Source organism: Arachis hypogaea, chromosome 12, assembly GCF_003086295.3.
Source record: "Arachis hypogaea cultivar Tifrunner chromosome 12, arahy.Tifrunner.gnm2.J5K5, whole genome shotgun sequence".
NCBI lineage: Eukaryota > Viridiplantae > Streptophyta > Magnoliopsida > Fabales > Fabaceae > Arachis > Arachis hypogaea.
The window spans coordinates 16127570-16271748 of record NC_092047.1 but is presented as its reverse complement, the minus strand read 5'-3'; the positions used below and the strand labels follow the sequence as shown (position 1 = coordinate 16271748).

The 144179-nt window shown below is 33.6% G+C and overlaps 3 protein-coding genes and 6 long non-coding RNA genes across 9 annotated transcripts; 2 read left to right on the top strand and 7 right to left on the bottom strand.

Moving 5' to 3' along the window:
• The first annotated feature begins 45711 nt into the window (after positions 1 to 45711).
• Positions 45712 to 47184, top strand: LOC140176639 (serine/threonine-protein phosphatase 7 long form homolog). The gene is made up of 4 exons (XM_072208174.1): positions 45712 to 45828; positions 45910 to 46433; positions 46550 to 46637; positions 46735 to 47184. Exons 1-4 carry the CDS (start codon positions 45712 to 45714, stop codon positions 47182 to 47184), a joined length of 1179 nt encoding a protein of 392 aa, XP_072064275.1.
• Positions 47185 to 70777: 23593 nt separating this feature from the next.
• On the bottom strand, positions 70778 to 74964 carry LOC112726994 (uncharacterized). The gene is made up of 2 exons (XR_003165524.2): positions 74609 to 74964; positions 70778 to 71949 (listed from the first exon to the last, which is right to left on the bottom strand). It is a non-coding gene; the product is annotated as an uncharacterized lncRNA (long non-coding RNA).
• A 4780-nt stretch (positions 74965 to 79744) lies between these two features.
• Positions 79745 to 82664, bottom strand: LOC114924825 (uncharacterized). Its single transcript, XR_003812462.2, has 4 exons — positions 81939 to 82664; positions 81709 to 81856; positions 81437 to 81597; positions 79745 to 79959 (listed from the first exon to the last, which is right to left on the bottom strand). It is a non-coding gene; the product is annotated as an uncharacterized lncRNA (long non-coding RNA).
• A 3800-nt stretch (positions 82665 to 86464) lies between these two features.
• LOC140177292 (uncharacterized) lies at positions 86465 to 89263 on the bottom strand. The gene is made up of 4 exons (XR_011869110.1): positions 88659 to 89263; positions 88429 to 88576; positions 88157 to 88317; positions 86465 to 86679 (listed from the first exon to the last, which is right to left on the bottom strand). It is a non-coding gene; the product is annotated as an uncharacterized lncRNA (long non-coding RNA).
• A 1896-nt stretch (positions 89264 to 91159) lies between these two features.
• On the bottom strand, positions 91160 to 93385 carry LOC112729156 (uncharacterized). The gene has a single exon (XM_025779502.2). The coding sequence runs from the start codon at positions 93383 to 93385 to the stop codon at positions 91160 to 91162; it is 2226 nt and encodes a 741-aa protein (XP_025635287.1).
• Positions 93386 to 106917: 13532 nt separating this feature from the next.
• On the bottom strand, positions 106918 to 107648 carry LOC112729155 (uncharacterized). Its single transcript, XR_003166382.2, has 2 exons — positions 107375 to 107648; positions 106918 to 107218 (listed from the first exon to the last, which is right to left on the bottom strand). It is a non-coding gene; the product is annotated as an uncharacterized lncRNA (long non-coding RNA).
• A 4636-nt stretch (positions 107649 to 112284) lies between these two features.
• Positions 112285 to 115470, bottom strand: LOC112729755 (uncharacterized). The gene is made up of 2 exons (XM_025779907.1): positions 113147 to 115470; positions 112285 to 113053 (listed from the first exon to the last, which is right to left on the bottom strand). The coding sequence occupies exons 1-2, from the start codon at positions 115468 to 115470 to the stop codon at positions 112285 to 112287; spliced, it is 3093 nt and encodes a 1030-aa protein (XP_025635692.1).
• Positions 115471 to 129059: 13589 nt separating this feature from the next.
• On the top strand, positions 129060 to 131217 carry LOC140177291 (uncharacterized). The gene is made up of 3 exons (XR_011869109.1): positions 129060 to 129150; positions 129239 to 129367; positions 130902 to 131217. It is a non-coding gene; the product is annotated as an uncharacterized lncRNA (long non-coding RNA).
• Positions 131218 to 135153: 3936 nt separating this feature from the next.
• On the bottom strand, positions 135154 to 137561 carry LOC140177290 (uncharacterized). Its single transcript, XR_011869108.1, has 3 exons — positions 137382 to 137561; positions 137236 to 137290; positions 135154 to 135512 (listed from the first exon to the last, which is right to left on the bottom strand). It is a non-coding gene; the product is annotated as an uncharacterized lncRNA (long non-coding RNA).
• Between the last annotated feature and the right edge of the window lie 6618 nt (positions 137562 to 144179).

The following is a 144179-nucleotide window of genomic DNA, read 5'->3' as shown; positions in this document are numbered from 1 at the left end:
TAGAGTAATCAATTAACTCGCGTCTATGTAAGTCTTCAGAAATAATTCCAAAATAAGTAAACGAAAATTGAACATGATATCTTCAAATAATGAAACTTTCTTGCACATAATTCTTAACGACTAGTATTAAATAGTTTGCTAGGTATATAATTTTCACACTTTTAGAACACTTCTTAATACCTAACAAGCTATTTAATACCTAGCAAGCTATTAAAATAATCCAAATTATGATAATAATATTTTTTTTATAAATTTATTATATTTATTGCCTTAAAAAATACTCCTGTTAGTAGAACCATGAAATTCTATAGGTTAAAATTAAAATCTTAAAGACATTTGCTAATAAAATCCCACTTTAAAAAATTGACATTTTTTTCAATTATTTATTATTTTTTATATCAATACTTATATAATATGTTATCATCCTACAGACTCACACCGAATTAAATACAAACAAATTGAGATGAAGTCTATTTTGGTCTTTAAAATTAATAAATTGTACCGATTTAGTCTCTCAGATTTCAATTGTTTAAATTTAGTCTCCCAAATTTAAAAAAATGCACCATATTAGTCTCAGGTGCCTTTTTCGCAAATGGAGCTCGACACCATGAGTGACGTGCCTTAGTCCTTGCCACGCTGGAGATGATAACGGCTAGATGACGTAGAAGAAAAGTGAGATTAAACCAATTTAGTCCTTTTCCCTCTTTTATAACCTAAACCAAATAACATTCTTCTCATTCTTCTGTGCATAGTTGTAGGTCGGGAATCATGATTGCAGATGGCAGCCAGAGTTCTATGCGCTCAACCACCAAGACCCATAATCGTAGCGGATCTTTGTGAGTTTTCAAAGTGGTGTGGTTGCGGCTGTCTCTCTGTGCTCTGCTGGTCAACAACAAATTCGAACCCTAACAAGCCATTCTTTAGATGTTCTAACTACAACGCGAGAAACCCTGCTCAATGATGGCATCTTTGTTAATAAGTTTTGTTTAAAATGTAAAAAATTATTTTTTTTAGACCACTGACAAGAGGTGGTGTGGATTATTTGTGTGGACTGACAATAGACAAGAAGAGGTGGGTGGAACTCTAAATTCTACAAGAAAAATTGAGCAAGTTAGGCTAAATTTTGCGTGGAGAATTGAAAAGTTAGAAGCTAAAATGAGAACTCAAAAGTTGTATATTCAAATATTATTTATAGCTGTTTTTGTAATGATAGTGGGTGAGAGTTTCTTTTTTTTTTTTTTTTTATCAAGGGTTAGGATCAATGTAAGATTTTGAACCTGAAAAAATAAGGATATGTTTCCAACAACGTCATCATCACCACTTGAGGAGCTATCTTCCTGACCAGGTTCATAGGAACTGTCACTACAACATTTTGGAGGTGAGACAACATTTAAAAAGTATTATCTAAAAATTGATAAAAATGTTGCCTTTGATCTATAGCAATATTTTGGGACTTAAGACAATGTTTTGGGGGGGGGGGGAGGGTTTGCAGATGCAGCCGTTGTCTTAGGTCGAGGCAACACTTTTTTGCTTCAAAAGAAATGCTTTTGAAGACAACTCTTCAGAGCATTACTTATTCTTTAAAACAGACAACGCTTCTGAACTGTATTTTAGGCAATACTTTACACCTATTCTTTTAGTTGTCATCCTTCAACTACTAGCAAAAGCGTTGCCTTTTCTTCTGAGTATGCAACACGTTGAAGTGTTGCTTATTGTTTAGAATATCCAACACGTTGAAATGTTGCTTATTTATTTGAATTTACAACTTGTTAAAGTGTTTCCTGTCAGTTTGATATGCAACCCATATAAGTGTTGCCTCTAAACTACATATGCAACTATTAAAATGTTGTTTTTTGGGCTAAAAATAAGGGTTTGTTTTTTTAATGAAAATACAAAAGAGACGTGTAATGATTTTAATTATTAAATAAATTTGTAGACAATAAAATTCAGAAAAGAGACAAAACCTTAATAACTAATAAAGTTCTAATTAAAATAGATGTTAAAAGGTTCAACTAGCATTTCAAATACATATATTCATGTTTGCCAATGAATCTCATAACAAATTGCTAAAAAAAAGATCTTAGCCTAGTTGAAAACTCATCAGATTCGAAAACAAAAGATTGTTGCTGAAGAAAAAGATTCTAGCTTAGTTGAATGCTCAGCAGATATGGTAGACCTCCGTGGTTTTGATTGTCTAACGACTTACAAACAGACACTTGATTAAACTACTCCTGATTTTGAGAAGTCAGGTAATGATGTGGATCCAGAGATGGAAAAAAAAACATCAACCCCAGAAAATAAGCAAGTTTCTTATCATAAGCCTTGGTTTGATGCATGTAGCTCCAACAAGTTTGAATGTCCTTGCTCACCAATAAATATCTCTTGGCAGAATTTGCAAATGTATATTATAGCCAAATATAAGAATAAAATGATCTCAAGAATTTCAGCTCTCAAAACAGGAAAGACAATAGATCCAAGGTAAGGTACTAACTTAACATGTAAGACAATAGTACTAACAAGATTACAATTATCTCATGTGAAAGCAGAACAAGCTTAACTTTCTAATTCAAAATGTAAAAACATCCACATTTTTTTTAAAAGAAAATTTCAGAGCATTCATAATGTGGTTTAATTTTTGTGAGTTGTTTTGGAAAAGATTAGAAGAATAACATAATGTCCAAAGGTGAACCACATAGTATCTGATTATGAATTGAACACAGTACAGAAATCAGACAGCTTAGCTATGGGAACTGTGATTGATTCTCACTTCTTGGCAAGCAATATTAATCATAGAAAGAATATAACATGATCATGTAGTAGAGTATACATAAATATGGACTTTTCAAAGTTTGATTGAAATCAATAAGATGAAAGGACTAACCTCACCAGAGTAGTTCAGATGGCGAGAATATTTCTAGAGACCAAAATTGCACCAGGTGAATATTTCTTTAGAGATTATTTAGCAAAAGTTTCTGAAGGTTGTAGTAGGGTTAGAGAAGGGGGGTTGAATCTATGCCTTTCTTGAAGTTACTTAAATAACACCTTTTTAATTAAACTTGCAATTCTGATTCTGTTTGAACTCAGCAGTGAAAATTTATGAGACAATTTATTTTTGTCTCATGAATATCAGAAAACAGAACATAGCAGAGAAGAGAAAAGTTAACACCAGCATGTATCCTGGTTCGGTTGCCTTGTGCTATGCAACCTACGTCCAGTCTCCTCCACAACAATGGAGGAATTTTCACTATAGTTAAAAGTATTACATACACTAATTTCACAGGATTGATCCAATCCTTTCACACTCAAGTTCTAACCTAACTTGACATTGGCTATACTAATACCCAACTCTTCACTCTTAGTGCTAACCCAACTAAGGAAGGGATACCTCACAGGTACAAGATACAAGACACAGACATACCTAAAGAAAGCTGAAATAACTCTAGACTTTTCTCTCAAGTGTATCACTCAGCCTCTTTTTCACTCATTTGCTTTTACTTGAACTCTCTCAATATGCCTTTTCACTCAAGAAATTACAGAAAGATAAATATTGAAAAGTAAAATACAATCTGAAAAAACATGAAGGAGATTGACTTCATTAATAGCCTCTTTGCTATGTGATAAACTAGATTTGCATGTCTCTGATTCAGTTCTTCATTTTTGGCAGAATGCTTCTTTGAAAGAAAGCACTGTCCAAGTAGAAGAACTTCTTCAGGGAACACTTCACAGAACAAAATCTCAATACTCTGGGTTATCTCTCCTTACCATCTGAATGAACAGCAAGCTTCTTTTATCTCCTTGCATGTTGCTGGCTTCTTCTTCCAAGGTCAACTTCTTGGGCACTGTGCTTCACCAACCCACAAACTCACTTTTTCTCATTAACCATTAGAATAGAAACTTTGCTTTTGACTTTCCTTGGTTGACCGAAAGTCTCAGGGCAACAAACACAAAAGGATCTTTCAATGGTAAATCAGATCTCAGCCCTTGAAAATTAACTTGGTTCCCAAGATACATTTAAGATCGTGGATTTACAGCAGTGAAGAACAGATCACATCTTTCCCATGTATCTCAGAATGGATAGGCAGAACGTTGAAGATGAAGAGAAGAATATATGATGCATGTATAAGAAAATGGGTTAACTTTAACTTTTACCTAGGCTTGATTTGGTTTGAAATGATTGATTAGACTTCTGCCTTTCAAGCTTAGTCTTTCTCTTTCTTGCTTCTTTGATGATCAGCTTAGGGAAGAAGCTTTCTCTCACTTTCTTTGAGTTATGACCACAGCAGGTTAAAGTGTACATTGAGTTGGTGAAAGCAAGTGAGAGAGAAAATTTGCTTGCTGAATATCAAATCGGGCTTGGATTAGATCACTTCATTTGGCCCGTTTTGATTTCTTATCTTTGTTTCCTTTTGGGCTTTCATTGCTTTATAGCCCGCGAGCCTTGTTTCTTGATTTCATTCAGTGGCTTTTATATTGGGCTGTTGCAATGTTGAGTTTTGGCCTGCAACACTGAATAATCAGCAACATATAATTATAAACAATCAACATTTAATTATTTATTTTGTCCAATAAAAAAATGTTTGTCATCATTAATTAATTTCGTTAATTTCTTAACTCAACAGTTTCTTTGGGGTCAAAATGGTAAAATGACGGTTGTATATATAGCCTATTTTAATCTTTATATATAATGTTAATTAAGTATAGAAACCAATTTTTACAAAAATTAATTAATATTAATTTTTTTAGGATTTAGAACTATCATTTAAGATTTAGTTTTTATAATTTAAAATAAAAATAATTAAAAAAATAATAAATAGTTTTTTAGTTGAATTTAATCAATATAATAGAAAATGTGTCCAATTTAAAATTAATTTTTTTTCTTCAATTAATTTTATTTTTATTACTTTAAAATACATATTAATAATAGCTTAACTCGGCTTTACTTAAAAATCAATTAGTGACCAACATTTTGCAATCAGTCATATTGGTAATTTACGTAACCACAATAAAAATTTAACGATTTATTTTTCTCAATTTTGATCACTATCGTTATGTAGGAATTTGTTGCAAGTAAAATTTGTTTATAATGAGTACATACAAGCATAAAAATTGAAAGTAATATGATATGATATTATTAACAAAAATATTATTTGTATACTAAAATTAGTCACTAATATATTTGTGTATAAATATATATATATATATATATATATATATATATATATATTTTAATTTATTTTCAATGTATATTTATATTCTAACATGTATTTTATACTGGTAGCTGACTTTGGTGGCTAATTTTAGTATACATGTAACGTAGTCTTATTATTAAATAAAAGAATGTTAAATATACAACTTCTTTATTGATTTCCTTAAATTGAGTATGCACGTATGTTAATTATTTAACAATATTTTCACTCCCAGAAAGTAAATGGAAACTAAAAAAAATAAAAAATGATTACTTATATCTCAACTACTTTAATACCTAATAATTAATTTAAACAATAATCAATTGAAAAACTAATTAGCTTCTTCTTAACATGCATGCATGTCCTTGTCCATTAGCCACTGGTAGGATCACCCTTTGATGGGTTTGGAGATCCTTTTTGAAGCATTTGAATCAAACTCCCATCTTCTTTTAATGGCCTCCATGCTTCTCCAAATTTAGGGTTTGCAACCAAAATTACCAACATAATCACAATGCCTATCAAGAGGATCCTCCTATAATAACAACTGCTAGAGAGAGACATTATATTTAATTAATTTCTCTTGAAAATGGAACACTTCCTAACAAATGTGTTGGGGACTTGGGTTCAAGATTTTAAAATGGAAAAATTCTTATCAAGAAATAATGCTTCTATATGTGAATTGAATAAGCAGGTTTCAAAGGGAAAAAGTTATATGTAACACAATAATTAGTGTACTTTATAGATGTTATATATGTTTTGTCTTGAATTTGAAAGGTATAAGAATAATAATGGTAGAGAGTTTAGTTTGTGAGAGTTGATGAGATAATGGATTTGATGATGTTGTGTGTCTACAAAGTACAAACACGTACATATTTATAGAGGGTGTTGTATGTTATGTTATAAATATTCTCCGATCGTAGCTTAGCTATTTGGTTCGTTTAGAAGAATTCTTTGGGTTGACTTTGAATACATCTTGAATTTGAATTTCATGTTGAAAACTATATAGTGAAAATGAGATTGAACAAATCAAATAAACTCAGTTTGGACTAGAAAGCGCTTTCAATCAAAAGACAAGTGATCTATGTTGATTTGTGTGAAATAATAATAATAATAATAATAATAATAATAATAATAATAATAATATTATTATTATTAAACAATTCTTTATTCGCCAATGAATTATAACTCAAATGACATAGTCGCTCCATATTTACTTAAGAAGTCGTAAATTCGAATCACCCTATCTTTGGTAAAAAAAAAATAGTTCTTTATTTTGTAAATTACCTTTTTTTAATACCTTAAAAAAGGAGAAAAGAAAAAAAAAAAGAAACAACGGTCGAATGACTCCAACATTGAACGGATCAAATTCTAATTAGTGCTACTGCGTACTAAATAATTCAGTTTAGAGCAATGATAAAACTAAAATTAAACATATTTTTATCATTTATTTAACGTATGTTTAATTTTAGTTTTACACAAGGATCCATGGCTTCACACAACCATCTTAAGACATTTGCTAATAAAATTCCAATTTTAAAAATGGACATTTTTCTCTATTCTTTATTATTTTTTATTTCAATACGTATATGCAGAGACGGATTTTTTAAACAGTGATTATTATTATTATAGTAAATAATGATAATGATAAAGAATTAATGTCTTTATTTTCTATTTTTTAAAAAGATAATTTCATTTATATCCATAGGTAAAATAAGAATCTATAAACTAGTAGGCGGGGATAAAGGACAAATTCGTAAATTAATGAGAAGGGAGGGCAAGGGTGTGTATCCCCTTCTGATCCATTGCGATCCATCATCCATGTGCATGCATGTATTATGTATGTTTTCAAATTTCAACAATAATATTTTCATAAATTTCGAGTATATATGTATGTATATATGATGAAATTTTATAAAATTATTTATTCCAAAAATTTAAGCAAATAGAAAAAGATATATTATCTTTATCCTCTCGAGTTAAAAAATATCGTAAAAAATTAAAAAAAATGAGATATATTAATAATATCTCCAAATTAAAAAAAGTAAACAAATAATGTATGTGAGATTATTAAATAAAAAATAAAAAAATCAATTAATAGCGCGAATGAATTCTTTTAATTTTTTTAAATTATTTTGTCAAGTGTGATTTTTCATCTTTTACTGTTTAAATGAAACCAAAAAAATATATAAAAAAATACTAAATAATAAAAAATTATACTTAACCAAATAATTAAAAAAAATTAAGAAGATCCACTCTGAGTAATACAAACTAATAATAACGTTAAGTCACCAAAAAAAAAAAAAGTCACCAAAAAAAACTAATAATAACGTTAAAGGAATAAAAAGATTGTTACATTTGAATTGAATAAAGCATTCCCTAGCTATACTTGTCATCAACATGAACTTTATAAGAACAATGCAACCCTAAATATAGAAGAATATCATCATCACCAGCCATGCATGTCCTTATTAATTAGCTGCTTTCATCGATCCATGCATGCATGCATGTCCTTAATTATTCTCCATTTTCAAGAGGCTAGAACTGGGGCTTTACTATATATTATCCACCTGTAGGATCGCCAAATGATGGATTTGGAGGGCCTTTTGGAAGCATTGATTTCAAAATATCATATTCTTCTTTTACTGGCCTCCATGCTTCTCCAATTTTAGGACTTGCAACCAAAATGACAAGCATAATCACAATAGTAAGGGATAGGATCCTCCTATAGAAACAATTGCTAGAGAGAGACATGTCTCTTAACTAGGTAGTGTATTTGTTCAAAAACTAATTTTGAAAATATATAACTCTAACTAATTCATCAGTATATATAACTCTTCACAGTACCCTTTTAAAATCTCAATAGGTCAAACGGAATTAATTGAATTCCCTAATTAGGGCCTAATGAATAATAAGTGGGTCTAACAAATAAAAGGGTACAATATAACACACATTAATGCACTTTATATATTTTATGTTGATCAGAATTTCAAAGTTAAGATCCATATAGGATGGTTAAAATAAACTAAATTTATTGGACTAATTTATTTATTCAATTAAATGGACGGATTTTACCTTTAAAATTAAGTCTGTTAAAATTTCGAGTCAAACGGATTGAGTTCGATTAACCCGAAAAAAATAACGGGTTAAACGGACTAAACAGACGGCCTGTTTAACTTTTTTATAATTTTTATAAAAAAATAACTTGTTGGCCAACATTTTATCCTATCTCATCTGAAAAACTAACCAATCAACTAAAAAAAATATTATTTATTTAAATTTTTAATCTAAAAATAATATTTTTTAAAAATATTTTTTAAAAATAAAATAAAAAAGTAAACAGGACGGTCCGTTTAACCTATTGGAATGACCATAAACGGATCGGGTTAAAAAAATTATGCTCCGTGAATAAAATAGATTTAAATGCGCCAGACCTAAATGGGTCGACTAACCCATTTGACAGCCTTTAAGACTAAAAAAAATAATAATAGATAAAAAAGTTTAATATGTAAACATTGGTGAAAAGAATAGGTTTTATATCAAAAATTTTATTTACATACCAAAATCAATCATTATATATTTTGTGTATAATATAGGTATAATTTTAACAAAAATTAAAAATATTAAGAACAAAATTAAATAAATAAAAAATATTAAGAGTATTTTAATTTAAAAGAAATTCACAAATGCTAATACAAAAAATATTTTCATTTTTTATATATATACGAAAGACGTGAATATAAAACACATATTTATATGTTATTAATTAGAATATGCTCCTAGAATTGCCTTTAGGTTGACTTTGACTGCAGTTTATATTAAAAATAAATAGTATGACCATAATTTAATTTATCATATGTCAAATAATTTATTATTGTTATTATATTAAAGGGTTGATATAATAAAATTTTTAATTAAATTTAGAGATTTATCATTATAATAGTGATCATAATAATAAGAAATAAATCTTTTATAATATAATCTAACTGGTTTTTGGTTATAAGATTATTAAAAGGACATTAATAATCTAGAAATATATATATATTGTTAATTACTATGACAGTCGCACGTCAAAAAAACGTTATTATTATATTCATCTTGAGAATATCCTATTGATAAATATGCGATATAATTATAACCATTAGAAATTTTTAAAATAAATTAGTTCAATAATTGTAACACTCTCACTATCAGAAGTCACGTTTCCAGCTGCGCTACTCTGATAGCAAGAAGTATTACGACTACTTTACATACTAAATATTAAAATAGGAGCCTGTGACTCGACATTGTATCGCTGATTTCTTTGAAAAACCGGAAATAAATACTTTATCTTAAGAAAATACAAGCAGACATAGACTCATATACAAGACTCCTTACATAATATTTCATAATATAATATACATATAAAACATACAACTCCTATCCCTCTTACAAATTTGTAATAACAAAGACGAGGGAAGAAAATAATCTAATTAACACAATAGCATATAAACCAAATGCAGTATAACTCTTCTTAATGCCTCTTCATCTGGTTCCTGAAAAGGTAAAGCTGTAGGGGGGTGAGAACCTAACCACACGGTTTCACCACGGAGTTTCAAAGTTGTCATAAGAAGATATTCAATAAGAAAACTGTTTTCAAATTCAGTGATTATCATTGCCTTATGAATCTTTTTATAAAATCCAATAGCTAATCGTTCAAAACCTTTTCAAAGAAACAATGTTTAATATTTTCAGAAATCCAAAATCTTTCTTTTCTTATAAGAAAATCTCAATCATAAATCAACCACGCAATCAAACAACACAATCATTAATTCAGCATCAAAGTTCATTCTCAAATGTAGCACGCCAGGACAAACACAAGCAAGACAGACAAGGAAAGCACAAGTAGATAGCAGTTACAGCAAATAATTCAAGTAGCAGTTAAGAACAATTTAGCAATTAGGCAAACCAAAACAAGTTCAAACCCAAGCAAAGCATACAAATGCAGTTGATGCATGCCTGTCCTATGGCTGATGAGGCTCATCTGTCGGTTATCCAGCCAACCCGACAAGTCTGAATTGTACTTAGACTGTCCCCCGACGTGCATCCCCAAGAGTCTATGCATAGCTTTTTCTCAAATAATCAATAATACTCAATGGGGGTAAAATTCCCGGGAATTTATACAGTGCCCGGTCACACACTTACGTCGTAGGGTCAACAGAGTATCGAGTTTTCAACCTGGTACACGTGGTGGCAAGCCACGGCACTTAATCCAGGGAACCTCGTATCTCAGATATTTCAAATTCATAAGCCATGTGAATAATTCAAAGTTCACATCTCAACATTCTCAATATCATAATCATTCATCAATCCAAATCTCATTTCCAAGTTCATTTTAAAGCCATATTTCAAATAAAATCCTCATCATCCTCTTTTTCATTCTGTTCGTTAACAATCTCAATCCCAAAACAAAATTCTTTCTTTAATAGACAAATCAATCTTAAAACGTATAATGCTTAAAAACAAATCTTTTTAATTAATTACTTTAAATAAAACTTTCAATTTTATAAAATTTCGGCAGCATCTCCTCTAAAACTCGGACACTGCCACCCTTTTCGGGTCCCATCCAAACATTTCTCAAACCTTTTCTCAACCATTTCCATATCTCAAACATTTTCCAGAATTGAACCAGTTCCAATGTCAAATTATTTTCAAATCAACCAATTCTAACAATAAAACTCTTTTTAAAATCGAATCAGCTCAAATATTAAATCATTCATAAAATCAAACCAACTCACAATCAAACCGCTCCCAGAATCAATTTTATTTTCATATCTCAAATTATTTCCAAAATCGTTTCATTTATATTACTAAGTAAACTCTAAAACCAAGAAAATCCACCTTTCTTAATAATAAAGTAAATGACATTTCAAACCGGTTTTTATCCACAACCGCACACCACTCACGCAATCAAGCACCCAATAATTCAGTCCAACAAACCATCACATCCATAAGATAAATATAATCACAGAAGTAAATCTCTTTGCATCGATATCTATTTATCACAACTCTGTAATATAAAATAGATTTTAAGAAAAATCCCTACCTCAAAAGTTGAACCCATAAACTAAAGGCATCACAAAAATCGTTCCTCTCCGCCCGAAATAAACTACAGCTTCAATTGCATGTCTGCTCACTTCCGCAATAGCAGAAACGGTTTTAATTGCAACAGGCAATCCCGACAACTCAATCCTAAAACATAAATATCGTGAAAACCTTAATAACACATAATAGAAAACTAACGGCAAGGGTTCGCAATAAGATATACCCACAGTAAGAGCAAAATGGAACAGCCGCAATCCCGAGCTGATCCGGCGGCAGCTCCGACAGCGGCCAGAAACTCTGATGGTCCAACAACAACCTTAACTTTAATATAAAATCATCGGAACTCAATCCTACAATACTAACAGCTCAGAGCCTCTAATAACTTATATTGGAATATTGATTTCAAAAGTTTTGGAAGTAAAAACGCTTACCAAGAAGGAAAAGGCGACAAACCCACTTATTCTATATTAACAGCAACAGCAGCAATGGCATTAGAACCAGCAGTAGTAACAGCAGCAACATCAACACCTAACAGTAACAGTTTATTCTGACAAATTAAAATTAACATGAAATGGATATTAGGTGAAACTAAAACCAACTGACATGGTTAAGGAGGCAAAACAAGTTCAGTCTCACCATGAAAAGCAGCAAACCCTAATGAAACAGGGGCGGGGTAGAAGGAGTAGTGGTGGTTTTCCGGCGACTAGAGGCAGCACCAGCTGCAACCGAAACAGAACAAAATCAGAATCAACGGCAAAAACCTCGGAACAGTTCCGGCTAGCCCCATCAATGGCGACCTGAACCCTTTCTAGACGGCGGTTCCTGCGATGGCTTCGTTCACCACCTCTCCATGCGTTTCTTCTTAGCTCAGACCAGCGGCAAATTCGACTCCACCAGCGGCAACAAGGGCACCCGCCGAGGATGACGATGGCGAGCCTTGAGGTGACGGCGGCGACCTCGCGCAGCACAGCGGCGGAGCGCAGCTTCGACATCCCTCGCGAGCGCGCTTTCCCTTTCTCCACCGCGGACTCTCTCTCTCCCTCTGTCGCCTTTCTTCTCATCCGTGACGGCACAGCCGCAGTGATTCGAGGCGCTTGGCTCGGCGGCGCTGGCTTCGTGACAAGGACGACGGCGCGGACAGCTGCAGTAGGGGCGACGGGATTCACGGCGCGAGGCAGCGGCGGTTCACGAGGATGGCGCGAGCTCCTCCCTCTACCGGCGCGCTCCTTCTCTCTCGGATTCCCTCAGTGTGCGTGTGTGTTTTTTACATTGAGAGAGGGTGAGGCTGTGTTGGTGTTTCAGAAAGAGGAAGGGGTAATGGCGGCTGGGAAAGGGAAGTTGGATTTTCTGATTAGGGATTTAGAATTAGGGTGTTAGGGGTAATTGAAAATCAAAAACTAACTTTTAATCCATTAATAATATTTGTAAAAATACTATTTAATTATTTATCAATTTATAAATTATTTTTAAATAAAGACTCTAACTCAATAATTAGAGATAATATAATTAATTTTTTTATTCATAAAAATTAAAATATATTAAATTCTAAAATCTCAATTCTTTAAATCAATTTATACAAAATTCTTATTATTTTAAAATTACTAAATTTTATAGTTCAAATATAGAAAATTATCCAACAATTATAAAATTAGAGAAAAATTCTAATTTAATTAACAAAACTTGATTTAATTAGCTTTAATTAAATAATTTCTAAAATTAGAGTCTTTAACCAATAAATAAATTGAAATCAATTTAGAATAAGGCTTTTCAAAAGTTTTGGGTCTTACATCCTACCCACCTTATAAAAATTTTCGTCCTCGAAAATTAAAAGAATACACAAGGTAATATCAAGAATCAGTACTCTACTGTCCAAATGCTTTTTAGATAAGAAAATTTAGCATATTACAGGAAATATTACACGGTTTCAATACCTTTCTTTTGAATACTTTAGAAAAACAAAAAGTTTTGGTATATATAAATTTTCAAATAGCAAATAAATCATAAGACTTAGAAATAAAGGAAAAGCATGGTGTAAAGCAGAAGTTACGAAATAGGCTGAAAAGAAAAGGGGTTACATGGTGTCAACCTTATGAGTTTTAACATAGCTCACTATCACAACTCCCTTTGATGTCACATACTTACAAGCTTCACCTTCAGCGTTCATGAACCGTATCCTAAAGAACTATCGCGTTACAAGTTTCACCTTACGCTTATCTATCTCACGTTGCTCCGATCACTTAACTAACTTGTTGCGAGTCGTTATCTTATACGAATTGAGCTACCGAAAATTTGAATATCTTCTCGACAATACTCCTTTCCCGAAATTTAAACGTCATAACCTACAGCGTTTTCAAACTTGCCAAAGTTCACCTCCTTATCTACTAGTCATTCCCTGAAAAACTAATGCTTCGGTTTTTATTTTCTAGGAACCATGTTTGACATTGAGATAAGCGTCAGTATATTCAAGGAGTTACAAATCTAAGGAAAAGATGAATAAGTGACGAGGATAAAATTCGCATAAATTTCAAGAGGATGCGTAAGATTACAACTAAGTAACGATTTACAGGCACGAGAAAATGTTCTGGAAAGAAAATCATTTTGCATCTAAATAGGAAATTTGAATCCAGGAACTCCATAAGAAATAAGAAAAGTAGTGATGATTTAAATTGAAATAAGTTCAAGCCAGAACAGAGGAACACTAAGTTCACAAGAGAGGAATAACTAAACTAACGATATCATTTGAAAAACTCAAAAGCATGGAAAAATCTAAGAAAGTATGATTTCTCATTCTAAAAAGAAAAGATATGAAATAGATATCCTTCAAGAGAGGTAGAAGAAGCGTAAATATTGGGTTATGTTAAAACAGATTCAAGTTAAATTAGATTTGTGCAAAACTTGAAATAATGAAAATTAATTGAGCTAAAAATGTTGAAAAATCTTAAAAGATCATAATCAAACAAGAATATGCATAAAAATTTATATCAAACTTAGAGGTAGAACTAAATTCTATTCAGAAGAGATAGTTCGAGGTAATTAGTCAATAAAAGAATACTTGGTATGTTACAAACAAATAGGTTTCAATTGCATAAGAAAGTTTTAAAGCTTCATATCAGTGAATATATGCTAAATTCCAAAACGATTTTGTTGAAATTTAAGTTAGGGCTACAGATAGAATCCAGTAAAACAAGAACTGAATTGAAATTTCTTCAATGGAATCTGAAACAAAAACCTTAGAACGAGATTATAAAAAGTGGTATGTTGCACCAAAATAAGTTTGAAGTTTATTCAAAGGAATACAAATTTTGATAAATAAGAACAAGTAACCAAAATGGTGTTTCACAAGAACTTGGAGAAACGTTTGAAATTATAAGTAAACAAGGATGTACAGAAACAAGAAGATGTACCGAAAGGGAAAATCGAGTTGTAACCTTATGAAGGAATGAATTCACTTTCCCAAAATAATTACTAGAAGTTTTAATAAGGTATTGCGTGAAAACAATCCAATTTAAAATAAATTAATTGAAGTTTGTCAATTAGAGATTAACTAGAATAGAAGCAAAAATTTCTTATCAAGAATCTTAAAGTACATAATCAAGTAAAGACATATATAAAAATTTGAGTAAATATTGGAGAAGAATCAAATTATGTTCAAAGAAAGAAATCTAATGTAAAGTGTTCTTATATAGTTAATAAGAGTATAGATAGTACCTTTAAAAACAAGTATGTTTTTAGCTACATAAAGGATTTATTTATTGCTTGTAGAAAAGTATACGTAAGATTAGAGATAGTCATATCCAGAATTTAAAGAATGGTTACAAATAAGATCAGATAGAATAAAAAGATCAAAACTCTTTTCAATGAGGATTCCGAAACAAAAACTTCGAAAGAATATTGCTAGAATTGTTATTTCGTACCAAGGCAAACTCAATTCTTTTTTTTACCAAGGGGATTATTTTATTCATTTAGAGGAACACAGGATAAAAGATTGTAAATTGGGCTGGATAAGCATAAGTTATAGAAGGCGAAGCAGAAGAACCAAATCGCATAGTTAGCTTGCTACGAATTGTAACTCTCGCAATTTCAAATCACTTAAGTATTAAGAATTATGTATTACGCCAGAACAGATTTAAGATCAAATAAAGGGATACATAATTCATGAAGAAATGCATAAATAATGATAATGATAAATAATCAAATCAGGTTCCAAAAAGAATTGAAACAAGGAGTGTAAAAGATGGTAAATCGAAGGATAAGCAACACGCGCATCGTGTGGCATGATTAAAGCACATATCTTCGGTGTAAAATAATCAAGGGGTAACATCTGATGTTTTTCAAAGAATTAAGAACCATTGTCATGCGAAACAAGTTCAAAACCAACTCGAAAGAAGAACTCATGATTCGTGAAGAGAAATATGAGCAACATCAAGGGTAAAGATTCCAAATTATTTTAAGTGAATAATCAGGATTACAATCAAGCAGAAATATATATATATATAGGAATGAATAATTATCGCTAGGAACAGAGTTGAATCATATCTTAAGAGGAAAAATCTAAAACAAGGAATTCCAACATAACCAATAAAAGAGAGAACGGTGTACTAAGCTACACGACACGAACAAGATTACACGTCAAAACAGAACTAACTTCAAAAATTAATTTCTAACGCTCCCAGAACCTGTGAACCGCATCGCTTATTAATTCAACTTTGTCCATGATAACCCATTAACTTTACCGTATACGTAAACCATCAATATTAAGCAGGCCAGACTTAATATCAACAGATATGCAATGGTAAGCTAACAGCGTTAATCAAAAGACAGTCATGTGCATAAAGCTCTAATTCTCATCATTTGGACAAGACCTATAACATGACAGACACTCAGAGTATGCAAAGAGTATGCAATTGAAGCATAACCGGTCCATTCCTCAGGCTCTATAGGAAAGACCGCTCTGATACCATAATGTAACACTCTCACTATCAGAAGTCACGTTTCCGGCTGCGCTACTCTGATAGCAAGAAGTATTACGACTACTTTACATACTAAATATTAAAATAGGAGCCAGTGACTCGACATTGTATCGCTGATTTCTTTGAAAAACCGGAAATAAATACTTTATCTTAAGAAAATACAAGCAGACATAGACTCATATACAAGACTCCTTACATAATATTTCATAATATAATATACATATAAAACATACAACTCCTATCCCTCTTACAAATTTGTAATAACAAATATGAGGGAAGAAAATAATCTAATTAACACAACAGCATATAAACCAAACGCAGTATAACTCTTCTTAATGCCTCTTCATCTGGTTCCTGAAAAGGTAAAGCTGTAGGGGGTGAGAACCTAACCACACGGTCTCACCACGGAGTTTCAAAGTTGTCATAAGAAGATATTCAATAAGAAAACTGTTTTCAAATTCAGTGATTATCATTGCCTTATGAATCTTTTTATAAAATCCAATAGCTAATCGTTCAAAACCTTTTCAAAGAAACAATGTTTAATATTTTCAGAAATCCAAAATCTTTCTTTTCTTATAAGAAAATCTCAATCATAAATCAACCACGCAATCAAACAACACAATCATTAATTCAGCATCAAAGTTCATTCTCAAATGTAGCACGCCAGGACAAACACAGGCAAGACAGACAAGGAAAGCACAAGTAGGTAGCAGTTACAGCAAATAGTTCAAGTAGCAGTTAAGAACAATTTAGCAATTAGGCAAACCAAAACAAGTTCAAACCCAAGCAAAGCATACAAATGCATATGATGCATGCCTGTCCTATGGCTGATGAGGCTCATCTGTCGGTTATCTAGCCAACCCGACAAGTCTGAATTGTACTTAGACTGTCCCCCGACGTGCATCCCCAAGAGTCTATGCATAGCTTTTTCTCAAATAATCAATAATACTCAATGGGGTAACATTTCCGGGAATTTATATAGTGCCCGGTCACACACTTACGTCGTAGGGTCAACAGAGTATCGAGTTTTCAACCTGGTACACGTGGCGGCAAGTCACGGCACTTAATCCAGGGAACCTCGTATCTCAGATATTTCAAATTCATAAGCCATGTGAATAATTCAAAGTTCACATCTCAACATTCTCAATATCATAATCATTCATCAATCCAAATCTCATTTCCAAGTTCATTTTAAAGCCATATTTCAAATAAAATCCTCATCATCCTCTTTTTCATTCTGTTCGTTAACAATCTCAATCCCAAAACAAAATTCTTTCTTTAATAGACAAATCAATCTTAAAACGTATAATGCTTAAAAACAAATCTTTTTAATTAATTACTTTAAATAAAACTTTCAATTTTATAAAATTTCGGCAGCATCTCCTCTAAAACTCGGACACTGCCACCCTTTTCGGGTCCCATCCAAACATTTCTCAAACCTTTTCTCAACCATTTCCATATCTCAAACATTTTCCAGAATTGAACCAGTTCCAATGTCAAATTATTTTCAAATCAACCAATTCTAACAATAAAACTCTTTTTAAAATCGAATCAGCTCAAATATTAAATCATTCATAAAATCAAACCAACTCACAATCAAACCGCTCCCAGGATCAATTTTATTTTCATATCTCAAATTATTTTCAAAATCGTTTCATTTATATTACTAAGTAAACTCTAAAACCAAGAAAATCCACCTTTCTTAATAATAAAGTAAATGACATTCCAAACCGATTTTTATCCACAACCACACACCACTCACGCAATCAAGCACCCAATAATTCAGTCCAACAAACCATCACATCCATAAGATAAATATAATCACAGAAGTAAATATCTTTGCATCGATATCTATTTATCACAACTCTGTAATATAAAATAGATTTTAAGAAAAACCCCTACCTCGAAAGTTGAACCCATAAACTAAAGGCGTCACAAAAATCGTTCCTCTCCGCCCGAAATAAACTGCAGCTTCAATTGCATGTCTGCTCACTTCCGCAATAGCAGAAACGGTTTTAATTGCAACAGGCAATCCCGACAACTCAATCCTAAAACATAAATATCGCGAAAACCTTAATAACACATAATAGAAAACTAATGGCAAGGGTTCGCAATAAGATATACCTACAGTAAGAGCAAAATGGAACAGCCGCAATCCCGAGCTGATCCGGCGGCAGCTCCGACAGCGGCCAGAAACTCTGATGGTCCAACAACAACCTTAACTTTAATATAAAATCATCGGAACTCAATCCTACAATACTAACAGCTCAGAGCCTCTAATAACTTATATTGGAATATTGATTTCAAAAGTTTTGGAAGTAAAAACGCTTACCAAGAAGGCAAAGGCGACAAACCCACTTATTCTATATTAACAGCAACAGCAGAAATGGCATTAGAACCAGCAGTAGTAACAGCAGCAACATCAACACCTAACAGTAACAGTTTATTCTGACAAATTAAAATTAACATGAAATGGATATTAGGTGAAACTAAAACCAACTGACATGGTGAAGGAGGCAAAACAAGTTCAGTCTCACCATGAAAAGCAGCAAACCCTAATGAAACAGGGGCAGGGTAGAAGGAGTAGTGGTGGTTTTCCGGCGACTAGAGGCAGCAACAGCTGCAACCGAAACAGAACAAAATCAGAATCAACGGCAAAAACCTCGGAACAGTTCCGGCTAGCCCCATCAATGGCGACCTGAACCCTTTCTAGACGGCGGTTCCTGCGATGGCTTCGTTCACCACCTCTCCATGCGTTTCTTCTTAGCTCAGACCAGCGGCAGATTCGACTCCACCAGCGGCAACAAGGGCACCCGCCGAGGATGACGATGGCGAGCCTTGAGGCGACGGCGGCGACCTCGCGCAGCACAGCGGCGGAGCGCAGCTTCGACATCCCTCGCGAGCGCGCTTTCCCTTTCTCCACCGCGGACTCTCTCTCTCCCTCTGTCGCCTTTCTCCTCATCCGTGACGGCACAGCCGCAGTGATTCGAGGCGCTTGGCTCGGCGGCGCTGACTTCGTGACAAGGACGACGGCGCGGACAACTGCAGTAGGGGCGACGGGATTCACAGTGCGAGGCAGCGGCGGTTCTCAAGGATGGCGCGAGCTCCTCCCACTACCGGCGCGCTCCTTCTCTCTCGGATTCCCTCAGTGTGCGTGTGTGTTTTTTACATTGAGAGAGGATGAGGCTGTGTTGGTGTTTCAGAAAGAGGAAGGAGTAATGGCGGTTGGGAAAGGGAAGTTGGATTTTTTTATTAGAGATTTAGAATTAGGGTGTTAGGGGTAATTGAAAATCAAAAACTAATTTTTAATCCATTAATAATATTTGTAAAAATACTATTTAATTATTTATCAATTTATAAATTATTTTTAAATAAAGACTCTAACTCAATAATTAGAGATAATATAATTAATTTTTTTTATTCATAAAAATTAAAATATATTAAATTCCAAAATCTCAATTCTTTAAATCAATTTATACAAAATTCTTATTATTTTAAAATTACTAAATTTTATAGTTCAAATATAGAAAATTATCCAACAATTATAAAATTAGAGAAAAATTCTAATTTATTAACAAAACTTGATTTAATTAGCTTTAATTAAATATTTTCTAAAATTAGAGTCTTTAACCAATAAATAAATTGAAATCAATTTAGAATAAGACTTTTCAAAAGTTTTGGGTCTTACAATAATCATATCTCTATATGTACTATATATATAATTTAATAAATGAGATTTATTAATCTTTATCTAATGAAGATCATATATATATATATATACACGATCTTTTTGAATTATTAATATTCTTTTAATAATGTTATAACCAAGAATAATTTAGATTATATTATAAAAAATTTATCTCTTATTGTCATGATCACTATCATAATAATAAATTTCTAAATTTAATAAAAAATCTTATTATATCAACTCTTAAATATAATAACAATAATAAATTATTTGACATATAATAAATTAAATTATAGTCATATTATTTATTCTCAACAATCTCTCGATTATATAAAAGTGAATCAAGATAAATTAGATCTTTCGCATATTATTGTCTCAATAGTTTGAATTGAACAGAATGTTAAAAACTATATACGTATGTGTGTGTAGGCTTAAACGATAGTAGTATATTGAACAAATAAAATAAATTGATGAGTTTGGACTACGGTCACATTCACAATTTTTGAAGTGTTTTATTTGCGAAAGTCCCACATATAATAATGTTGAGTTCCAATTATTTATTCAAGGAATAAGTATTGTTTTGGTCCCTAATATTTAGGATCAGAATTAAAACTATTTTTAATGTAATTTTTTATTTAAAATCGTCCTTAACATTTTATTTCATATTAAAATTGCCATTTTTAATAAATTTTTTTATTTTATTACTAAATTACCCCTATTAATAAAAATTATAAAATAAAAAAAAAACGACGCGAGGGAGCAGGGGGAAGGACGCGAGGGAGGGGAGAAGGAAAAGGAGAAAGGGAGAGCGGGAAGGGGGGAACGGGGGGACGGCGGGAACGGGGGGAGGGGGACGGCGGCGGCGAAGCTTGGAGCCGCCGTCGCCGTTGCGAGCCAGGGAGAGAGCTTTTGCTTCTGCACTGCCGCTCTTCCCTGCCGCGTTCTCGCCGCTCCTCCCCGCCGCGTTCCCGCCGCTGCTCCTCGCAGCCTCGCCCCTACTCCTCGCTGCCTCGCCGCTGCTCTTCGCCGCCTCACCGTTGCTCCTCCTCGTTTCTGTTTCGGCCTATGTTTCTGCTTCTACTTCTTGCTTCGCTTCTTGTTTCGGCTTCTACTCCTTGCTTTGGCCTCTGCCTTCTACTTCTGTTTGAGCTTCAACTTCAGCTTCTGTGACTGCTTCTGCTTCTACTTCTAATTCTGATTTTGATTTGTTATTTTCTGATTTTATTGTTGTTGTGTGTTGATTTGGTTGTTAAATTTGTTGAATTTGTATTGATTTGTTGATTTGTTGAATTTGTGTTGATTTCATTGATGTTATTCTTGGTAGTGATGGTAAAGGTGGTGGTGGTGGTGGAGGATGCTGGAGAAGACGGCGACGGCGGCTCCAAGCTTCGCCAGCGCCGTCCCCCCTCCCCCTTTCCCCCTCTCCCTTTCCCCTTTTCCTTCTCCCTGCCCCCTCGCATCGTTTTCATTTTTTTAATTTTATAATTTTTTTATTAATAGGAGTAATTTAGTAATAAAATAAAAAAAAATTATTAAAAATGAAGATTTTAATACAAAATAAAACGTTAAGGACGATTTTAAATAAAAAATAATGTTGGGGACGGTTTCGATTCTGATCCTAAACGTTAGGAACCAAAACAATACTTTTCCCATTATTATTATTATTGTTATTGTTATTGTTATTGTTATTGTTATTGTTATTGTTATTGTTATTATTTGATATTTAAGTAATGAGATCTAGGATGTAACACCCTACCACACTGAGCTTTACGCTTAAGTCGTAAAATAGAGGTGGTGTGGTATTACGACCTCTAAAATAAAATGTATACATATAATAGCAGAAAAATCTTAATATGCTAGGAGCCTTGAAGAATAGAGGAAATAAAAATCGCGAAATAAAAGCGCAACACTCAAAGAACAAGTTAACTTGCGTGCTAAGAAAACTATAACTATTAAACATAGGATAATAAAAGTAGGAGTAGAGTGCCAAAGATACAAAATAACAAGCTCCTAACTCAGCCTGCGAAGTCAAGGTTGGCCGGAGAATATTTACACACATATACCTACATATCCAAACCCAAAAGTACATAAACAAAATCCTGCCTCTCCATAAGCCTCTAAGAGGATCAAAAAGAATAAGTTATGCGGAGAGAAAGAGCTAAGTACAAATATATACATCACTGTACAACAAAATAACCCAGTAACCACTTCGCTTCAGGTATCCAGACGCCTAATGAGATGCCTCTCGACTTGCATATGAAAAACAACAACATAGTATGGAATGAGAACCGAAGGTTCTCAGTATGGTAAAGGTGCCACACACATAAGATATAAAGTACTGGGAATGCCAGAGGCAATCCTAGAACGCCGACACTCAGATTATAGAGCTTAAAGTATTAAACAAAAGCCATAAAAGGTAGTTTTCTAAGAGTATCTAAACCTAACTTAACTTAATCTTAAATCTAAGTTTCATACTGCCATTCCTCTATACCTCCAACTCCATCATGCATTTCACAGACAAATAAACAGATAAAGGCAAGAACAAGAAGGTTACAAATACTGCATGTAACAAATATATATTTAACATGGCAAGTACATTTAGGCACACCCAATTAAAGCACAAGCAAGTAATTCAAGTAATATGCATATGATGCATGCCTGTCCTACGGCTGATGAGGCTCATCATTCGGTTATCCAGCCAACCCGACAAGTCCGAAAACCTTAGACTGTCCCCCGACGTGCATCCCCAAGAGTCTATGCATAGCTTTTTCTCAAATAATCAATATTGCTCAATGGGGTTACATTTCCGGGAATTTATAGTGCCCGGTCACACTTACGTTGTAGGGTTAACAGAGTATCGAGTTTTCAACCTGGTACACATAGTGGCAAGCCACGGCATTTTACCCAGGGAATCTCGTATCTCAGATCATTTAATTATCAAGCCAAGTTTCATGCATAATCATTCATTTGATTATCAAGTCAAGTATCATACATGATCATCCATAACATTTCATAATCAATCCATCACTTTTCAGCTTTACTTCACCTCCAAGTTATCTCCATTTCCTAACTTCATCTGATTATCAGGTGTAATACTACTATTCATGACTAAAGAAATGAAAATAAAGGTTTAGAGGTTTGAAATATGGTTTAAAACGTTAAAAAATCATGTTTGCTGAAATAGGGTCCACGCGTACGCGTGGCTCACGCGTGCACGTGGGAGTGTGACAATGCAGCTCGTGCGCGCGTCCCTTGTCATGCGTACGCGTAGGTGGAAATTTCATGTCATGCGTACGCATAGATCACGCGTACGCGTGGACATGCTCTCACGCATGCGCATGGAACCAGTCGCGTGCGCGTTGCGAGTCACGCGTACACGTAGACGTACGATCTTGAAAAGAAACAGTTTTGAAAGCAAGGCTGCAGAATGATAAAAATGCAGTTTTAACATTCAATCTTCCAACAACCATAACTTTTTCGATTTAAAATATTTTTCACCCATTCTTCAAATGGTATAAACTTCACGAGCCCAACTATCATTTTAAAACAAGTTGGAAACAAATTGAGGGTCCGAGAACCAAGTTATACCTCACCGAAGTTCGGCCAAAAACCAACTTTTGTAACTTACAAAACCTCTTTCTCATTCAAAATAATTCTCATGTTGCCAACTCCATAACCTATACATGCTAGCACCAAAAAGGTCCTCCTTCCTCAACACCATAACCACCATGAAAATCAAACTTCACACCAACAATTAATTCATATACATATGCCAAATCCACCAACAAAACTACATACATACATACCAAAAGCCATAACCAACCATAGTTCATAAATTACTTACTTGTATCCTCAAAACAATGATTAACCACATTTCAAAACTTCAATTAATCAGCATCACATCAATCCATGTTTAACAACAAAACACTAAATCACAATATACACATATGTTCCAACTTATCCTACGGCCATCTAGCCTAAGTTTTCACAGGACATTATATATTAAATGCAAGAAGCCTAAACCATACATTGGCCGATTTCCACGTATCGACCAAAGCAATTTATTTAAAACCAAGACAGCCTCTCAAAGTTCAATAAACTCTAAGCTCAGCTTCCTCCAAGTTCTAATATTCACAATTTCAAGCTCCAATTATTTATTCACAACTTAATACACATTTATAACACATAGATACCCAATTTAATACTCAAAGCTCAAATTCAATGAAACTAAAATAGAATTATAGTTTCTTCACCTTACCCAAGCTTCACATAAGTAAGAGTGAATGTTTTCCTCAAGCTAATTGGATCCTAAAACATCAAAGAACAAAGAAATTCAATACCTCCACTCAATTTCCAAAAATTGGAGAAGAAGGAGCTGAGAATAAAAGAATGAGTTACCTATGAAATTGTTCTGGTAGAAACGTAGAGCTCGACGCAGTGATCGCGTGGCTGCAAACGGTGCGACGATCGGAGTTCGGACGGAGAAATTACGGCGTTTGGAGTTCACCGCAAGGGTTCGAACCCTTTCTTTTCTTCTCCCTGTACGCAAGCCTTCAGCGTTCTGCTGAAAAGGAAGAAGAGAAGAACGTGGGGTTTATTTTAAAAGGCTGGCCCAGTTGGGCCCACGGTTCGGTTTGAGCCCGGTTCAACTGGTTTGACTCGCTCGGTCCAATCTTAGACTGATTTTTTTAAAATTAGTGTCAAAATTTTCGTTTCGATGAGTTCTATCCTAATTTGATATAATATTCATATTTCTAATCTTCTTTATTAAAAACTAATTTATTAACTAATTACCTAATAATTTAACGGGGTTTACATCGGAACAAAGGGAGTCCTAAGTACATATTTATGTTTTTAATTTGAGTAAATACTTTGGTCCCAAAAATATTTTAATTATTTGAAATTTTCAAAAAATTATTCCCAACAGATAGATTTTTTTTGTTATTTTTAATAAAATTTTTAATATGTGTGTTGCATAATAAATAAAACTCTAACAAATTTTATATAAAATAATTAGCGGGTAAAAAAATATTATTATAAAGCAAATTAACTTTTTTTAAATGATAAAAGAATTAATTTGTCTGAGAATAATTATTGAAAATTTCTAAAGTAATAAAAATTTATTCAGTACTAAAGTGTCTAAATTAAAATTTTTTTTGAGATCAATTAAATATTTACTATTTTAATTTTAATACAACAAAAGTCTAATAATAAAATTTGTATGCACACTATTTGTAGTTGAAGAAATTGGAGTGGGTTATACTTGGACGATCTATCTCCAATATCGGTTTGTTGTTTCATATCAGAATTTAAATTCGAGATCACTCTGTTAGGATATATTCTGAGTTATACAGGCAAACTAAAGGAACAATTGTGTAAAAACTTGTAATTTCTACTGATCAGAATCTACATGACAATGAGAAAAGCCTAACAGTATATACAGTACAATGCAGCAAAATTAATTTTTAGTGGTAAATTTTAAGTAGCAATAATATAATGGTTATTATATGTGTTATTTAATTTATATTTTTGCGATAGTTATATATTTGTCATTATTATTATAAGTTATAATAACAATTATATACTTTTTGCAGTCATTAAAAAGGTTTTTATTAGTAATTATATAATTGTTGCTAAAATTTTTTAACAATAAAACATAAGATAGATAACTAATATAATATCCTACTACACAGAGTCTTATACTTAAGTTATAAAGCTGAGGTGGCAAGGTATTACGACTTCTAAAATTAAAAAAATATATATAATAATAGTTGAAAGGAATTTTAACTAGAAGCCTATAAAGAAAAGTTAAGCAAAGCGTTAAACAGAAAATCGCATCACTCGCGTAAGCGATAAATATGAGAGAAGAATTTTAAAGATACATATAGCAATGCTTCTGACTCGGCTCGCGAAGCTAGAACCGGCCAAAGCAAAATATACACATATACATATATATAACCCAAAAGAGTAACCCCAAACCATATGACAGAACACCTGTTTCTCCAAGTCAACCTCTAAGAAGATAAAAAAAATACAAAATACAAGGGTGGAGAATCTTTATACATTTATTCAAAGCATAAGACAAAATACAGTAATCTCAGAATAACCAACTTTGCTTGCAGAGGGAACTCTAAACGCTCATCGAGGTGCATCTCGACCTGCATCTGAAAAACAATAATATCGTATGGGATGAGAACCGGGGGTTCTCAGTATAGTTAAGGTGCCCACATATATAATAAATAAGGTCCTGAGAAAGCCAGAGGCAATCCTAAAATGCCAACATTCAGATTATAAAACTTAAAGAACTAAAGTAGCAACCATAAGTCAAGGTGGTTTTTTAGGGATTCCTAACTTAACCAAGTCTTAAGCCTAACTAAATCTCGAACTTCTTTGCCTTTCCTCCGCTCCTCCAACTCAAATGAAATGACAAAGATAAACAAACAGGCAATGGCAAACACAAGAAGAATACAAGTAATACAAATAGCAATAAGTATCACAATTAGCATATTAAAATCATTTAGGCAATCCAAATTAATGCACAAGCAAGCAATTCAAATAATATGCACATGATGTATGCTTTTCCTATGGCTGTTGATATCAACTGTCGGTTATGTAGCCAGCCCGACATGTCCTGGTAGCTAACCGTGGACAGTTCCTCTGTAAACGCATCCCGAAGCTCAAAATTTAACCACGAGAAGAAACCCACGTTGACATGGGAGAGACAACACCCCAAACTGACATGGGGAGATAACACCCCAAGCTCAAAAGAAAAAAATTAACCATGGGAAGAATCCCAAGCTGACATGGGAGAGACAACACCCGAAACTCAATATTATCCATGGGATGAATCTCAAGCTGACATGGGGGAGCCACAACCTAAACTCAATAATATTCAATCATTAGCTCACATATGCATCTCTGGCATACTCGCAACAATACCACACTTCCTCAATAAACCATAATCACTTAATCATTAATCATATATTTCATTATTATCAATTAATTAACATCATCAACTGTCATACGTCATTCTCAATATTACATTACTCTCTTAATTGCCTCATATACCATTTCCATCATCTTATCAATTCAAATACCATCTATTCCGACCATTAATTATCTTTTTTCAACTCCAAGTTAGCTACTTCTTCCTAGATTAACCTCTTCACTATACCTCAAACTAACATTCATGGTCTAAAGGAGTAAAAATAGAGGTTTAAATGTTTAAAATCATGATTAAAAAACTAAAATCCTATTTGTAAAAAAAAAAAAACAGGGCTATGCGTACGCATGTCATGTGTACGCATAGGTCTCTTTTGGCCCAAGATGCATATGCATGTCAAGGTATGCGTATGCGTACGCATACCTACCAAACAGAAATGACCCTTCACGTACAAAGGATAGCATACGCATGCAACCATGTTTTATCAAAATTCAGCTAAGTCTGCAAAATTTCAGTTTTGAGTTCCAAACTTTCGACGCACAGAACTTTTTAGTTTTAAAACATTTTCCATCCGTTCTTCGAACAATGTAAACTTCATGGACCCAATTTTCATATAAAATAAGTTTGAAATAATTTCAAGATTCGGAAGCCAAGTTATGGCTCGCCAAAGTTCGGCCAAAAATCAACTTTACACAAAAACCTTCAAACCTTTATTTTCATTAATTCACCATTCAATATCAATCCTTTTACACTCAAAATTAGTTCAAACACATGCAATATCACAACAACACAGCTCTATACCCTTTCATCATCCATCACACCTCAATTCTAAATAATTCTCATGCATAACTTCACAATTATATCAAGAAGACCATCAACAATCCATCCATCATCTATACACATTCATTATTCTCAATTTAATAATCATCGTTAAATCATCATTTAACATTCAAATTTCCATTCTCAACATTAAACAACAAATGCATACTCAACTTAGTTCATACTTATCAACAAGGCACTAAGGAATTTACACCCTCATACATTCATTCCTAGCCTATGGTCATCTAGCCTATGTTTTCACAAGACATTATATATTAAATACCAGAAACCAAAACCATACATTGGCCGATTTCTCGATAAATCCAGAACATCTCAAGTGTTCCCGCACTACAAGCTTATCCACCACAGCCCCTCACCAACGAACCTAGCTTCCAAAATTTATCTCGAGCTTCCATATCCTCAAATTGATTCTATTTCACAACCAATTTCCAATCTAACATCATAATTACCACTAATATTAATATAGAGTTCATTAACTCAACAATTTACCAAGAGGTTAAGGGTGCTTACCTTGTCCATAGCTCAAGTGAGCTAAATCTGACAAAAACCACAAGATAAATCGAACCTAAACACCGAAAATCATACAAAATTCAACATGCATTCACATTGAATTTCGAAACTAAAGTGAAAAGATCTAGGTGAGAAAGATTGAATTTCTTACTAAATTAGTTAGTGGGATTTGTAGAGAATTCCCATACGAACGCGTGGCCGTTGACGGCTCGTTAATCGGAGTTTCGGATCAAAAGTTACAAGGATATGAAATTCAAGAACAAGGGTTTTGTTCTTCCCCCTTTGCTCTCCTCGTGTTCAGCGTGAAAGTGGCAAGAATGAAGGAGAATGTGGCTGTTTGGCTTTATATATTATGGGCCATGGGCCCGGTTTGGGCTAGGTCTAACTAGTTTGGCCCGTTAGTCCAATCTTGGACCAAATTCTTTAAAATTAGTGTCAGAATTCTTATTTTAATTAATTCTACCTCATTAAACTATAATATCTCATTTTCTAATTACTTTGATTAATAATTAATTTATTGATTAGTTATTTACTAATTACTCGGGGTTTACATCCTACCCCCTAACAAAAATTTTTGTCCTCGAAAATTCACTCTCAAATATTCATATACGCCCTCTCATATGTAATCGACCTTTACCATTCACTTTGTCATTTTCCAACATCAATTTAACACCCTATTCCCAATTCAAGCCTAAGCTAAACCCGTCTATTTCATTCTTAGTTTCGTTTAACTTTTTCTCATTGACTACAAACTCCCTTACCCTCCAAGGATCCCATCTAAATCAAATCGATTTCTAATCCTTCTCAACTATCTCAAGCACTAAACAATTCTCCAATCTCTTAGTCTATTTCAATCTGTTATAACTTAAATCACACATACTTTCCACTCCTCGATCTTACGCCGATTCCTCAAGACACCCTCATACCCTAAAACTCTTTCCTCACGTCGCTACAGTTCTAGATCTACCAAAATCGTCACGCTTCCGCAGCGTCACTCTGATTATAAGCCACTAAGATCTTAATCATTCACATACTTTGCCAGAACACTCCTTGAATCTCTTCATCTCTCTAACTAAACGTTATCAACCTTCACCCCAGCTACACGAGTCCTAATCCCTAGTTGTCTCCACCACCTAATCAATTTTCACCCCATCACAATTTCTAGGTTATCCGTTCCATCCTCTTTCAGCAGTAACTCGCACCGCATCAGCTGGGAAAATCAATTGTGTTACCTCACTCACGTCTACGAGACGCCCTTTGGGTCCTATCCATACTAAACAAGTGATATTAAGGTGATCAATCTTAATAGCTCAAGTCTAGTGCTTCGAATCCCCAAAGGTAATGCTCATGAACATTTATACTATATATGTCAAGCATACATCCTAAATAGCATGTACACATAGCCAGAGTATGCTCAGAAGTATAGTCAGTCCATTCCCTAGGCTCTACGGGAACGAACTGTTCTCATACCATAATGTAACACCCTACCGCACAGAGTCTTATGCTTATGTCATAAAGCTGAGGTGGCAAGGTATTACGACTTCTAAAAGTAAAATATATATATATAATAATAGTCGAAAGGAATTTTAACTAGAAGCATGTGAAGAAAAGTTAATCAAAGCGTTAAACAGAAAATCGCATCACTCGCGTAAGCGATAAATATGAGAGAATAATTCCAAAGATACATATAGCAAGGCTTCTGACTCGGCTCGCGAAGCTAGAACCAGCCAAAGCAAAATATACACATATACATATATATAACCCAAAAGAGTAACCCCAAACCATATGACAAAACACCTGTTTCTCCAAGTCAACCTCTAGGAGGATAAAAAATTACAAAATACAAGGGTGGAGAATCTTTATACATATATTCAAAGCATAAGACAAAATACAGTAATCCCAGGATAACCAACTTCACTTGCAGAGGGAACTCCGGACGCTCATCGAGGTGCATCTCGACTTGCATCTGAAAACAACAATATCGTATGGGATGAGAACCGGGGGTTCTCAGTATGGTTAAGGTGCCTACATATATAATAAATAAGGTCCCAAAAAAGTCAGAGGCAATCCTAGAACGCCGACACTCAGATTATAAAACTTAAAGAACTAAAGTAGAATCCTTAAGTCAAGGCGGTTTTCTAGGGATTCCTAACTTAACCAAGTCTTAAGCCTAACTAAACTAAATCTCTAACTTCTCTGCCTTTCCTCCATTCCTCCGACTCAAATGAAATGGCAAAGACAAACAAACAGGCAATGGAAAACACAGGAAGAATACAAGTATACAAATAGCAATAAGTATCACAATTAGCATATTAAAATCATTTAGGCAATTCCAATTAATGCACAAGCAAGCAATTCAAACAATATGCATATGATGTATGCCTGTTCTATGGCTGTTGATATCAACTGTCGGTTACGTAGCCAGCCCGATATGTCTTGGTAGCTAACCGTGGACAGTTCTTTTGTACACGCATCCCAAGCTCAAAATTTAACCATGGAAAGAAACCCATACCGACATAGGGGAGACAACACTCCAAGTTAACATGGGGGAGACAACACCCCAAGCTCAATATTATCCATGGGATGAATCTCAGGCTGACATGGGGGAGACAACACCCCAAGTTCAATAATATTCAATCATTAGCTCACATATGCATCTCCGGCATACTCGCAACATTACCGCACTTCCTCAATAAACCATAATCACTTACTCATTAATCATATATTTCATTATTCTCAATTAATTAACATCATCAACTGTCTCATACGTCATTCTCAATATTACATTACTTTCTTAATTGCCTCATATACCACTTCCATCATCTTATCAATTCAAATACCATCTCCTCCGACCATTAATTATCTTTCTTCAACTCCAAGTTAGCTACTTCTTCCTAAATTAACCTCTTCACTATACCTCAAACTAACATTCAGGGTCTAAAAGAGTAAAAATAGAGAAAAATCATGATTAAAACACTAAAATCCTATTTGCTGAAAAACAGGGCCATGCGTACGCATGTCAAGGTATGCATACGCATACCTACTAAACAGAAATGACCCTTCGCGTACGAAGGATATGCGTATGCATGCAACCATGTTTTTATCAAAATTTGGTAAGTCTGCAGAATTTCAGTTTTGAGTTCCAAATTTTCGACGCGCATAACTTTTTGGTTTTAAAACATTTTTCATCCGTTCTTCGAATAATGTAAACTTCAAGAACCCAATTTTCATATAAAATAAGTTTGAAATAATTTGGGAATTTGGAAGCTAAGTTATGCCTCGCCGAAATTTGGCCAAAAATCAACTATACACAAAACCTTCAAACCTTTATTTTCATTAATTCATCATTCAATATCCATCCTTTTACACTCAAAATTAGTTCCAACACATGCAATATCACAACAACACAACTCTACACCCTTCCATCATCCATTACACCTCAATTCTAACCAATTCTCATGCATAACTTCACAATTATATCAAGAAGACCATCAACAATCCATCATCTATACATAGTCATTATTCTCAATTTATCAATCATCATTAAATCACCATTTAACATTCAAATTTTCATTCTCAATATTAAACAACAAATGCATACTCAACTTGGTTCATAATTATCAACAAGACACTAAGCAATTTACACCCTCATACATTCATTCCTAGCCTATGGTCATTTAGCCTAAGTTTTCACAAGACATTATATATTAAATACGAGAAACCAAAACCATACCTTGGCTGATTTTCCGATAAACCCAGAATACCTCAAGTGTTCCCGCACCACAAGCTTATCTACCACAGCCCCTCACCAATGAACCTTGCTTCCAAAATTTATCTCGAGCTTCCATATCCTCAAATTGATTCCACTTCACAACCAATTTCCAATCTAACATCATAATTACCACTAATATCAACATAGAGTTTATTAACTCAACAATTCACCAAGAGATTAAGGGTGCTTATCTTGTCCACAGCTCAAGTGAGCTAAACCTGACAAAAATCCGCAAGATAAATCGAACCTTAACACCGAAATCATACAAAATTCAACATGCATTCACATTGAATTTCGAAACTGAAGTGGGAAGATCTGGGTGAGAAAGATTGAATTTCTTACCAAATTAGTTTGTGAGATTTTTAGAGAACTTCAAGACGAACGCGTGGCCGCTGACGGTTTGTCAATCGGAGCTCTGGATCAAAAGTTACAAGGATTTAAAATTTAAGAACAAGGGTTTTGTTCTTCCCTCTTTGCTCTCCTTGTGTTCAGCGTGAAAGTGGCAAGAATGAAGAAGAATGGTGGCTATTTGGCTTTATATATTATGGGCCATGGGTCCGGTTTGTGTCTGATCCAATTAGTTTGGCCCGTAGTCCAATCTTGGACCAAATTCTTTAAAATTAATGTCAGAATTCTTATTTTAGTTAATTATACCTCATTAAACTATAAGATCCTATTTTCTAATTGTTTTGATTAATAAATAATTTATTGGTTAGTTATTTACTAATTACTCGAGATTTACAACTAATGTCTAATTGCCAATAAATATATTATTAGTTATTTTTATTATCGCTAAAAACAATAAATAACTACTAAAAGTAATTTTTTCTAATAATCATACCAATAGAAATTTTTTTTAGAGAACCAGACTAAATCCTTAAAAAAATAGATAACCGAATTAAAGAGTGTTATTATACTTGTAAGTTGTACTAGTGCATTATATAATATATTCTATGCTTGTCACCCTAAATTCCCAAACTCACATATACTATTATAAGAAGGGGCAGTTTTGAGTTTGTCATGAAATTTGATGAATTTGGTGGCAAGTAGTTTTGTGAGAACATTCGCCAATTTTTTGTTCTATGGTGGGGATGTGAATATCATATAGTTAGTTTCCTATTATTAATCCGCTTTCGAACAAAATGTAAGTCCATGTTAAAATGATTTAACTTATGATGATGTTGAATTAGGTTGACTTCATAGAATTATAAGATTGTCACGTTTAGTAAAGATATTCTATGTTGAATTGGGTTGACTTCATAGAATTATAAGTGTCAGATTTTTTTTATAGTATTTTTCAGTTTGTTAAGTTAAAAAATAATTTATTGAACATCTCAGTTTTATTTATGGTTCTGAAAATTAGATCAGACTAATCGATCATACTAGTCTAATCATAAAACTGGATTTTTTTGCGGTTCAATTCAATGTTAAGAATCGCTGATTACAAAACCACTTGTAAACCGTCGAACTAGGATTTGGTCGGTTTCCATGAAACGACGCCGTTTTGCGCTTTCTTAAAAAATAGAAAGCCAAGTTCTCATTCCCCTTGAGCAACATTAATTCCCTTTCTCCTCGTTCAGATCCCCCACCCTCAAAACACAACCCTAGCCCCTAGGTTACTCTCTCACCCCCACAAGGGTCTCACTCGGCACCTCCGTCCATTGGGCTCAGGCAACACCATGTCTTCGTCTGATCGTCCACAGCTCCGTGCTTCTTCCTCATTCAACAATCGGTGTGTCTTCCACGAGCTTGCCGTCAGTCGCTGGCCTTCGTTTTCTCAGCCGTTCTTTTGCAGCTGTCCATCGCACTCAGGCACAATAGTCCAACAGTCCAACCCCTCTCCATCAGTTAGTCGTTGGTCTTCCTTTCAAATCCAAAACCTCTCTCTCCGTCACCATTATGGTTCACTTCACTCTTCTTCATCTACTTCAATTTCTCTGTATCTCTTTGCTTCAAAGATGTTCTTTTTTTTTGTTTAATTTTTTATTTTTCTGATTTCGATTTGTTCTGTTGTATGTGTTGAGATTTGTGTGTGATGTTGTTGTATGCTGCAAGGAGATTACATAGAACGTCACAAAAAGGACTATGGTATTAAGGGTAAGATGATTGCTAAGAAAAACTATGGTATAATGGTAAGATGATTGCGATTTTTCTGTTATATTGCTGTTATAATTCATCTTTGTTGATTTGATTTTTTTTTATTGTTTATCTTTTTAACAAGCTATTGGTATTAAGGGTAAGATGATGGCTAAGAAAAACTATGCTGAGAAGGCACTGATGAAAAAAATGTGAGTGTTTTTTTTTATTATTTTACTCTCTTATGTTGTTGCTTAGCTCGTGAGTTCTGGTGGAAAGGCTGCATTTTTGTTTAGGAATGAAATTATTGTTAGGAAATTATTTTATTTCCTAACTTATTTGTGGGCAATACATATATTAATTATAATCACAAATTATGCTATTTCAAATTAAATGACTTATATAATGATGATCTCATTTATTGTTTTAAATGCTAATTGAATAAGTCATTATTACTTTTGATTTGGACTTAAATGACAATAAAACCAGATATTATCTTTTGTTCCTTAGATAATTATCTTTTTTGGATTTTAGATATATTATCTTTTGGGCTTTAGATACTATTTTATTTGGGCTTAAGGGTTTAATGGGTGCCATGCTCAAATATAAATAGGCATTCAGGGTTTCAGTCCCCAAGATACCAAAGCCGTCTTTGTTACTCTTTCTCCATCAAAAGAGTTGCAGTTCAGTCTCCTAGGAATACAGAAGCCTTTGGTTGAGGAAGATCGAAAGAACCACAAGATCCAAACTCTTCCGATCGTATAATTCATGTTTATGAATTCAGGTACGCTTCCGCATTCGAGTATGATATATATTTTGATGATTCAATATGAATAATCTGACTTATTGAAATTAATTTATTCCAACAAGTGGTATCAGAGCCATTCATAATTAAATTATCGAAAATATTCGATTTTATTTTATTGGATCAATATATATACTTATGCGTTGTTTACATATAAAATTGTTGCGCGTTCGGAGAAATTATTTCCACTATGCACTTGTGTCATATGTGTATATGTATATTAGTATTTTCACTGATGCATCATGAATTCTTTATTATGTATGCGCGACTGTTCGTGACTTCGTGTATATATATAACTTTAGTTCTGTTTCGGCATACATGTTATTGTGGCCATTTAGATTACTTTTTATATATATATATATATATATATATATATATATATATATATATATATATTACCGTATTCATTTTTTTTTAATTTGAGTAAAGTAATTGATTTATTTTAAAATATTAGGACAAAGTATCACTATGATTGTCTCGGATCTAATAGTGTATGCTATTAATTTGGTATAAAATTAATTGATTATCCTTTTAGGATATAAAGATTGATATGTATATGTCACTTATGCGAATATTAATCGATGCAAAAGGAGATTTATATTTGGCCAAGTTATGTGTACATATTAAAAATATTTGAATAATAGAAAATATTATTTAATTGTTACATAAAGAAACTAGTAACAATTTGGATTAGTATACCCATCTATTTTATAAAGATTTGGCTTTGGAATAAATTGATTGAACATTATGCTGCCAAAGTAGCCTCTTTTGTGAAAATTGATTTATTTAAAACATTAGGAATATGGTGATATGTAATTCATGCGAATATTGGTCGGCCCAAAGGAAGGTCTGTATTTGGCCGAATTACATACACATATTGATGGTAAATACATATTTGGATAACTAATTAAGAATAAAGTAATGCTTATTATTTATGCGAACAATAATCGGCCCAAAGGAAGTTTATTGTTTGGCCAAATAATAAGCATTGTACACTTTTGTTTATTTTCTATTAATTATGCGGTCAATAATCGGTCCAAAGGAAGATTATGTTTGGCCAATTAATAGAAAATATATGCGGTAATAAATAGGTTGCGAAGTTTAAGTTTCCATGTGCGCATTAAGTCGGTCCAAAGAAAGGCTTAATGTGTGACAGGAATTTCGACAATATTTGATTACTGCAATGAGAGTATCACTTACAGTTAATTTTCTATCCAAAGATTGAAAATTAATGTTGTTCTAGATATCTCAATATGGATTTTTTCCCATTATTTAACTAATGTTTACTGCATGTTTATTTGTTCTAATGCAAAAACTATGGCTTTAGCTACCAATGTTTCTGCACAAATTAGCAGTATTCCTATGCTGAATGGTTCAAATTTTAAAGTTTGGAAGGATACCATGGAGATTGTCCTCGGTTGTATGGATCTGGATATAGCTCTTCGAGAGGAGAAATCCACTTCCACTCCGGAAAACCTCAATGAGGTTACAATAAAGAAGTGGGAGAGATCCAATTGAATGAGCATTATGATCATGAAACGCTCAATTTCTGAGGCGTTTCGGGGCTCAATTACCTAGGATAAAGATGCCAAACAGTTCCTAAAGGATGTTGAAAAATTCTTTACTAAGAATGAAAAGGTGGAGGCAAGTAGTCTTTTGATCAAACTTGTCTCCATGAGGTACAAAGGTAAAGGGAACATAAAGGAGTACATTATGGAAATGTCTCATCTTGCTTCAAAATTGAAAGCACTAAAGTTAGAGTTGTCTGAAGATTTACTCGTGCATTTCATTTTGATTTCCCTTCCTGCACACTTTAGGCAATTCAAAGTGAGTTATAACACTTAAATGGAGCTCAGTACCGCGACAGATTAGTCCTTGGCCTGTCGGGCTAGGGAATATCGTGGAAAACCAAAAAAAAAAGTGAGTTATAACATTCTAAAGGACACTTGATCCTTAAATGAGCTTATATCTCACTATGTGCAAGAAGAAGAGGGGCTACAGCAAGATAAGACAGAAAGTGCTCACATGGCTTCATTTTCTCAGTATAAAAGAAAGCGTGATACTACTGCGGATGTGCCTTCTCAGCAGAAAAGGCTAAGAAATAGGATCAAGTTTCAACCTATTTCTTCTATAAGAAGGTAGGACACATGAAGAAGGATTGTACCAAATATGCCACTTGGCGTGTGAAGAAGGGGTTGCCTGTGGAGTCGACCGCCAAGTGATGTTGAAAGATACATCATTGTGGCAAACGGCAATATAGTTGCAGTCGAAGCTATAGGAACCTTTAGATTATGTTCCACGAGTAGATTTTACTTGGATTTATTTGAGACATTTTATGTACCGTCATTTAGACGAAATTTGGTTTCTGTTTCTCGTTAGGACAAATCAGGTTATTTTTGTTCGTTCAGAGACAATAAAGTCAGTCTCTTCTATAATTCGAATAATATTTGCTTTAGTCATTTGGTGGATAATCTATATAGGCTTGAATTAAACTCCTATAATAATGAAATACTGCAAATAGGTACAAAACAAAAACTAAATGAGAATTCGGCATCATTATGGCACAAACACCTAGGTCACATCTCTAAACAGAGAATTCAGAGGCTTGTGTCGGATGGAATTCTTGGACCCCTAAATTTGGCGGACTTTGAAGTCTGCATTGAGTGCATAAAGGGGAAAAGGACAAACGAAAGGAAATTAGGTGCCGATAGAGCTAAAGATGTCTTAGAACTGATACATACCGATATATGTTGCCCATTCCCTACTGTCTCTTGGAATGGACAACGGTACTTTATTACTTTCATAGATGATTACTCTTGTTACGGGTGTCTATATTTAATTCATGAAAAGTCCCAAGTCTTGGATATTTTCAAGTCTTTCAAAGTTGAAGTTGAACTTCAACTTTGGAAAGAAAATTAAAGCTGTCAAATCTGATCGTGGTGGTGAATACTACAGAAGATATGATAGTTTAGGTGAGCAAAATCCCGGGCCTTTTGCTCTTTTTCTAGAGGAGTGTGGTATTGTTCCTCAATACACCATGCTAGGCAAACCTAGCATGAATGGTGTTGCAGAGCGAAGGAACCGGACTCTTAAGGACATGGTGAGAAATATGATTAATCATTCTTCCTTGCTTGAATCACTCTGGGGAGAAGCCTTAAAGACCGCAGTGTACATCCTTATTAGGGTGCCAAGAAAAGCAGTTAACAAAATCCCATATGAAATTTGGACTGGGAAAAGACCCAGTATAAAGCATTTGCATATTTGGGGATGTCCAACTGAGGCGCAGCCTTATAGGCCGCATGAAAGAAAATTGGACTCAAGGATAATTAGTTGCTACTTTGTTGGTTACGCTGAGCGTTCACGGGGGTACAAGTTTTACAATCCTGCATCAAGATCTATTTTTAAAACGGAAAATGCGAGATTTCTTGAGGATGTTGAGTTTGGGGGGAAGGAAATATTAGGAATGTTGCTTTTGATGAGGATTTTGTAACTGACAATGATCAAGTCCTTTGCCTATTATTGTTCAAGATACAGTTATAGTACAAAAGTACAATGAGAATTCTACTGTAGATCCAATTACAGTACAAGAGAACAATGAGAATATTGTTATTGCTCAAGATACTGCTATAGTACAGGAAAATTATGAGAATCCTCCTCAACTCCAACCCATACAGCAAGCTCAACAACCTCAAGAAGTGTCATTAAGGAGATCCAATAGAGAAAGGAGAAAATCCATCTATAGTCTCAAACAAGCTTCCCATCAATGGTATCACATGTTCATCAAGTCATTACCTCATATGGTTTTGAGGTAAATATTATAGATGAATGCGTATACCGCAAATTCAGTGGGAGTAAATACTTTTTTTTGGTCTTATATGTTGATGACATTCTACTTGCCAGCAACGATATAGGCTTGTTGCATGAAACTAAGAAATTTCTATCGAACAAATTCGAAGTGAAAGATCTTGGTGATGCCTCTTTTGTATTAGGAATCGAGATACTAAGAGATCGTTCTCAAGGTATTCATGGATTATAACAAAAGAACTATATCGAAAAGATTTTAAGTAGATATGGCATGAAAAAATTGTAGACCAATGGACACACCCGTAGCTAAAGGAGACAAGTTCAGTCTCAAACAATGCCCTAAAAATGATCTTGAGATGACAGCAATGCATGATAAACCTTATGCATCAGCACTAGGGAGCTTAATGTATGCTCAAGTCTATATACGTCACGATATATCATTTATAGTGGGAGTGTTGGGTAAATACTTGAGCAATCCAGGCATGAATCATTGGATAGCTGTTTAACGCGTAATGCGTTATTTAAAGAGAACAAAGGATTACATGCTTACTTATCGGAGATCAGAAAATTTGGAGATCATAAGGTACTCTAATTCCGATTTCATGGCATATGGTTGCAAAACTTTGTCACTGAGCTTCATATAGTAGATGACATTGAAAGGCCATTAAAGATATTTTGTGACAATAAGTCAGTAGTACTACACTCCAATAACAATAAGAGCTTGATAAAATCGAAGCATATAGACATCATGCTCTTAGTTGTCAAGGAGAAAGGTTAAGAAAAACAGATTTTCATAGAACATATAGGAACAGAGTATATGCTAGCAGACTCACTAACTAAGGAATTGATCCCTAAAGTTTTTCATGAGCACACTGCTCGGATGGGTGTCAATATTTGTGATGCCTTGGTTTAGTGGGAGTTTATTTTATGCTATATGTCCTATGATAGATAATCGAATTATTTTTTCTGTAGAATTAAGTTGATGGTTTATTTCATGTTATGTGAAATGTTCATTTTGCAATATTTGTATTGTGTTTGATCTCAATAAAGTTGGACCGGTTGGAAATAGACATGCATGAGATCACTTGGCATGTAATTTCCATATTACTCATCCAAATTTGATCTATGTCGTTGAGTATATTAGGATGGTGATTGGCGTGGTTTAGTCACGGCATTTAATGTGATAAAAGCTGCGGTAGTTCCATATCTAATATATGAGACGGACCAGATTGTTAAAGTAATGAGAGAAATAGCATTCAGATGCGCGCATAAAGTTTATAAGATGTGATTATGTCAAGAAATAATATATGTATAGCCCAAGTGGGAGATTGTTAGGAAATTATTTGATTTCCTAACTTATTTGTGGGCAATACATATATTAATTATAATCACAAATTATGCTATTTCAAATTAAATGACTTATATAATGATGATCTCATTTATTGTTTTAAATGCTAATTGAATAAGTCATTATTACTTTTGATTTAGAATTAAATGAGAATAAAACTAGATATTATCTTTTGTTCCTTAGATAATTATCTTTTTTGGATTTTAGATATATTCTCTTTTGGGCTTTAGATACTATTTTATTTGGGCTTAAGGGTTTAATGGGTGCCATGCTTAAATATAAATAGGCCTTCAGGGTTTCGGTCCCCAAGATACCAAAGCCGTCTTTGTTACTTTTTCCCCATCAAAAGAGTTGCAGTTCAGTCTCCTAGGAATACAGAAGGCTTTGGTTGAGGAAGATCGAAAGAACCACAAGATCCAAACTCTTCCGATCGTATGATTCATGTTTATGAATTCAGGTACGCTTCCGCATTCAAGTATGATATATATTTTGATGATTCAATATGAATGATCTGGCTTATTGAAATTAATTTATTCCAACAACTATTTGATTTTGTCATTTGAGATTCTGAATTTGTATTATATTGTTCAAATGACATGTTTGTTTAGGTGTTTTGGATAGTGTTATATTCTGTAGTTTGTCATGAATATGATTAGAGTTGTAAGTGTTACATAAGTTCTCAAATTAGTGAGATAATTATATGGTTTCTGTCACTGTTGTATATCAACTGTTTGGCTATGTATGAAGAGTCGACATCTAGGCTTTTGAGAACTTAGCTTTGCCATGGTTGATGAATTTGGCTAATTATTTATATTTTATTTATTATTTTATTATAAAATAGTTATTCCAGTTCTACGGTTGAATCAGTTAAACCAGTAAACCAGTAACTAAAACGATTTGATAACCGGCCCAATTTTCAGAACCTTGGTTCTATTTAAGAATTTGTTGTTGGCCAATAGGTTACTACATGTAGAAGGTGGAATTTGAACCCTCCAATACTTGATTAAGTAGACTAATGAACTAACCACTAGACGAACCCAAATTAATTTGTCAATTTAGATATTTCATTAAACATTTTTTGGAGCTTTCTAATAGAAAAGTAACAGATTTTATAAATATTTTGTAATACCGCCTCTTTTTATTGTCACTAAACGAGATATCAGGTCTTGTAGTAATAATATCACGAATTCTATATTTATAACTTTAGTTTTATTTTAGTTTTAGGGATAAGTACTATTTTTGTTTTAAGGTTTGAAGAGAAAATTGAAATTGTCCGTAACTTGATTTTCATTCAAAAAAATCTTCAACGTTATATGCCTCCCTCTCCATGGTCACCATTCACTACTGCCAATAATGCCACATTTTAAATCCTTCAAATTCAACAATACTACAGTTTAAATCTTTCAAATTTTTCTTGAGCAACAACAACAAAGAAAAATAAGACAGAAAAAACTTGGCTTCAAAAATCATTGAAGATCCTAATTTAAAATCCTTGAATCCTAACTTTAGAAAATTAGGAACCGGTGGTGGAATGTGGTGGTGGTGACAGTGGATATGGATAGCAATAACACTGCACGAAAAAATTCTTGCAGCAAGAGACAACATAAAGGTGGCAGTAGGATACAATACAGAGGTGCAAGCAGGGAGGAGAGGAGGGGGGAGGCGTGGGCGGTGTTGTTGGAAGCTTGAGGAGAGTCACCAGTGGTGTGACAGGGGAGCCGATAGAAGAGAAGAAGAAAAATGACAAGTTAGCTCCGATAACAGAGGACGATGACTTCGGAGAGAGTGAAAATAAGGGAAAAAGGTGGGAAGGAGGATGATAATGTATTGAAGGAGAAAGATGTGGAAAATGGTTATTTTTAAATTATCAAATTTTATAGAAAATAAATTTGTCAAAAAAATCATTTTAATACTAAATATAATATTAATGAACCATTTTGAACCCAAAAAAAAGTGGTTAAGGGCAATTTCAATTTTGACGTAAAACTTTAAGAATTAAGACACTGTTTATCTATTAGTTTTATTTTTAACATTTAAATATATTTTAATGTTATCTTTACCATTCCAAATTGTTAAATAATAATGATATATGGTAAACGTTTTTGATAAATAGATTAAACTAAAATTAGAACCATTTAAATATATTGGAAAAAATTGATAACGGCTTAAGCCACAAAATTATTATTATTTTTTTTTAACAAACATTGAGGATACTTTTTCCTATTTAATAATATGACGAGATATTTCACCTATAATACATCAATATAGACATTAACACACTTATACCAAAAATTTTTTGAATAATATATATATATATAGAAAAATTTTGGACAAATTATAATAATATGTTGATGTTTTATTAATATTAATGTATAAGACTAACTTTTTCAATGTTTTTGAGGCATTATTTAATTATATAAATTATTTTAGATGACTTTTATATTAATAATTAATAATACATATTTTTTTAAACACATTTAAATAAAATAGTTTAAAAAAAGATCGAAAACACCCATACGTAATTATATTTAAAAGTATTTAAACGTGCTAAAAAATATTTTTATTTTTTTGTTAAAACACAATTCAACATCAAAATACATATATCATCAAATAAGTATAGTGTTTAAATATATCTAACTGTCACAATATCACTTTTTTTTAAAATTTAAGTTAGTAAGAGAAGTCAATATGAATAGTTATATTTTTAATATTTTTTTTTCAAACAAGTATTTTTTTAGATTTATTTGATTTTTGTATAATAATTTTTTTTATTTGTCTTATGCTATTTTTTTTTACCAAGGATTAAATTCTATATTTTTTGGATATAAAATTTTATTTGATATTATATATTATAATATTATTTCTTCTAAAAATTTAAGTTAATAGAAAAGGATAATATAAATAATTATATCTCTAACACTAACGTACAAATGCTACAATTATATTTCAAACGAGAGTAAATTTTTTTAATTTTTTTCTTAATTATTTAATAAAGTATAATTTTTTATTATTTAATATTTTTTTTACTTATTTTTTTTAGTCTTATTTAAAAAATATAAAATAAAATATCATATTTTATTAAATAATTAAAAAAAATATATTTCTGTATTTCGTAGTATTTCACTAATAGTTAATATTTTTGCCCTAAAACAAGGCAACAAACATTGAAAGAATTTAAGTTATTCTTATTTGAGGAAGAACGTGTGGACCTGGTATTAGCATATATATGTGATGTGATGTGATAGGTGACAACATATATGGCCACGTCTCACGTTTGACAAGGGTCTTATTCATAACATTTGACTTGTGTGCCGTACGTAAGTCCCAAAATTTATTTGTATGTTGACTTTCAATTTTATATTATATATTAGTTTAATTTAGGTCTAATTTAAACAAGAATAATGTTTTTTATATTCATCTCATTTGTTTTTCAAAGTAAAGAATTGAATGTCATGTGGATTTTAATTTATTCTTTTATTGACATGAATAATTTATATATACATTAATAATATATATAGTCCTATATATTAAAAAACATCCTCATATCACTTGATTAGAAAAATGTATATACAATAATAGACTCAGAAAAATTTAACAGTTGAGATAAAAATATAATAAAATTTAGGTATAGAACTTTTTTTGACTTCACTTCCCACGATATCTAATAAGTTAAGAACTAATTTATCGTAAATTTGAGTTCTATTAAGAGTATGTAATTAGCTGTCAATGAGTTACTACACGTACAAGATGGAATTTGAATCCCCAATACTTATTTAAGCGGACGACTAAGCTAATCACTTGACAAATCCAAATTGGTTTAGATATATTTAAAATTTTAAATTAGAACTATCTATACATATTAATAAAAACTAAAAATATACACACAATCACTTATTATAATATTTAAAATAATAAAAATATAATTTCATACGCACAGTATAATACTCAAGATAACAAAAAAAAATAATTTATAATGACTTTTTTTTATTTTAACATGACTAAATATTATTTTTTTTATATATGTTCTTAAACAATTATTTTACTTTTTATTATCTCATATTTAATTATTAAATCTATTTATTATAGTTTTATGGTATAAATAAATTTTTTAACCAAAATAATTACAGTATATTAATATATAGATAATATTTTTTTTAATCTTAAATAATTTTAAAAAATCATTAATAATTTAAGTTGTATTTAATTAAGAAACTAAGTTTTAATTCAATTTAATTATCAATAATTAATTAGTTAATATAATAAAATTAGTTATTACTATTTTTTGAGTTTATTTATTTATTTTTTATACTAAATTAAATTTAATAATATAATTATTATGTGTTAAGTTTAATAAAATATTTTTTAATATAAAACACAAAAAATTATTTATATTTTATTTTAGAACAAACATAATATAATAAGTGGTATATATATATATATATATATATTGTAGACTTTGGAGTTCTTTTTAACTGAAAGAAAGGAAAATAGAACAAAAACGACACTAAAAGAAAAAAGGGCAAAAAACTAGAATAAGCCAAGGCAAGAAATGTGTAACCTAAATACGCCAAAGTGAAAATCATTTCAGCAATAAGCCAAACATCAATTTTATGTAATTCGAACCAGGGTGGTTCGAATTACAAACCTTAGTAATTCGAACCAGGGTGGTTCGAATTAGGTGAAGAGGAGCTTTGTATGTAATTCGAACCAATGTGGTTCGAACTACTAACTCAAGTAATTCGAACTCCTCTAGTTCGAACTATAGCCAATTGTGCAACGTATGTAATTCGAACCAGGCTGGTTCGAATTACCCTTGGCATGGTCCTTCATAAATCGAACCAAGCTGGTTCGAATTAGGGGTGATTCGGCTATATAAGGAGTTCGAATCACCCTCATTCGAACTATTATTCCTTCCCCCTACCCCACCAAATCTCAGAGAAAACGCCCAGATTCTCTCCGAGGAAGACCCAAACGAAATACTCTGCTGATGGGGGACGATCCGGCACGGTTATATCGCTTGGACGGAGTCGCTCATATAGCCGGGGTCATCAACGACGAGGTTAGTACGGAAATATTTTTTATTATAGCGGTATTTGTGACTTAGTAGTTTTGCATGTGGGTTAGATGGTGGTATATGTTAGTGGTTTATGTAGGTGGTTTATGTTAGTGGTTTAAGTTAGCGGTTTAAGTTAGTGGTTTATGTTAGTGGTTTAGGTTGGTGGTTTAGGGTAGTGGTTTATGTTAGTGGTTTAAGTTAGTGGTTTAAGTTAGTGGTTTTTGTTAGTGGTTTTTTTTGGTGGTTTATGTTACCGATTTTTGTGAGTGGTTTATGCAAGCGGTTTATTTGAGTGGTTTAGGGTAGGTGGTTTTCGTTAGTGGTTTTATGTTGGTGATTTGTTTGACTTGTTTGATTGTAGTTGTCTTACGCTATATGTTTTATGTAAACCGGTTTAGTTAAGGTTTTTCTTGTTAGTGGATCTCGTTAAGCCGGTTTATGTTAACGGCTTAGTTGTGCGGTATATGGGTTTGTTTTCCAGTTGCTTATCTTTCATGTAATGTTATGCGGTTTTATTTAGCAGAATGGTTTGTTGATGATTTATCGCGTTGCTTACGGTTGTGGTTAGTTTTTAAGCTGGTTTTAACTATGCGGTTCATTACTACTCGCAGCCCCAGCGATGCATTAGGAGCATGCGGCGGCAGCAGGGCATGCGACTGGATGATAGATACGTTCCGTACTTACAAATGGCAGGTCTATACCATCTTGCAAGGTTGAACGACCGATGGTTCCGGCTAGACGAGGCCCTTGTCAGTGCATTCGTGGAGCGATGGCGTCCCGAGACACACACGTTTCATATGCCGTTCGGAGAGTGCACTATCACACTCCAGGACGTGGCATACCAGCTGGGTTTGCCAGTGGACGGCCGTTACGTGAGCGGGTGCCTGTCAGAGTTTCATATATACATCGAGGGTGGCCGTCCAGCCTGGGTCTGGTTCCAGGAGTTGCTCGGAGTTATACCTCCTCCTAGTCAGGTTCAGAAGTACGCCGTGAACTGCAGCTGGTTTCAGGAGACTTTTGGCGAGTGCCCGGAGGATGCAGATGAGGAGACTGTGCGCCGATATGCCCGTGCATACATCATGATGTTGTTGGGCACGCAGCTATTCGCGGACAAGTCCGGGAACCGGATTCACATCAGATGGCTTCCGTACGTAGCGAGGCTGGAGGAGCTGGGTACCTACAGCTGGGGTTCTGCAGCACTGGCTTGGTTGTACCGTTGCATGTGCCGAGTCGCGAACAGACATGTCGTCAAGTTAGCCGGCCCGCTTCAGCTACTTCAGTCTTGGATCTTTTGGCGCTTTCCTCGGTTTAGGCCTGCAGGATATGAGACGTTCAGCTGGCCGTTGGCCTCGAGGTACTAGAAACGGCCTTATCTGTTTGAATTTTACACACATCACTGCATTTCATTAATAGTCTATTGCATACTCTAAACACATATTTCAGTTGATGTAACACATGTGTATCTTGCAGATGGTCAGGTTACAACCCTTCCGGGAGCGAGAAGGGTCCTAGAGTGGCGATGTGGAGGCTCAGGATAGACCGGTTACAGGACAGGGAGGTGAGTATGCTAGTTAACAAGTGTCCTTTTATAATCAAGCCTTTCTATTTGGTTCCAACAGTTGCCCTGACAAGAATGGCTTCCTTGTGTTGTGCAGTTCATATGGATGCCGTACAGTAGCCCCGACGTACTTCAGGTTTTGCATCCGGAGGTTTTGGAGCCTCGGCATATGGCGTTGTGGCGCTCTGTGACCGCGCTGATCTACTTTGCTGTCATAGAGTGGCATCAGATAGATCGTGTTCTTCCGCAGTTTGGAGGGGTGCAGCCCCCTCCGCTTCCCGCCCTGAACATCGACTTTCTGATGTCCAAGGACGGTAGAGGTGGCGATTGGTGGTTTCCGTCTTATTTGGAGAAGTGGCATCTCTACTGGGACTCTCGTCAGCAGAGTGTGCTGAGGTTCGACGTTGTTGCCGACCCCGGACCGTCGCATGAGTTCCTTGATTGGTGGAGTCAGCATGGGAAGAGGTTCTTGTCTCCGGACACGCAGCTGGGGGATCCTAGATCAGTTCTGGTTCCAGTTGAGGCGTCACAGCGAGGTCCGGGGTGAGTTCCTGACATGGATCGTCCTGAGGACGTGCCGGACAGGCGTAGGGTTGAGAGGAGGATGGGTGTGGGGACACGGCGGAGCCAGCGTGAGTTTAGGTGGCCTGATCATGGTATGGACGATGATCACGAAATGTTGACTGAATTGTTGTCCGGTTCCCATCTGCGCCTCAGCCTCTCTCCCCTTGCGAACAAAGAGTTCCGCAAGCCTACAATATGTTGCCTTCACCAGGGATGCTACAGGGAGATTTCTGACCCCCTTGAGGATTGAATTCACACACTCGGAGATGTTGGTCGTCATGTGACCGAATCTCCGACCCTCATCACGATGCTGAGTCCACAAGGAGTAGTCAATCCGGTTCGCCCAGTCACACATCGCCGGGTCTTCAGACCGAAGAATATCAAACCAGTAATCAAATTCAACCTCGGTCTTCGCATACGCCGCATTGACTAGTAGCCTCCTAGCATCTTTGCCCTTGAAGGTAAGGGCAAAATTAGCCGCTACGTGTCGTATGCAGAATGCACGGTACGCAGATGGCGGTAACCAACCTCCGTCAGGGGCCTCAAGCGCAGCCTTGATGCCGTTGTGCCTGTCCGATATAACCAGCAGACCGGGCTGCAGGGTCACGTGCTCTCGAAGGTGCGAGAGAAAGAATGTCCAGGACTCTGCATTCTCACCCTCCACCAGGGCGAATGCGACTGGTAGAATGTTGGAGTTCCCGTCCTGTGCAATCGCGATGAGCAACGTTCCCCCATACTTCCCATACAGATGTGTGCCGTCAATGCTGACTAGCGGCTTGCAATGACGGAATGCCTCGATGAACGGAGGGAAAGTCCAGAAAAGTCTGTGGAAATACGCTTGAGACTCGTCCACCTGTCCTCCAACTCGAACCGGGCTCGTTCTGAGGACCGCAACACTTCCAGGCATCGTCAGCTGGACACCCAACACCCACCTAGGGATGTCGTTGTATGACTCATCCCAGTCACCGTAGATGAGGGCAATAGCCTTCTGCTTTGCCATCCATACCCTCCTGTAAGTCGGCCTAAAACCAAAGTGCGCTGCCGTGGCGTTTAGGAGCACCTTTATGCTCACGGATGCGTCAGCCCTAACCATTGGCATAATGAACGCCGAAATCACATGATAATCCAAACTCCTGTGGTCGCTAGAGATGGATGTGGCCAGGCAAGTGTGAGGTCCGTTGTACCGTTTGACCTCCCAAAGACCCTTGCGCTTCCGGAGACTCAGTCGAATCAACCATGTGCACCCATTCCCAAACTCGGAACACTTGCCCACATACCTGCGGTGATCGGACTCCAGCACCTTGTACTGTACCCCTCGCCGGATGCTGTAACTCTTCACACTTAGTAGGGCCTCGTCTTTATCCTGAAATTGCTGACCAACCTGGAACTCTGTCAGACCAGCAGTCCCTTCCGCATCTCTAGCTCCGAATCCAACAGCGTGCCCTAAAACCCCCTCATGCCTCATGGCGTCCAAGTCCAATGAGAAAAAATGTGGTGGATACTGCTGTGTGCCAGAGCTAGAACCACTGCCCGCCAATGCAGGACCAGTCGCTCTAACCTCGTCGCCGCTGTCATCCTCAATCGTATCCGGCTCGACGTCGTCCTCATCTGCATCACCCAAGACTCCGTCTCCGACGCCAACCGGTGGAACGCCCTCTAAAGCGTTCGGCATAATATCAAAGGATCCTGCCTCGTCGCCTATGCCGTCATTCAGATCAACAGCAAAAGACGGGGAGGCGACAAGTTGGACCGCTGGCTCGTACACTGGGACGGAGGAAGAAGCCACGGCAGCCCTGGAACTGGAGCCAGCTGCCGTGGCTACATTGGTGGTATTCCAGTTGGAACCCCCTGAGCTGGATACCACATCAATCAGCTTTGCGAGCAACTCTGGTGTCCTCACCTCCGAAAACTGCCTCCGACAAAGAAACATGACTTGCAGGTCCTCATCACTACCAATCGTGAGACAATCATACTTCACCGTATCGTGCAGGATCGTGACTGGAATGCGATAGAAAAACTTCTTAACCCGCTTCGCACCTTCCAGGCCAAGTTTCATCAGCACAGATCTAACAAGGTCATCATAGCTTGTCGTTGGATTCACGACAATACAGAGAGGATCCTTATCTGTGAACTTTACTCCGGAACGAGTTTTCCTCTTAATGGATCCTCTGTGGTGAACCAGAACAACAAAACTCTCCTCACTAGCCATCTTACTGGTCTAATGAGACCAACTCACGCTTAGAACGGTTATATAGAGGTCTATCTCCCACTAATTCGAACCGGCCCGGTTCGAATTATGGTTTGTATAATTCGAACCAGTACGGTTCGAATTACTCAGGCCGGATCTCTCTCTATAATTCGAACCTCCCTGGTTCGAACTATGTGCAGCCAAGGTTCGAACCAACCTGGTTCGATTTATGAAGAAATTTTTGGTGGGAGTTCGAACCACATTGGTTCGAATTACACACAAAACTCCTCTTCACCTAATTCGAACCACCCTGGTTCGAATTACATAAAATTCACGTTTGGCTTATTGCTGAAACGATTTTCACTTTGGCGTATTTAGATTACACATTTCCAACGTTGGCTTATTCTAGTTTTTTGCCCAAGAAAAAATCTTGAAATAAGATTCAAATAGAAAAGTAATAAAAAATAGAAAGTACTAAATAAGCCAGTTTTCTAGACATAAAAATTAGAAGAATTTTGAAAACATTTTTTTTATTTATTGGTAAGGGTAGATTGAAAAATTCTCTTCAATGTTTTATTCATTTTTATGATCAACGATCATAAGAGGGCCCCTTTACCATTCTGTACAAATGGTTTATTCTATTTGTACAGAATGATAAAGTGGCACATTCAATCTTATATTTATATATATATATATATATATATATATATATATATATAAGTTTTTTTAAACAAAATTTTGTGGGGTAATTGCCCTCTCTTTTTTAAGTGTGGGTCCATCTCTGTGTATATATATCTATAAATATCGGCACAAACATATAATTATTTAACTTGCTAAAGAAAAAGGATAAGTTATGACATATACTTGTAATTTTTTTTTGTTGACTTAAATAAATTAAACAAAAAAAAAATTTAAATAGAGAGACAATTTTATTTAAAATTATTCTTAAATTTTTTTTAAGATGAAAAAAATTTTATATAAAAAAAATTGTAATTTTATTGTCATCTTTGTTATAATATTTATCACTGCATTTGCATCTCATAATTAAACGAAAGTTAATATGCCAATTTTAATGCATGATATACTTGTAATTAATAACGTAAGGATATATATATATATATATATATATATATATATATATATATGACAGATTAATTAATATTGACGTATATCAAATTTTGGTCAAATTTATCTACCTTTTTTCCTTTAAATATTAATTTTAATAAACTAGGTAAGGAAATAAAATAAATATATTTAGAATTAAAATTACAAAATAAGTGATGAATACAACAAGATTTAAAAAAATGGACAGTTTGGCCGGATATGAAATGAAAAACTGACGTAAGTACGTCTTAAGTTGGTAATTTGAATTTTTGAACAATTTCTTAACGAGAAATAGCATGACTTTGATATTGTGCTACACTATTTAGTTTTTTTTTTTAAGACACTGTCGTACAAATCAAATTAAATGAAAGGCATCTCCAATATATTATTTAAGATGAAAATAAACAAATAAATAAAAATTTTCAATGAACTAAATGATATTTTTTAATGAATTTAAATAAATCAATAATTAACCGACCTTTTCCATTTCAAACTCAAAAAGTTGCGGAAAGCGCAATTTTTTTCTAAATTTAAACTTAAACTGAGAATTTAATTTTTCCTTACATATTTTGATTAATCTATTACTATATTTGAGAACAAATGAAGATTATTATCTATTTATATTCTAAATTTAATGTTAATAATAAGTGCCAATTTCCTGAAAATGCATTTATATGTTGTATAGCATAGCAATCATTTTTATATATTTATCTTTAACAAAAAATCCAACAAATATATTATAAGAAACTTTGTATAATTTCTATCTTGATTTAAAGTGACATAATATAATAATGAAGCAAATTAAAAAAAATGTATATATCCTATACTTATAAACAAATTAATTAATTATATATATGCTAACTAATTTAATTTAAATGGGAGTTGTTCCCATCATAAAATTAGAGATTGCCTTGAAGCAAAATATATTGTATATATTTAGTGTCAATGGTTAAGAAAAAAAATGAAAAAATGAAAAAGAGAAAAAAAAAAAAAAAAAGAAGATATCATGTCTTGTGTCCTAAAATTATTTAATCTCCTCATCCATGTTCATGCATGCTTGCTTGTACATATATCTCTTCAAGGTGGCTTAATTATTATAATTAGCCATTGGTAGGATCACCCTTTGATGGGTTTGGAGATCCTTTTTGAAGCATTTGAATCAAACTCCCATCTTCTTTTAATGGCCTCCATGCTTCTCCAAATTTAGGGTTTGCAACCAAAATTACCAACATAATCACAATAGCTATCAAGAGGATCCTCCTATAATTGTTTGAGAAAAACATGCTCTTAAAATAATTAATTTGTAAGTATATATATAGTATCACTTTTCTGATTATGTGAATAATAATAATAATGTCTTATATTTGGAAGGCAAAATAAAAGCTAGTAGCTACTTAATAAGTTTGGTTGGAAAATGATGAGAAAGAGTTATAGTTTATGAAATGGGATATTATTGCGATTTGAGATGAAGAAAATAAATAGCAATAGCACATATATATAGAGAGAGGGCGCTTTGTGTGATTTTTGTTTTGTGCCCAGTTCAAAGGAAACGTAGTTTGGCTTGACTTTTTACCTTGAATTTTGAAATTTTGAATTGAATTTGGAAAAAGGTAAAACGAGAGATTATTTGAAGAGATCAAAATAAAGTACCTTGGACGTCAAACATACCCTTATCCTTCTTCTTCTACTTATTATTATTATTATTATTATTATTATTATTATTATTATTGTTGTAACATCCGAATTTTTGAAAATTAAATAATTAATTATTTATAAATTATTATATTATATTAAAATTTAATTTTTAAAAAATTATCTTTTAACAAAAATAATTAAATAAAATTTTATGATAATTAAAATTTAATTTAATCATAATTAATTTAAATTATTTATAATTTAAATTTATTATTATTATTATTATTATTATTATTATTATTATTATTATTATTATTTCAATTCATTTAGTGGTTTATTATTATTATTATTATTATTATTATTATTATTATTATTATTATTATTATTATTATTTGGCGGTTTGCCAGTTTCATCAAGGAAACAAAAAGAAGTTAAGAAAAGCCAACACATGGCTTATGCATGCATGTATGTATATTAAAAAGCCAATGATATTCCTTCCATGACACATATTTGTTTATATATATATAAACTAACGTCACCTAAGCTTCCTAATTTTCATTAATCATCATCTTCAGCATCTCATTTCTCCCTTTAGTGTTAAGAAAGGAAAAAAAAGAGAGAGAGAGGGACGTAAGCTCCATGGAACCCGAGAGCTTTTGGCTTTAATTTTTCGAGATTCGTAACTTCAATAAAAAATCTAATTCGGTAAGAGTGGTCGTATTCTCTTTCTCTATACGTTGGTGTTATTTTTGTCTGATAAAAATTGACGGTGATATAGCTTCTCTTCCCCTTGAGTTCGGCAAATTGGAGTTCTAGAAGGCACAGACGGCTTCTAACATTTTCTTCTTCAGCAGCTTGATCAAAAAATTTTTCCAAAGTTTTCGTTGATTCTGATTTCGTACAAAATTAGGGGGTTTGTTTTTAAAATTAAATGTTTTAATTTAAGAATGCCTAAAAGCTTATTAAATAATTACAAATAATTCATAAGTGTGTAGTATTACTAATTGATGAGGATTAGTTGATTTGTGGTTGTAAATGGTGTTTAATTAGTGTGGTTTGTTAAACTGAAACATGAATTGAGTTTGTATTGAGATTGTGTTTGTTGCTGAAATTTTTAGTCATGTTAATTTTTTGGTTTGGTTGTTTATCTGAGATTTATTTGATGATAGTGGGTCCGTTGCAAGCTGGTTTGGAAATTGTTGTATTGAATTTTAAAGTAAACCGTTGGTTACTAAATTGAAATAAAGTAGGTTGATTATTGAGAAAATAAAGGAGCTCGAAGGGGTGTTGAAGTCTAACTTTTAAGAGGATGTTTTGTCCGAGTTTTTGTAAAAGTATACGGAAAAGTGATTTTATTTTGAAAACCTGATTTAAATATGTATTTACATTAAAAAAGCGAACTTTGAATTAAAAATCTGATTTACAGACTTATTTTGAGAAATAATTTTGAAATTGAACCTGGTTAACTTTTAGATTTGTAAAATGATTTGACATTGGATTTTGGAATAACTGATTTATCAAGGATGATTTTTGAGAATCGAAAATGATTTGGTTGGACCCTCGAAGAGTGGCATAGTCCGAATTTTAGAGGAAATGCTACCGAAATTTTTATAAAACTCTAAGACTTTGTTTAAAACGTTATTTAAAAGCAAATCTGATTTAAGAATAGTATTTGATTTTCGATTTATTAAGAAAAGTATAATATTTTAAATTCAATCTTTTGAAGAGAGATTCTATTTTAAATTATGGTTTGAGTTTGGTTTGTTAAGAAGAAGAAAGAAGGAGAAAAGAGAACACGACACGTGTGATTTATGAAATGAGTAAAAGGTCACGAGAGGGTGACGAAAAGTAAATAGTTAAGGTGCTGATGTGAAAATGTTAAGCCGTGAGCTTCATGTGTAAATGATTGCGTGGGGATGTCCGTGTATATGGAATGGCTTCCAGAAGAAAGGGGCACATGCTTCAGCTGGAGAATCAGCGCCTACAAGTACTTGCAGAGGTCATGTTCGGCATACTTCAGCTGGAGAATCAGCGCTTGTAAGAAGTGGAAACATGCAGAGGTTATGCCGCTGGAATGCCTTATCTGACTTGCGAGTCGGATTGCGTCGGGTGCGGGTCGAAACCGACAAATGAGCTCATTACCTGCGATAGGATTAGACATGCATCATCCTTGTTTGCACATTTGCATTTGGCTGTGCTTGCTTGTATTACTTCTCTGTGATTGTGCTGTTTGTCTTATTGCTATTTATTTATGTGTTGATCTGTTTCATGTGCTATTAATTTGTGTATCGAAAATTTAAAGAAGGTAATTAATTATATAAAGTAATAGTAAAAAGTATTTTCAAAAGGTTTGATAAAAATATAGTTTTATTGAGTAAAGTTAATTATTTCCATTTTATTTCATTACTCTTACGCCGTTTCCATTCCCTATTGAAAACGCGTTGTTTGTTCTCACCCCAAAATCTTTCACCCTTTCAGTGACACAGGTTCGAAGACTCAGTTTGAAGCTGCGGGCAATTTTTAGTCTTATTTGAGTTAAGTTTATGTGTTGAGCCGCTTTCCTAAAATTCCCTCGCCTTTATTAGTTAAGATTTTATTTTATACAGAGGGATAGGAGTTGTATCTGAGTTTCATTTGAATTCTTTTGTATGATATTAGCTTTTTCCAAAAAATTGAAACGCGAAATCGAACTAAAGATTTAGTATTAAATAGTAAATACGGAAAACAGCTCAGTAATGCCTCACTTTTAGTACGATCATGACGTGTAAAAGTTAAGATGTTACAATTATTATTATTATTATTATTATTATTATTATTATTATGGACGTCAAACATACGCTTTAATTAATTTATTTTGTTAGAATTGATTATTCTAATAACAGGTGATACTATATATATAAGTATTTTTATAATTAAGTTCAATTAAGTTGGTCTAAGTCTAAATAAAAAAAAACACACACACATCAGCACTTTTTTTTGTACGCTTTCTATAACATACAATTTTTTTGTTGAAAAGCGAACATAAAAATTTATTGATATATTATACAAATTTTTAAAATACAACACAAAAAAATTTGTACATAATACAAACTTATTGATATAGTACACAAATTTTTATACGAATGTATTTTGTTAGTTGGATGAGTTAATATTTTGAGTACTTATAATAATCTTTTAAAAATTTCTGTGTTGCACATCAAATAACATACAAATTTTTGAAGCATAATGTTAATTATATCTAAATTTGTCCGAATAATTATATTTTTTACTTTTAGAAAAAATAAAAAAATTACAAAAAAAAATACAAAAATAATTTTATTTCAATATCCTTTTACATCGATATCTTAAAAAAGTCAAAAAATGAAAAAAAAAAAAAAACAAAAGAAGCATAAGCAAGATGAAAGACAAGATTCTTGCTAAAAAGAAATGACAACATGCAAATCTTAAAAATACAGTTAGAATGTATTGTTAATTTAAAAATTTCAGTCAAGACATGTGATAGGAGATGAATTTTCTGTTTTAAATAGCATTGCTTAAGCTATGGTTTCTTTATAAATATCAAGATACGATGCATAACAAAAAGAAGAAAAGAAAAAAAAGGTTAGAAAAAAAATTATTTATATCTGGCCTAAAAACATAAGCCAAGTCCAAAAGTATATAAAAGTTCAAAAGATATCTTTCACATGATTGACCTTTTGAGAGGTCGGACTGAATGCTATGGGGTGATAACCCCTCCCCCTCCGACGGAGTTATAACTTATCCTTAATATCTTTCCCCATTTTTAGAAAAGAGATCTCAACAACCCTAAAATAAAGGGACGGTTATCCACCACCAGAAATGGAACTACTTCAACGGTGGTTATTGGCTCATCACCTATAAATACACTGACACCCTCAGGTATAATTAAGTTTCAATATCCTTAAACCTGCTAAGACTCTTGCTAACTTAAGTATCAGAGTGTTTTGCAGGTACCACCCCCATCTTCTTACAAAACAACTCGGATGACAGCTGCTTAGCGCAGACTAAGTCCAAATCTGTTCCATTGATGATTTAGGCCTCACACACTAGCTTAAAGACAATTCAGTTTTAAGTAACTTTTGGCTAAAAATAAAAGGCTAAAAAAATGGAGTGTAAAAGTTATCACTATAAAAAAGAATTTCTAAAAATTTTAACACAAATCTGTATTATTAGAAAGCATCTCAAGAATTCAATCTAATTAATCTTTTTTGACTCTATATCTAATTTTATTCAATTATATATATGTAAATATTATTATAATTATATATATTTTCTTTTCTCACATGATTATAGTATGTGTATTAACTTAGCTCATTAGAAATAAAATTGGCAAAATAAAATAAAATAAATAATGACACTTACTTGTATTTGTTCTTGAAGCTCTTTTGTATTTCTAGAACTCTATGTGTACAAATAAAGTAAATGGAAAATATTTCAGTTGTATTTGAATGTATTGTATGTGAAAGGTACCAGACCTCAAGGAGAGATTCAGAGAGAAAGATGGAGAAAGAGAGAAGCAGAGAAAACGTGAAGCTGCATTCAAATCAACAACTGAATTGCAGCATGTGAGTGATTGCTATTTATATGTATACAAGTGTAGCTAACTGACTGCAACAAACTCTGGAAGGTACTAGAAGCTGCTGAGTCAGCTAGATCCCTTACTAACCAACTCTAACAGAAAATAGAACTAACAGAATTAACAGCTATCACACTAACTGTACTTATCACACTAGCTGCACTAACCAGCTGCACTATAACTCCTAACATCATCTCTAGTTTTTCCTTTCTTTTCTTGAGTGATTGCAATTGCTTGTTGATCACAGATGTTCAGTTTGAATCGAAAATGGAGAAAGGTCTCAGATGGAACTGCTTTTGTGAAGACATCAGCCACTTGTACTGACCCTGGGATATGGCTTACTTGAACTTGCTTGTTGTTGACATGATCTCTCACGAAATAAAGGTCTATCTCGAAGTGTTTTGACTTGGAGTGTAGGATTGGATTTGCTGCCAGCAATACAGCACTCAAGTTATCACAAAACACCATTGGTGCTTCAAGGATTGCTAGCTTCAGTTCAGCCATCAGACTCCTGATCCAAACCAGCTCTGCCACTGTCTCTGCCATACTCCTGTACTCAGCCTCTGTGCTGGACTTGGCTACAGCAGTTTGCTTCTTTGAACTCTTCTCATCATGTGTCATGTAATGTGTAGCTCCAGAGTCAGGGTACCAACTGGAGTCATAAACTGTTGCTGGTGTTGCTATCAGATTGCTGAGGTTTGCTTGTGGTTGAGTGTGCTGATTGCGCCCAGTATTGCTGTAACTTTCACCACCAAAGCCTTCTTCCTCATACTGATCCTCACTGTATCTGAACCAGCAAGTTCTTGTAGTGTGGCCGTATTTATTACATAGCTGACATTGTGGCCTGTCATATCCATAACTTCTTGAATTATACGTTCTGCCTCCTCTGTTGGCCTGCTTGTTTGTATCAGATTCTTGCATCATTCTTCCTTCTTTGGATGGGCCTCTACCACCTCTGTGCTGTCTTCCTCCTCTTCCTCTGAATCCTCCTCTGAAGCCTCCTCTTCTTCCTTGCATTTGTTGACTATAACCTCCAAATTGAGCTACATTTGCCTGTATGAACGCTTCTGGTTTTCTGAATTTTGCCAGCATGCTCTCATGTGCTAGCAGCAAGGCTTCTAGTTCAGCAACTGTTATGCTCTCCGATCTTGCAAGAACAGATGTATACACTGAGGAGTATTCTTCAGATAAACCATGTAGGATTGCGTTTACATGATCACTTTCCTTTACTGACTCACCTACTGAAGCTAAGGCATTGATTGTGCCTTTTATCATCAATACATACTCAGTCACAGATCCTCCAATTTGGAGCGAGCTAAGCTTGTTTTTCAACTACATCACCTTAGCCTTGATCTGAGAGGAGAAATGGTCCTCTAACCTCTTCCACACTTGATTCGTATGCACACAACCTACCATCCTTGTTGTAAAAGGCTTACTCATAGAAGCAAGTAGCCAAGATTTGAAAAGAGCATCCTGCATCTTTCATTTCTGATAATCTGGATTCATTGTGGTGTCTGTTCCTTCACTCGATTGCACAAACTGTGGAAGAATTCCTCTTCCTGTGATGTGGCTCAGCATATCATTCCCTTCTATCGTTGAGATTGCTTGATCCTTCCATTGCAGGAAATTATCTTCATCCAACTTCATCGATATTGGAGTGGCTATAAATCCTTGCGCCATTGTTGAATGAAAGGTACCAGACCTCAAGGAGAGATTCAGAGAGAAAGATGGAGAAAGAGAGAAGCAGAGAAAACGTGAAGTTGCATTCAAATCAACAACTGAATTGCAGCATGTGAGTGATTGCTATTTATATGTATACAAGTGTAGCTAACTGACTGCAACAAACTCTGGAAGGTACTAGAAGCTGCTGAGTCAGCTAGATCCCTTACTAACCAACTCTAACAAAAAACAGAACTAACAGAATTAACAGCTATCACACTAACTGTACTTATCACACTAGCTGCACTAACCAGCTGCACTATAACTCCTAACAGTATGTGTTATGGAGATTGTGTAGAGTTTGATTATTTAACTACTCCCGTCGTTTTTTTACTTCCTTTTGTCTTTTTACGTTTCTTTTTTTCCTTTTTTTTCTTCTTAAAGTAATCTTGTTTTTTTTTTTAATTCATTCATGACATTATGCCATTAATTAATCTTGGTTCCCTTTTATTATTGTTTTATTATTTGTTTCATTTATTTATAACATCATGTTGACATCATCTATTATTGTAATTCTTGAAAATAAAGTTGAGATGTGTTGTTAATTTAAAAATCCCAGCTAAGACATGTATCGGGAGATAAATTTTCTACTTCAGATCGCATTAATTAAATTATACTTTCTATATAAATATCAAGATGTATCAACAAAAAGAGAAAGAGAAAAAAAATAAAAAAAAAGTTTCACAGGGAGAGCAATATAAGTAAAAGAGGTTTCAAAAAGTAAAAGGCTAAAAAAAATAGAGAAATTCAAAAAAAAAAGAGCCTAAATATCATCATCACTATCAAAAAACAAATTTGTGTTATTAGAAAGCATTTCAAGAATTTAGTCTAGTTAATTAATATTTTTTGATAAATTCTTTGTCTATATCTATTTTATTCAATATATATGTAAATATCATTATAATTATATATATTTTCTTTTCTCACACGATTATGGTATGTGTTAATTTAGCTCATTAGAAATAAAATTGATAAAATAAAAATTAATGATACTTGTGTTTGTTCTTAAAACTCTTCTGTGTTTCTGGAACTCTATGATGCACAAATAAAGAAAATGAAAAATATTTCAGATGTATTTGAATGTGTTGTATGTGTCACTATAAGAAAAATATTGAGTATTGTTGAATTTATCGTTGATAAATATTTATTATTGGATTTTTTTGTCCGACGGTAATTACTGTCAAATTCTGCAACGAGTTACCTGCTCGAATAACTATTTAGTTACCGATAAAATTTTTCGATGATAATGTTGGTGCTACAATATGTTGTTTTTTGCATTATTTCCGTCAGATTATTTTCTCAGTAAATCCGATAATAACATCAATTTTATTTTAAAAAAATGTGAAATAAATGGCCAATTTTAATATTTTATTTTTCACATAATTAATGTTCAATTTATAAATAATAGAAACCTATTATTTAAAATAAATTATCAAATGTTCAAATAAATTAAAAGTCAAGTAAATTAAATAAATACAATAAAACAATAAAACGAAATACTAATCATTAAAGATCCAGGTAATCCTCGTCGTCGTCATTGTTCTCGTGGCCTTGATGAAGCGGCGCAGAAGGTAGTGATATCTGTGTGCCACCAACAGGATCACTACCACCAGCAGCGGTGCTGCCACTAGCAGGGATGATGCGAGTGGCGCGCATCAGAGTCTGGTACACCTCCATCTGAGCCTTCATCCGCTGAAGTTGTTCTAGCTACTCCCTTCACTCCAACCTGAGGTCATCCATAACCGTCACACGTGTGAAGATCTCCTGATACTTCTCTCGATAATTGTTCAGTTCTTGAGCTTATTGGTAAAGGCTGCGGGTGAGCCCTTACACCTGCAGCCTCAAATTCATGCCTTCTTCAGGCTCGACGGCTTGATTAGTGGCAGAGGCGGACGATGACCTCAACATGGAGAAATAGAAGTTACTGACGAAAATAATCCCAACCCGTATACACAGTTTTTATACAGCACTGAGGCGGTCTTACGCCAAACCGCATCGGAATTGACAACTGAAGCAGCAGAACCATCAACGTCCTTCCTATTTTATGAGATTGCTGAGTCGCGACCTCTGCATACATCAATACATGATTTTATTAAAAGGAAACTAATCAATTTAATTTCTATTGTTTAGTTGAAGGAAATAATTTGAAAGAAAATATTGAAGTACAAAAAGTTTGTAGGAACCACCAAATTTTTTTCTTTTAATATTAGATAAAAAACTAATAGAAAATTTGTCATATTATTATTTTTAATATTTTTTAATACATTCTTTAATATAAAAATAAAATTATTTTTTTATAATATTTTATTTTTTTATTTTCTTTATATTTAAACATATCTAAAAAAATAAAAATTTATTTAACTTTTTTTTCTTTCTCTTATTTCCTCTCTACTTTCTTTCTTTTTATTTCCTTTCGTCTAACTAAACAAAGTCTAGCTAGTGTGTATCTTTCGAAGAATTAATTTTTTTTTTCTCTTAAATTTATTCATGGTATCAAGAGCTTAAAAGGCACGCTTTTATATAGCTACTCTCATTCCATTTCAATCTTCATCTTCATCCTCAAATTCTTTTTCTATTCCAGTCTTATACAAATTATAACTAAAAATTGGTTCAGAATCTGACAACAATTGGCATTTTTTGTGATCAATTATAATAATTTTGGAGATCACTTAGCTTGCTACTAGCTAGAAAAGGTTCCTTCTCAATTTGCTAATGATGTTACCAGAAATTCATGGGACAGAATTCAAATAATAATATAAAGATTAAAAATTGAAAGATCACTTTTTAATTACTTAACTACTCACATCTATAAATTCTACCTTCAAGAATCAAATGCTAGAGTACCAGCATGCAACTGAAAATTGTTACACATGATGAATTGAAGAAAGCTAAGAATTCCCTAGCTACTTGTTATCAACATGAACTATATATATTATAAGAACAACCCTACCCTATATATAATATAAAAGAGTATCACATAATCAAATGAAAATTTGAGCTAAACACACCATCAAACACTCAAGTTATATTAATTAACTACTTCATCCATGTTTGCATGCAATTCTCCATTTTCAATGATAGAACTTGTTGCTTGCTTAGCTTTATTATTATTATCCATTTGTAGGATCACCATGTGATGGTTTTGGAGGGCCTTTTGGAAGCATTTGCATCAAAATCTCATCTTGTAGTAATGGCCTCCATGCTTCTCCAAATTTAGGACTTGCAACCAAAATGACAACCATAATCATAATAGTAATGGATAGGATTCTCCAATAGTAACAATTGCTAGAGTAGAGAGACATGTCTCTTAACTAATAGGTGTATCTATCTGTTCAAAACTAATTTTTTGAAAATGAAAATAAAAATGTTAGAAGATCTAATAATTAATACCCTACCCTTTTAAAATCTCAATAGGTCAAACTGAATTAATTGAATTCCCTAATTAGGGCCTAGTGAATAATAAGTGGGCCAAACGTACAATGTAACACAATTAATGCACTATATATATTTTATGTTGTTCAGAATTTGGAAGCTAAGGCTTAAGAAGAATAGTGGTAGAGAGGGGAGAGTTTAAGATGTTATATATGTGAAAGATGTTTGATGTTTGTGTATCTACAACACACACATATTTATAGCTAGAGGTGTTATTAATTAGTACGTATATGCTTCTAGCTAGCTATTTGGTTTAGAAGAATTGTCTCTAGGGTTGACTTTGAATGCAGTTTGAATTGAATATAATGTTGAAAACTATAAATGTAGTATGTATAGGCTTAAACGATAGTAGTATATATTGAACAAATCAAATAAATTGAGTTTGGACTAAGAAAACGCTTTCAAAAAAAAAGTGAAATTAAAACAAGTGATCTTCTGGGCTGATTTGTATTCATGGAAGTATTGAATAGATCAAAACAAAGTACACACACATGTATGTTATTTGTTTGTTAATAATGCTTTCTACACTGAACCAATTAACAAGGCCTTACACATATATATACGTACACACATTGACACATATATAAGAATATTTTCACAAAATAGCATAGAATGCAAGTCGCATGTTTGATTTCCACAAGTCACATTCAAATTCTTGAAGTGTTTTGTTTGCCAAAGTCCTGCATCTAATTAATAATGTTGAGTCCCAATTATGTTATATATTTTTTGTTTTATTTATTCGTTACTAAAAAAATTATTTTTATCGGTTATTTATTTTGTTTTTAACTACAATAATAAAAATAGTCGTTATTATATTTATTAATAATTAGATATTAACCGTCTTATATTTTATCGTTAAAAAGTTTTAGCAGCAATTATATTATTGCTGATAAAAATTTTTTTAGTGACTACAAAAAATATATAATTACAATTATAACAAGTAATAATAATGATAAATATATAATTATCACAAAAACATAAGTTAAATAAGTTAAATAAAATATATAGGAACTATTATGTTATTGCTACTAAAAATAATTTTTATTGTAGTAATTTATATTTATTTATTTATTGTTACTATTTGATAATTAAGCAATGACAGATTATGAGCAAAGGCATTACTAAACACATAGTTATGTTTTTAATTTGAGTAAACACTTTGATACCAATTAAAAAATTTTAATTACTTTAAAATTTTTTAGAATTATTCTCATCAGATAGATTAGTTCTTTTATTATTTTTTATAAAATTTTTAATATGTGTATTGGACAATAAATAAATTTCTAACAAATTTTATCATAAAGCATTCAACCGATATAAAAAAGCTTATTATAAAATAAATTAGTTTTTTTTTTTTAAATAAGAGAAGGATAAATCTGTCTAAGAATAACTATTGATATATAATTTTTAAAATAATAAAAATTTATTAAGTATTAAAGTATTTAAATTAAATTTTTTTGGAGATTAATTTAGACATTTATTATTTTAATTTTAATGCAACAAAAGTCTAATAAGAAAATTTTTATACATAAACTTTCTTGGATGAAGATATTGAAGTGGGTTAGTTAATAGTTATACATGGCGATCTATCTCTAGCATCGGTTTGTTCCATATCAGAATTAAATTCGAGATCACTGTGTTAGGATTCTGAGTTATAGAGTAGGCAAATTAAATGAACAATTGTGTACAAATCTAAATACTAACACCAAAAGGACAAAACTCCTCCACTGCGAAGACAAACCAAACATAATCACACACAATGAGCAGCTCCTAATCACCAAAAAACGAACGCAACAATCAGTTACTCACCTACGCCATTACTATCGAAAAACAAGATATATTAGGCTGTGTTTATTTCTAAAAATAGAATAAGATAAAATATTGAGAATAAAATATAAAGAATAAAGATATAATATTTTGTGTTTTTTATCCTATTTAGTGATAAATTAAAATAAATTATAAAAATTTAATTTATTCTAAATTTTTTTATCTAAAAAATTAAAAAAATATAATAATAAAAAATATAATTATAAAAAATTAACAAGAATAATAAAAAAAAAAGTTGTGTTATTTGTTAGTGTCTCTGTGTCCTTCCTATCACATAAAATATACTAATTCAGTGTCTTTGAATATAATGTTTCTGTCCATGTTTCATCTGTCAAATACGATTTTGTGTCTCAGTATCCCGTTCCTATAAACAAACAGCCTTAGAGCCTATCTTATAACATATGTTGCGTTTGTTTACAAGGATAGGACATTGAGACAGAATACAGAGATAAAAAAAATCGTGTTTGACAAATGAGACATGGATAGAGAGATTATGTCTAGAGACATTAAATTAGTGTATTTTTTGTTCATCCTGACAGAAAGGACATAGAGACACTATCAAGGGATACAATTTATTTTTTATTTTTTCTTTTATTATTTTTGTTAATATTTTATAATTATATTTTTTATTATTATATTTTTTTTTCAAATTTTTTGAGTAAAAAAATGAGAATAAATTGAATTTTCATAATTTGTTCTAGTTTATTACCAAACAGAATATAAGAATACAAAATTTTGTACTTCTGTCCTTTGTGTTTTATTCTTATTAATATCTTGTCTTATCCTGTTTTAAAAAACAAATGCAGTAATGGATAATAGAATTAAAGAATGTGTTATTAGGTGGATTCTAGTATGTATATGTTACTATGGCTATAGTTAGGGGTGAAAATGGGTCGAACTGAGTCGAGCTTTGACTTTGACGAATTTGACTTATGTTGTAAATAGACGGCCTAAGTGTAGGTCTGTTACCTTTCATAGACTTTTTTTTAGGTTCAAGTCCAGTCTATTTAAACCCCGACAAGCCCACAAACCTATTTAAAAAGCCAGTTTCGTGAATTAAAATTCAAAAAATAATAAATTAAAAAAAATCTAAATTAACCTAAAATAGATTCTAAAATTTATAATTTATAATTTGTAAAAAAAAATAATTTATATATCAATCTCTAGTCACATATCATAACCATACTTAAAATCAATAAACCTTTTCTTGGAACAAAAAAACTACGATCGTAGTTAGTATTAGCTCTTAATTTTTTTTAGTTTTGTTTTGTGTCAAATATAAGTGAATAATTGAAAGTCTAAATTAAAAATAATTTATTTTTACAAAAAATATTTTGACGAATCGATCCAATAAATTTCATAGATTTTTTTTAAAGCTTATATTCTTACTTTTTTAACTAATTGATTTTATAAAAAGTTCGAGCCTAATCTGTTTAGTAAAATGGCCGAGTCGAACGGAGTCTAAAACGAGACTAGCCACAAATTTTCGTCGAATAGCCTAGCTCACTTCTATCCATAGTTATAGTAACTATGTAAGTATTATTAAAATTAAAGTATTTTTTTTTTTACAAGTTGGTAATACTTTTTTTTAACACTTTTTAAAAAATTATATTTAATAATAAAAAATAATTTTTAATTTTAACAATATTTTTTAAAATATCGTAATTATCGTAGCATAATCATACTAGAACAATGTTATTATACTTGTAATGTGTACTACGAGTATATACTATGTCTTATCACCCCCAAGTCTCAAACTCATAATTGCAAGGTGGGTCAATTTTTGAGTGTCATGGAATTTGATGAAGTTGATGGCATGCAGTTTTGTGAGAATTTTCGCCAATTGTTCTAATGGTAGGGATGTGAACAACATGTATCTTTTTATCATTATCCCGCTTCGAACAAATGTAGGTCCATGTGAAATTATTTATCCGATGATAGATGTCCAATTGGGTTGACACTACAAAATTATAAGATTGTCATGTTTAGTAAAGATATTCTGTGTGATAGTGCCATTTAATTTGGATATTTCATTACACGTTTTAAGAGCTTTCCAATGAAAAAGCAAGAGATATTTTGTAATACCACCTCTTTTTATTGTTAATACTAAACGAGATACTAGACTAGGTCTTGTGATAGTAATTTAAAACTTTAGACTCATTTTAATTTTATCTTTACCATTCAAATTTGTTAAATAATGAGGTCATGGTAAAAGTTTTTAATAAATGAAATAATATTATGAGATATGACAACACACCTATACTAAAAATTTATCAGAGATATGATACATATAAAATATATTTTTTTGATAAATTATAATAATATGTTGATATTTTATTAATATTAACGTAATAAATGAGTTTTTTCAATGGTTTTAAAGATTTTTTAATTACATAAATTATTTTAGATGATTTTTTATATTAATAATTAATCATACATTTCTTAAATTCCTTTAAAAAAGATAGTTCAACAAAAATTAAACACATTAACATATATTTATATTTAAGTATATTTAAACGACGTGTTAATTTTTTTATTTTTTATTCAGATATAATTAAAAAAACGCAGCTATCATAAATAAATTTGGTGTTCAAATGTGACCAACATACAAATACTGCAATTGTATTTCATAGTATTTAACTAATAGTTAATTCTTTTGCCCTAAACCAAGGGAACAGAGAATTCAAGTTGTTCGTATTTCATGAAGAACGTGTGGACCTGGTATTCTCATATATACATGACAACATATATGGCCATGTCTCATGTTTGAGAATTGTCTCATTCATAACTTTGACTTCTCTGCCTTGAGTCCCAAAATTTATTTTATGTTGACTTGCAATTTTATGTTACTAGTTTAATTTAGGTCTAATTTAAACAAGAATAAAGTTTTTTTATATTCATTTCATTTGTTTTCTAAAATAAAGAGTTGAATGGCATGTGGATTTTATTTTTTTAAACTCTAAATCTGAATTATTAATATAAATGTAATAAATAGATAATTAAAATTTATTTAATAGACACGAATACAATACTCTTTGCTTGGTGAAGACATCTAAATATAAATACGTCAGTTATGACATATACTTGTAATTAAGTGTGACGATATAATGATATATAATTACATAACAGTTTAATTAATATTGACCTGTATCAAATTTTGGTAAAATTTATCTGTCATTTTTATTTTAAATATATTTTCTAAACAAACTAGTTAAAGAAATAAACTAAATATATTTGGAAGAGGAGTGTTAGGAGATCAGAAAATTTTGTAATTTGTAGCTATCAATTAGTTATTATTAATATTTTTAATGGTATAAAATTATATCTAATAGTGTGGAATTACTCATTTTTTTTATTAGTTAAGTGTTGATCAAATTTTAATAAAAATACTGGTGCTTTAAATTTTCTCTATTTGGAATTAAAAGTATAAAATAAGTGACAAATACCACAAGATTTTTTTTAATGGATAGTTTGGCTGGACATGAAACAACAAACAAACGCAAGTCCATGTCTTAAGTTGATAATTTTAAAGAAATAAAATTTTTTTTATTAAAGTTAAGAGTGAGACTCGAACCATAATCTCTTAGATGAATATAAAAAGATTATGTCATTTAAGTTATAATTCGTTAGCTAAAAAAATAATTTCTTAATAACAAGAAATAGCATGACTTTGATATTATGTTAGACTATTCAGTTTTTTTTTTTTTATTGAACTAATTAAGACACTACTGTCGTACAAATGAAATTAAATGAAAGACATCTCCAATATATTTAAGATGAAAACAAACAAATAAATAAAAATTTTCAATGGCCTAAATGATATTTTTTTAATAAATTTAAATAAATCAATATTAACCTTTCCATTTAATTTCAAACTCACAAACTTTCAGACTGAAAGCCGCCATTTTTTTTTTTGCTAAATTTAAACTAAAACTGAGAATTTCAATTTTCCTACATAGTTTGATTGATCTATTACTTTATTTGAATATAAATGAATATTATTTCTCTATTTTATTTATATTATAAATTTAAAAAGTGCCAAAGTCCTAAAAATGCATTTATAAGTTATATAGAAAATAATCATTTTTTTAATTTATATTTAAAAAATCCAACAAATATAGTATAAATAATTTTTTATAATTTCTATCTTGATTTTAAGTAACATAATATAATATAATAATGAAGCAAATTAAAATATGTATAAATCCTAGAGTTATAAACAAGTTCTCAGAATTTTGTGGGGATGACTGCCTCAAATATTAATATAATATATTCTACTTATTGTATCAGCCGCCACATACATATATTCTTTCATTTTTTTTCACCCTTAAAAGATAGCATAAAGAATTATTTGAGAAGGCTATATATAGCAAAGCATATCAAATAATTAAATAATAAATTCAACTTCTATGTTGGTTTCTTACAAATAATTAATTATATATGCTAACTAATTTAAATGGGAGCTGTTCAATTCCCAGCCATAAAGTAAAAACAGGGATTGCCATAATTAAAAGGCATATATATTAATATTGCACATATGTAGTGTCAATGGTTAAGAAAAAAAATGAAAAAATGAAAAAATGAAAAAAAAAAAAAAAGTCATATCTTAGATCCTAAAATTTTTAATTTTAATCTCGTCATCAATGTGTATGCTTTCTTGTCCATGCATATATCTTCAAGGTCGCTTAATTATTATAATTAGCCATTGGTAGGATCACCCTTTGATGGGTTTGGAGATCCTTTTTGAAGCATTTGAATCAAACTCCCATCTTCTTTTAATGGCCTCCATGCTTCTCCAAATTTAGGGTTTGCAACCAAAATTACCAACATAATCACAATAGCAATCAAGAGGATCCTCCTATAATTGTTAGAGAAAGACATGTTCTTAAAATAATTAATTTGTAAGTGCTTTTATGTGTATATGTATATGTAAGTATATATTATAATAATAATAATGTCTTAGGTTTGGAAGGCAAAAAGCTAGCTACTGAATAAGTTTGGTTGGAAATAAAATGATGAGAAAGAGTTATAGTTTATGAAATGGATATTATTTTGATTTGAAGAAAATAGCAATGGCACACATACATATATATATAGAGGGAACTTTGTATGATTTTTGTTTTGTGCCCGGTTCAAAGAAAACGTTTGGCTTGACTTCTAGCTTGAATTTTGAAATTTTGAATTGAATTTGGAAAAAGGTAAAATAGAGAGATCTTTGAAGGGATCAACATAAAGTAACTTGGACGCCAAATACATTATTATTATTATTATTATTATTATTATTATTATTATTATTATTATTATTATTATTATTAACAAAATAATTAATTATTATAGTAATATATATAAATTTAATTAAATAATTATGTAAAATTTTATACTATTAATATATTAAAATTATTAAATTATATTATTAATAATACTTCTGCACTGAATCAGGCATATATACGTACGTGTTGACTTGGCAAGCAATACTACTAAATACTAAAGTAATAAGTAACGGTCTCATTCGTAATTTTGACTCTATCTTTTGCAAAAGTCCCATAACTCCGGGTACTCAGAACTCAATTTCAGGCCAGACAAGTTAAATTTAAATCCGAAAATCCAAAAAAAAAAAAGAAAAAAGAAAAAAACACGATAATTTGAAATAAATTGGGTTTAATTAATCTCATTTATGACAAACTGAATGTGTGGATTGTGACTTGGAGTTCCCAAACACAACTTTGTTAAAGAAAATCTAATACATAGTATAACATAATATAATATATATAATATAGTAACACTTTTATTTTTAAATTAAGCTTTTGTTTATAATATGTTTAATTTATTACATAATTTATTTTATTTTTGTAGTATCATTATTTTTATTTCAATAATATTTTAATTATATTTTAAAATATTTTTTATTTAATTTTATAATTTAAAACTCTCTCTCTCATATATATGTTTAGGATTAATAATCAAACTAGTCTATAAAAGATAGGATACTTTTTAAATTTGTTTCTAAAATTTTTTTCAATCAAATTTATCTTTTAAAGAAAAATTACGAATTAATTATATTTGTTTTTTAGTGACTCAATCAACAATTTTCGTCGACAATTGATGATATAAAACATTAATTAACAACTATATAATACTTGACATGTTTAATTGAATGTTCACTAGTTAGTACATTAATGAAAAATTTTAATTTAGTCCCATTTTTTTAATTATATAAACTATATTTCTAATTTCTAATATGACCTGACGATTAAATTGATAGATTTTTATAAATATATTTGGTTAGCGTTCAATTAGATATGTTAGGTATTCTGTATGCTATCATCGGTTAATACTCTACGTCATCAATCGTTGACAAAAAATATTAATAAAGTCAGTAAAATATAAATATGATTAATTCGTAATTTTTAAAACACCAAATTAATTAAAAAGATTATAATCTTTAACTATTAACCCATATATCCAAGACCAAATAAAACAATCAAATCTAATCACAACGGCAAAAGAATCGTATTAATTCCTTCCAAATCACGGTAGAACTAACAACCCTACTCACGACATTGTTGAATGTGTGTGGGTATATGTTCAATTTTAATATATTAAAAATATAATATAATATAATATATTTTTAACTATATTATATGTACGTAAAAAAATTAATTATTAATTAATTATATTATATATAATAATTAATTTTATGATTAATTTTTAATTATATAAAATATTTTTATATTTTTTTTTACATCTACTATTTTAGTGGAATTATATATATTTGTATCCATGCATACAGTGTTATTTGAACACCTATTATACATCATACTATTAACTAATCAACCTCGGCATACGAAAATATAAATTCAGAATTTAATAAAAACAATTATTATTATATCTGCAATCAAATTTGATTATTCATTTATCATAGATTTAATTATTTTATTATTATAAATTTAATTATTTTAATAACTGATTATTTTGTTAAAAAATATATAAATTAATATTTTTTTTATGAGTTAGGAGAGTTAAAGACTCCGAGCGAAGAGAAAAAAATAAATACAATAAAACAGAACTAAAAGCCTCTAGGATGCAAAATGCCAAAACAATTTAAATACAGAACTAATAAGCTAATATCGGGAGGAAGAACATCAAAAATATAAAGGCCAAAGAGGAGGGTCTGTCCCTTTTTAGCAAGCGTATCAGCAACATAATTTGCTTCTCTAAGAGTACGTATATGACCATTCGAAAACATTAAGCTATTGGGTATGAGTGTTAATATCAGCAAGAATCGATGCACAAGAATGACTTGTAGTACAACCATTTCTTACAAACTCAAAGACAGAGGAGGAATCCGTTTCAATAACAAGCCGCTTGAAATTATTGGCCATGGCAATCTGGAGACCGCACACAACCCCTCATATTTCCTCCTGCATAATAGAATAGCTACCCAAGTTGAAAGAAAAACCAATGATATATCTCTCCAAGTGATCTCTAAACACTCCACTGCATGCCACACTATTCTAGTTATTAAAAAAGGAACCATCAACATTAAGCTTAATTTCATTCTCATGAGGAGGAAGCCAACGGATAAAGGTACTAGCAGCTGACTTATTATGCTTCTGCCTCCAATGCACATTCATAACATATAGATATTCTTCATGCCTAGCTTTAATTTGGATAAGAGTTGTAGCGGCAGAAATCAACATATCTTCAAAAACAAGCTTACTACGACAAAACCAAAGGTGAGATGCTGCAATGCCAAATAGGTTTGACCACTTTGATCTTTTTAAGAGATTGCTTTGCAGCCAGTTCAACATATCAGAATTTAGAAAATGTCGGAATTGATCGGCAAGTAGGAGGTTTCACCAAACGTTCCTAGCAAAAAAATAGTCTCGAATGACATGGAGAGTGGATTCAACATCGTTTCTACACCGGAGATAACGATCGTCATTGTTAAGATGGCGCCTCTTCCTTTTTGCATTTGTAAGAATGGAGTCATGAGCAATAAGCCAAAGGAATAAACACTCTCGTTCAGGTCCTTTCCAACTCCAAACAAGGATGAAAAATATTGCTGGAGCTGTCAGGGGTATTCTGGATATCTTAATAAGCATATTTGAGTTTGAAGCATCCATCCGAGGTGAGAGCCCACGTAATATGGTCTTTATCTTTCCAAGGAAATGGCAGAGGAATCGCAACAATCTTGCTGACTACATCATCTGGGAGCCATTCTTTGACTTTGTCAGTGTCCTAATCCCCTGAAATAGAGAAAAAAAATCCGTAAGGTTACTAGAATAATCAATGCTTCTATTGCTTACCTGATTAACATGCATATCCAAACTTTCTAAATTAGGACCTAGTTATATTTCATGCTTTTACCATTGCCAACCTGCCAAATGGTATTTTTAGTGACATTCTCCCAATTAGCGCATACTCCTTTCCAGAGGTTCGAGTTGCTTTGCTTTCTTCCTACCCGAGGAATAGTGTCATCACCTCCATCATATTTGGATCGCAATACCCTTGTCCACATGGTATCCTTCTTCTCAATAAGCCCTTAGCCAACCCTCATCATGAAAGCCTTATTAAGAGCATGGCATGGCAAACACCCAAGCCCCCATTTTTTTTTTCTTTTGCTAATCCATAATAAGGTACTTTCCTAGATTGTCAGTTCTGGTGAAACCCAAAATTTCACTGATCTCCTCTCTGACTGGGCTTCCAACATTTTTAGAGAAGAAAACACGTATTTTTTTCTGACTGACCTTTTGCCTGGAACTCTCACAAAAGGTACTTAGACATCTATTAATGACACTAGCTTACTCCATACTAGCTTCAGCAAAAAGAATCAAGTCGTCCATGAAACAAAGGTGTGATAAAGACGGCCCTCTTCTCTTAATATAAACAGGCTTCCAGAACCCATAATTCATAGCACAGTTAATGAATTGTGAGAGACGCTCAATGCACAAGACAAAAATGTAAGAGAAAATAGAATCACCCTGCCAAACATCCCTAGTTGTTTTAAACTCCTCCAGCTCTTCTCCATTCAAGAGAATTCTCATTCTAGCCATAGAAATACAAGCCATAATAAGCTCAATGGTATGTGAGGGAAGTCCAATGTCAATTAAAGTGTCCCTAACAAAAGACCATTTAAGTTTATCATAGGCCTTCTCAAGGTCGATCTTGATAGCCATCTAGTCTTACTTTCCTTTTTTATTTCTCATCGAATGGATGCCTTCCTAAGCAATGATGATGTTGTCAGAACCTTGTCTTCCTGGTTCAAAGTTGTATTAAGTAGGACCAACCAATTTCTCCATAATCCTGAGGCTGGCAAGAATTTTGGTAATAACCTTGTATGAAATGTTGCACAGACTTATAGGTCTCATCTGTCTTAGATTAGAAACAAAGTTAACCTTGAGTATAAGCGTGATGAACATTTCATTAAAGTCCTCAACACTGATCGGATGTGAAAAATACTCTGCACCAGGTTACAAAGGTCAGGCCTAACTTTATTCCATTATTGCTGATAAAAAATAGCTTGAATACCATCCTTTACAGGGGCTTTTAGGCTTCCCATACCAAAAAAAGCATCCTTAATCTCCTGATGCGTCACATGATAGCCGAGAATATTAACCTCAGTCTCATTTAGAGGCAAAAAGTCTTTACGAAGAATGTAGGGAGGGTTATCATGGGTGTCTGGATACAATTTGGCAAAAAAGGCAAAGGCATGCTGCTCCATATCATTCTTTTTTGTGATCTACAAACCATTCTCTTGTTGGAGGATAAGAACTTTACTTCTTCTCCTTCGAATCATAGTATACCCATGGAAAAATCTTGTATTGCGGTCCCCAAAATTAATCCAGTTGCTCTTAGATTTTTGGTACCATAACAATTTCTCTTAAGTAAGAATTTTTTTATAATCTTTACACAATTGAAATTGCATATCTTCAAGATACTGGTTAGTGCTGTTAGCAAGACAATTTGCAATACCCTGAAACTTATGAAGAATTCTTATTTTTCTTTTAAAAATATCACCAAATACTATATTGTTCCAATCTTTAAGAGCACGCTGGAAATCATTGACACTAGCTGTCCAAGAAGCCTCAACCTTCCAACAATCTCAAACCATGCTGTCAAAATTCAGGTGAGTTAACCAAGCCGCAACAAAGCGAAAAGACATTTTTCATTTATTGACCACAAAATTAGAATAAAGCTTAAGGCAGAGGGGAGCATGATCAGACTTCAACATAGGAAGATGTTTAATACAAGCATCTAAAAAGTTTATTTGCCAATCCAAATTGCCAAAAGCTCTGTCCAATCTAACCACCAAGTTACCTCTCTTCCAAATAAAGGGTCATTCAACAAACCCTAGATCAATCAGGCCACAGTAAAAAATGCAATTGCGAAAATTAGAGTAAGCGCCGACTCAATCTTAGTGGCACCGCCCCGCCTCTCATGATCATGGAGGGTGGCATTGAAATCGCCAATCACACACCAGGGATGATTAGTATTTTCCGACAAAAGACTCAAGCTATTCCAAAGCAATTTTCTGTTAACCTTTTAGGGGCTTCCATATACAGTAAGAAGCCAAGGAGCAGAGTTATTATAAGATACCAATAAATGAACATATTGTCTATTATGACCCAGAATATCAACTTTCCAAGTACTCGAATCCCAAAGAGCCCAAATACCACCAGAATGTCCAACAACATCTTCAACAAAACAACTCTCAAACTCCAATTTATTTCTGACTTCCAAACCCCAATCTCCACTAATATGAGTTTCAAAGAGAAGTAAAAAATTTGCATCAAATTCACGTCTTAAATCTTTAATAAGAGTGGAAAAAGATTTCAAGCTAACACCTCTACAATTCCAACTGATAATACCATAAGACCAAAAAAGGAGAGGAAGGTTATGGAAAACCTAGAAATCATTGTTGGGCATTCGCCCTTTGCTTCAGACTGTTGCGGTCTCAGGAAGAGCTTCCCTCTTTATTCTTGCTCACTGACGACACCATCATATGAACATCAGGAGGTCTACCTTGTTGGCTATTGATTGCCTTCTCCTTCATAGCACCACCCGAAGAGGAGCTCGCTCCCAACCATTGAATGGAGAGATCCGTTTTCTCAATATGATACTCCAGCACCTTACTGGACTCCTTTGTCACCAAGAAGGAATCATTTCGTTCTTGCTGTAACCGACGCATATTATCAAGCATCACCATTTCGGTTTCCTACTACGCGATATGGGGGAGGGGACACATCAGGAACTTCAAGAGTATTAGCTACTTGTTTTCCATGATTTTTAGCTTTAGTGATTATGGGTTTCTCATTTTTTGCAGCCCCATTCTTTACAATTGGGCCTTTTTTTATGACATGTTCAATAATTAGGAGCATCAAACTTGGGGGATTTTTTATGGTAGGTATGTCCCTTCTCAAAAATAGTTTGGGCCTTGATAACCTGGAGCTCATAATCAGTTTGGTCTTTAAGCTCTTCCATAGTACCCTTTTTGGCCTCTTCCTCACCTTCTTCGTAAAATGCATTGAAACGGGACCTCCCTTCCACAAAATTGGGCTCTGGATCTCCATCCTTTGCTATATTTGCCAAGAAATCATACTCATTAAGAGATCCCTTTTTCTTTTTTGGAAAGAAATATCTTTCTTTGTCCTAATTGACCTCTTAACCAACATCCATAGTCCGAAATTGGACGTGGCATTAGTGTTAGCATCCCGGACATTAATTCCTCATTATTCTTTCTATTTTGGTCACCTTCCCCAATAACAGTATTCCCTTCATCGGAGTTTTCATCATCACCGGAGTTGGCTTGGTGTGTCGATGCCTTAGTTTCAAGATTTTTGTAGCAAGATTCTTAACGATGGCCGTACTTCCCACAAGAGAAACAAATTTAATAGAGTCCTTCATACTTAATGTTCAATTCGCTTTCCAGAACAGAAATGCGGAGCACTAGTTTCTTGGTTAGATCGGTTTCCACGCAAATTCTCGTGAACTTTTCCCTTGAGTGTACAGAAGTCGCACGATCTATTTTGAGCATATGGCCAATAGTAGAACCCTCCCTCTAAAGAAATCGCTGATTATAGAGTTCTATAGGCAAGTTTGGGATACAAACCCATACAACAATCTTTCAAACCACATTCTCTGATGTGAGGAAGAAGGGCCTCCATCTTTGGACAATAAGGCATGGCTATCATCCACGGTCCTTCCATAAACGTATGAGAATAGTCCTCGTCATTTAAAAAATGAATAAGAAAGTAGTCACGATCCATATCAATAACATCAATGGTTCCTTTTCTTACCCAATCTCTTTTTATATGTTGTTCCATGAAGGCCAAACCAACCCTCTTGCCCAGCAACTTCACAATGAGGGCATTCTTCCAAGGTTTGCACCATTCTTCAAACTCTTTCTTAGAAACATGAATAGTCGGACAAGGGTCAAATTCTTTTGTAGTCTCCTATTGATCATTGTCCTCTTTATACCATCGATCTTTGGGGTTAGGATTGCCCTCCACCATATCATCAGCAAGCCCCATTTTTGGTATCCTTTCAAGGCAGTATCCGATGATAGCCAAGAGCGCTTCCTTGTAAGCAAGTTTCGAAACCACTGGTTCATGGGGATCACCCATAACTGAAGTGTCCATAGGATCTACCGGTTGATTGAAGTCCACCTCATCCTGAATTTTAACTTTTTTTGTACTTCGTTCGACCAGATCTTCTTCTTTTTGTGATGAAACCCTACTAGAGTATTCCATCACGTTTTTTTTTTGGTACAATAACTTTAGCCAAAATCTTTTAAATTGCAATTAATCAGCTATCTAATAGAATATATATAAATTAATATGTACAAATATACACAAATATATAGTGATTGATTTTGTATTTTAGTATATATAGAACAATTTTTTTTTACTTCATATTAAAACTCAAACTAATAGAATCTCTCTAAATAATGGGTACAATAATGTAATTTAAACAAAATCTTAAAAGTTTTAGTAGTAATAATAACGATAACAAAAAGCGAATAACATTATAAATTTAAAATTATTTTTAGTGACAATATAAATTGTCGAGAAAATGATGATTAAAAGTTATAGATTTTTTGTTGCTATTAAAATGATATTTATAAATAATTGTTATACTAAAATTTTTTAAAATACAAATATAAGATGATTAATATTTAATTATTTGTAAATGTGTTAGCAACTATTTTAATTATTGTTAAAAGCAAAATAAATTATCACTAAAAGTAATTTTTTTTTTTTTAAGTATTGAACATGAAGTAAGGGTAGTCTGTACTATTCTCATCGTTTTCATTATTTTCATTTCACAACCAACATCACCTAAAGAAACTAAAACAGGGGATCTCCACCAAAAGAATCAAATTAAAACAAAAAAACTTGGCACGTATCTTTTCCTTGCTCTTTGGCCTTGTAATAATTCTTTCATTATTTAAGGAATGAGGTATACATGTAAAAAAGGAAGATAGAAGTTCCACTAAGAAAAAAGGGACACTTTATTTTTGGAAAAACAATAAAAGAAAAACTAGGTTATCGATCACCATTAGTATCACCCCCGGTTGAGGGGTTTGGAGGTCCTTTTGGAAGCATTTGCATGAACCCATGTTGTAGTAATGGCCTCCATGCTTCTCCATATTTAGGAGAACCAATCAAAATCACCAACACCATCACCATAGCTATCAACACGAACCTCCTATAATTGTTAGAGAATGATGATGACATGATGAGTTCCTCGTATATATGTATCTTATGTTGTCTAATCTTGATGGCTTGAAAGCTAAGGCAAAAAGCTTATTGATTGGTATATATATTAAATCAGAGTTTAATTTGTGAGATATCTTAATTGAAATGATCAATGTAACACATACATATATAAGGTTGCGTGCTGCCAAAGCAGTATCATACGGGTAGATTTTGATTTAGACTTTAGAATGAGAAAAATGGTTTCTGAGTTGACTTTGAATTAAAATAATTAATTGTTTGAATTCAACATATGAAAAGTTCTCGGCGATTTTGAAAAGAAGTTTAAAACTTAAGCTAGAACTATATAAGGTTAAATATATATGTTTTCCATTCTGATTTTGATGTCTTAGATTTGGAAGGCAGAAATACCTTAGATTTTAGAATAAATGTATAAAAGTATACATAAAAAATTTTTGGGTGGACAAATATATATCTCAATCAATCAAAATATTCAATGTATTCTCAAAAAGATTGATAACATGGATAAAAATGACATATTGTTAGTAGAGTTCTATTTCCGTTAAATAGTTGTATAGCGTAACAAAGTAGATTCTTAAGTGAGACTTATATAAAAATAATACAATTTATTAAATTGAAAAAAATAAAAATCCCAAATAAAATTAAGTGTCCTAGTTTTTGAAGGAACTCTATCTCTTACTCCAATTATAGTGGCTTGCAAAATTGAAGAATGAAAGGTGAAGTTCACTCTAGGTCTAACGGTAAATTGAGACTATTATATTAGGAGAATAACTTTAGTGATATATACCAGTGGGTCTTTCATTAGAGGTGTGGCTAAAAAAAATAAGAAAAAACACCCTTTTAATAGTGATAAATAATGCTATCATGGCATAAATGTTGTGCTGCTAAAGTCATGAACAGTGAAGAATCCAGATAGATAGTTCTTACGATATCCGAATTATAAGGTATGTGTACAATAATCGTTATGTCTCCACTGTTAATAAAAATTTTGTTTGATATTGATTCATTCTTCCTTCATCTAATCTTATGTGGAGTAAAAAGTAGAGATGAGATGTAACTATTTTATTGGACCGATAAACTTAAAGATGAATACTCAGATAGAAGGTCATTTTTATGATAGCTTATTACACCATAACTATGGAAAGATAAAGCAAATATAAGTGAAAAGAGAAGTAAGTATGACTCCAATATAAAAGTGATGTTGAAGTTGATTGTTAGGATGAATTCAAAATTAGTAGTCAAAAGACATTGATAATTGATAATTGATTTGTATATTGGTTTGGGGATGTTAGATTTGATGAGCTTGTATAACTTATTAAAGTGGTGTATAATTAGAGCACCTAATTTTATTTGAGATTTTTTAATTTGTTAAATTAGGTTATTTTTATCTAAACCTCACTAAAAAGTTTACCTTATCACGTTATACAGCTACGTAATACTAAATTTAATGGAAATAGAGTTCTACTAACAGCGTGTTACTTTTATTTATTGTTATCAATTTTTTGAGAATATGATGAGTATTTCGATTGATTGGAGATTTGTCCACCCTAAAATATTTTATGTATACTTTTATTTATTTACTTGTAAATTTTATAAGCAATGAAAAAATAGAAATTCGAATCAAGATATTTTTAAAATAAAAAATAGATAATAAGATACATAAGAAATTTTTTAATTTGTCTCGTGTAATTATAGCATCAAAATATTTAAAATGAAAAAAAGAACATTACCATATATCTTAATTCAATTTCTAGATGCAATGAAATTTATATCTAATTCTTATTACAACCATACATAGTAAAATTTTACTATAATAATCAACAAAATTATAAAATATCAATTTAAAAACAAAGACAAATATCAAAAACCCTAAACCAATTTTACTCCAAAACAAACGAAACTTCAATTCCAAACTTTACTAACCAAACTAACCAAGAATTTCAAATCGAAGAAAGAACAAATAATTAAAGCTCAAATAACATAAGAATTATTTTTTGCTTTTCTTCTTATATTCTGCCTTTCCTCTCGTATAGGTTTCTAAAAAAGAAAATCACTAAAACATGCCTTTTTCTTATCAATAAGAAGAGTTGAACCGAAATCTAAATATATAAAATATGACATTGAAGAAGAACAATATTGTAACACCCTCACTACCAGAATGTCACGCTTTCGCCGGCTGCGCCACTCTAATAGTAAGAAGTATTACGGCTACTTTATATACTAAATATTAAAATAGGAGCCTGTGACTCAACGTCGTACCGCTGCGTTCTTTGAAAAACCGGAAAAATAAATACTTTATCAGATGTAAAATACAAGCAGGCATAGATTCATATATAAGATTCTTTACATAATATCTTATAGTATAATATACATACAAAACATACAACTCCTATCCCTCTTACAAACTTGTGATAACAAAGACGAGGGAAGAAAATAATCTAATTCATACAGCAACATATAAAACCAAACGCAGTTTAACTCTTCTTAATACTTCTTCATCTGGTTCCTGAAAAGGTAAAGCTGTAGGGGGGTGAGAACCTAACCACACGGTCTCACCACGGAGTTTCAAAGTTGTCATAAGAAGATATTCAATAAGAAAACTGTTTTCAGATTCTGTGACTATCATTGTCTTATGAATACTTCTAAAATCATATAGCTAATCGTTCAAAACCTTTTCAAAGAAGCAGTGTTTAACATTTTCAGAAATTCAAAGTCTTTCCTTTCTCATAAGCAAATCTCAATCAGAAACCAACCACACAATCAAACAACACAGTCATTAATTCAGCATCAAGGTTCATTCTCAAATGTAGCACGCCAGGACAAACACAGGCAAGACAGACAAGGAAAGCACAAGTAGGTAGCAGTTACAGCAAATAGTTCAAGTAGCGGTTAAGAACAGTTTAACAATTAGACAAGCCAAAACAAATTCAAACCCAAGCAAAGCATACAAATGCATATGATGCATGCCTGTCCTATGGCTGATGAGGCTCATCTGTCGGTTATCCAGCCAACCCGACAAGTCTAAATTGTACTTAGACTGTCCCCCGACGTGTATCCCCAAGAGTCTATGCATAGCTTTTTCTCAAATAATCAATATTACTCAATGGGGGTAACATTCCCGGGAATTTATATAGTGCCCAGTCACACACTTACATCGTAGGGTCAACAGAGTATCGAGTTTTCAACCTGATACACGTGGTGGCAAGCCACGGCACTTAATCCAGAGAACCTCGTATCTCAGATATTTCAAATTCACAAGCCATATAAATAATTCATTCATCATTCATCAATATCATCATCATTCGTCAATCCATATCTATTTCCAAATTCATTCAAAAATCATATTTCAAATCAATCCTCATCATTCTTCTTTCTGTTTCGTTCACTAACAATTTGAAATCCAAAACATAACTTTTTCTTTGATAAATGAAGTATTCTTAAATCATATAATGCTTAAAATTAAACCTTTTAAAATAACTACTTCAAATGAAACTTCTAATTTTATAAAATTTCGACAGCATCTCCTCTAAAACTCGGATTCTGCCACCCTTTTCGGGTCCCATCCAAACATTTCTCAAACCTTTTCAAAACCTCAATCATTTTCCAAGATTCGGCTAGTTCCAATATCAAATAATTTTCAAAGTGAATCTGTGACCATAATAAATCTCTTTTTAAAATCAAACCAGCTCAAATACTAAATCATTTATAAAGTCACTAACTCAAAATTAAACCATTTCCAAAACCAATTCCTTTACATCATCAAAAATAGCTTCAAAACCAAGAAAAGTCATTTTTCATAATAATCAACCAAGTAACCTTTCAAGCTAATTTCTTTTCAGCAATCACAAACTATTCAAGCAGTCACGCAATCAGTCATTCAGTCCAGCAAACAACCACATTTAGAAGACAATTATAATCACAGGCATATGTTCTCTCACATTAATATCTATTTATCACAACTCTGTAATATAAATTAGATTTTAAGAAAAACCCTTACCTCGATGTCGCAACCGCATAATTTTAACACAACAGTCCCGTTTAGCCTAAACCCACAATAATAGTGGCGATTCCAACACAACCGGGGCGATGGCAGCATCACCAACTCCGATTACACTCACAGCAACATCGAATTTGATGGAATCAAACGCAGAAACAACTCTAAAATCCAAGGCAACACCGAAAATAAAATGGAATTAAAATCATAACAAATAAATAAACGAGGGCAGTTCAGAGTATAAAAGTGAAACAGAGTCAGGAGAAAGACTAGACCTAGGGCAGTGACATTGAACTTGAATTGGGGCAAGTCAGCAGAAACGGTAGCAACGTTAGAACTGGCGGTAGCAATTTCCGTCACCCCAGCAGCAACAATTCTTAAGGAGCATCAACCATCACAGCCCACAGCTGCAACAGCTTAATCCTAAAACATCAATGCCTTAAAGTTCTCAATCAACGAATAGCAGGACAATAGCAGTGGAGATTCAGAAACAAAAATAACTTACAATAACTAAGGAAAACAAAGAAACGAAGTGTAGCAGTAGCAGCACGGTGACTGCAACAACACAGAGAAGATGGCTTCCTCCCCCACCTCAGCTCGTGACTCCGGTGGCGGTGAGCTCTACAGACGGCGACGGCAGAGAAAGCAGCGGCGGCAGAAACGCGGTAGAAACCCCCGCGACGCCTTCTCCCTCTCTGCATGCGTTCTGTCTTTCTCTCTCCTCGCATCGTTCTCCCTCTTCTCTTCTGGTCAGATTGGCATCGACGGCGGTGAGGGAAGCTTCGGCGGCGGCACAACCAGGAACGAACGCGCGACTTCGGCGGCGATGGTGGTCGCGATCCCCACGGCGAGATGGCGCGGCGAAACCGGAATCAATGCGCGACGATGGCTTCTCTTCTCCTCCTGCTTCGCAAGCTCCATCTCTCCCCTTGTCAGCGACGGCGACGCATGAACAGCGGCCATGGCGCGGCGACTGGACGCGAACGGCGAAGGCGACGGGGCTGGTCCACGGCGCTGCGGCTTAGGGATGGCGCGCAGTGGTAGCTGGCTAGCACAACGACCATGAGGCGGCGGTGGCGAGACCCGTGGCGCCGGCGCAGCCTTCCTCTCCTCCTCCCTCGGTCCTCTCTTTCTCTCTGTTATCCCTTTCCTCTCTTTTTTCTTTTCTTTTTTTTTCCCATGAATTGTTGCTGTGTTTGGGAGAAAAGAAGGGACTTTAGTGGCTGAAGGAGGTAAGGCGGCTAGGGTTAGAAAAATTGGGGTTAGGGTGATACTTTGGGAATTTAGGGTTTAATTTGGGACAAATATGAAATTAAGAATTTTTGGGCAAATTGGAATTTTGTTAAATTTTAATAAAATTAAGAGATATTATATTAAATTAAATATAAAATATCCATCTTTAAAATACCTTTCAATTACAAATTTATAAATTAGTTTCGATTAAATGCTAATCCGATAAAATTGGAGACAAATAAATTAATTCTCCTTCATTTATAAAATAAGGTTAAAAATATAAATATTTAAAATTAAGGCATATAAAATATTCACTATTTTTCAATTATAAGAACTCTAAATAAAAAATAAGAGTTTACTCAACTTTTATATAAAAATCTCCGAAATACAGTCTTAAATAAATATAATGCATCGTAAATAATTAATTAATAACTTTTAAAAATTTAGAGGTCTTACATCCTACCCCACTTATAAAAATTTTCGTCCTCGAAAATTAACTTAATACCCAACATTCTAAAATAGTTTTGAATACTTTTAAAAAAACAGAGATCTTGGCAGATATAGGTATTAATTTTCCAAATGCCGAATAATTTGTAAAACTTAGGTGTAAGGGAAAAGTGTGGTCTGAAGCAACAGTACTTTACTTTCTAAATGCGTTTTAGATAAGCAAGAAAGTTTAGCATATTTATACATATAGATGTTCAAATACTGAATAACTATAAGATTTAAATATAAGGGTAAAGTATGGTATAAGACGGGAGATACAAGATAGGCGTTCACAAAGCAAAGTTATAATTAATGTGGCAAAAAGGCTACAAAGCAAACTGGTATTTAAACAACGGGTAAAACGTTCGCTCACCAATGTTGTATCCACTGCAGAACTCCAATTTGCAACTCCATCAATCATTTCGCAACCCAAAAAAAAAAAAAGTTGGTCACAAACCTATCATCTACAAATTTTCACATGGAAACAAAACTACCACAGCCCCTTATAATGTCATACACTTACTGCTTCATCTTTTCACGCTCACAAGCAGCATTCTATGGAGACTAACGTTTCACTCGCTATGCCCAAGGGTCATATGTGACTCTAAAGCAATTCCGGAGTTATTTAGAAGGTTACAAGACATGAGATAAGATCAGGTGACAAGGACGTCGTTCACAAGAATTTAAGAGACAACCTTGAGGATTAGAAAACAATACAACGATTTGAAACGAATTTAAGCTGAGTCAAGGAGTATGAGGTTTATAGAAAAGAAAATCTAAGACCAAAGACAATTCACAAGATTCGAGTATGAATGAAACTCTTTCGAATGCATCGTTTACAAGAATCGGAACTTTTAAAAAAAATCATTTTACATTTCAAAAGAAAAGTATACAACAACATATTTGTAAAAGAATAACGAAAACATAGATGTGACATTTCTTGAATACAATTTCAGGTTGTAAGAGATTATGTAAAGTTTGAAAAGGTATAAGTAAAAATATTTAAGTGCTTCACTAACCAAACGCATGTATAAAACTGGCATATAGTCAAAAGAAAAATCAAGTTATACTTCATCAAAACATTTTTTTTTCAAGTTTAAAAACAGAATGGGAGAGTTTCAAGAAGTGAAAGCCAAAACCAATCCCCAGTATTCCGAGGTCTAGTTCAATCTCAATCAAGGTTTTAAACTCGTTCATTGTTATGCGGTAATCTAAACAATCGATCTTAGTTCAAAAACTTAGCAACTTGACACGTGCTCAAACACACCAGTGTAAAATTAAACGCCATAACCTGCGACAATTTTAAAACTCACCAAATTTACTTCCTATATCAACAGGCTGTGTACTAAAAGGCTAGCATATTGTTACCCATGTCTAGGGGTCGCATATGACACCGAAGCACTCGAGTTTACTTATAGGGTTAAAATACCTAGGAAGAACAAATCAAATGACAAGAGCAACGTTCACATAAAGTCAAAAAGTTGAATAGAGTCGCAATTTAACAGGAATGCGCAATAACAATGAAATATTTCAGAAGGAGAGTCAATTTACATTATTATTATTTTTTTCTAGGAGATCTGAATCAAAGAACTTCAATAGGAATCATAAGAAAAGTTAACATATTTAGCCGAAACAAATTTAGGCCGAATAAAGGACATACAAAGTTTGCAAAAGAGAAGATAACATGATTCAAGACAATGTTTACAAGTATTTGAAGAAATGGTTTGAGTCACCAACAAACAAGAATGGTCAAAAATCATAAAGTGTGCCGGACAGAAAAAAAAATCGAAATACAAATAGCTAGAAAAGAATGTTGATTTCAAAGATCTTCAATAGAAACCATAGGGTAGAATAGGGTAATTGTTTACAAAATTCAAGAAAGTCAATTAAAACGTAAATATTGCATCTTGTTTAAAACAAATTCAAGTCGAGCTAGATTATGCAAGATTTATGAAATAAAAATTAGTTAGGCTAAGGATAAAACATTTTACTGAAAATCTTGGTAGAAAATCAAATTGTAATCTTAAAAAGGAACTTGAATTTAAGAACTTCGATAGGAACGATCAAGAGGAAGAACTGTGCATTTATTTAAACTGGATTTGAGCTAAGTCAAAAATAATACTAAAAGTCATTGATAGCGTTAACAAAGAATGGATAATCTCAAAAAGAAACAAATTCATTTTCCCAAAAGAGACATGAAATGTTTAAATAAGATTTTACATTAAAACAACTCAAATTAAAACAAAATATGAAAAATTTATAAAATAAACTTAATTAAGCTATGAGCAAAAATATTCTTTCAAGAATTTTGAAAAATATTCAAGAGGAGAATCAAACCAGAATTTCTTTGAAGACCCAAAACAAAAATTACAAGAGGGCTTTATAGGATAGTATGTATTACGACAAAACAGGTTCAGATTTCATCGATAAATTACATCGTTTAAGTAGAAGAATGCAGAACCTAAAGCTGTGATGTCAAGAACCTAAGGAATAAGTAGGCGCATGTTAAGAGAGGAATACGCATATGGTGCAGAGCATAGAGGCAAGATATCAAATCATAACTTAAGGAGAGAATCTAAATCAGAAAATTTTGCTAGGAACAAGAACAAGAAAGATAATATATTGATCGAAGCAAATTCCAATTAAATTAGAGTACAGAGTTCTTATAAAAGAACGTAAGATTGAGGATCATAACATCAAGAATCTAGGGGATAGTCAGAAATATAATTTGACAGAGAATCAAACCGTATCTCAAGAAAGGCATTGAATCAAGGATTTCCAATGCAACTTATAAAGGTAAAACTAACACCTATCACGGATAAGGATCACATGTCAACTAACTTCAAGAATTAATTTCTAACGCTCCCAAAACCCGCAACTCGCGTTATCTATGACTCGCATATTTCTATCATAACCCATTGGTGCTTCCATATACATAATTTACTAGTGTTAAGCCGGCCAAACTTAACACCAGGAATTATGCAATGCAAGACTAATGGCATTAATCAATAGACCGTCATGTGTATAAAACTCTAATTCTCGTTATTCAAACAAGACCTACTACATGACATACTCCCAGAGTATGCAATTGAAGCATAATCAGTCCATTCCCAAGGCTCTACAGGAAAGACTGCTCTGATACCATAATGTAACACCCTCACTACCAGAATGTCACGCTTCCGGCTGCGCCACTCTAATAGTAAGAAGTATTACGACTACTTTATATACTAAATATTAAAATAGGAGCCTGTGACTCAACGTCGTACCGCTGCGTTCTTTGAAAAACCGGAAAAATAAATACTTTATCAGATGTAAAATACAAGCAGTCATAGATTCATATACAAGATTCTTTACATAATATCTTATAGTATAATATACATACAAAACATACAACTCCTATCCCTCTTACAAACTTGTGATAACAAAGACGAGGGAAGAAAATAATCTAATTCATACAGCAACATATAAAACCAAACGCAGTTTAACTCTTCTTAATACTTCTTCATCTGGTTCCTGAAAAGGTAAAGCTGTAGGGGGGTGAAAACCTAACCACACGGTCTCACCACGGAGTTTCAAAGTTGTCATAAGAAGATATTCAATAAGAAAACTGTTTTCAGATTCTGTGACTATCATTGTCTTATGAATACTTCTAAAATCATATAGCTAATCGTTCAAAACCTTTTCAAAGAAGCAGTGTTTAACATTTTCAGAAATTCAAAGTCTTTCCTTTCTCATAAGCAAATCTCAATCAGAAACCAACCACACAATCAAACAACACAGTCATTAATTCAGCATCAAGGTTCATTCTCAAATGTAGCACGCCAGGACAAACACAGGCAAGACAGACAAGGAAAGCACAAGTAGGTAGCAGTTACAGCAAATAGTTCAAGTAGCGGTTAAGAACAGTTTAACAATTAGGCAAGCCAAAACAAATTCAAACCCAAGCAAAGCATACAAATGCATATGATGCATGCCTGTCCTATGGCTGATGAGGCTCATCTGTCGGTTATCCAGCCAACCCGACAAGTCTGAATTGTACGTAGACTGTCCCCCGACGTGCATCCCCAAGAGTCTATGCATAGCTTTTTCTCAAATAATCAATATTACTCAATGGGGGTAACATTCCCGGGAATTTATATAGTGCCCAGTCACACACTTACATCGTAGGGTCAACAGAGTATCGAGTTTTCAACCTGATACACGTGGTGGCAAGCCACGGCACTTAATCCAGAGAACCTCGTATCTCAGATATTTCAAATTCACAAGCCATATAAATAATTCATTCATCATTCATCAATATCATCATCATTCGTCAATCCATATCTATTTCCAAATTCATTCAAAAATCATATTTCAAATCAATCCTCATCATTCTTCTTTTTGTTTCGTTCACTAACAATTTGAAATCCAAAACATAACTTTTTCTTTGATAAATGAAGTATTCTTAAATCATATAATGCTTAAAATTAAACCTTTTAAAATAACTACTTCAAATGAAACTTCTAATTTTATAAAATTTCGACAGCATCTCCTCTAAAACTCAGATTCTGCCACCCTTTTCGGGTCCCATCCAAACATTTCTCAAACCTTTTCAAAACCTCAATCATTTTCCAAGATTCGGCTAGTTCCAATATCAAATAATTTTCAAAGTGAATCTGTGCCCATAATAAATCTCTTTTTAAAATCAAACCAGCTCAAATACTAAATCATTTATAAAGTCACTAACTCAAAATTAAACCATTTCCAAAACCAATTCCTTTACATCATCAAAAATAGCTTCAAAACCAAGAAAAGTCATTTTTCATAATAATCAACCAAGTAACCTTTCAAGCTAATTTCTTTTCAGCAATCACAAACTATTCAAGCAGTCACGCAATCAGTCATTCAGTCCAGCAAACAACCACATTTAGAAGACAATTATAATCACAGGCATATGTTCTCTCACATTAATATCTATTTATCACAACTCTGTAATATAAATTAGATTTTAAGAAAAACCCTTACCTCGATGTCGCAACCGCATAATTTTAACACAACAGTCCCGTTTAGCCTAAACCCACAATAATAGTGGCGATTCCAACACAACCGGGGCGATGGCAGCATCACCAACTCCGATTACACTCACAGCAACATCGAATTTGATGGAATCAAACGCAGAAACAACTCTAAAATCCAAGGCAACACCGAAAATAAAATGGAATTAAAATCATAACAAATAAATAAACGAGGGCAGTTCAGAGTATAAAAGTGAAACAGAGTCAGGAGAAAGACTAGACCTAGGGCAGTGACATTGAACTTGAATTGGGGCAAGTCAGCAGAAACGGTAGCAACGTTAGAACTGGCGGTAGCAATTTCCGTCACCCCAGCAGCAACAATTCTTAAGGAGCATCAACCATCACAGCCCACAGCTGCAACAGCTTAATCCTAAAACATCAATGCCTTAAAGTTCTCAATCAACGAATAGCAGGACAATAGCAGTGGAGATTCAGAAACAAAAATAACTTACAATAACTAAGGAAAACAAAGAAACGAAGCGTAGCAGTAGCAGCACGGTGACTGCAACAACACAGAGAAGATGGCTTCCTCCCCCACCTCAGCTCGTGACTCCGGTGGCGGTGAGCTCTACAGACGGCGACGGCAGAGAAAGCAGCGGCGGCAGAAACGCGGTAGAAACCCCCCGCGACGCCTTCTCCCTCTCCGCATGCGTTCTGTCTTTCTCTCTCCTCGCATCGTTCTCCCTCTTCTCTTCTGGTCAGATTGGCATCGACGGCGGTGAGGGAAGCTTCGGCGGCGGCACAACCAGGAACGAACGTGCGACTTCGGCGGCGATGGTGGTCGCGATCCCCACGGCGAGATGGCGCGGCGAAACCGGAATCAACGCGCGACGATGGCTTCTCTTCTCCTCCTGCTTCGCGAGCTCCATCTCTCCCCTTGTCAGCGACGGCGAAGGCGACGGGGCTGGTCCATGGCGCTGCGGCTTAGGGATGGCGCGCAGTGGTAGCTGGCGAGCACAACGACCATGAGGCGGCGGTGGCGAAACCCATGGCGCCGGCGCAGCCTTCCTCTCCTCCTCCCTCGGTTCTCTCTTTCTCTCTGTTATCCCTTTCCTCTCTTTTTTTCTTTTCTTTTTTTTTTTCCCATAAATTGTTGCTGTGTTTGGGAGAAGAGAAGGGACTTTGGTGGCTGAAGGAGGTAAGGCGGCTAGGGTTAGGAAAATTGGGGTTAGGGTGATACTTTGGGAATTTAGGGTTTAATTTGGGACAAATATGAAATTAGGAATTTTTGGGCAAATTAGAATTTTGTTAAATTTTAATAAAATTAAGAGATATTATATTAAATTAAATATAAAATATCCATCTTTAAAATACCTTTCAATTACAAATTTATAAATTAGTTTCGATTAAATGCTAATCCAATAAAATTGGAGACAAATAAATTAATTCTCCTTCATTTATAAAATAAGGTTAAAAATATAAATATTTAAAATTAAGGCATATAAAATATTCACTATTTTTCAATTATAAGAACTCTAAATAAAAAATAAGAGTTTACTCAACTTTTATATAAAAATCTCCGAAATACAGTCTTAAATAAATATAATGCATCGTAAATAATTAATTAATAACTTTTAAAAATTTAGAAGTCTTACAAATATCACTAAAACGTACACGTACTTGGTGAATCTTTTGTATTTCTCTGTCCCTTCTTGAAACTTGAATATCTTTTTATAATAATTCAGCTCTTCGTAGCTGTTGCAATAAAAATCTTTATGAGTACTACTAGGGAGCCAATGGTCTAAGTGTACAAAAACTACATATCCCCAAAAAGTACCCTAATACCATATCATGAAACCACTCATCTAAAAAACGTAACTTGACAAGACAATGTAACACTAATGGTCATATTTTTAATACTTTCTAAATTTTTATTGTACACATTGTACGATTAGGCTATTAACTCCCTATACTTATTCAATTAATAATGGTCACATTTATTTCTACCGCAGATGGTAGCCATTATATAATTCTCCTCCATTCTTGCTTTTAATAAAATAATTCTTTCTTAATATGACTGAATCAGCACCATTAGCCTCATAATTATTATCTTCAATCCTGAAATACTAATTAATCAATTTAGGGAAAGTATGAGGAGTCAATGGAATACTTATACAATGTGTATAATGGAGGTTTATGGAGTATTAGAGATATAACCATTAATGTTACCTTTTCTCATTAGCTGAAGTTTTTGGGATGAGTGGTATCATGATATGGTGTTAGAACGCTAGATTCGAAAGGTCAAAAGTTCGATCCTTGGTGAATCCCAAAATTAATTTAGTTTTTTGGAAAGATGTTTATTATCTATAGTACTCGGATGGTTATTCTAGATAGTATGTGGATGATGGTTCAATAAGACTTTCTAAACTCAACATATATATTATTTTTGATATATAAAGAAAATGAATTATTGCGAAAAGAATTTATGATCAAAATTATAACTAAAAAAATATTTATAAAGATATTTATATTTAATCAACATGTAAAAAAGTAAAAGAAAAATTAATAATTTTAAAAAATATTTAAAATTTTGAATTTATAAAGAATAAATTAAAAAAAAACTAATTTAGAAACCAATTTGATTAGGGACATCTAATTTCACAAACTAAAATATGTGGTTAGTACAAAGTTACAAAAGAAATCTAGTTCACATGCATAGATGATAAGTAAATAGCATATGGACAAATTATATTATGACACATGATATTAAAATAATATGTTGACAAGTAATATTATTAATTATACTTATATATGCCAATTTGTTAGAACTGAAATGAAATAATTTTTTCATATTTATTAAATCATTCTTTTACCTTACAACAATAAATAAGTGTCTCGTGAGATAGAGTCCTATGAATTTAACAAGTGACCCTATTTCAATCAACTATACATTTTTTTTTTCTTTCCTTCCATCAGAGAAGCTAAAATGATTGAGATACTACATTACTACATACTAGGACGCTAGGAAAGGCAACAACAGTTCCCGTTGCCGGTCATTTAAAGAAAACAAAACTGTATTAATCGCCGTACAAGGAATGTTCCGTCCAAGCTGTCTCAACAAATTGTTCATCTGCTTTATTGTTTGAGGTGAAGCTAGTTTGTCACCGTTATCAACAACCTCAATGAACACTACGAGAACCTTGAGAAGGTTTTGGTTACCAGCTCCTGAAAGATCCTTATCTAGTCTTGCAACCATTAAGCAAAGCTGTTCATGCATCAGTTTGGCCTCAATCAAATCATTTTTAAGTGGCAAGCAACTTAACCAGGCAGGAACAATCTTTGAGCCATCAATGGTGTCACGATGGAACTCACAAATTCTTCCTAGAACAGAAACTGCTATATCATATACTTTTGCATTCTCCGAAATTGAATGATTTGGTTCTTTGATCAAAACACTACTCAGATATGACAGTATCCTATTGACAAGAGGCTTTAAATGAGGTGTTCCAAATTCTGCACATATTCGAATTCCACGTGTTGCTTCCTCTTTGATTTCAGAATTATTGTCCTCACATTCTTCTAGTAAGATTGGAAGATAACTCGCACAATACTTGTGAGCTAATTCATGACACTGCTGTGCAATTATGTTGAGACTTACCAGAGCAATACTTCTAAGCTTAGCACCTTGTTTACCCTTAAGTATTGACAAAAAATTGTTTATTATAACATCTGCATTCTTGTACAATGTTAAGCTGTCTGGAAGAGTAGTCTTTAGAAAAAATAGCATTGCCGATGCTGTTTGTTCCTTGACTTTATAGTTCTGGGTAGTGTCAAGTGCAGCGGCAAAGGCATGCATAAGCCTATGATGATAGAGGACATGCATCGCTTCGACAAAGTTTGTAGGCATCTGCATAAAGCTAAAAGCTGCCAACCGAACTCGATCATGGCAATCTTGGAATGACTTGAAAAATTTTGTTACAACTTCCATTAGAAAATTTTCACTCATCACCATTTCGTCTGAGAAATCTTTTGAAAGCACAGTGAGGAAAGCAATCCCTGCATGGCGCTTCTTCCAGTACTGTGAATCCAAGAAAATCTTTAAAATATGACAGCCAATGTTCACAACTATGTCCCCTCCAACCGTCAGGCAAAGCCGATTCAACCACTTCAATCCAACTTTGTACACACCACACCCGTCTTTCTCTTTTTTATCATCTTCGTCCTCAACGAACAGCAGCATCTTCATCGGGATCATGAAAACCCTGACCAGAGTCTGGTGGTTATGGCTCTTCAGCACCGTCGCATAATCCTCCACCTCCGTCATCGCCATCACCAGCTCAAACGCAGCTTGCTGCGTCTCGATGCTCAAACCTGCGTCGCTCTCCACGATCTGGAGCACGTCCACTACCATGTCGCTCGCGTAAGGTTTCAGCAGGGCCGGTTCCTCCATCACTAGCCTCACCATCTCCGCGAAAGCGCGCTGAAAATAGCTCCCGTCGGAGCCATGCAGGAGAGCGAAAGCTGCCACCATCATAGCGCGGAGGAGCTCGTGGAACACGCATGGATCGGAGAACAAACGGACGAGGCTCACCACGGCGCCGAAAGCCGCCACCTGAATGTCAGCGTTGGATGATCCCAGCGATTCCATAAACGAGGTGCGGAGCACGGGAACTGAGCCGCGGAGCGCATTGGAAACGCGTAAACGGCAGTCTTTGTGCAAATTGGCGAAAACCAAGAGCGCCGTTTCGCGGGACTTGTCGTCGTTTGAGGCAGTAAACGACAATAAGAAGTCAAGAACCTCAGGCCAGTGTTGTTGGTGATCTTTATATATAATGGAAAGGGTTTCGGCGAGGACGGGTGCAACGAGCCTGAGGACGTGCAGGGAGGTTTCTTCCTGGAGGTAGGCTGTGAAGTGGGCCTTGAGGCTGGCCTGGGCGATGGGCTTGAGTTTGGGCCAGATGTCCGGTTGGCTGAGGAGGTGGAGGGTGCGTGCGGAGTTGGCGCGCGTGAGCCGGGTGGCGCCGCATCGGAGGAGGAAGAAGAGCTTGATGAAGAGGAGATCCGGGTGGTGTTTCTTGGAGCATTGGAGGAAGGCGAGTGCTTCGGAGTGAGGTTTGGGTTTAGGTTCGGGAGAGAAGAGATCGTAGAAGATAGCTTCCATATGTGCGGTTTCGTTGGAGCTAAGGATCTGGAAGGTTATGGATTGCAGTTCGGTTGGGAATTCTTTATCCGACTCCATGATTTCTTTGAATGTGTTGACTGTACTTATAGAGCGAATGTAATCAGTGATATGGCGGCGCCGTGGGATTCTTTCTGTTGATCATCAGAATTAGAAGGTAGCTAGGAGTGGCAGGCGTGATTCTCATGATGCTAAACGGAACAAATCATAAACTTCTTCGTGCCTTTCATATCATGTATTGGCTTCAGCTGTGTGGATTATTGAGATCTTTCTATCAACTAGTTTGCGAGTGTATTAAACTATTCTTTTATTTTAATGTAAGACGATAATAAAAAATTCTCATGATCCATAAATTTAGTTAAACAGAATACATAAATTCAATTATAATTTTAGTCTTTATTATCTTATTTTATTTTATTTTATTTTATTTTTAATTGTTCTTATCTTATCTTTATTTGTTTTTATCTTTCATAAGACAATACTATATATATATATATAGTTTTATCCTCATAGTTTACAAATACAATTCAATCAATTAATAATCAATAAAATTTTTTCACCTTTTTTTTTCTTTCATTATTTTTTCATAATTTTATCATGGTATCAAAGCCATGATATCTTCCTTAAAGAGGATATATAAACTATCGTCTATTTAGTGTTGTCATGAGTTAAAGTGAAAGAGTAGTTTAATAATACTCATCTAAAAGTTACGCGAATCTCTCTATCTTTAATTAAAAAAAAAAAGACAAATAAGTCCCTAACCTTTTACCCCACAGACATTTTCGTCTTTGACCATTGAAAAATATTTTTAAGTCTCTGAACCTTGATAAAAGTTGAACGGATCAGTCCCTGACGGAGGCATTTGGATGGAGGGACGGATCCGTCCAAATTTTATAAAAGTTAGGGACTTAAAAGTATTTTTCAATTGTTAGAAACAAAAACGTCTGCAGACAAAAGGTCAAGAACCTATTTGTCTTTTTCTCAAAAAAAAATTACACTTACACATAAAACTATTATTTATAATACTATAAATGTCACGTGGTCAAAGTATGGCGGGAAATGTAATACTAAAAATTCACATGATCACGTCACATCAGCATGTAATTAATAAAAATTAAGTTAGAGATTAATATTGTAAATTATTGGATAACTTAATAAAATATATCATATTATTTAATGGTTCATAATATTATTTTTATATAAAAATATTTTTTATAAAAATAACTATATATGTGTGTATGCACGCGTATCGTGTTTATTCTGATTATGTAAGAAGAAAAAGAATTGTATAATAATTTGTATGTGAATTTAAATGTATAAAAGAAATAATTTATAAAAATGAATAAATGAATAGACTGTGTATTGATGTCTGAAGAAATTTATAGAAACTCCTCCTTTGAGTTGAGGGAAAAATTCCTAATAGATTTCACAATGATTTTTAAATTATTCTCCAATTCTGTTATTTTTTCCTTTTATCACAAGTTTCACTCATTCTAACAAACTAGTCACCTCACCTCCAAAGTGTAATCTCCTATTGTGCACTCCATCAATTAGTATAGTCTTCCATCTATTTTGGGACTTTTTTCATTCTCTTTGGACTGTCTCTCACCTCATTCACTAATTCTATCCCAACCTCTTCACTTCCTGAACTCTTCTCAATATCCTCAAATTGGCCTAAAACTCTTGCTGTGCTATCAACTATGCTCTCCTCCACTAAAACCTTGCCCTCAAGGTCTACATCTGGGAACAGGGTACGAAGGTCAGACACCCCGACCCAACAAGCTTCCTCTCTTGGCACCCCCTCCCAACCATGAGCAGTTCAACTCGTGTTCCATCCGAGGATGTTCGAGTTCGTCGTGCAAGCACCGCACTAGGCCGGGACTGCAGCGAATCGGGAGATCGGCAGCTGACGGCAATTCAAGCGGTGGCGCCCCCTTGAATTTCTTCAACACCAAGACGTGAAAAACAGGGTGGAAGGCGCACGCTGGCAGTAACTCCAAACGATAATCGATTGGACCCACTCTCTCCGTAATTTGGAATGGCCCATAGAACCGTTTGCTGAGCTTGGTGTGACGTTGCAAGGTCAGCGTCTGTTGTCGGAACGGTTTGATATAGAGGAGAACCTATGCCCCCACCAGAAACTCCTTTAACCATCGATGACGATTCTCTTTCTTTTTCATATTTTCCTGGGCCTGTTTCAAAAGGAACTCCAATTCACGGTGCAGAACCTCCCGGGTCTACAAGAACGCATCGACTTCCCACACTTCAGAAGTACCTGATATACTCTGGCATCCCCGCCATGGGAAAACCATAAAGAGCCTCATGGGGGACATGCCTAAGGAAGAGTGATATGATCCATTGTAACAAACTCAGTCCAGGAGAGGTATGAATGCCACAGCTTAGGGTGAGAATGGCAGAAGACTCGCAGGTACTATTCCAGAGTTTGATTTACCACCTCTGTTTGGCTGTAAGAATGGGGGTGGTATGCAGTGTCATAGAACAAGCGAGTACCACTAAATGCCAGCATGTTCTTCCAGAAGTGATTGAGGAAGAGAGGGTCACGATCACTCACTATCGAAGTCGAGAACCTGTGCAATTTCACCACTGAGCCAATAAATGCCCTGGCTACATCCTTAGCTATAAAACCAGGTTTCAAGGCTGTGAAATGTCCAACCTTGCTAAAATGATCCACCACAACTAGGATGGCTGTGAATCCCACAGATTTCGGTAGCTGAACAATAAAGTCCATGGTGACGTCTACCCACGGTCGGGCGAAAATAGGTAATGGTTGAAGCAGCCCTTGAGATTTTGCCAGTACATATTTAGTCATCTGACAATCAGGGCATTGATCAACGAATTTTTGCACATCGGGTCGCATCTCTGCCCAGAAAAAATTCTCCCCCAACGCCTTGTATCTCTTCGGCACCCCTCCATGGCCAACTTTATCAGTAGAATGAAATTCTTGAAGGAGTAATTTCTGCAACCCTTGAAAGTCAGATATGATCAACTTCCCTTGAAACAATAGAACTCCATCCCGTAGTACATAATCTGAATTTAACTTCCCCTATTGAAACTGATTAAATAATTCCCGTGTAGATGGATTATGTTCTCTTGCGTCGTGTAGTACTGACCAAATCGATGACTAAACTGTGGTTAGAGCTCTCAGCTCAACACTTACTTCTTCATCAAAAATCTTGGACAGGGCATCGGCTACTTGATTTAATTTTTCAGGTCTGTATTCTATCTCAAACTCATAGCCTAGTAACTTAGAGATATAGTACTACTGTTCTGGGGTTAAGATAACCTACATCATAAGTTCCCTAAGACCTTGGTGATCAGTTTTAATCAAAAACCATCTCCCGAGTAGGTAATGTTGCCACTTCGTCACTGCTTGAGTGATAGCATAGAGTTCCCACATGTAGGCAGATGAGAGGCGTAGTTTATGATTGAGTTTCTTGCTAAAATACGCAAGAAGGTGCCCCTGTTGGGACAAAACCGCCCCCACCCCTGTGTTCGAGGCATCCGTTTCACTGTGAAGATTGGTGGCTGAAATGCTAGAATCAGGGGTGGTTTGAGAGAGTCGGAGCGCTTTATGTCCTGTGCTACTGGTAAAAAAAAAGGATGGGAGTTGGAGATTTTGTGTGGATTATCGTGCCTTGAATGTGATTACAATAAAGGATAAAGTTTCTATTCCCATCATAGAAGAGATATTAGATGAGCTATTCGGTGTGGCTTATTTTTTTAAGATTGATTTACGGTCCGGATATCATCAAATTTGCATGAGTGAGGAGGCCATTCCTATGACAGCCTTCCAAACACATGAGGGACACTACGGGTTTGTTGTGATGCCGTTTGGGCTCACCAATGCTCCCTCTACATTCCAAGCGACTATGAACCACATTTTTAGCCGTATCTATGCAAGTTTGTTGTTGTGTTTTTCGATGATATTCTCATCTACAGCAAATCATGGGAGGAGCATCTCTCTCACTTAACTACTGCCCACACAGTCCTATCTCAGCATTAGTTCTTTGCCAAGAAATCTAAATGCCACTTTGGTCAAACTCAGGTCGACAATTTGGGGTATATAGTGAGTGCCCAAGGGGTTAGTGTGGATCCCTTTAAGGTTGAGGCTATTTTGTCTTAGCCAAACCCGAACACCCTGAAGTAATTACGAGGATTTTTGGGGCTGACCGGTTACTACAGAAAATTTGTTTCCAACTATGCTAAACATGCAACCCCTCTGACTAACTTGTTAAAAAAGAACGGTTTTGAGTGGAGAGAAGCTGCTGACAGCGCCTTTGAAAGACTGAAGGCTGCCATGACGAACACTTCTATATTAGTTCTACTTGATTTTCCGTTACCTCTAGCCATTTTTTCCTTCTGAAAATGGAGATATTTATAAGGTCGTATGTTCACTGGCTTTACTCCCAGTTCAAGGGTGATTTAGTGGTCAATCTCTCTAGTTGGGGGTAAGTTGGTGGGTTCCTCGAAGAACTGACGGAATTTCTCTAAAATGTGTTGGACTTGATCCACCAGAGCGGGTACCTCGACTTTCCCTTTTTCCTCTTCCACCACTTTCAAGTGATAAAATCCGGCAACAACCTTGCTTGTCACTATCTTGTGCAACATTCTGTTACTAATTCCCTCTGATTGGAGGAGCCGCTCACCTTGCAAGGTCACAGCAACTTCATTAACCACAAATTGCATAGTGAGAAGTTCATAATGAGTTGTCACATACCCCAGGCCATCAACCATTGCACTTCTAACACAAAGTCCGCACTCTGTAGGTCTAACACATAGGTACCAATGTTAAATTGATAGCCTTGCATCACTAGGGGAATGTTGTCACATCTGACCTTACACCCGATAATGTCTCCATTACCAACCAATACTTAAAGTGAGGTTACTTGGAAAGAGGTTGATAGCATAGCAAGAGTTCCAGGCCCACTTGAGGATGTTGAGAAGGGTTCAAAAAGTGAAGAGGTTGGGCCAAAATTAGTGAATGAGGTGAGAGATGGCCAAAAAGAGAGTGAGAAAAATTCCAAAATAGATGGGAGGCTATACTAATTGATGGAGTGCAGTGTAGGAGATTACATTTAGGAGGTGAGATGGCTAATTTGTTAGAATGAGTGGAACTTATGATAAAAGGAAGGGATACCAGAATTGGGGAATAATCCGAAAATCATTGTGGAATCTATTAGAAGTCTGAATTTGGATCCTCTAAATTTTAAATTTGTACTTTAGAGGGTAAAGTTTGATCTTCTACCCTTGAATGATTTCTCTCTCATATTTATTTTTGGTCCCACCTATAAAATAAATGGTGAGAGATCACACTTTACTCTCTAAAGTGAAATTCAAACTTTAGAGAATCCAAATCCTAGAAGTTTCTCCCTCAACTCGAAGGAGGGATTACTTGTTGCATTGGCAAGTTGAGTTTATCAGCCACATTAGCCTTGACAAAATTGTGGGTGTTGTCGCCGTCAATTAGAATCATAACAAGCTGCCCCAAGTATGTTCCCTTCACTCGAAAGGTGGTGGGTTGGTATTGACCCACCATAGCATTAAAGCTGATCTCTAGTTGGGTTGGCTGGATGATGATCGGTTTCTCCGAATCGGTTAGTGTAATCACTGCTGGTTCTGGTTCTCACAGGATTTCATGCATCTCTTCTTCTCCCACCAGTAAGTAGTAAGCTATTTTGTATTGATGAGTGGGGACCACTTATCCTCATAATAATAGCATAAACCTTTCTCCCGTTTTGTTTGATTTTTGCTGTGGTAAGCTTCTTGAATGGGTGATATTGGTTAAAGTTTGATGGTTAGGGGTTATGTGGGGCTAAATTTGTAAGAGGGTCAGATTGGAGTGTCAATCTAACAGGGTTCAAGGGTTGTCTAGGTGGTTGTGGTCTATTAGTAGGCATTGTGTGATTGGGGTTATGGGTACTCATGGTTTTTCTAGGGTTGGTCTTTGAAGTTGCTTGGTGATTTTGCTCATAAAGTTTAGTAAGAGAGACAGCCGTGACATAAGAGGTAGGTTTAACTAAGAGTAGCTCACACTTGAGGTAGTCTTGTAGTCCAGCCACAAACAAAGAAATAACCAATCTTCGCTTAAACCAGTCACTTGATTTGATAAATCTTTAAATTGACTATGATATCAGCAACAGAATTCACCTACTTCAACTCTTTAATAGCAGCATTAGAGTCATAAAATATATTTTGACCAAATCAAATAATTAATGCATCTAAGAATAAATCCCAAGTATATTGAATATTGTTATTGACTCCCCATGTGTACCAATTAACGCAGGTCCAGTAAGATGAAAAGAGATGATACGTACCCTCATATCTTCTAGAACCACATACCACTTAAAGTATTTTTGGACCTTGAATGCCCACTCTTCCAATCCATCACCATCGATCAAAGGTAGCTCAACCTTCATCCCTTTCAAGGTCAACAGTGAGGGTTGAATTGGCGATCTCGATGACACTTGAGTCCCTTCCCAGGGTGAGTCACACTTGGCCTCCTTCAACTTAAGAGTTCTCTTTAATGTAACATTGAGCTCTTTCATGGCCTCTTCCATGGTAGACAATCGGTTGTCATTGGACATAAATTTGTTGTTCAACTCGATGTGACTTTGTTGCAAGATGACAATTTCCATTTGTGAACGGGTGAGCTCATCCGAGACTCCATACCGGAATCTCTCTATGAAAGTACTAAATGTTGGTTCTGATTATATAAGAAGAAAAATTGTATAATAATTTGTATGTGAATTCAAATGTATAAAAGAAACAATTTATAGGAATAAATGAATAAATGGATTATGTATTGATGACTTCTATAAAAATTTCTCCTTCGAATTGAAGGAGAAACTCCTAATAGATCTCACAATAATTTCTAGATTATTCCTCAATTCTATTATTCTTTCTTTTTATCATAAGTTCTACTCATTCTAATAAACTAGTCACTTTACCTCCCAAATATAATTTTTTACTGTACATTTCATCAATTAGTATAGTCTTTCATTTATTTTAGAATTTTTTTTACTCTCTTTGATAATTTCTCCTTCATTTACTAATTTTGGTCTAACCTCTTTATTTCCTCAACCTTTCTCAGCATCTTTAAATGGGGCTGAAACTCTTGTTGTGTTATCACACCGGTTCAAAAATTTATTTAATTAGCTTGACTTTTTAGTTTGGAGACTGAAAGGTTGAATTGAATACTACAAAATAGTAATGGACATTGAACATTAAAGAAGAGATCAAAATAAAGTAACTTGCATGTCAAACACACTCTCCTGTGGATTTGTGTGTGTGGCTTGTGAATATAATTATTAGAGTAATTGAATATAGTTTTAGTTTTCAATTAAAATGAGTTAAAATAATATAATAAAGTAGCACGCTAATTGAATTCTCTACGAGAATAATGAAGATTACTTGACCTATTTAGATTCGTAAGTTTAAGTTTAGAGTAAACTACCAATTCGACTTTTATCCATTTTTCATAATAACAATATGATTTTTCACAATAAAAATGATCTATTTCGATTTTTGTTTTTATTTTCGTGATATAATGCGGTACTTGTAGGTGTTTTTTTGTTAACTCTAAATGGAAACATTGACGCGTCAGGTTCAGAAATGGACATTGACCTAATTGTCTCTAAATTTAAATTGGTTAGGGATTTATTTGTCTTTATTTTTTAAACAATATCTTTTTTAAATTATTTTTTATTATTATATATTCTTTTCTCAATATTTTATTAAATATATAGTATAATAAGTACAAACTAATTAATAAAGTATTCAAATTTAAAAATATCATTTATTATGAAACTAAATAAATAATTCTCAAATATAATTTTTAAATATATAAATAATAAAGATTAAAATATGATTAATACATTAATAATAATAATAATCCTATGATATAATATTAGTATTATGATCTAGATAATTTTCACAATAAAATAAAAATCAATAAATATATTATTTAATATATAGTAAAATTTTTTTGAGTAATAACAAATTTAATTTAATTTGTTTTCTCTCTTTAAACTAAATTAATAACACTAAAATACACTATGAATAAGCTAATAATACTAAATGAAATAAAACATACACACACACATTACGAAGACCATTCATAAACTCAACAAACTCAAAACATCAATAATATTATTAATCTATTAATTTAGTTTAAAGAGATAAAAAAGTTAAATTTGTTATTACTCAAAAAATTTTTACTATATATCAAATAACGTTATTTTATTGTAAAAATTATCTAGATTATAATACTAATAATATATCATAGAGTTATTATTATTAATGTATTAATCGAATTTTAATATTTATTATTTATATATATTTAAAAATTACATTTGAGAATTATTCATAATAAATGATATTTTAAATTTGAATAATTTATTAATTAATTTGTACTTATTATATTATATATTTAATAATTTATTAAAAAAATATTAATATAATGAATAAAAAATTTTAAAAAAGATATTGTTTAAAGAATAAAGATAAATAAATCCCTAACTAATTTGAATTTAGAGACAATTAAATCTATGTCCATTTCTGAGCCTGACACATCAGCATTTTCTGTTCAGAATTGATAGAGAAACATCCACAAAGACTGCGTTGTGTTACAAAAATAGAAGATAGAAATCGAAATGGATCGTTTTTATTGTGAGAAATCGCGTTATCATTCTGAAAAATAGACAGAAGCGAGTTGATAATTCACTCTTAACCTTATGAGTAGAACAATTATGCATCAAATATATACGGACCTCCAACTTAGGAGTTTAAAGTATTTAAGAAAAATTCAATGGGAAGAAATGGGCCAAGATGTTTAATTTTTTAATTTTGTGTAAATAGGTAATTTTTAATTAAAAATAAAAAATTATGTTTTGGATTAAAATATCAAATTTGGGTCAAACTTAGTGCCCTTTTAATTAGAAGTTAATATATTTGAATTGTTTGTTAAAAAAAGGAATAAAAAAATTAAATGGGCTAAATACGTTAGTGCATTTACTTCGAAGTAGGGGTGGCAATACTACCCGAACCTGCGGGTATTCACCCCGCTCCTACCCGCTCGGGCGGGTTTTAACGGTGTGGGTTCTTGGGCGGGACGGGGCGGGGTCGGATTTAGGTTAAACCCGCCTCTACCCGCCCCGGTATATATAATATATATAACATATACAAAATAATTAGTAAAATAATTAATAATATTATATTATATATAAATCTTTACTTTAATTTATGTTATGTATGTAAATGGTGGTTATATAATTTTTAAAATTTTATTTTATTTGTTGGATTTAATAATTATAGGAGCGGGTAGGGGCGGGACGGGTACCCACAGGAGCGGGTTAGGGTTTAACATTTTATTACTCGCAGGTAGGGCAGAACGGGTTTTATACAGATTTTTTGTAGGGCGAAATGAGATCGGATAGAGCAAAAACCCGCCCCTACCCGCCCTGTTGCCATCCCTGCTTCGAAGAGCAGTGCATTTAATCACGGATAATTAATCGGACTAAGAAAGTTAACCGACTCATTTTCACGGGCCTATTTTTAGAGTAAAAATTTTGCGCATTTAAAATTGTTAAACAGGTCAGTCAGTTAGCTCGATGGATTTTGTCTATTTTAACAGCCTTAACTAGAATTGTAATGTTAGCCTTAACTAGAATTGTAATGTTATCTTTAAGTAAAGTGAACAAATTTTGCCTCAAGTTTTTCAAAGTAAAAGTAGAGAGGGAATATAAATTTTGTTATGATTTGGATTTTTTTAAAATGTAACTAAAGAAAGAAGATTTGATTTTTAAGATTCTTTTCATAAAAGAACAAGTCATTAAAATATAGTTTTAACTATCACTGATGAAGAGAAATTGTGATTTGAATTTTAAGTGCAATTTAGTTATATTTTTATGAAAAAATATTATTCTGTAATAGTTAAACTATTTCTCATTTTATACTTAGTATGTATTTAGACAAAATTAAAAATCTTTAGGATAATAGAATATCTTTATTAATGATTATCTTGTTATTTAGCATGATTAGTACTATTGTTATTATTATGGGTAATATTAAGGGGAAAAAAAACAAAAATTACAAATATAATTTATGTACATTTTAATTGAAATTGTTACCATCATAATTTATAAAAAACTCCATTTAATAAATTGTGAAATGTGATAAATTCTATTTGAATATGTGCAAAGCAAGGTTCTGAAAATCGGACCGGACCGGCCGGTCCGACTGGTTAACTGCGAACCGGTGGTTTTTACGGTTTGGTTCAACATTAAAAATTGCCAAAATTAAAACCGTTTTTAAACTGTTGAATCGGTTGAGAATTGGTCGGTCGGACCGAACCGGGACTCAGCCGGTTTTCTTATTTTGCCCAAAAATGCCAAAACGCAGCCGTTTAACATTCAGTGAAACACCCCCAACCCTACCAACCCTAACTCCCTCCAACTCTCCAACAACGCAGCACACACTCCCTCTCTCGTCCCTCCCATCACCCTTGAATTGGCCATTCTTCTCAACACCGGCGAGCTCAATCCCTCACTTTCGTTCAGCCGCCAGACTGCTCCTAACGTCGTCGCCGGTTGGAGCTTCAGAGCTCAATCCGTCCCTCACTTAGCTAACATCGCAGACTCTCAGCAGTGGAAGCACAGTCGCCGGGCTCGCCTCCTGCCTCCGTCGCGTAGCTCTGTTCCTCTGTCGCAAGCTCTGTTCCTGCTTTCGTCGCCAGTTCTGTTCATGCCTCTGTCGCCAGCTCTGTTCTTCTAGGTATTTTACTATTTTTTTTAACAATAATTGTTGAATAATCTCTGAACTTGTTATGGCTTTATTGGTTGAATAATTCTTAATTAATCTATGAATTCCGAGGTTGAATAATAGGTTGAATAATGGTTGAATATTGTTAATTAATAATTTTGAATTTGTGATTTACTGATTTTTCATTTAACTTCTTCAATTATTGTTGTCTGTGGTTTAGGATTGATAATTTGTAGTTCTATTATCTTTAATTTCTATTTTGAATTTTAGTTTTTACAGTGATTGACTAATTTTGTTTGATTCTATTATGGTTCTGCTTCTATCTTTTGTTGTTAATTTTTTTTGTTGTATATCTGTTGCTGTCCTTGAGAGTTGAGAACTTGAGATTATTGAGTTGTAGTATTTGGATATTTGGATACTGTAAAGTGCATTTGCGCATATTCTAGATGAATTAGAAGAGAAGCTGGTGATAAGATTTTAAACTGTGAAATCATGTGTTGTTGCTTGAATTTTAGAAGAAAGAGCAATGTAATGTATTCCTATTTATGATTCCATAAGACCAAGGTTAAATTAACAATTCAGGTGGAGTTAAGTTTTGTTTATGAGTAATTAAATGCACGAAACAAGAATAGGATTGCTAATTAAATTTGGAATTTCTTATTAGTGACTTGTTAAGGTGCTGTTGTTGTTATGCTGCTGTTTTGTTATGGCACTGTTGTTGTTATGCTGCTGTTTTGTAATGGTTGTTGCTGAATGCTACTCTGTTTTGCTGAAAACTTACTCTATTTTGTAATATTATTGAATGCTGTAGGCAGAATTTAGGTTAAGAAAACTTACTCTGTTTTGCTGAAAACTTACTTTGTGTTGTTGTTTTGTTAATGCTGAAAACTTATTCTGTTTTCTTGTTTTGTTAATGCTGAAAACTTACTCTTCTTGGGTTTTGGCTCCTGTTTTTAATTGCTGATGGCTCCTGCTTTAGGTTAAGAACATGGTTAATCATTGTAGTTACTGGTTATGTTGGTTTTGCTAGCTTTGTTTGTAATTGTTGGGTGAAGGTTTAATGTTTTGTAATTGATGGCTTTGTTTTCTAATTGCTGGTTTTGCTGATGGCTCCTAATTTTTTTGTTCAAATTTGCTAATGGCTTTGATTTGTAGTTGCTGGTTGTACTGGTTTTGCTGGCTTTGTTTGTAATTGCTGGGTGAAGGTTTAGTGTTTTGAATGTCTGATACTCTGATTTGTGATTTCTGAATCTGAAATTAATTAAATAATTGATTTTGTGTTGTTGAAATTGTTGATTAAAATGGATTTGTTATGCTGCTGTTGCCGTTTTTTAATTTTTAAGTATGATGTTTCTGAATTTTTATTGAAATAGTTATTGATTTCAGGGTTTAGAGTGATTATTTGTTGCTGGTATTTAACTTTTGTTGCTCTTAAGTTCTGTTAAGTTGCTACATTCAAACTTGTGCATTGGCCTATTCATCTTCACTTGCAATAACAAAAAGCTTCTCATTTGATTATCCATTAACTACCTCATTTTCTGGTACCATTCCTTTTGTTATGGCTTTAGCTGAAAAAATTGGAGGGGCTGGATGAGGAGACATTGATGCCTCAGAAGACACCACCACCATCAACATATCCTTGTTACTTGAAGGTTTCTTTAGCACAATAGTTGAAATCACAATCATAATTACATAATATGTTTAAATAATTATCCCAAAAAAAAAGAAACTCACAAGAATATCTTGAGATTTTGATGATTGATAAATCTTTATGTTGACATTTAATATTTGAAATTTCTTTATACTATTTAACTTGAATTTGTATATTAATAAGATTATATGAATTTGATTGATGACATTTAATGTAGTTTTTTAAATTTGAAAACTATTTTAATATTTATATTATATTATAATTATATTTTAGGATGTTTATTTATAATTTATTTATTATTTTATTTTAAAATAGTTTTTTCGATTGAACCACCAATTAGACCGACTAAACCAATAACTAGAACGATTTGATAACCAGTCCGATTTTCCGAACCTTACTGCAAAGTATATATACATGATGGAGTCAATAGTATTTTTTTTAAAGTGCTGCTAAAATATGTACACTACTTTTTAAAATTTTATCTAGTAAATTTTTTATTTTATTTTTCAAATTAAAAATATTATTTTAATTTTAATAATATTTTTTAAATATTATTAAAATTTTAAAACCAGCAAAGTCATCATAATTATAAACATCATAATATATATATATATATATATATATATATATATATATATATATATATATATATATATATATTTCAAATTTTAGTGGCCCACTTATTCCCACAACTATATGAATATAATAACTAAATCTATCCATATATATATATATATATATATATATATATATATATATATATATATATATATATATATATATATATATATATATATACTAAAATTTGAAAATGCCCGAAATATACAATAATATATTTATTTGTCCTCATGTACTATTAAATTTGACCACAGTATATTAAAATGTCGTAAATATTATTATTTTATTAGATTTAATTTTACTAATACATAAAATTATTATGTTAAATTAATTTCAAATTAAATAAAAATGATCTTATTAAAATTATTTTAATATTAAATTTTGAAATAAATTACATAATAAAATATAATTATAACAATTATTGTTATGTTATATATACTTTATTTTTTTACTTTAATGTCAACATTTTTTGAATTCGTTAATATATATATTAAAATGGAACATGTTATAATATATATATAAACTAATTAATAAAGTCACCAAAAAAAAAAAAACTAATTAATAAATTCTTGAAATCTAAAAACAACATTTTAATTTGAAACAAGAAAAAAGAAATACAGCTAAATGAGAAGCATGGTCCAAATTGGAGAACCAACATCACATGAAACTAAAAGAGGGGATCTCCAAAAGGAGAAGAAATTAAAACAAAAAAGCTTAGAAAGAGAAGAGAGTTCTTGAGATTTATAGTGTTCCAATCCGGAGAAGAGAAACCCAGCTTGGCACGTCTTTTCCTTGCTCTCTTTGGTCTTGTCTTCACTGCAATGGTGGTGGATTGCCGTGTATACCTGGCACAGTTGAAAATAATTATTTCATTATTTGAGGAATGAGATATATATATGTTAAAAAGGAAGATAAAATTTCCACTAAGAAAAAAGGGACACTTTATTTTTGGAACAACATAAAAAACTAGGTTATATATGGATAATCATGATCATGATCACCATTAGTATCATCCCCGGTTGATGGGTTTGGAGGTCTTTTTGGAAGCATTTGCATGAACTCATCTTGTAGTAATGGCCTCCATGCTTCTCCATATTTAGGAGAACCAATCAAAATCACCAACACCGTCACTATAGCTATCAACACGAACCTCCTATAATTGTTAGAGAATGACGACATGATGAGTTCCTCGTATATATGTATCTTATGTTGTCTGATCTTGATGGGCTTGAAAGCTAAGCCAAAAATTTGTGAGAGATCTTAAGTGAAATGATCAACGTGTGATGAATATTACACACACATATATATATAAATATAAGGTTGCCGCGTGCTGCCAATTCAATATCATAAGGGTAGGTAGATTTAGACTATTGGGAATGAGAACAATCTTTTTTGAGTTGACTTTGAATTGATGAATAATGTTAGTGGTTTGAATTCAGTAGATAGAAGCTTACCGGCGATTTCGAATTGAAGGTTAAAACTTAAGCTAAAACTATATAAGGTTAGCTATATATATGTTTTCCTTTCTGATTTTGATGTCTTAGATATGTAAGGCAAAAATATTGAAACTTACAGAAAATTATGATCAAAGCCATATAAATATATAGTTTGTGAATACGGTAACTATGGTAGATTTGGTCACTACAACGAATTCGGGCTGAGGCAACCCTTTAAAAACGTTGCTTATAATAAGAGAAAGTGTTGCTTTGATAAAAGACAACACTTTCCGACAAAAGGCAACGCTTTTTGGGGGTTGGCTATACGGCCGTTACCTTTGGTCTAAGGCAACGCTTTTGTATATTAAAGGGAACCCTTTTTTTGGCAACCTTCAAAAAACGTTGCCTTTTCCGCAAATAAAGCAACTCCGCGAAAGGGTTGCCTTAGAGCACCCAAACACAACGCTTTATATGAAACGCTATGGCAACACTTTTTACGAGTTGTATTTTCTAATATATAAAGCAACACTTGTCTAGAGTTTTTTAAGTTGCTTTTTCATATACCTAAAGCAACACTTGTACAAATTTTTTCAAGTTGCCTTTTCCTCCATCTAAAGCAACACTTGTCCAGGTTTTTTTAAGTTGCATTTTCATATACCTAAAGCAACACTTGTCCAAATTTTTTTAAGTTGCCTTTTTTATAGACCTAATGCAACACTTATGTAGGTTTATTTACAGTTGTCTTTTTTTAATACCTAAAGCAACACCTTATTAAATTTTTCTTAGATTCTCTTTTTTAATATCTAAAATAATATTTTTTTTATCTTTGTTATATTTATATGATATTTGAAGAATATATAACACCCGCATTTGAATAAGATAATAATATATATTGCATATATATATAGAAAGGTCTTCCAAGTACCAATTAACATATATATACTTGCTAGTAAGTTACCAAGTCAAATAAATAATAAACCTAAGTAAGCAAAATACATGTTTTTCTGCTAATGAACTTAAACAAAAAAGAAACTAAGTTGTCCACTAAAAACTAAGAAGACTTTGTGCTTCACCATTGTGGCAAGAATTGTCTTTATGTCTTCAGAAAACTTCCTCCAACAATAAGAAAGCTGTAGTCAAATTTAAATGAACAAAATAATTATAGTCAAAACATCAGCTATACAATAATATGTATACTCAAGTGGTACAACAATTTAGCATACATATACCTATTCATGATTTGGTATATGAGTCGATGGAGGAGAATGCCGAGGAACTAAATTTGGATCTTGTGCACTATTTGCAGACGATTGCTTAGATCGCAAGAGAGAAAGCGCTTCATCAACATTCATACCAGGAGAAGTTTGTTGCAACATAAGTTTCACAATATCTTCCAATCCTTGCAGTCGTTGCTTATGGTCATCTAATTCAGTTTTTAAAGCTGTTACCTTCTCTTCACTTTGTTTTTTGATTTCATCTATTTCTTTATTTTTCTTAAGAGAAGTTTTTGTAACAGTTCTTCCATAACATCGAACTCTTCCTGGATTCTCTTTACCAAAAACTTTTTGAAATGCATTAGTAGGAGTTTCTCCAACTTCTTGGAGATCATCAAGTTTATCCTATACACACAAATATATGATATGTCTATTTTTAGTGATAAAAATTCAATGAAAGAATCCAAAAACCTATTGCTAACTAATAGGGACAGCAATCCAAAATAGCCATAAAAGAGCCATAAAACAGCAGTCCATGATAGCCATATAACATGGTTGTAAATTGTCACAGAACAGCAATAAAATCAACCATAAAACAGCCATGAAATAACCATAAAATAGCAGTCCATGATAGCCATAAAACATGGATAAAATAGCCATAGAACAGCAACTAAATCAGCCATGAAACAGACATAAAATAGCCATAGAACAGCAACTAAATCAGCCATGAAACAGCCACAAAATAGATACCACAAAACATAGAAAGCAGCAAGTCAGCAACCATGACAACCACAAAACAGTCATAAAGTAGATACTAAAACAACAACCATGATGGCCATAAAACAGTCATAAAATAGCTGCCATGACAGCCATAAAATATGCATAAAATAGCCATAAAACAGCAACTAAATCAGCCATGAAACAGCCCATGAAACAGCCATGAAACAGTCGCAAAATAGATACCATAACAATAATCATGATAGGTATAAAACAGCAAAAAAATAGCATCCATGACAGTCATAAAACAACTACTAAAACAAGAAAATTATAGAGGAACTTACAATAACAGCTTGTGTTTCTACATCAAGTGTTTTCCCTTTTAGTCCATTCCGAGTTGCAACAAACATTTCAGCTTGATTTGGTTCCTCTTTGTTCTCTTTTTTCTCACGCTACAGATCAAGATAACAATTACAAAGTCATAACATACTAAAATTAGGGAGAAGTAACAAGTAGAGAATTTTAACTCAAATGTGACCTTACCAAATTAACACACACTCTTGCAAAATTGATTGGGCCCATTTTATGCCTCCATTGTTGCTTCTTGCGATTTTCAGAATTTATAACACACATAGCCTGTGTTTAAAATAAACAATGATGAAAAAAATATAAAAATTGAAAGAATTATACTTGATCATATCAAATAATAATAATTGAAATCCTCTAGCTCACTTTGACAGTTGGAATACTCCAATATGCAATTAGCTTCCGAAATTGTATTTCTGGAATTTCCAAAGGACGATTCACCAACATATCCTCAATATTTCCAGAATAGGGTTCAAAATGCTTCTTTTTTATTCTTGTTTTGTAACGCTTCCATGCTCCTTGAACACCAGTCATCACCCATAACTTTGAAGATTTTGGAAGAATGAACTTTGACTACAAACACATCAATTTCATCATATCATATGCATAAAATAATTATTAACATATGGCATAAACATAAAGATAAATGGAACTTACATTAATATACTTCCAAATGCGCTTTTTGATTTGCTTAGGCACAGCTTTCCAATTAGTGTACATCAAGGTAATAAAATCACTATTCCTTCCCATTGTTCCAATAAAATTAGTTAAATCCTTCACTCTTTGAGCTGTTGGCCCCACGGCTGCTCCCTGATCAAAAGTCACTTCCTCCCTTTCTTCCCAAGTTCTTGCATAAATCTTTAGGCATCTTGTTTTTCCACGAGTCTTTTTAACCTTTGAAGTATCTAAATTAAAAATTGAGAAATAGTACAAGCTTTAGGTATGGAAAGGGCAGCCCCATGCTCATAGATAAAAAGAAAATGTAAAACAAATAACAACAAACTAAATTACATCACCTTCTACATGAGCCTCTTCCATAACTTGATCTCCTTCTACATCAAAATTGTCACTTTCATGTTCACCAATATAATCTTCCTCAGACGGGATATGAACATTTTCTCCATTATTTGGGGATGGCCTAGATCTAGCATCCTCAGAAGTTGGAACTTCATTATGCTCCTCTTCTCTTTCCACATGAATTTCTTGGTCACCCAAAAAAGCATCAAGAGTCATTGCTGGACGCTTTAAGTTATTTTTTAAGTTTGTCAAGTTAGCTGGTTCTTTTTCAGTAGCTCCAGCATCCTCACCAATTGACTCAAAGTCATCTTCCTCTTCTCTTTCCACTTCTACTCCTTCTGTATGTAAAAAGGCATCAAGAGCCATTGCTGGACACTTTGCCTTACTCTTCATCTTCTTAGGAATTAGTTGTTCTTCTAGTTGAACATTACTCCTCACTTGGTTTTGGGAAGACCTCAAAGACCGGTTCATAACATTGTCTACAAGTATTTTATTTCTCCCTTCCATTGAATTCTCCCTACTATATTTGTCTCCAATTTCTGAAATTTTTCTCCTGGGCTGTTGTGCTATTTTGGCTTGATTACTTCCTTTATCACCTTTGGTTATAAAATTCCGAACTAGTTTCGCAGCAGAAGATACTTCCTTCATTTCAAATTCCTTAACTTTTGCATGAGCTTGATACTTTTTTACCAGTCTTTTCCTCTTTGAAGTTGCTCCGTTTTCCATTAAGTTGCTGTATAAAAATATTAAAACAGCCATGTAAATACAATTGCATATGCATCTAATAAGGGGAAGAGGTAAACCGTAACAAACAATTACCAAATTCTATATCACAATATTCAGCAAATCATGTTCAAAACTGCTAACATAAAGCGATAAATCTGACTTATATACCATAAAAGAGGGAAACAAGGAACTCAAAAAGTTTTCGGAATCATATTCTTCACTTAAAAGGCAGAAAAATGCAGAAAAATTCAAAATGCAGAAAAATTCAAAATGCAGAAAAATATGTCCCACACAAACTCATAATCAAGATGTAGAAAAATTCAGAAAATTCTAAGAAGCAACAATCAGAACATAAAAGAGGAAAAACAAGTTGAAAACTGCTAACATAAAGCGATAAATTTGACTTATATACCATAAAAGAGGGAAACAAGTCACTCAAAAGTCTTTAGAATCATATTCTTCATCCGATCCTGTGTTATACTCTTGGGAAAAATAGACTTCTTTTGCGACATCGACCAGAACTTCATTCAAATCATTCCTTACCAAGTCTACTTCACCATCATCATTAGGTATAGAAGGAACCGTCGAATTATCAAATGGCTCATTTTCATAAGTATCTTCAGCATCAATGGCAACTTGATCACTTATGCTAAATAGGTCCCTTGGAACAGTCTTCATTACATAATGTTTATTTTTATCAAATGCATCTTGCACATAGAAGCATTGGTGCACTTGACATGCCAACACAAAAGGCTCTTCCTGATAGCACTTTTTGTTAAAATGCACATATGTCGAGCCATAAGCATCCTCCCTAGCCTCATACCAATCACATTTGAACAATGTAACCTTAAAATTTCCATAGTAGTCCAACTCAATGATATCATTCACTCTACCATAATAAGAAACGTTTTCATGAATTGGATTTGCATCCTTTGTGCTTGCAAAGCTTGTCGTTAATGCTACTAAAGTAACACCACTATTTTGTGTCTTGCGTCTTACCTCACGTTGCCTAGTGTGAAATCTATATCCGTTGATAAAATAACCAGAATATCTTTTTGCACATTGGGTTGGTCCTCTAGAGAGCTCTTTTATCCAATTTGGAACATCATGCCGCAAAGCACGTGTTTTAAACCATGTAGAAAAGTTTTTGCTATGGTTTTTAGCTCTCATCCATCGTGTTCCTTGTTGATAAGTCTCATGCTCACTAAAACTCAAAAGTATAATATTTGTAAGTATAAAACAGACCTATCAATTTCTAATTAAAATACCAAAATATAGTAGAATTAGTATGAGTTACCTAACATAGTCGTCTATCTTGTGACAATTCAATAATATGTAGCTATGAACTTGCTCTCGGGACTTGTCATCAAGGAGAAAAGGTTCACCTTTCTTTGCACCCAAAGGAACACCTCTTTTTGGAAATAGATTCGAAAATGCATCTGTAGTTTCCATCATAGAATTATTAGGTGCATCATTATTTCTGGGTTGTCTATTCAATTTTGTTTGGACACCAGAATGTAAGTAACGCGAGCAAAATGTCAAACATTCTTCAACCAAATATGCCTCTGCAATAGATCCTTCAGGACGACTTCTGTTTCGAACATAGGACTTCAAAGTACACATGTATCTTTCGGGAGGATACATCCACCGAAATTGAACTGGACCTCCCAATCTCACTTCATTAGCCAAATGAATAGGCAAATGAATCATTATGTCGAAGAAAGAAGGAGGAAAGATCCTCTCTAATTGGCATAATGTTGTGACAATATCCTCTTCTAATTGATCTATCTCTTGTAATGTGATAGACTTTTGACACAATTGACGAAAAAATGAGCTAAGTCGAATCAAAGGAACTGCAACTTGATCTGGAAGTATTCCTTTGATAGGAATTTGTAACAAATAGTGAAGCATGAAATGAGCATCATGAGTCTTATAACCAGATATTCTTCTCTCCAAAAGGTTCACACACCGAGAAATATTTGAAGCAGAGCCATCTGGCAACTTTGCTGTCTTCAAGACGTCACAAAAAATTGACTTTTCAGCATTGGTCATTGAGTAGCTTGCCTTTGCCAGCTTCACCTTTTTCCTACCATTTGTTTTCTTGGGGTGAAGGTTCTTTCGAATGCCCATTTCTTGTAAGTCATATCGAGCATTTGTGTGATCTTTTGTCTTGCCAGAAATATCCAAGAGAGTTCCAAGAATACTATCAACTATGTTCTTTTCTATGTGCATCACATCTAAATTGTGTCGTGATGTATTATACTGCCAGTAAGGTAAATCAAAGAATATTGACCTCTTCTTCCATGGACCATCTTTCTTTGGTTTTAGCTTCCCAAATGAATTATCCACATACTCCAACTGACTTAAAGCTTCAGTACCCGACAATAATGGTGGAGCTTGCCTATATTCTACTTTTCCATTGAAAGATCTCTTATTAGCTCTCCATGGATGATCCTCGGGCAAAAAGGCACGATGACCCATATAGCATGTCTTGCGACTATATTTAAGATAGTTAGAACAAGTCCCATGGTTACAACAAGGACAAGCTAGCTTCCCTTTTGTACTCCAACCAGATAGCATTGCGTAAGCCGGAAAATCACTAATTGTCCACATAAGAGCTGCATACATTTGGAAGGTTTCATTTTTTGATGCATCATATGTTTCCACCCCAACCTCCCACAACTCCTTCAACTCCTCGATCAAAGGTTGCAGGTAAATGTCTATATCATTTCCTGGTGACTTTGGTCCAGGAATTAGCAACGACAACATAAAGTATTCCTGTTTCATAGACATCCATGGCGGCAAATTATAAGCCATTAAAACAACAGGCCATGTGCTATGAGATATGCTCATGGTTCGATATGGATTGAATCCGTCACTTGACAAGCCAAGTCTCACATTACGGGGATCGAGAGCAAAATTTGTATGACGATTGTCAAAGTCCTTCCATGACTGCCCATCAGCGGGATGCCTTAACTTCTCATCTTTTCTGCGTTCTTCGTCATGCCACCTCATGCTTTTAGCTGTTGCTGAGCACATGAATAGTCTTTGAAGCCTGGGAATTAGGGGAAAGTGTCGCAACGTCTTCACAGGAATATTGTGATATTTTTTTGAAGGCAAAACATCAGCTTCAACTACAGGATGCACAATCCAACGCGAAGCGCCACATTCATGACAAGATGTGTCCTTCTCGTACTCTTTCCAATATAGCATGCAATCGTTCGGGCATGCGTCAATCTTTTTATAGTCAAGACCTAAGTCTCTCACCATAGTCTTGGCTTTATTGAAAGAAGTAGGAATATTTAAGTTAGGAATAGCCTCTTTTAGCAACTCCAAGAGAGAAGTAAAAGAGGCATTACTCCACCCATGTTGACACTTTAACAAGTATAGTCGGATGGTGAAAGACAACGTAGAAAACCCGTCGCAACCAGGATACAGTTCTTTGCTAGCCTCTTCAACCAAGTTATAGAATTTCTTTGCATCTTCATTCATACCTTCTTTTATCCCTTCTGCTTGTGCCACATCCCGAAATCTATCGTTCAACAAGGCGTCCATGTCGTCGTACGAGTTAGTCTCACTCTCACTGTCAATCTCATTATCGCTATCGCTATCAACATCCATGCCGACTACGCTTTCCCCATGATGAATCCATCTCGTATAACCATTAACGAATCCAAAGGCAATCAAATGAATATAAATTGTTTGTCTTTTGTGCCACAAGAAATTACAACACTTTGCACAAGGGCATAAGATTTCCTCTCCTTGTGGGTATCCGATGGAGTAAGCAAAGTCTAAGAAGTCATTGACACCGTTACTAAACTCAACTTTATCTCTCGGTAAACTCATCCAATCTTTCTCTAGGTCTTGGGAAAACCTAATTATTCATATATTATTACTACTATTTAACTAATAACCATGTAAATAATAATGTTTATGCACAGTAAGTATATAAATTCATAAAAAAGGCACATAAAAATATTATTATTAAAATTAAGAAACAATGAAAAAGACACATAAAAGACATTCAACATGAAAAAAAAAACTGCACAAAGGTCATAATATACATATGAAAACATACAATTATAAGTAAGATAAAAAAAACTTACGGAGTCATGGCTAAACAAATTGCAATCTTCAAGTCCTAGAATGTCCACGAATGTTCTTCAAACTCCTCTGAAGCAATATTTCTGTATAACAGAGGAAAGTATCAAATTTACATAACAAATTTGCTTACTCATTGAAAAATGCTGCACTTTCAAAAAAAATTACTGGAAGAAAGAAACTCTGGGTCCGATGCCAAATATTTGAAATGGAAAATAATATTCCTTCCTTAAAAAATAGAAAAAGAAAAAGAGTAATATTATATTAATCTGAGAAATAAAAATATATACGTATATATAACTTGTAATAAATTAGTCTTTGACCTACTGGAAGAGACGTTAAAAAAAAAAGCTAGTTATTTTTCGTACCCACTATATATCTATGTGTCGATAAGCTAACACGGAAGATAGTTTTATGCTTGAAAACACTCAATATGAAAGTATCAAACTGCTCCATTAACTATATCACATAAGAACACAAAATATATAATAAAAGAAATGAAGACTTAAATGCATCTTAAATGTTCCAACTTTTTCCACCAGTATTGTTGCCATCCATCTTAAATGTTCCAACTTTATAAAATATTATTAACAGAGAAACCACTTAATTATATATTTGAAGTACTAGTAATGCAATCTAAAAATATATTGTTAGAGTCACTACTGTCTAATTCATTAAGCTTGCTTATGTCATTATAATTCAATAAGTGTGCCAGTAACCCTTAATTATTTATCAACCACAAACTTAAGTGTCTATCTACTTGTTTATTAAATACATGCATGTCCCAGCATTTTTAGTTTGCAATGTCATGACTACATTTACAAGAGCATTTTAATTTGGAAAACACATTCGGTGATTAAGCAAGCAAGAATTCAATTTTTCTTCTTCTTACTAGACTATTTCTGAATCAAGCTCTTCTAAAAAAACCAAGGTTGATAAAATAAAAAAAAAAATAAGACTCCAATTACAAATTAAATAATATGTAAGCTTTTACTTTTCACTTTATCTATCTTCTCAATTTATAAATCTTTCTCCTGCAAAGATAAAATGCAAATTCTGCCAATTGCAGTGAAGTAGTTGCGCAATGACTTAAAAATCTAAGGACACATCAACCAGCCAAAATTATAAGATGGAAATGCAAACCATAAGTATCAGATTACAAGAAACAACTGCAAATATCTAAAGGAATGGATAGAAACAAAGGAACATCTTACTCTTGAGATACTTTGTGGTATTTGAAAATGTCTTCAATAGCTGAAACATTTTCAGGAAAAAGATAGATAGATAAGAGTCAATGTATTGTACACAGTAGCTAATCTTTCAAAAGTAGTAAACCAATATTAAAAAAGAAGGTATTTTAATAGGCGAACATCCGGTATTTTCTTTTCTTCTACAAAGGATACAGATACCTCTGCATGGCATATAGTAAACTCTACAGCCCCAGCACCTAAGTCATATCCGTGTGTCAAAAACAATGGTCATTATAATTAGAGAAAGTATTAGGATGCCACATATATCCATCCTTGAACCTTAAGCCTGATATAGAACCTAAACAACTTGTAATTGATTATCAATATCTGTACAATTGGATGTTCTTTAATGCAGAGTTTCAATTTTTCTGCATGCTGTTACATTTCAAATGTCGTCATTGTTTTAAAAGATAAGTTACCACATTTTATGTGACAGGTTTCGGTGCATGCTTAATAATTACTAAATTCTCAAACACAATGTAGCTTTATTCATAAATTGGTTAAGATTTCAAAAACACAAATTCGTGAACTAACTTATTTCTTGATAATTTTATTTGGAAATAATATAAAAACTGCTAAATAACCATGGGAGTTCCCAATGCAAGTGTGAATTGACCCTTGAATAATTCTTGTTCACCGAAGATAAATTATTCAAAAAAAATTGAAAGCAAACCCCTAAATTCAGAATTATTAAGAAGCCCCAAAAAGACATGCATTCAGAAATTCGATTTACATACTAAAATTCAGAACAGTCCCAATTCTTCATTCACAATCAATGCATTCAGAATATTCATTCCATAGTAAAATTAAGAAGCTTTCTTACCAACCTGATGTTGAAAAAAATCTAAGTAAGAAGCAAAAGATGACTCTATACTTGATATATGCCTCCAATTTTGTTTTATCTCAGTTCATATTAAAAGTTATAGAGAAAATCCAAGTCGCTTGGTGTAGGGCCTTAAAGATTACAATTCTATTTGTGTCCTACATGGGAATTAAAATTTGAGACAAAAATTGTAGGAAAGGCAGAAAAGAACAACAAAATAAGAATTCAAAATGACGTGTCAGCATATTAATAATTCAAATAAAATTCAGTGTGCACCATACTTTTTGTGCACCAAACCTCCATCACCCACAAAAAAAAATCAGCTTGGTAACGACAAAAACGAAAAGATTGTAGTGTTTTCAGTAGTCACACCGCATTTGAGGATCTTGAACTAGAACAAGAACCAAACCCTGCTACTGTTAATTAGGTGTCAACCACACATAGAGCACCCAAATGGAAGCTGCATTAAGCAGTCCACTTGCTCTTTCACCCAACCATGTTTTCAATGCATCTAATCCCGGTACCACTCCTTCCGTGATAAGAAAAAGAGAAAAATCAATAAGAAAAGTTCATACCAAGTAGTCAATACTGGTGGTTCAGAGCATGAAGGCACTGGACAATTCTCTAGTATCACGCCTGGTCTCATCAACCGCAAACTGCTTCTTTCCGTACCTTAACCAAGCTTTAAGAATAGAAGCTGCAATAAAAATATAATAGTGGGAATTTGTTTAACCAGGGTCAAAAAGATGGAACTGAAAAAGCACCAGGAAGATGTTGATCCACATGAAAACTTCAGAAAAATTGAAAGCAAACCCCTAAATTCAGAATTATTAAGAAGCCCCAAAAAGACATGCATTCAGAAATTCGATTTACATAATAAAATTCAGAACAGTCCCAATTCTTCATTCACAATCAATGCATTCAGAATATTCATTCCATAGTAAAATTAAGAAACTTTCTTACCAACCTGATGTTGAAAAAAATCTAAGTAAGAAGCAAAAGATGACTCTATACTTGATATATGCTTCCAATTTTGTTTTATCTCAGTTCATATTAAAAGTTATAGAGAAAATCCAAGTCGCTTGGTGTAGGGCCTTAAAGATTACAGTTCTATTTGTGTCCTACATGGGAATTAAAATTTGAGGCAAAAATTGTAGGAAAGGCAGAAAAGAACAGCAAAATAAGAATTCAAAATGACGTGTCAGTATATTAACAATTCAAATAAAATTCAGTGTGCACCATACCTTTTGTGCACCAAACCTCCATCACCCACAAAAAAAAATCAGTTTGGTAACGACAAAAACGAAAAGATTGTAGTGTTTTCAGTTTTCACACCGCGTTTGAGGATCTTGAACTAGAACAAGAACCAAATCCTGCTACTGTTAATTAGGTGTCAACCACACATAGAGCACCCAAATGGAAGCTGCATTAAGCAGTCCACTTGCTCTTTCACCCAACCATGTTTTCAATGCATCTAATCCCGGTACCACTCCTTCCGTGATAAGAAAAAGAGAAAAATCAATAAGAAAAGTTCATACCAAGTAGTCAATACTGGTGGTTCAGAGCATGAAGGCACTGGACAATTCTCTAGTATCACGCCTGGTCTCATCAACCGCAAATTGCTTCTTTCCGTACCTTAACCAAGCTTTAAGAATAGAAGCTGCAATAAAAATATAATAGTGGGAATTTGTTTAACCAGGGTCAAAAAGATGGAACTGAAAAAGCACCAGGAAGATGTTGATCCACATGAAAATTTCAGAAAAATTGAAAGCAAACCCCTAAATTCAGAATTACTGAGAAGCCCCAAAAAGACATGCATTCAGAAATTCAATTTACATACTAAATTTCAGAACAGTCCCAATTCTTCATTCACAATCAATACATTCAGAATATTCATTTCATAGTAAAATTAAGAAGCTTTCTTACCAATAAGCAGAGGAGGAGGAGGAGGGGGGTTACAGCCCTTGCGAAGAGGAGAAGGCGAGACAGGGGAAGAAGTGGAAACGGGAGAAGGAGAGGGGTTTCTCGAAGAGGAGAAGGCGAGACAGGCCTTGCAAAGAGGAGAAGGCGAGACAGGCCTGTAATTGGAGCCGAGATAGGAAGAGGGGGAGCCGTGGAGCAGCGTGCGTGGAGGACAGCACCGCGCCGATGCCCGTGGAGGAGAGCACCGCGCCGACACCCGTGGAGGAGACCACCGCGCAGGAGCCCGTGGATGAGAGCAACGCTCCGACGACCGTGAAAGGGAGAACTGCGCCGTCGCCATTTGGAGTGAAAGCGATTGAGAGTTGCGGTCGATGAGGAGGAGAGCCGCGATCGGTGGTGTGGCTGTCTGCGTTATGATGTTAGGGTTACTGTATCTCTGATGAAATGAGGAAGCTAAGTGATGAAGGAATGAAGTGATGAACTGATGAAGAGCATTGTGTCTTTTTTTTCCTTTTTTTTATTTTAAGTTATTTGATTGAAAAATAATTGGTGGGAATATGAAAAGTTTCCCTCTAAAATTTGTAACTGTTTATAATTTTAGGCAACTTTTTATAAATGTTATTTATTTAATTTTTTTTATAACTTTTATAAAATGTTGTTTTTTTATTTAAAAATGTTGTCTTAAATATTTTATATCGTAACATTTATTGAGTGTTGTTTTAGATATCAAAGACAACAATTTTTGTGGGTAGCCAAAAATTTAGTTATCTTAGCCTTATTCAAAGGTAACACGTCAAAAATGTTGTCTTTGCCTATCTAAGGCAACTTTTGTTAAATGTTACTTCGAATAAGGGTTACCTTAGGCCAAAAATGTTGTAGTACCGTTTTATGTAACACCCTACCACACAAAGCTTTACGCTTAAGTCGTAAAACAGAGGTGATGTGGTATTACGACCTCTAAAATAAAATGAGTACATATAATAGCAGAAAAATTATCATATGCTAGGAGCCTTGAAGAATAGAGAGAATAAAAATCGCAAAATAAAAGCGCAACGCTCAAGGAACGAGTTGACTTGCGTGCTAAGAAAACCATATCTACTAAACATAAGATGACAGAAGTAGGAATAGAGTGCCAAAGATACAAAATAACAAGCTCCTGACTCAGCCTGCGAAGTCAAGACTGGTCGGAGAATATTTACATATATATACATACATATCCAAAACCCAAAAGTACATATACACAATTCTACCTCTCCATAAACCTCTAAGAGGATCAAAATAACAAGTTATGCGGAGAGAAAACCAAGTACATATATATATATATATACATCATAGCATAACAAAATAACCCTGTAACCACTCCGCTTCGAGAGTCCAGACGCCTAACGAGATGCCTCTCGACCTGCATCTGAAAAACAACAACATAGTATGGAATGAGAACCAGAGGTTCTCAGTATGGTAAAGGTGCCACACACATAATATATAAGGTCCTGGGAATGCCAGAGGCAATCCTAAAACGCCGACACTCAGATTGTAGAGCTTAAAGTATTAAACAGAAGCCATAAAAGGTGGGTTTTCTAAGAATATGTAAACCTGACTTAACTTAACCTTAAACCTAAATCTCATACTGCCATTCCTCCATACCTCCAACTCCATCATGCATTTTCACAAACAAATAGACAGATAAAGGCAAACACAAGAAGGTTACAACTACTGCAGGTAACAAATACACATTTAGCATGGCAAATACAGAAAAGCACACCCAATTAACGCACAAGCAAGTAATTCAAGTAATATGCATATGATGCATGCCTGTCCTATGGCTGATGAGGCTCATCTGTCGGTTATCCAGCCAACCCGACAAGTTTGAATTGTCCTTAGACGGTCTCCCGACGTGCATCCCCAAGAGTCTATGCATAGCTTTTTTTCATATAGTCAATATTGCTCAATGGGGGAACCATTCCTGGGAATTTATATAGTGCCCGGTCACACTTACGTTGTAGGGTCAACAGAGTATCGAGTTTTCAACCTGGTACATGTGGTGGCAAGCCACGACACTTAATCCAGGGAATCTCGTATCTCAGATTATTCAAATTCATAAGCCATTTAAATAATTCAATTAAAATTCATCAACATCCACATCATTCTCAATCGCATTTCATTCCTCATCATACATCAATCATATTCAATCCTTATCCTTCATTATCACACCTCCCATTCCGTCCATCAATAGTTCCAATTCAAAACATAATTCATTCTTTTCTAAATGAATCAAACTTAAAACATGCTCATTTTCTTAATAACTCAAAATCAAACCATATAACCTTTAAACCTAAATCTTTTTAAATAATCATATAAACAAAATCTCTAATTTTTATAAAATTTCGGCAGCATCTCCTCTAAAACTCGGATTTTGCCACCCTTTTCAGGTCCAAACCTACTTTCTTTTCAATTCAACATACCCTTCCTCATCATCATAACAATCACCACAATAAATCTACCTCAGATAAACAATTATACTCATACAATATTCAAATCCAACAACCCAAAATTCAACTAAGAATCATAGTTCACAAATCCTAGGCTTTTAACATAAAATACCTCATTATCACAACAACCTCCACAATAGTTATACCTCAAATCAATAATTCACCAAATCATTAGTTAATCAACAAGCACCAAACCAACCATGTTCATCAACAATAACATTCAACCATAATTCTCTCCAAATTAACATAACAACATTCACCATCCAAAATTAATAACTAATTATTCAATAAACTTCAACCAAATATATTCATCGACAAATTACTAAACATTAAACATACACCTGCATTCCAACTTATTCTATGGTCGTCTAGCCTAAGTTTTCACAGAACATTATATATTAAATGCAAGAAACCTAAACCATACCTTGGCCGATTTTCACGTAATGACCAAAGCTATTTATTCAAAACCAAGACAGCCCCTCAAAACTCAACTAATCCGCTTCCTCCAAGTTCCAGTATTCACAATTTCAAGCTCCAATTATTTATTCACAACATAATACACATTCATAACACATATATATCCAATTTAATACTCAAAGCTCAAATTCAATGAAAATAAAATAGAATTATCGCATCCTCACCTTACCCAAGCTTCACATAAGCAAGAGTGAACGTTTTACTCAAGCTAATTGGATCCTAAAACATCAAAAATCAAATAAATTCAACACCCCTTCTCAAAACTCGAAAATTGGGGGAAATGAGAGGCTGAAGTGAAATAGCAAGTTACCTATAAAATTGTTTCGGTAGAAATGTAGAGCTCAACGCGGTGGACGCGTAGCCGCAGATGGTGCGGCGATTGGAGCTCGGACGGAGAAGTTACGGGGATCGGAAATTTACGTGAGGCTTACGGGAATGTTTCATTCTTCTTTTCCCCTGGGAAGCTTTCAGCTTCGTTTACGTTGAAATGAGGGGGACGAAGGCTTGGGTTCACTTAAAAGGGCTGGTCCGGTTGGACCGACAACCTGGTTCGGGTCCGGTTCAACCGGTTCGGTCCGTTCGGTCCAATTTTGGACCATTTTTTGAAATTGGTGTCAAAATTCTCGTTTCGATGAGCTCTATTCTAATTTAATATAATATTTACGTTTCTAATCCTCCTTATTAAAAACTAATTTATTGACTAATTATCTACTAATTTAACCGGAGTTTACATCCTACCCACCTAATAAAGAATTTTGCCCTCAAAATTTAAATCTTGTTACCTGAAAAGAGATGTGGATAGTCCTTTTGCATATCTGATTCGAGCTCCCAGGTATGTTCCTCGATACCAGCTCGACTCCAAGCTACTTTTACCAATGATACTTCCTTTTCGCGTAATCGTTTAATATTAGTATCATCAATTCTCACTGGAATTACTGGAAGTGTTAGATCTTCTCTTACTTGGATTGGTTCTGATTCCAGAACATGACTTGCATCAGGAGTATACTTTCGAAGCTGGGACACATGGAACACATCGTGCAAATTCGAAAGATACGGCGGTAAGGCAATTCTATAAGCCACTGGCCCAATTCTCTTCAGGATCTCAAACGGTCCAATATAACGGGAATTTAGTTTCTTAGTCTTAATACTTCCCACTCCAGTGGTTGGTGTAACTTTCAGAAAAACATGTTCCCCTTTCTCAAATTCTAAAGGCTTTCACCTCTGATCAACATAACTCTTCTGGCGGCTCTGGGCTATAAGCATTCGACTACGAATCTTCTTTATCTGTTCAGTCGTTTCAGCTATCATCTCAGGCCCTAATAAACTCCTTTCTCCAGTTTCATACCAACACAATGGAGATTGACATTTTCTGCCATACAGAGCCTCATATGGAGCCATTCCGATGCTCGCATGATAGCTATTATTATAAGCAAACTCTACTAATGGCATATACCGATCCCAACTCGCCAGCTGGTCCAAAACACAAGCCCTTAGCATATCCTCCAAGGTCTGAATAGTTCTTTCTGACTGACCATCTGTCTGAGGGTGCTACGCAGTACTCAAGCCTAACTGAGTCCCAAATGCATGCTGAAAAGCTCCCCAAAACCTTGATGTAAAACGGGATCTCTATCAGATATAATAGTAGAAGGCACACCATGTAACCTGACAATCTCTTTGATATACATTCGAGCCAATTCCTCCATTGTGCAACTTATTTGGATAGGAAGAAAGTGAGCTGATTTTGTCAGTCGATCCACAACCACCCAAATTGCGTCACAACCAGACCAGGTTCTAGGCAAACCTATCACAAAATCTATTGCAATACTCTCCCATTTCCATTGTGGAATCTCCAAAGGCTGAAGGGTCCCTGATGGTCTCTAATGCTCAATTTTAACCTTCTGACACGTTAAACATTTAGATACATGCAATGCCACATCATTCTTCATACCTGGCCACCAGAACATCGCTTTCAGATCTTGGTACATTTTAGTACTCCCTGGATGAATTGAGAACCCGCTCTTATGAGCTTCCTTCAAGATTCTCTGTCGCAGGTCTCCAATATCTGGCACAACAATTCGGTTATTGAACTTCCACAAACCATCCTGTCCTTCTGACACTTTCCACTGTTTCCCCTGTTCGACTGCTGGTAATACCTTACGTAACGCCTCACTGTCTCGATGAGCCCTCAGAAGTTCTGATTTAAAATCACTTGAAATCTGCAACTGACTCAAACATAGGATTCCAGATTCTTCTCTAATTCCCAAATTCAAACCTTGGAATGCCTTCAGTAACTCTTCCTCCCGTAGCATCATCCAAGCTGCATATAAAGACTTCCGACTCAAAGCGTCTGCCACAATGTTCGCTTTTCCTGGGTGATAATTCAATTCAAAATCATAATCTTTCAGAAGCTCCATCCACCTCCTCTGACGCATATTCAACTCTTTCTGCTCAAAAAGATACTTCAAACTCTTATGGTCTGAGAAAACAAGAAACTTAACGCCATAGAGGTAGTGCCTCCAAATCTTTAAAGCAAACACAATAGCAGCAAGTTCTAAATCATGTGTCGGGTAGTTCATCTCATGCGGCCTTAACTGCCATGAGGCGTATGCTACAACATTCTGGTGCTGCATCAGAACACACCCCAACCCTTTCAGAGATGCATCACAATACACTTCAAACGGTTCACTTTGTTCAGGTAATACCAATACAGGTGCAGTAGTCAACCTGTGCTTCAATGCTTGGAAAATCTCTTCACATTCCGGAGTCCAGATAAAAAGCGTATCCTTCCTAGTCAATTTAGTTAAAGGTAAGGCGAGCTGTGAAAATCTCTTAATGAATCTGCGATAATACCCCGCCAAACCTAAGAAACTCCTGATCTCTGTCACTGAAGTTGGTCGCTCCCAATTCATCACTGCTTCCACCTTAGCAGGATCCACAGCTATCCCCTGCTTACTCACCACGTGGCCAAGAAACTTCACTTCACTCTTCCAGAACTCACATTTAGATAACTTAGCATATAACTTCCTGTCTCTCAGAATTTGCAGCACAGTTCGCAAGTGTTCAGCATGTTCCTCTTCAGACTTAGAGTAAACAAGAATGTCATCAATGAAGACAATAACAAACTTGTCCAGATACGGTCGGAAAATCCTGTTCATATAATCCATAAATACTGCCAGGGCATTAGTTAACGCAAAAGACATCACTGTATACTCATAATGACCATAACGCGTCCTGAAAGCAGTTTTCGGAATATCCTCGTCTCTAACCCTTATCTGATGATACCCGGATCGCAGGTCAATCTTAGAAAATACACCGGAATCCTGTAACTGATCCATTAGATCATCGATTCTAGGCAACGGATATTTATTCTTCACAGTGATCTTATTCAATTGCCGATAATTGACACACAACCGCATACTTTCATCATTCTTCTTTACCAGTAACACTGGCGCTCCCCACGGAGAAACACTTGGTCGGATAAAATGCTTACCCAACAGATCTTCCAGCTGAGCTTTCAGTTCAGCCATTTCTAAAGGTGACATCCTGTAAGGAGTAATTGAAATCGAACCGGCTCCAGGCACCAACCCAATTGCGAATTCCACTTCCCGGTTAAGTGAAAATTCATTAATATCATCTGGAAACACATATGGAAATTCACATACAATGGGAATCTTCTCTAAACTATGATCATCACCTGATACTCCCGAAGTTAATAACATAATACCTTGACATTCGGTTCCAGAACAGTTTATTATCATAGAATTCAAATAGTAACTATTCACCACAACCGGTGCTTCTGACCCTTCTGGCATAAACTGTACTGACTTCTCAGAACAATCAAGCAAAACATGATTCTTGGATAACCAATCCAATCCCAAAATGAGATCAAGACCAGTCATAGGCAAACAAATTAAATCATGCACAAATTCACGCTGTTGTACTCGAAAGGGAACTTGTGGACATCCTATCCTAGTCACCATAGCTTCATGAGTAGCATTATATACTTTCAAATCATAACCTAAAACCACCATTCTCAATCCTAATTCATGGGCCTTTTCAAATGCAATAAATGAATGACTTGCTCCTGAATCAAATAAAGCATTTAAGATTTTACTAGCCATTTCATAATTACCTCTAATCGGTGTCTTAGATCCCTCAACACCAATGGTAGAAGTGGTGTATACTCTCCTCGGTTGCTGCACCCTACCAGTTTCATACTTCTTCTTCTCAGGGCAATTACTGGCTATATGCGCGGGCTGTCCACAGGAATAGCACACTCCAAGTCCTAGTCTGTACGGAACTCCAGGATGATACTTTCCGCACTTCTAACAATTCAGATCCTGCTGTGGCTGCTTCCCAAACCTTTTTCCTTAATTAGTAGTAATATTCGGCCTTCTGTAATTACCTTGACCCTGAGTCTGCTACGGAACAAAACCTCCACGCTTGAAATTCCTACCTCTCGGAGCAAAGTTTCTCCCTGAAGGCCTCTGAAAAGGCACCCTCAAACTCCCTTTCTCTGCTGTCGCCTTCCTCACACAATCTTCAGCCACCCTACTCTTATTTACCAAATCAGAAAACACCCTAATCTCCATTGGGGTAACGAAGCTCAGAATATCGCAACGAAGACCTCCCTCATATTTAATACACTTCCATTCAGTAAAATCTTCAGGCGCACCTTGACAGATACGAGAAAAGTGACATAACTCCTCAAATTTGATACTATACTCAGCAACAGTCATTTGTCCCTACTTTAACTGCATTAATTCAAGTTCCTTGGCATTTCTGGCTGAATTAGGAAAGTATTTCTTATAAAATTCTGTTCGGAAAACCTCCCAAGGAATCGCAGCACCATCAGGCTGCAGGATACGTCGGGTTCCCTGCCACCAATACTGAGCTTCACCTTGCAACTGATAAGTTCCAAATTCAACCCATTGCTCTTCAGGAACCTGTTGTGCCAGTAACGCCCTTTCTATAGCCTGAATCCAATTATCTGCATCAGTGGGATTTGAGGTTCCCCTAAAGGTTGGAGGGCGAACTTTCAGAAATGTAGCAAGTGTCATAGGACCGTCCTCATCATTATTGTTCCCATGATTACCCTGGTTTATCTGATTACCCAGTGCCTTGGCTGTCGCCTGCATAGCTGCAGCTATATTTCCCAGAGCAGCTATAAAGTCTACTGGATCAGTCCCTGTGGGGGCAGGAGTAACGGTGCCTGTCCTACCTCTACCTCGCCCGCGACCGCGTCCGCGAGTCGACATCTGGTCCCTATACACACCAAACAAGTGATATTAAGTTGATCAGTCTCAATATCGCAGGTATAATGCTTTAAGTTCCAAATGCATGCTCACAAACGTTTATGCCATATATATCAATCAGATATCCTAATAGCACATACACACATATACAGAGAATGCACAGAAGTACAATCAGTCCGTCTTTCAGGCTCTATAGGAACGAACTACTCTGATACCATAATGTAACACCCTACCACACAAAGCTTTACGCTTAAGTCGTAAAACAGAGGTGATATGGTATTACGACCTCTAAAATAAAATGAGTACATATAATAGCAGAAGAATTATCATATGCTAGGAGCCTTGAAGAATAGAGGGAATAAAAATCGCAAAATAAAAGCGCAACGCTCAAGGAACGAGTTGACTTGCGTGCTAAGAAAACCATATCTGTAAACCCCGGTTAAATTAGTTAGTAAATTAGTTTTTAATAAGGAGGATTAGAAATGTGAATATTATATTAAATTAGGATAGAGCTCATCGAAACGAGAATTTTGACACCAATTTCAAAAAAATCGGTAAAAAATTAGACCGAACGGGCCGAACCGGTTGAACCGGGCCCAAACCGGGCCCGTGGGCCCAACCGGCCCAGCATTTAATGAATCCAAGTCTCTCTTCTTCCCCATTCAGCAGAGGCAGCGTGAAACACATTTAGGGGAAGAGAGAAACGAAGAACGTTTCCAACCCTCACGGTAAATTTAATTTGCCGTAACTCCTCCGTCCGAGCTCCGATAGCCGCACCGTTTGTGGCCACGCGTCCACCGCGTCGAGCTCTATATTTCTACCGGAACAATTTCATAGGTAAATCATTCTTTTATTCTCAGCCTCTTCTTCCCCAATTTTTGGGAAATTAAGTGGAGGTATTAAATTTCTTTACTCTTTGATGTTTTAGGATCCAATTAGCTTGAGGAAAACGTTCACTCTTGCTTATGTGAAGCTTGGATAAGGTGAGAAAATCATAATTCCATTTTAATTTCATTTAATTTGAGCTTTGAGTATTAAATTGGGTATATATGTGTTATAAATGTGCATTAGGTTGTAAATAAATAATTGGAGCTTGAAATTGTGAATACTGGAGCTTGGAGGAAGCGGATTAGTTGAGGTTTTGAGGGCTGTGTTCTTTTAGGAAAATTGTCTTGGAATAATTCTTGGGAATCGGCTAAGGTATGGTTTAGGTTTCTTGCATTTAATATATAATGTTCTGTGAAAACTTAGGCTAGATGACCATAGGATAAGTTGGAATGCAGGTGTATATTTAATGTTTAGTAATGGGTTGATGAATATGCTTGGTTTGGTTTGGTGATTTGTTTGTAAGATGATATTGGTTGCTAGTTGGATCTTTGAAAGGATATATGATTGAATTGTTGATTAAATGGCTATATTTTAGTTTGGTTGAATGATGATTGATGAAAAGATATGGAGCTTGTTGAGGATTATTGTTAGCAATTTGGATTGGTGGTAATAGGTTTGAAAATAATTGGAATGGAAATTTTGAATGAAAAATGAGGTATTTTGTGTTAAAATCCTAGGATTTGTGAACTATGATTTTTAGTTGAATTTTGGTTGTTGGATTTGAATATTGTATGAGTATAATTATTGATCTGAGGTAGATTTATTGTGGTGATTGTTATGATGATGAGGAAGGGTATGTTGAATTGAAAAGAATACAGGTTTGGACCCGAAAAGGGTGGCAAAGTCCGAGTTTTAGAAGAGATGCTGCCGAAATTTTATAAAAATTAGAGATTTTGTTTAGATGATTATTTAAAAAGATTTAGATTCAAAGGTCATATGGTTTGATTTTGAGTTATTAAGAAAATGAGCATGTTTTAAGTTTGATTCATTTAGAAAAGAATGAATTATGTTTTGAATTGAAACTATTGATGGACGGAATGTGAGGTGTGATAATGAAAGATAAGGATTGAATATGATTGATGTATGATGATGAATGAGATGCGATTGAGAATGATGTGGATGTTGATGAATTATAATTGAATTATTTATATGGCTTGAATAATTTAATGATCTGAGATACGAAGTTCCCTGGATTAAGTGCCGTGGCTTGCCACCACGTGTACCAGGTTGAAAACTCGATACTCTGTTGACCCTACGACATAAGTGTGACCGGGCACTATATAAATTCCTGGGAATGTTACCCCCATTGAGTAATATTGATTATTTGAGATAAAGCTATGCATAGACTCTTGGGGATGCACGTCGGGGGACAGTCTAAGGACAATTCAGACTTGTCGGGTTGGCTGGATAACCGACAGATGAGCCTCATCAGCCATAGGACAGGCATGCATCATATGCATATTACTTGAATTACTTGCTTGTGCTCTAATTAGGTGTGCCTATCTGTACTTGCCATGCTAAATGTATATTTGTTATCTGCAGTACTTGTAACCTTCTTGTGTTTGCCTTTGTCTGTTTAGTTGTCTGTGAAAATGCATGATGGAGTTGGAGGTATGGAGGAATGGCAGTATGGGATTTAGATCTAAGGTTAAGTTAAGTTAGGATTAAATATTTTTAGAGAACCACCCTTTATGGCTTCTGTTTAATACTTTAAGCTCTATAATCTGAGTGTCGGTGTTCTAGGATTGCCTCTGGCATTCCCAGAACCTTATATATTATGTGTGTGGCACCTTTACCATACTGAGAACCTCCGGTTCTCATTCCATACTATGTTGTTATTTTTCAGATGCAGGTCGAGAGGCATCTCGTTAGGCGTCTGGACTCTTGAAGCGGAGTGGTTACTGGGATATTTTGTTATGCTATGATGTATATATATGTACTTAGTTTTCTCTCCGCATGACTTATTCTTTTTGATCCTCTTAGAGGTTTATGGAGAGGCAGGATTGTGTATATGTACTTTTGGGTTTGGATATGTATGTATATATATGTGTAAATATTCTCCGGCCAGTCTTGACTTCGCAGGCTGAGTTAGGAGCTTGTTATTTTGTATCTTTGGCACTCTATTCCTACTTCTGTTATCTTATGTTTGACAGTTACGGTTTTCTTAGCACGCAAGTTAACTCGTTCCTTGAGCGTTGCGCCTTTATTGTGCGATTTTTATTTCCCCCTATTCTTCAAGGCTCCTAGCATATTACAATTCTTCTGCTATTATATGTACTTATTTTATTTTAGAGGTCGTAATACCACATCACCTCTGTTTTATGACTTAAGCGTAAAGCTTTGTGTGGTAGGGTGTTACATTATGGTATCAGAGCAGTTCGTTCCTATAGAGCCTGAAAGACAGACTGATTGTGCTTCTGTGCATTCTCTGTATATGGGTGTATGTGCTATTAGGATATCTGATTGATATATATGGCATAAACGTTTGTGAGCATGCATTTGGAACTTAAAGCATTAGACCTGCGATATTGAGACTGATCAACTTAATATCACTTGTTTAGTGTGTATAAGGACCAGATGTCGACTCGCAGACGCGGTCGCGGGCGAGGTAGAGGTAGGATAGGCATCGTTACTCCTAGCCCGGTAGGGAATGATCCAGTAGACTTTATGGCTACTCTGGGAAATATGGCTGTAGCTATGCAGGCAATAGCCGAGGCACTGGATAATAAGATAAATCAGGGTAATTACGGGAATAATAATGATGAGGATGGTCCTATGACACTTGCTTTATTTCTGAAAGTTACACCAACCATTGGAGTGGGAAGAGCTTTTAAGACTAAGAAACTAAATCCCCGTTATATTGGACCGTTTGAGATCTTGAAGAGAATTGGACTAGTGGCTTATAGAATTGCCTTACTGCCGTATTTTTCGAATTTGCACGATGTATTTCATGTATCACAGCTTCGGAAGTATACTCCTGATGCAAGTCATGTTCTAGAACCAGAACCAATCCAAGTGAGAGAAGATCTAACACTTCCAATAGCCCCGGTAAGAATTGATGACACCAGTGTTAAACGATTACGGGGAAGGGAAGTATCATTGGTAAAAGTAGCTTGGAGTCGAGCTGGTATCGAGGAACATACCTGGGAACTCGAATCAGATATGCGAAAGGACTATCCAAATCTCTTTTCAGATAACTAGATTTGAATTTTGAGGGCAAAATTCTTTATTAGGTGGGTAGGATGTAAACCCCGGTTAAATTAGTTAGTAAATTAGTTTTTAATAAGGAGGATTAGAAATGTGAATATTATATTAAATTAGGATAGAGCTCATCGAAACGAGAATTTTGACACCAATTTCAAAAAAATCGGTCAAAAATTAGACCGAACGGGCCGAACCGGTTGAACCGGGCCCAAACCGGGCCCGTGGGCCCAACTGGCCCAGCATTTAATGAATCCAAGTCTCTCTTCTTCCCCATTCAGCAGAGGCAGCGTGAAACACATTTAGGGGAAGAGAGAAACGAAGAACGTTTCCAACCCTCACGGTAAATTTAATTTGCCGTAACTCCTCCGTCCGAGCTCCGATCGCCGCACCGTTTGTGGCCACGCGTCCACCGCGTCGAGCTCTACATTTTTACTGGAAAAATTTCATAGGTAAATCATTCTTTTATTCTCAGCCTCTTCTTCCCCAATTTTTGGGAAGTTAAGTGGAGGTATTAAATTTCTTTACTCTTTGATGTTTTAGGATCCAATTAGCTTGAGGAAAATGTTCACTCTTGCTTATGTGAAGCTTGGGTAAGGTGAGAAAATCATAATTCCATTTTAATTTCATTTAATTTGAGCTTTGAGTATTAAATTGGGTATATATGTGTTATAAATGTGTATTAGGTTGTAAATAAATAATTGGAGCTTGAAATTGTGAATACTGGAGCTTGGGGGAAGCGGATTAGTTGAGGTTTTGAGGGCTGTGTTCTTTTAGGAAAATTGTCTTGGAATAATTCTTGGGAATCGGCTAAGGTATGGTTTAGGTTTCTTGCATTTAATATATAATGTTCTGTGAAAACTTAGGCTAGATGATCATAGGATAAGTTGGAATGCAGGTGTATATTTAATGTTTAGTAATGGGTTGATGAATATGCTTGGTTTGGTTTGGTGATTTGTTTGTAAGATGATATTGGTTGCTAGTTGGATCTTTGAAAGGATATGTGATTGAATTGTTGATTAAATGGCTATATTTTAGTTTGGTTGAATGATGATTGATGAAAAGATATGGAGCTTGTTGAGGATTATTGTTAGCAATTTGGATTGGTGGTAATAGGTTTGAAAATAATTGGAATGGAAATTTTGAATGAAAAATGACGTATTTTGTGTTAAAATCCTAGGATTTGTGAACTATGATTTTTAGTTGAATTTTGGTTGTTGGATTTGAATATTGTATGAGTATAATTATTGATCTGAGGTAGATTTATTGTGGTGATTGTTATGATGATGAGGAAGGGTATGTTGAATTGAAAAGAATATAGGTTTGGACCCGAAAAGGGTGGCAAAGTCCGAGTTTTAGAAGAGATGCTGCCGAAATTTTATAAAAATTAGAGACTTTGTTTAGATGATTATTTAAAAAGATTTAGATTCAAAGGTTATATGGTTTGATTTTGAGTTATTAAGAAAATGAGCATGTTTTAAGTTTGATTCATTTAGAAAAGAATGAATTATGTTTTGAATTGAAACTATTGATGGACGGAATGTGAGGTGTGATAATGAAAGATAAGGATTGAATATGATTGATGTATGATGATGAATGAGATGCGATTGAGAATGATGTGGATGTTGATGAATTATAATTGAATTATTTATATGGCTTGAATAATTTAATGATCTGAGATACGAGGTTCCCTGGATTAAGTGCCGTGGCTTGCCACCACGTGTACCAGGTTGAAAACTCGATACTCTGTTGACCCTACGACGTAAGTGTGACCGGGCACTATATAAATTCCCGGGAATGTTACCCCCATTGAGTAATATTGATTATTTTAGATAAAGCTATGCATAGACTCTTGGGGATGCACGTCGGGAGACAGTCTAAGGACAATTCAGACTTGTCGGGTTGGCTGGATAACCGACAGATGAGCCTCATCAGCCATAGGACAGGCATGCATCATATGCATATTACTTGAATTACTTGCTTGTGCTCTAATTGGGTGTGCCTATCTGTACTTGCCATGCTAAATGTATATTTGTTATCTGCAGTACTTGTAACCTTCTTGTGTTTGCCTTTGTCTGTTTAGTTGTCTGTGAAAATGCATGATGGAGTTGGAGGTATGGAGGAATGGCAGTATGGGATTTAGATCTAAGGTTAAGTTAAGTTAGGATTAAATATTTTTAGAGAACCACCCTTTATGGCTTCTGTTTAATACTTTAAGCTCTATAATCTGAGTGTCGGTGTTCTAGGATTGCCTCTGGCATTCCCAGAACCTTATATATTATGTGTGTGGCACCTTTACCATACTGAGAACCTCCGGTTCTCATTCCATACTATGTTGTTATTTTTCAGATGCAGGTCGAGAGGCATCTCGTTAGGCGTCTGGACTCTTGAAGCGGAGTGGTTACTGGGATATTTTGTTATGCTATGATGTATATATATGTACTTAGTTTTCTCTCCGCATGACTTATTCTTTTTGATCCTCTTAGAGGTTTATGGAGAGGCAGGATTGTGTATATGTACTTTTGGGTTTGGATATGTATGTATATATATGTGTAAATATTCTCCGGCCAGTCTTGACTTCGCAGGCTGAGTTAGGAGCTTGTTATTTTGTATCTTTGGCACTCTATTCCTACTTCTGTTATCTTATGTTTGACAGTTACAGTTTTCTTAGCACGCAAGTTAACTCGTTCCTTGAGCGTTGCGCCTTTATTGTGCGATTTTTATTTCCCCCTATTCTTCAAGGCTCCTAGCATATTACAATTCTTCTGCTATTATATGTACTTATTTTATTTTAGAGGTCGTAATACCACATCACCTCTGTTTTACGACTTAAGCGTAAAGCTTTGTGTGGTAGGGTGTTACAATATCTACTAAACATAAGATGACAGAAGTAGGAATAGAGTGCCAAAGATACAAAATAACAAGCTCCTGACTCAGCCTGCGAAGTCAAGACTGGCCGGAGAATATTTACATATATATACATACATATCCAAAACCCAAAAGTACATATACACAATCCTACCTCTCCATAAACCTCTAAGAGGATCAAAATAACAAGTTATGCGGAGAGAAAACCAAGTACACACACACACACACACACACACACACACACACACACACACACACACACACACACACACACATACACACACACACACACACACACACACACACATATCATAGCATAACAAAATAACCCTGTAACCACTCCGCTTCCAGAGTCCAAACGCCTAACGAGATGCCTCTCGACCTGCATCTGAAAAACAACAACATAGTATGGAATGAGAACTGGAGGTTCTCAGTATGGTAAAGGTGCCACACACATAATATATAAGGTCCTGGGAATGCCAGAGGCAATCCTAAAACACCGACACTCAGATTGTAGAGCTTAAAGTATTAAACAGAAGCCATAAAAGGTGGGTTTTCTAAGAATATGTAAACCTGACTTAACTTAACCTTAAACTTAAATCTCATACTGCCATTCCTCCATACCTCCAACTCCATCATGCATTTTCACAAACAAATAGACAGATAAAGGCAAACACAAGAAGGTTACAAATACTGCAGGTAACAAATACACATTTAGCATGACAAATACAGATAAGCACACCCAATTAACGCACAAGCAAGTAATTCAAGTAATATGCATATGATGCATGCCTGTCCTATGGCTGATGAGGCTCATCTGTCGGTTATCCAGCCAACCCGACAAGTCTGAATTGTCCTTAGACGGTCCTCCGACGTGCATCCCCAAGAGTCTATGCATAGCTTTTTTTTCATATAGTCAATATTGCTCAATGGGGGTAACATTCCCGGGAATTTATATAGTGCCCGGTCACACTTACGTCGTAGGGTCAACAGAGTATCTAGTTTTCAACCTGGTACACGTGGTGGCAAGCCACAACACTTAATCCAGGGAATCTCGTATCTCAGATTATTCAAATTCATAAGCCATTTAAATAATTCAATTAAAATTCATCAACATCCACATCATTCTCAATCGCATTTCATTCCTCATCATAAATCAATCATATTCAATCCTTATCCTTCATTATCACACCTCCCATTCCATCCATCAATAGTTCCAATTCAAAATATAATTCATTCTTTTCTAAATGAATCAAACTTAAAACATGCTCATTTTCTTAATAACTCAAAATCAAACCATATAACCTTTGAACCTAAATCTTTTTAAATAATCATATAAACAAAATCTCTAATTTTTATAAAATTTCAGCAGCATCTCCTCTAAAACTCGAATTTTGCCACCCTTTTCGGGTCCAAACCTACTTTCTTTTCAATTCAACATACCCTTCCTCATCATCATAACAATCACCACAATAAATCTACCTCAGATAAACAATTATACTCATACAATATTCAAATCCAACAACCCAAAATTCAACTAAGAATCATAGTTCACAAATCCTAGGCTTTTAACATAAAATACCTCATTATCACAACAACCTCCACAATAGTTATACCTCAAATCAATAATTCACCAAATCATTAGTTAATCAACAAGCACCAAACCAACCATGTTCATCAACAATAACATTCAACCATAATTCTCTCCAAATTAACATAACAACATTCACCATCCAAAATTAATAACTAATTATTCAATAAACTTCAACCAAATATATTCATCGACAAATTACTAAACATTAAACATACACCTGCATTCCAATTTATCCTATGGTCGTCTAGCCTAAGTTTTCACAGAACATTATATATTAAATGCAAGAGACCTAAACCATACCTTGGCCGATTTCCACGTAACGACCAAAGCTATTTATTCAAAACCAAGACAGCCCCTCAAAACTCAACTAATCTGCTTCCTCCAAGTTCCAGTATTCACAATTTCAAGCTCCAATTATTTATTCACAACATAATACACATTCATAACACATATATATCCAATTTAATACTCAAAGCTCAAATTCAATGAAAATAAAATAGAATTATCGCATCCTCACCTTACCCAAGCTTCACATAATCAAGAGTGAACGTTTTTCTCAAGCTAATTGGATCCTAAAACATCAAAAATCAAATAAATTCAACACCCCTTCTCAAAACTCGAAAATTGGGGGAAATGAGAGGCTGAAGTGAAATAGCAAGTTACCTATAAAATTGTTTCGGTAGAAATGTAGAGCTTAACGCGGTGGACGCGTGGCCGCAAATGGTGCGGCGATTGGAGCTCGGACGGAGAAGTTACGGGGATCGGAAATTTACGTGAGGGTTACGGGAATGTTTCATTCTTCTTTTCCCCTGGGAAGCTTTCAGCTTCGTTTACGTTGAAATGAGGGGGACGAAGGCTTGGGTTCACTTAAAAGGGCTGGTCCGGTTGGACCGACAGCCCGATTCGGGTCTGGTTCAACCGGTTCGGTCCGTTCGGTCCAATTTTGGACCATTTTCTTCGAAATTGGTGTCAAAATTCTCGTTTCGATGAGCTCTATCCTAATTTAATATAATATTTACGTTTTTAATCCTCCTTATTAAAAACTAATTTATTGACTAATTATCTACTAATTTAATCGGAGTTTACATTTTAAAGAGTGCTTTTAAAATTAAAGTAATTTTTTATTTAGCAACACTTTTTAAAAAGTGTTGTTAAAAAAATGTTACTAAAATATAAAAAAATTATTTTAATTTTAGCAATACTGTCATATTTATATCGTACTTATATCGTCTACCATATATATATATATATATATATATATATCACTATTAGAAAAATCATTTTTAGTGGCCATTTATTTTATTTTTAGCAATACTATACATAGCCGCTAATATATTTACTAACTATTAGATATATGATTAGCTGTGTTATACTTTGTCACTAAAAAATTGTAGCTGCAAATATATAATTGTTGGTAAAGACTTTTTTAATAGCCACAAAAAGTATATAATTATCATTATAACATATAGTAATAATGACATATATAATTGACGCAAAAACATAAATTAAATAAGACATATAATAACTATTATATTATTGCCACTAAAAATTTGTCATTAAAAATGACTTTTTGTTGTAGTGTGTGTAAATATATTGTAAGTTTTATAAGTCTTGAAAAAGCAGCAATTTGAATCAAGGCACCTTTTAATATATATTTTCATAATCTGAACTCTGAATTAGAGAACTCTTTTTCCCTACAAATCTCATTCTAAGAGAATTGTGCAATCATGCAGGATGAATTTTCAGCTGTTATAACAAAGCCGTTGGTGACCTTGGTGCATGACCTTGGATATTGGAACAATTGCTGGGTAGGCTACAATTCTTTAGATATCTATTTGAGGGGTAAAAAGTTTGTTCTCTAAACACTAAACAGAGTAACGTGTGAGCACTTGATTCATGTATCTTCAAATCATACTCTAACCTAAAATAAAGATAAGATGGTATTTTAAAAAATAAAATAAATATTTTATTTTATTTTAGAAAAAAATATAGAGAATTAACTTTTATATTATTAATATTAACTAAGTATTAGCAGGAGAATTAGGGCGATAAAGTAAGACTTCCAATTATTACTCTTTACTATTTTATTCTATATTATCCTATAAAAGTTTTTTACATACCATTGTATTATGCTAGATTTTTTGTCAAAAATTAAAGAACTGGACAGAGGTGAGATCTTTAATACATATTTTCCACTACATAAGTAGAATTTTTTTTCCTGAAAGATAAAAAAATATCTCTGTATACAAGTTTATTGTGTGTTTAGAGGATATATATATAATTCATGCAATTTGATTCTATTTGATTTGTACATTCTTTGTTGTTGTTTTCTAAAGATTTTTTGAACAGGGATGGATTATTCTTCTGCTCATTTTGGTGATAATTACTTGGCCATTGTACTTGATTTTAGAAAATAAAACCTTTCCTTTTCAGCCATACTCTCTTTCCTTTCCTTTGTCCTAGAAAAGCAAAACTCCTATGTCATATAGTATTTACTTGGGATAAAAATTTTAATATATATTTGTTAATACTTAATATTAATCTATTAATGCTTGTCTAGTTTTGATTTTATTTAATTCCATCTAAGAAGACTTGTAAAAACAAATAGGTGAGAATACTTTAGCATATAAAGAGCATCTAGATTATGTTTGAGGTATGGGTTTTGGTGTTTGTGCTTCTCAACTAATTGGATTATTGCTTGCACAAGAGAATCTATGCAATCCATTACTACTAATGAACCAAGAGCTGAATATCATATATTTGTTTAGCACTTAGAAATATAAATTATGTTATAGATACAATATATATTTGTATTGTGTATGGTAGTATTTGTTCTTTATAGATACATGAATTATGAATTAAATAAACAATAAATTAGATTTATGATTCTATAAATGTTTTGATGTAGAAAATTTTATTGAGATAGATTTTTTTGATGTAGTACTAGTGTTTATATACATGTAAATTATTTTTTTATTATGGAAATCATTTTTGTAATACTTAATAAAAGAAAACTTTGATGCCGGAGAAATTATGACCGTTTAAAACACACTAAATATAGGAGAAATATGTTAAAGGAATTAGTAATTTAGTGATAGTTTTAAACCATCACTAAATATATTTGTAATGGGTTGAAAAAGTCAATAAATATTAAAAAAAAAAAAACTGCCATAGGAACTAATAACTTAGTAACTGTTTTAAACTATTGCTAAAAATACTGTGACGGTTTGAAACACTCATAAAATATAAGAAAAAATTATTGCATGGTTTAGTAATTTAATGACAATTTCAAATCGTCACGACAACATAAAAAGACCTAAACAAGTGTTATAAATTAGCGACGCTTTTATACTTCAAAACCGTTACAAACAATTTAGCGATATTCCTTACCAACAGTGGTCCAAAATCGTCACTATGTCACTTGGCGACATTCAAATCTGCAACACTTTTTTAGACTCGCAAAAAAATTTAGCAATGATTAAAACTGTTGCCAAGCAGTAAAAAACCGTCATACAAATGTTTTGTTGTTGTTGTGAATCAACACTATTAATCTCAGGATCCCGCTAGGGAGACAACAATGGACTATTTGTACAATGTGTACAATGGGCTATTGAGTTACAAAATGAACATCTCTCATACTATCTAGAATAACCATCCGAGTACTAGCGATAATAAACATCTTCCCAAAAGTTTAAACTGATTTTGGGATTCACCAAGACTTGAACTCTTGACTTTTCGGATCTAGCGCTCTAATACCATGCATGATACCACTCATCCCAAAAGTTTCAGCTGATGGGAAAAGGTAACACTAATGATTATATCTCTAAGAGTAAAGTATCATTTTTGTCCCCAACGTTTGGGGTAAGTCCTATTTGTGTCCCTAACGTTTAAATCGTCCTATTTGTATCCCCAACGTTTATAAAAGTGATTCAATGTTATCCTAATATCAATTTTACTAACAAATCAAATTATATTTTTCAATTATTCTCACTTGGATGTATTCATTCTCAATTAGGTCTCACTTGGATGTGTTCGATTTTAATATTATACACACTATATGTGTTTAGATTCAATTATGTCCCTAGAAAAGTGAATTATATAAATGTTGTAGAAATTAGTTTCAACTTTTGATGAGCTATTTTTCAGAGTAGATCATCGATTCTATCCTAGACATTTGTATTCTAACTTCAAGAAGAGTTTTTTAAAACTCAAACTAAAGCGTTCATGATGTATAATTGACGGCAGAATAACATTGAATCACTTTTACAAACATTAGGGATACAAATAGGACGATTTAAACGTTAGGGACACAAATAGGATTTACCACAAACGTTGGGGACAAAAACGATACTTTACTCTATCTCTAATACTCTCTAAACTTCCATTGTACACATTGTATAAATATTCCATTAGCTCCTCATACTTTTCCGTAATCTCATAACTGTGATCTTCGATCAATTTGATCTTTAAATGCTAATCAATCAATTAATCATAAATCTAATTGTGATAAACGTAATTAACCCAACCAATATGTTTGTCATCACTCATCACAATGATTTAATAAACCTTTTTGAAACTCAAGATATATATGGAAGAGACATTAGTAGCTTTGAAAAAAAATTAAAATTAGACATTTTAATGTAATTAAAATCTTAAAAATTATTTGAAAGGACATAATCCATCTCAAATATCATTTTAGACTTTTGCTCGACACACATACGCATATATTAATATTTGGTGTGATATATATATATATAGATGATTGTTTTTATGAAAATATTTTCATATGAGTATGATATTATGAAATATTAGGTTAAATATATTTATTTAAATATGTTAAATTATTATTTTCGCATGAAGATATTTTCAAGAATAACCATCATATATATGTGTGTATGCGCGTGTGCCTGTTCAAAGATACGTTTGGCTTGACATTTTAAACTTGAACCTTAAAAGGTTGAATTGAATACTACAAAATGGGAAATGGAGATTATTGAACATTGAAGAGATCAAAAGAAAGTAACTTGGACGCCAAACACACACCCTCCTGTGGGTTTGTGTGTGGCTTGTGAATATATTTATTAGAGTAATTAGTAAATTACCCATGCATTATATCGGTTTATATTTCTGAAGTATTAACATAATAAGATATATAAATGTTAAAATTAATAAGATATATTAATGTTAAAGTTAATTAATTTGTACGTGTTGTTTATTCATCACGTTCCATATTTGAAAATAATTTATATAATAATGAGTATTAAAAAAAGAGAAAATATAAAGAAATAATATTTTTTTGGAACAATATAACGTAAATAATAAATTAAAAAAAAGAGTTAATTTTAATCTTAAAATTTAAATTTTAAATTAATTAAATTTATTCATATTTAATTGGTCTGAAATATAGTCAATTATTCACATTATTTATAATTTTCGTTGTCTACCTAACAAAATTGTTAAAAAAAAAACTCCATTCATATATATTTCTCTGTTTGTTAATGCTTAATTTTGCTCTGAATTAACAAAAGAACGTGTGGACTAACATGTCTTATGCTTGACAACGGTCTCATTCATAAATTTTGTCTTTGTCTACCAAAGTCAACTTGCAATGTTAATATATTAATTAGTTTAATTTAATTTGGCTCTAATTCAAAATTAAATCATGTTTTTAAAATCCATTTCTCAAATCAAAGGATGGTATATATGTACGTGGATTTTATTCTTGAAATAAACAATTTATGCACTCTGATCTTATTGAAAAATCCTACATATCGTCGCTTGATCTAGGAAATACATCGATAAAATGTATCTAATTTAAGATAAAAAAACATTTAGATAAAAATTAAAATTAAAATGCATCTAATTTAAGATAAAAACATTTAGAGATAATTTAGTCTAAAAATTAAAATTTAGATAAAAAAATATTTTAAAATATAAAATAATTATAATGTTAAAAATAATTTTAAAAAAATATTAAAAGTAATTTTGATTTTAAATAAAATTCTTGCCAATAAAAAATCACTCTGTCTAGAATTAATCTTACAATAAGGGGCAATTTGTTGGAAGTGCATTCATTCATGGAATCCATCAAACAAATTAAATATAATATAACATAAAAAGTTTTAGTATAAATTTTATCTAGTGTGAGACAACATATAAAATAATCAAATTAAACATTGTATAAATTCATATACTTGTAATGTTATAAGAAAAATTAGTTCCATTAGTAAAGTTTTAGCAACAGTTTTTTAAAGGCAATAACATTATAATCAAAATTTATTTTAGTTAATTTATTTTTTCTTGTAACAATATAATTATATATTTGTAATTATTATCATATATTATAATGACAAATTATAAGATTTTGTAATCATTAATAATAATGATTATTTTTATTATCGTTAAAAAATATTTTTTTAGTATAAGCAAACTCTCAAATTTTGGTATATAACATATAATTAATTATGTATTATTATATTAATAAAAACCTAATTTTAAATAAATTTATTACTTAAAAAATTATTTAAACACATAAATTATCTCTATAAAACACTTTACAGTATGGATGCATAAAAGTTAAAACTCTTATTATTAATATTACTTCTGCATTGAACCATGCATATATAAGAAGTTAAGAACATAACGTGTGGACTTGGTAAGTAGTAGTGTAGTACTACTAATTAATAAGTAATAACTAACTATAAATTAAATAGTAGTGACTAATTAACAGCTTAAATTTTCAAAGTATAAAATTGTTGTTTAAATTTTATTTGCATAGTATAAATACCCACAAATATCTAATAACTAATTTTTAATACACAAATAATATTTTTATATAACTTTTACTACAAATATCTTATTTATTTTTATTGATGCAATGTTATTTGAGCACCTATCACATCATACTATAATCACCAATCTGCCCCGACGTATATATGAAAGTATATATCTAGAATTTTGTAAAATAATTTTATCATAGCACTATAAAAAAATTTAATTATTCGTCTGTTTCAGGTTTAATTATTTTACTATAATAAATTTGATATTATTCTAATTACCGATTGTTTAGTTAGAAAAACATGTCAATTAATATGTATAAATATAGACAAATATGTATACTGACTAACTATGCTAACTGAATTTTAATATATAAGACACATTTTTGTACTTAGTATTAAAACTTGAATTAATTAATTACTTTAATTTGATATATATATATATATATATATATATATATATATATATATAATTGTGCATATAGTATAACATATAAACTAATGAATGAAATCATGAAATCTAAAAACATTTTTTAATTTGAAACAAGAACAAAAATACAGCTAAAATGAGGATTGTATAATGATTGTATATATTCTCGTTTTCATATTTTAAAATGGAAAAATACTTTTTTTTTTCATTATTTTCATTTCCCAAGAAGAAGATTACAGCAAAGGTCCATTATGA

What these genes read in the sequence shown, in the direction of transcription:
- LOC112729156 (XM_025779502.2), bottom strand. Translation starts at nt 93,385, where the DNA reads ATGGAGTCGGATAAAGAATTCCCAACCGAACTGCAATCCATAACCTTC.
- LOC140176639 (XM_072208174.1), top strand. Translation starts at nt 45,712, where the DNA reads ATGCGGCGGCAGCAGGGCATGCGACTGGATGATAGATACGTTCCGTAC. An exon ending in TCCGGCTAGACGAGGCCCTT is followed by an intron (nt 45,829 to 45,909) that starts GTCAGTGCATTC and finishes ATCACACTCCAG; the next exon opens with GACGTGGCATACCAGCTGGG. An exon ending in AGCTGGCCGTTGGCCTCGAG is followed by an intron (nt 46,434 to 46,549) that starts GTACTAGAAACG and finishes TGTATCTTGCAG; the next exon opens with ATGGTCAGGTTACAACCCTT.
- LOC112729755 (XM_025779907.1), bottom strand. Translation starts at nt 115,470, where the DNA reads ATGGATGTTGATAGCGATAGCGATAATGAGATTGACAGTGAGAGTGAG. An exon ending in AAGATAGACGACTATGTTAG is followed by an intron (nt 113,054 to 113,146) that starts GTAACTCATACT and finishes TTTGAGTTTTAG; the next exon opens with TGAGCATGAGACTTATCAAC.